Source organism: Arvicanthis niloticus, chromosome 4 (assembly GCF_011762505.2).
Source record: "Arvicanthis niloticus isolate mArvNil1 chromosome 4, mArvNil1.pat.X, whole genome shotgun sequence".
NCBI classification, from domain to species: Eukaryota; Metazoa; Chordata; class Mammalia; order Rodentia; family Muridae; genus Arvicanthis; species Arvicanthis niloticus.
In genome coordinates, this window is record NC_047661.1 from 113,686,493 (window position 1) to 113,808,388 (window position 121,896).

General features: G+C 38.0%; 1 protein-coding gene and 1 long non-coding RNA gene across 5 annotated transcripts; one reads left to right on the plus strand and one right to left on the minus strand.

Moving 5' to 3' along the window:
- The first annotated feature begins 37,326 nt into the window (after positions 1–37,326).
- Emcn (endomucin) lies at positions 37,327–121,595 on the plus strand. 3 transcript variants are annotated; one of them, XM_034500543.2, is made up of 12 exons: positions 37,328–37,556; positions 68,500–68,622; positions 74,140–74,208; positions 87,915–88,028; positions 102,249–102,287; positions 107,735–107,824; positions 108,061–108,114; positions 110,018–110,113; positions 113,232–113,256; positions 114,340–114,401; positions 117,866–117,939; positions 121,079–121,595. In XM_034500543.2, the coding sequence occupies exons 1-11, from the start codon at positions 37,454–37,456 to the stop codon at positions 117,898–117,900; spliced, it is 810 nt and encodes a 269-aa protein (XP_034356434.1). In that variant the 5' UTR covers positions 37,328–37,453; the 3' UTR covers positions 117,901–117,939; positions 121,079–121,595. The 3 variants fall into 3 exon arrangements, with proteins under 3 accessions (XP_076789401.1, XP_034356434.1, XP_076789400.1); XM_076933286.1 differs by lacking the exon at positions 108,061–108,114 and having other exon boundaries at positions 37,327–37,556; XM_076933285.1 differs by lacking the exon at positions 117,866–117,939.
- On the minus strand, positions 57,202–99,972 carry LOC143442138 (uncharacterized). Of its 2 annotated transcripts, none has more exons than XR_013110142.1 (3): positions 99,677–99,972; positions 65,692–65,861; positions 57,202–59,660 (listed from the first exon to the last, which is right to left on the minus strand). It is a non-coding gene; the product is annotated as an uncharacterized LOC143442138 (long non-coding RNA). The 2 variants fall into 2 exon arrangements; XR_013110143.1 differs by lacking the exon at positions 99,677–99,972 and adding an exon at positions 69,140–69,366.
- Positions 121,596–121,896: the final 301 nt, after the last annotated feature.

Below are 121,896 nucleotides of genomic sequence, written 5' to 3' on the forward strand. Positions count from 1 at the left end.
GGTTTCCACTAAATGTTCCTTCATAAAATGCCTCCTCAATATTAATTCATTTCCATTTTTTTCCTTAAGGCCAAAACACCCCACATCTCTGTATGACTCTTATGATCATTATTCAGTCAACTTTCTTCTGGATTTAGGTCTTTTATAGACTGTTTACGGCTCTCCATGAAAATCTTTTCCCCCAGTGCCATTGTGCTGAGAACTGGGTTCCAGGGGTTCCAGTTCTAAGGGTATGCCTTTCATGAATGCAGATAGTGAAGAGGTTATGTCCCCTGCCCACAAACACCAGAGGATAGTTTGTATCTTCTGCTATTCGAAGACACAGCAAGAAGAAAGCTGTCTGTGAAGAGAAGAAGAAGAAGGAGGAGGAGGAGAAGAAGAAGAAGAGGAAAAGACCCCCAATAGATCAATAGATATAGGAATCCCCACCCTATAGAACTGCAGGAACTCTGTTGCAGTGCTGTGGTGGTTTTCATGAGAATGTCCCATATAATCTTCATGCATTTCATGCAATATTTCATGAAAAAATAGGGGAACTGTTTGTGGAAAATCTGAAACCTTTACTACATGGAGTCCTACAGGATGAAATAAGTCACTGGAGCTGGGCTTGGAGAGTCTGTAGCCTCACCTGACTTCTGCTCTTTGCTCCATTTGTGACTGAAGATGTGGCCTCTGAGCTTCCTGCTAGGCACAGTCTCTGCAATTTCTCCACTGCCATTGTGAACTCTCTCCCTGGAACTATAAACCAAAATAAACTCACTGCCCAACAAGTCACTCTCTTCATTGTGTTTTATCAGAGCAACAAAAGGTAACTAATACTCAGATGGCTACATATTTTTTTTAAGGTAGCCTGAAGGAAGTAAGCCAAGCTCAGTCTCATTATCTTTGCCTACTTTGGGTTGTTTTAAGGTAACTCACTATTTGTCTGTCTCCAGTACTCTTAACCTCATTCCTCTTATCTTCCATTGCACAGATCTTAGCTATTGACTTCATAGGCGAGAGGCTGGACATAGCTTGGAGTCTTTATGTTCAACTAAACACTAGACAACTTGAACTCAGTTGTCTTTTCTTTCTCCTTGTATGTGTATGCACTATGCTATGCAATATCTAACAAAACCAGTTTGCTGTTTGCTGATGTTACCTTACCCTTCATCTGAAAGGTATCTCCTAGAAACTGAATAACTGTCGTATAAAAAATCAATCTCCAAATCCCATTGTCCTACAAAAGAAGCAGGTACTTTTAGTCTCTCTTTGTTTCTACTTTCCTTTGTGGGGGAAACTCTGTCTCTATTCACTGTCCCCTGCATTTTCCTCCCAGTCTTCCTTCCCATCAGCAGTAATTTTTCTTTCTTTACCATCTATTCTGTGATATACCATGGTGACTATACTCAGACAAGGGTTCAGTTTGGGGAACTAGGAGATATTGTGAAATCAATATCCTACCTTCTTGCTCTTGATGTGTGAGCAGACAGGAGCAATTCACATAATTGTGTACAGTGGGTCACTATACACAATTACCACACTGGTAAATCCTTTAGCATGTAGAGGTATCTGTGTTTGGCTAATTCTACAATTCTCCATGGTAATTATGGAAACCTTGTAGCATGCTGTTCAAACCACCATCACTTTGGTTTGCTTTGACTAACCAACATCAATGTTATCAACTTCACAAGAGAATAAAGACCAAAGAGTGGCTATCTTTAATTCAGCTATTAAGTGGTCACTTAAAAAATTATTAATTTCTGAGTATTCTAAATATTCAGTCTATATCATTTACTGTCATGTATGTTATGTCCTTACTCCCATTTAAAATTTATAATACTTATCAAAAACTTATTCCCCAAACACATAATAAATGTTCTGTAGCACCTACTTCATGCTACAGGATTGTCTCTGTGAAAGAAAGAATACAGTGGAAAGACTATGTATAAAACATCATTTCTTCATAAAGTATTCAACTCAATAAGGGTTGAAAGATGATGAAATAGTTAAATTAGTATATAAATATATATGTATGCATATATATTAGTATACATACATATATATATGATATACACATTACTAAATATACATAAAGAAGAACTGAAAGCAAGAAGAATAAAATGCATCATATCAGTGAAATTGCCTTTCATTTATTTTAAACAGCTTTTATTTTAACTAATTAATTAATTAACTGCATGATGACGGCAGATGAGTGTAGATATACATATACCACACACAGCCTAGCTCTGGCGGTCAGGAAATGACTTTCAAAAGCTGATTCTCTCCTTCCACTCCCAGTTCTGGGTATCTAACTCAGGTCACCAGACTGGCCTATCAAGTATGCCTACTTCTACACTACCTCCCCATCTCACTAACAACTAGTATGAAAACCACATGGCCTGTAGAAAACAGTTCTATGTGTGACTACAGATTCTGTACCCATGGAGGAAGTTGATCAGAACACTGTAACCCGCTGAAAAATAGAACTTACAGCTAATGGTTCTCTCTTTCCCCTAGTACCCAAAGCACAAATACTAGTAGTAATGTGCAAAGGTCCTAGACTACAAGTCATCAAACAAACCCTCCCGCAGGTCTGTCTCTGCTAAATACATCCAATGATTTCTAAGGTTAACATTGTCCTCACACACTTTTCTAAACCCCCACATCTGGCATCTGCTCCACCTGCAGCTTCCTGTACCACTACTGAAGAGAACAAGAAAACTGTAGAATCTGCCTCCATCCTGCACACACAATCCCTAAGGCAGCTTTCTATTCAGAGAGGGGAGTGCTGGGGGGTGGGGGGGGGGACAGAAGGAGGGAGGGAGGGAAGGAAGGAGAGAGCAGACTTAAAATGCCTTTTTCACATGCACCCAGACTCTTCAGGAATGTCCTAGACATGTTTATCAGTGCTTTGCTCCATTTCACTATCATTCCAACCAAAACCAGGATTTTCCTCTAATTGTACATTTCTAAGTAAAAGACAAAACAAAACAAAAACATGCAGACATAGCAATGCATTATGGGGCTTGAATGACATAAACGTATTGATCTTTAGACTCCTGGAATCCTTTCAGTCTTCTCTCAGACTTCCCTGTTTTTTCCTCTGTATCTGTTAGCAAATGCTCCACAGTACAGCTAACCACATCACAACAGAATGAGTGTGAGGTGCAGGCACATTCCTGGAACCCCGAGTAACTGGGAAACCTGTGTTCTGGGCAGTTTCAATATGGTTTATGGGACTTTCACCTGGGCTGATAGAAGACAGAGGACTAACCACCTAAATTTTGGAGATGAAGTACATGGTTCAGATGTAAAGTGATGTAACCATGTTATTGTCCACCTTTAAAGTACTAAATGCAACCCATATGTCTTAGGGTCTTAGTAGGAACAGAACCAATAGACTGAACATACAGGATATGGTCTGGGTAGTCCAGCAATGACTGGCAATCACATTAGCCAGACTCAGAATCTGGTAGCTACATTTTTATAAGACTGGTTGCCTTAGAAGTCAAAAGTCTGAAGAATTCCAGGATTTCCTGGCTTTCAGGCTGAGATGAAAAGCCGAAGAAGCTGAGTTCAGCTTCAGCAAAGGATGTCTATGACACTAGCAGCCACAGCAACAGGGTAGGTGCATCCACAAGCCTGAGGCTAAGGAAAGAGCAGCTTTTCTCTTAGACCTCTGTATATTCAGGCCACCAGCAGATGTGCCCACTGTGCAGCACAGCCTTGCCCTCAGCTTATTCTTCCAGAAAGTGCACCTGCAAACACACCCAGAAGCATATCTCTTAGTTAATCCAGATTCAGTCAAGTTCCAACCAGTTTAAGCATCCATCTATGCAACCCCAATGTTCTACAGTTAAGAATTTACAAACACACACACACACACACACACACCACCACCACCACCAACAACAACAACAACAGCAGCAATAACAACCAACAGAAACACTTCATTTTTGAGTCACCCAGATTAGAAATAATAAAATTGTGCTATTTTGAGAATAGTTATCTCTTAGTATATACACTCGATATATTTAGCAAGAAAAATAACCTTGACGTGAATGTCATACAGGGCCTAAGTCTTGAAATCATTTTTTTTCCCAAAGGAAAAACACCTCATCATAAAAGAATATATAAAGTATGATTTCATTTATTTAAAACTCTATAAAATGCAACTTAATCTATAATGGTGTAGAATGTATTACTTAACTTGATCTGAGGTAATGAGATCTATCTCCTGAACAGGGGCAAAAATGACTAGTTACAGTTGTAGGAGAGTTTGCTTATTGTTGATTGTGGTGTCTCTAAGCATACACAACTGCTGATATCCACTGAGCTGTCAATATATTCAAGGATTACTCGGCAGACGTCAAAATAAAAATTATATTAAACCAACAATAAAGCCCACGTAGAATGTGTTTTTTATCATCATGAGGCAAGAATTGAAAATTAGTTTTTTTCTGTCTTCTTAATGAATTCTGCATTTTTGATGCGTCCGATGTGAGGGTCAATTCCGAGTACTGGTAAAACTTTGACTTTTAGTTCTGTGTTCTTATAGGGCAACTGTTTTAAAAGAAACTTCTCTACCTCTTGAGATGTTTGGGGTTCACTTTGAAGACAGTTTGGTGTGTTATTAGTGAATTTATTAGTGTCCAACCATTGTCTCACTGAAGAAACATTTCAGATCCTTGTCTTGCTGGTCTCCTTTATATCACCATCCTTTTAGACTAGTCTGAAGCTAGGGAGATGACATTGCTGAGTTAGAAAAGGAACGAGACTAGATCTTGTACACTAGGCAAACCAACACAAGCCAGTGACGGGCAACTCTACACTGAGATGGAGTAGCCTAAGACTTATTCCTGCACGGGAACAATACACGTGAAGAAATGTGAACTTGGTGATTACAAAGCTGAAGAAGGGTATCTTTAATCACTTGTTAATCATTCTGTATGCAGGTGCACACTAGAACTTTGCAATACTGACTCTTTATAAGCATGTATGTGGGTTTTTTTTCTATTTTAGAACTATGCAATACGATTAAGGTTTAGTCATCATTTTCTTAGAGAGAGCTCAGAAGTGGTAACTACCTAGTTCTCAAGGGTGGGTGTTTTTGTACTTTCTTAAGGTCTGGAAAATTTCTGGGGTTTGTGGTCTTCAGTCCAGTTGGAGCCAAAGGAGCCAGGTTCAGATTTCAGTGAAATCGTCATATTTAATTGGAAGTAAAAAAATCACACTGTGAGAGGACGCTTTCAGTAATTGCTATAATTCTAGTCAAAATTTCTGCTCTCCCCTGCAAGCCCATTTGTAATTACTGTTACCACTCTCTTAATCTCTGTCCAGGTAGTCAGCATGACAGCAACTTACCTTGAAAATGTCATTATTTTTAGGGTAAAATAACAAATCTGCCATGGCCATCAGTTTTGAATACCATCGGTATGATAAAAAGAAACCAGTCTATTCATCTCTATGGTTTTTTTTTTTTTTTTTTTTTGAAAAGAGGTTGCAGATAGGACTGCAGTTAGAGCTGGCGGAGCCTGTGTGCTTCCAACTTGAACAAGGCCCTCACATTAGTTCACAGGAGATAAGGAGAAGGGTGAGGGAGACAAAGGGCCATTCCTCTGTCTTGAATTGAAGTGGTTATATAAATCTAAGCCGCATTTAGACAGTACACTCATGCATAAAATCCTAGAACTCGAGGTAATTTTACAGAAAAATAAATGTGTGTGCAGGATACTCATCTTAGTGTGATCAACAATCCCAGTCTGTTTTCTATGCAAGAGTGAAAAGCACTTGGTACAAAAGGCTGTCTCAGTTATTGCTGAGGACGTAAGCCCAATCCTGGGTCCTCTCTTGTCTTTGGAGAGTTTTGTCTGCCCTGTGATAAGCAAAGCACTATGCAAATATGGTAGTGACAGATATCATTTGTCCTTTGAATCCATCCTTCCTCTCTCTCTGGAGATGTGTGATCAAGGTCCCAAAGTTTGTCTCTGAGAGGATGACATCAACTCCATTTTAAGATCAGGCCTAATGGCAAAAGAAAAGTCATCCATTCCAGGAACTGACAATAAACCCCTTCTAACTCATCAGTCCCAGCATCTAGGACATAAGTTACCAGCTCCAGAAACAGACCATAAAGTCCAAGAACAAGGCCGTAAAATCCCATATTCAAAGAACAGCCTGGAGATAGCCACAAGGATAGGGAAATATCTTATTTCAGGATGAGCTATCAGTGCTGGGCAGCTTTATAAGGTTTGAGTGTCTCACCCTGCGGTTCACCATTCATAACACAGGAGTTCAGTTCACTGACCACCACCAGGACACAACCTAATCAGAAACCAACTCATGTAACATCCCCCAGAACCCACCAATGAAGTTTTAAAAGTTTTAGATTAGCTAACCCCAGCTAAAATCCACTAGTTCAAAAAAAAAAAAAAAAAAAAAAAGAGGCTTGTACACCTTTGTCTGAGGTTATCAAATTTTTTGCAGGCTTTTTTTGTAATTAATTTTAACTATTTTCTTTATTTACATTTCAGTCATTTCCCCCTGCCTGGTTCCCCCCTCCAATAGTTCCTCATCCCATTCCTCCTCCCCCTTGTCTCTGAGAGGGTGTCCCCCCCAGACCTCCCCTTTCCCTGGGCCCTCAAGTCTCTCAAGGGTTAAGCACATCTTCTCTCACTGAGGCCAGACCAGGCAGTCCTCTGCTGTATATGTGCAATTCTTATTCCTCAGCCTCCCAAGCTCTAGACGGCTGCCTGTGCCCTGAACTACTTGCTGCCTAACCCTACCTGCCTTTGGGGGTTGGAGGTAAGGTGGTGCAGAATCAGTAACACAAACTCTCAGGGAGCAGGTGAGAAATGCCATAAGAGGCCCATCTGAACCCTGCTGCAAGCTCCTTTAATACCCTCCACTTGTGCCCATTGGTTCCAAGAAAGCATCTCTTCTACACAGCAGTTCTCAACAGTCTGGCATTGTCTGCATCAGCAGTCCTTGGTCTTTCAGGCAGTCTTCCATTAGGCCCTTCTGCAGGAGAAGCCTTTGTGACTGCCTGGCCCTGGCATTTATGCAGAGGTGGCGGCCATGCCATTCCCCCTACGCTAGACTTCTCTGTCCAAGACTTATTTCTTTAGCATTTGCACAGTATACCTATCCTGTCTTATTACCTCTTTAAGGTGCACCTCAAGTGAGTTAGTTCCACACACTGATGTTATATATACTGTATATACTGTTTATACTGTATATAGTGCATATATACTGTATATACTGTTTATACTGTATATAGTGTATATACTGTATATACTGTTTATACTGTATATAGTGTATATATACTGTTTATACTGTTTATACTGTATATAGTGTATATATACTGTATATACTGTTTATACTGTATATAGTATATATACTGTATATACTGTTTATACTGTATATAGTGTATATATACTGTATATACTGTTTATACTGTATATAGTGTATATTTACACACTCGAGATGCTCATGGTTATCAACATGTTCTAAAAGCAGGAAGATATTTTTTTGTTGTGAGCCTAGCCTTTAATGGCTGAGCCATAGTGGCACACGCCTTTAATCCCAGCACTTGGGAGGCAGAGGCAGGCGGATTTCTGAGTTCGAGGCCAGCCTGGTCTACATAGTGAGTTTCAGGACAGCCAGGGCTACACAGAGAAACCCTGTCTCAAAAAACAAACAAACAAAAATGAAGTTTTTTTATCCCATTAGCTTAATTCAGTGCGTGTCAACAACTGTTATTTGACTCAGTGGTTCCATATAATTCAAGGATTGCAGCTTATATGTAACACGTTGGGTTCTCTTGTGACTGTCAGGAACATTGTGCATATATTGTGTCCCTGCTCCACAGAGCTCACAGTTTTCCAGGGAAGAGGAAACTTATGAAACAGTTACTACTAAATACAGAATGTGATGAGGACTCTGCCATGGAACACTGGGGGAGCAGGGGCTGCACAGGAATCATCCCTGTAGAGTGCAAGCAAGTCCAGGCACTTCCAGTGATGGCTCACCACGGCAATCCACTTCTCTCAAAGCTGGACATTTATTGCTCTTAACTTCTACTTTAGAAAAACTCATTTGAATTTCTTGGCTAAAATTGAAGACAATCTTTATTATAATCATTTTTGGTTTCAATTATCAACCAAAAATGTAGCCTTTTCTGAACTTAAGATGGCGTACGCAGACAAAACCAATATTCTTTAGATGGGTATTCCAGAGATGCCACTGAAACTCTTCTAGGACTCGTGAGCTGAGAACCTAAAGATCGTTGTAGTGCAGTCAATAAAGAAAACACACTTACCTGTAGAATCCAAAAGATTGTCCACAAAAAGTTCTCGCAGCAGCCATCTGCCTACATCTCCCTTCAGTGTGATGACCCTGTACCTCGCCAGCCCATACAACAGGGGTCTCATGCTCGCCATGCCCCACTCTATTTTGTCATCCAAATACAAAAGAAGAAATAATGTTTTACTTCCTCAGGATTTCCTGGAAAAGGATCTCGGTCAGTTACTACTTTACTTACTTTACACCCTTTTCTTTCCTTAAAGGCCATTGCTATTGTTGCATCAAACCTTTCTCCAGATGAAATTTCTCAGCCTCCTTAACTAGAGCTCACACAGTCCATTACTTATTGGTTCAACAAATAGTGAATACCCATTTTGTTCCAGACTCATAAGCAGGCTATGAAGATATGGGAGGGGTAAAAACACTATTGATTCCTCTGGGGCATTGTGTACCTGCATTTTTCACCAATGTTTAATTTTGAATATATTTTCATGTGGTCATCTCAGTGGATGGAAATTAGGTTGAGACTGTATCATCTCTGAGAAAACAATTATTTCATATTATTGCTACAATTGGATTTACAATAATGAAAATTACGAACATGGTTATTTCCCACCCCCTCCCCTCTCTCTGTGTGTCTGTGTTTGTGTATGTGTGTGTGTGTATCTGTGTGTGTGTGGTGTGTGCTGTGTGTGTGTGTGTGTGTGTGTGTGTGTGTGTGTGTGTGATATTTCCAAGTGTGGGAGCACAGGCGTGTGCAAGCATGTGGAGGTCAAGACTGATATCTGCTGTGTTCTTTGATTGCTCTCCACTCTTTGTTTACTGTAGCAGGGTCTCTCCCTGAATCCGGTACTCACTGACTGTAGCTAGTTTATCTAGCTAGCTTGGATGCACTGTCTTCACCTTCCAAGTGCTGGACTTGCAGGAGTGCTGCCACACCCACCGGCTTTCACATGGGTACCGGAAAGCTGAGCTCTGGTTCTCACACTTGTACAATCTCTCATTTAGTGAGCTACCACCATAGGCTTCAGATTATTTTTCTACTTGAAATGTGGAGCTACACATCCTTCCTTCTCAGCTAACACTAAAATTTTAACACTCTCTCAAAAATTATGTTCATCCTGTTAGATTCCATTTTTTAAAAATTTATTATATTAGACTGTTTTATTTCTACTCAAAAATGCAATATATTAAATTTTCAGCATCTGCTTTCTTTTCTAAATGGGATTGTTATATGTGCATTCAAGATTGGGTTTCAAAGAGATGAACCAACAACAAAATCTTAGGGTATGCCATTAACAACTTTCTTACAGTGCTTTTGTTACATAATTTTCAACCATTGCCCACACATATACCTTCCTGTATCAAGAAATATGAAAATATCAAAATACTTGTGGGAAAATGTTTGCACTATGTGTTCACTTTTTGAGTTATGATCAGTGTTCATGGATTTCTGAAAATTATAAGGCTTGCTAGCAATTATCACTTAATTGTAAATGTTCTTATTGATAAAACTGTTTTTAAATATATTTTAGATTTTTCTTATTTACATAATAGTTTCTGGAGTGTGTGTATGTAAATATCCTCTTTTGAATAGTCTTTGCTATTTTCTCTAAAACTTAAAATATTTCTAACCTTTAAAATGTTAACAGATATTTTGTATGTGGCCTCTTTTGTATGTACAGCCTCTTTTGTATGTACAGTATGTTTCTAATGTCTTAGGTTGCAAGTCGTATGAACTTATACTTTCTACGTTTTAGAAGACCACAAAATAGAAGGGAGATGATAGCTTAGGGGATGGAGTAGACTTGGGTAGCTTAGGAGACGGAGTAGATTTGGGTACCTTAGGGGATGAAGTAGACTTGAGTACCTTAGGGGATGGAGTAGACTTGGGTATCTTAGGGGATGGAGTAGACTTGGGTAGATTAGGAGATGGAGTAAACTTGGGTAGATTAGGGGATGGAGTAGACTTGGGTAGATTAGGGGATGGAGTAAACTTGGGTAGATTAGGGGATGGGGTAGACTTGGGTAACTTAGAATATGGAGTAGACTTGGTTTTAAAGCACAGAGTCCACATCACATGTTTGTTTTATCCTCCTATAGCTGATAACCTTTTCTAAGCCTCAATATCTTGTGGGAAACTAATATCTTGAACTTCTTGGAATGCATGAGCCACCTGTATCAAACCTTCTTGACCTCAGTGACTCATGTAACTTATTCACAGATGTCTTTCCAGAGCCTGTTAGAGTGTGTACAGTGTGTTTCTAAACAGTTACTGGTGAGTGAATCCACAGCACAGAGCGGATGTGTGTAAGTGTGGTTTTTATGTTTTTCCTCATGGCCACCTTAAGCCCAGTCTCTTCTTGGCAAAGTTTTACCCCTGGACACTTTTAAGCTCTGCCTTTCTTATGGAAAGAGGAAATAAAGTAAATACTGCCTTATTCCCTTTCTCCTTTTAACATCGCAGTGTCTGGTCCAAGGTGATCCCTTCCTCATGCCCTCTTGGTGTAAACAGTAGAAAAACAGAGCGGCATATTTTAAACCCCTACTGACTCTGAGTTTTAGCACTTTGTTATGAATTTTTCTCAGAGAAACACTTCACATTTTTCTTATTCAATATACCTCTTCCTCCATCGATGTTATGTTCTTAAACCGCCTGTATAACCATACTGCAGTTCATTGTATATTATAGGAGCCCTTTATCTTAGGTATGGCTGGCAACACTCTATCACACAGTAGACCGTTTTTCAGCATGCTGAATGTTTTCTTTGTTATGCAGAAGAAGCTTTTTAATTTCACATTTGTCAGTTCTTAGTTATTTTCTGTGCTGTTGGAGTTCTAATGGAGTTTTTACCTATGCCTATAGCTTGAAATGTGTTCTCTGTTTTTCTCTAATCATTTCAGCATCTCGGGTTTTATATTAAAGTTTTTGATCTACTTTCTATTGATTTTTTTTGTGTGTGTGCAGTATAAGAGATATGAATCTAATTACATTCTAATGCACATGGGAATTCAATTTCTACAGCACTGTTTTTTGAAAAGGCTGGTTTTTTTCCAATGAATATTTTTGACATTTTTATAAAACATTAGTTGGCTGGGTGCTGAGATGTCTCAGTAGGTAAATGTATTTGCTTCCAACTTTGGGGATCTAAGGAGATTGTATCCTTCCATAGAGAGTCTCTTTGTTGAGCCCAGGCTGCTCTTCCATCAGTGTCCCCAGTCTTTGCCTAAGTATATTTGTATCCACTGATTTTGTGTGCAGATCAGCTCTTATCAGTGATCACGTGATTCACTGGGTCATTAATTGTTTAGTCAGAGGGGACTTGGGCATCTGCAAATGCAATACTCCTGAGCGTCTGCTTTCTCTGTTAGGATAGTTTTGTAGTAGAATTCTTCAAGGATTGTTTCTCCATTACCAGGGTGTAGCAGGCACAGAAAGGCCACCAACACTACTTCTTCCACAGCTTCTGCTTCTTACAGCCCCACTATCTGAATTTTGTTTCTACTGTCTCTGCTTCTGGACATTAGCCTTTGCTTGTGTTCGTGGACTCTGCCACATTGCTCAGTGCTCTAATTTGGGATGTGTAGAGTCTCTTGTGAATCTGCTTTTCAATGTTTCTCTCACTGTCATCCAGCGTACACTTTCTACATGTTTCTCTTTCTGCAGCCATGGATTTGATGTTTACTTTCAGGTTCGTGGGGATACAAGAGAAAGCCATTGGGTCTTATAGTAAATTTAAAAGTTCTACTCTGAATTGGTTTTGTAGCTCGGTGGTAGAGCACCTTTTTGAAATGTATAAGGTTTGGTTCCCAACACCACAAAAATAAAAAATAAAAAATAAATTAAAATAAAAAGCCTTTTTCCATTTTCTCTAGTATTTGTATAATAAGTTTTAACTGCTGGTTACATTAAAAATTTGTATAATAAATTATTTTAGATTCATGACTATCAATGTAAAACTATGAGACTTTAAGCATTAAAATACTATAACCAACGTTATATCAATAGCATCTTACATTAGCATTTACATCTGCACTATTTTTTTAAAATAAAACTTCTAAGTTAATTATGGTATTTAATATATATTTTCCTGTATTTGAATTCATGGCTTTTGTTTACAAAGCTTAGTTAATATTTCATTATTTGAACCAATATTAATAAATAATAAAAAATGCTAGAGGAAATATGGCCATATACCGATTAGTCAGATAAAATAAGTACAGAGCAAATGGTGAGATACTTGGGATAGCATCTTCCCACATGGCCTGATACTGTCAATCAGTCCCAGGAAAGCAGGCTCTTTCTGAACAAAAAGATGAGGGTTATGTCTGAGTATGTTGTGATTTTATTTGTCAGTCTTCTGGAAAATTAAAGCCTGTTCCATACACAGACACTTCTATTTCTTTCTTCTGAGAGAGCAAAGGGCATGAGGTAATAATAATCCCAAGCACTGGAGTACCAGGAGCTAAAGACTGATGATGCTGTTTCCTATTTCATGGGCTGAGGACAAGATGCTCAGACACATGTTTAGTGAGCTTTATGGGATACAGGGTCTTTTACACAGCAATATGTATCCCTACTTTTAATTCCACTCCAAATTAATTTTATGACTTCTCAGAGAGACTCTTCAATTCTCTAAACACATCATGAAATTGTAATTACACACTTAATGAGGTTCTCTGCATGGATCTGCCTTATTTCCCAAGCCTCTACATGCTACTATGTCTATTCAACTCAGCAGGCAATATCTTAAATAAACCATCAAGGAAAACTTATTCTTCTTTAATAATCATTTATTAAAAAATTGTTTTATTTTTTAATTATGTATATGAGTATGTGTCTGAGAGCATGTGTATATATGTATAGATGCCCATGGAGGCCATAAATATCAGACAGTTCTGGAAATAAAATAACAGTTATTTTTAAATGCCTAACATGAGGGCTACTAGCGAAATTCAGTTCCTCTGCAAGAGAAGTAAATGCTCTTAACTGCCAAGAACTTTCTATATCCTCTCTTTTAATAATCTTACAATATTCAGTTTTGTCAGTTTTCTTCTTCATAATATTAGAATTTCAAAATATTCATTTATTAAAGTATTGCTAAGAGCTTACTTTATGCTGGTCCCTAAATCGATGGATAGGAATTTTTTTCTCAGATAACTGATGCTATATTTGGAGTTATTGAAACGTTATTTGCAATGTTGGAAAGAAATGAAAACAAAGCTGTAAAGTAGCTGATGTAGTTTCTGGTATGTAATATAGTTAGAATGTTAGGATGAGAGATTTTGATACTTTAAAACTTTACATTTGGAAACAATAAAATCCATCTACATATAACTCAACACAAGGACTTTTCTACTAGCAAATGTAAAACATAACTAAAAATGTATTTTCCATCAGTATCTGAGGGTAACTGTTTATAAACAACAATCCCGCTTCTCACAGATACCAAATCCTTGGGATACTCAGGTCCCTTGTTGTCGTGGTAGTACTTGTATATAATCTATATACATCCTCTCATAAGGCTTAACTCATGTCAAGATCACTTGTGATATATAATACCACATAAATATCATGTAGATAATTATTGCACCACATTACTTAGGAAACAACATCAAGAAAAAGATGCATGTACGTTTTTGGTATAGATAAAATGTTTTCCTGAATATTTCCAAAGTCAGTTGAATCTGTATAAGTGCAATTTAACAGAAAGGGCTGGCCTTTCAAATATTCTTATGACGATATGCTGATAAAAACATCTTACAATATATGACCTGGAGACAAGATAAAAATTCTCAATTTTACCTGTAAACTCAACTCCTTATCAACTAATAATCTTTTCTTCCAATTTATTTTTTTTGAAAATTTCATACATGAGTATGTATTTACACCATTTCTATACCTCTCTCTCATCCCTTTCCAACATACTCACTTTCAAATTCATGTTCTCTTCTTTAATTATTATTGTCACACAAGCACACACACACACACATACACACACACACATGGACACTTAGAGGAACATAGACACTGTACTAATAGCTCTTCAAGATGAGGTTTGTTTGTTTGTTTGTTCGTTTAAAAGAAACTTGTCTTATTCAAACTTTTTTCACTCTAATTCAATGTAAATTTTGAATTTCTGAGGATGTTTGGAAATGACAAAGGGAAACACAAATACAATTCTCCCTTAATATTTTATCAGTAGCACCTAACATTAACATTTACTTCTCCAGTTTTTTTTTTTTTAAATAAAACTTCAATGTTAACTACAGTTTTCAATGTATGTTTTCTTATACTTGGAGTCACAGGCTGTGTGTGCAAAGCTTAGTTAATATTTCATTATTTTGAACCTCTGTTAATTAAGAATGAGAAATGCTAGAGAATTTCCCACAGCATGTCTATAAATATGTAAAGAGTCTGAAAAAGGAACAACTGGTGAGCAAAGGCTGAGATACTTGGGTAGCATCTTCTCACATTGCCTGGCGCTGTCAGTGCTGTCCAGAAGAGTAGGCTTCTTCTGAACAAAGAGAAAGAAGAGATACCATTTACCAGTGAGTGCTCCAAAGTCTCTCATCTTCTGCGCATAGTCCAGCTGTTAATATTTTTGTGAATTACCACCTACCACAAGAGTAAGCTTTTCTGATCAGGATTCAGCAATGCTCTTTTCTATGGGTATAGCAACATAACATTAGGAGACAGTTCATTGCTATGTTCTTTAGCAAAATATCAATAGGTTTTTCCCATAGGTCCATGACCTATCTAATCTCAGGTTCCTGAAGGACCAGGGATGGGGGTCCATCTCATGGAATAGACCTTAAATCTTAAACATTGCATGAGCATATCTTGCATTTGGTCTCTGTTATAGGTCACAGGGTTTGTCACTGGGTGAAATTGATGATTACCTTTCTCCTCTGGTAGCATGTTAAGTACCTTCCAAAACCATGAATATCAGACAGCAGTTATGCTACTAACGTTAGGTGGGGAAGCTGACCTGGTTCCCAACTAGAAACTTCAACCTTATTCAAGACAGACTGATGCGACAATAGTACAAATATTTGATCAACTACTTAAAAAATTAGATTTTTAAAATAATGTCTGCTCCATGAGATTGAACCCACAACTAGCACTTCCAAAGTAGCAATAGGGGCCTCACCACCAGCTAATAGAGCCAAAAGTAGCCTTGACAATAATAGCCTGTAATTTTTTCAGAAGGTAGGGTGGTTATAGAATATTTTGGCCAACAACTCAACAAAATGTATCCCATTCTTGGTGCTGAGGTTTTTATTTGGTGGCATAAAATGTCTACTTGGGGAATTGTCTCCCCGATTACATAGACACTCAGTTTAAATGTCTTTTTAAAATCTATAAGAAATGCAGGGACAGCAATGGAGCAGAGACTAAGGGAATGGCCAACCAGTTACTGGCCCAATCATCCCATGGGCAAGCACCAATCTATGACACTATTAATGATACTCTGTAATGTTTGCAGGCAGGAGCCTAGCATAACTGTCCTCTGAGAGGCTCCACAAAGCAGCTGACTGAAATAGATGCAGAGGCCCAGAGCCAAACATTGAGCAGAGCTTGAGAAGTCTTATGGAAAAATTGCAGGAAGGATTGAGGGGCCCAGAGTAGATAGGAACTCTATAGGAAGACCAATGGAGTCAACTACCTGGACCGCTTGGGGCTTTCAGATTGAACCACCAACCAAACAGCATACACAGGCTTAACCTAGGCCTCCCTGCCATATAGGTAGCAGATGTGCAGCTCTGTTTTCATGCAGGTACCCCAACAACTAAAGTGAGGCTGGCCGTAAATCTGCTGCCTGCCTATGTATTTTGTTCTTCTAACTGGGCTGCCTTGTCTGGCCTCAGTGGAAAAGGATGCACCTAATTCTGCAGAAACTTGATGTGCCAGGGCGGGGGGATACCTATGGGCCCCCCGTCTCCAATGAGAAGGGGAGAGGATGGGACGGTGTGAGGGGGACCTAAGAAAGGGGCTGTGATAAGGATGTAAAGTAAATAGATAAAAAAATTAATGAGAGAAAATGAAATGATATTTAAATCATTGACACAGTTTGAAAAATAACTGCATTGGAAGTGCTTAATTGCCTTCTATTAAGGTTCTCTGAATACTCATGACAGTCATGCTAAAAAAGAACCTGTCCCCTTTCAAAAAAATCAGTAGAAAATAAAATCGAATTAGTTGGCTTGAAATAAAGATATTAAGACATCTGAGTATACAAGGCTTGTTTGGAATGTTACAGAAAACACTAGTAAAATATTAAATTGTACTACATGAAGATAAATTTTCTGGTAGATTAGATTACTTCCTAAGAAAAAGAAAATATTAGTCATAGACAGAGACAATAATTCTCAGCACATGTATTTGACAAACTCTTCATCTTGAATATACTAAGAACACCTACAAAAAAAAGAGAAAAAAACAGCCAAGCTTATTTTAAACAGTAAAAATCTTTTTTCCAATTGTTTGTCACTGAGTGACAAAATATCCAAAAGTTACTGACAACATAAAAACTATCACTTCGTTTTCATTGAACTCCAAAAATGGGAAATACCAAAAGAAGATAGTAGTCATCTGCCTGAAGCATGGGTGACGTCATCTGCCTGAAGCATGGGTGACGTCATCTGCCTGAAGCATGGGTGACGTCATCTGCCTGAAGCATGGGTGACGTCATCTGCCTGAAGCATGGGTGACGTCATCTGCCTGAAGCATGGGTGACGTCATCTGCCTGAAGCATGAATGGGTGACGTAGAGGTGAATGTTGAGTTAGTCCATGGGAGTTGACGTCTTCTGAAGATTTGCACACTTACGTGTATGCCAATGACTTATGGATGGAGACCCATACATACCTCATCAGTTATTACTGTCAGTGATAGTGCAAATGGACTGTTCACAGGGTTGCCTGGCTGCCTCAGAGTGGCATGGTTCCTTCAAAAGTAAACATTTCAGGAAAAAAAAATAGAAGTGAAAACAACAAATATTAAGGACTAGTCTCAGTGACCAGTTTGATGTTCTTCTGCTATATTGGACTGGTCAGAAATTATAGAGCCAAAAGTCAATGGGAAGGGTTATATAAAATAGTGATTTATGACTAAAGTTTGAAAGTGACTTTCAGATAAAATTATGAACCAGAAGCTGATTCCTGTAACTCTGTGAAAGAGAAGTATCAGAGTAAGAAAATAAGATGTAACAAAACAATCAAGCAAACAAATGAAAAATTTACTCCAGAGGTGGGGGGAGGAAAGAAGGAAGGAAGGAAGAAGAAGGAAGAGAAGGAAGAGAAGGAGGAGGAGGAGGAAGAGGAGGAGGAGGAGGAGGGGAGGGAGGAGGGAGAGGAGGAGGAGAAGGAGGGGAGGGAGGAGGAGAAGGAGAGGAGGAAGGAGGAGGAGGAGGAGGAGGAGAAGGAGGGGAGGGAGGAGGAGGAGGGGGAGGAGGAGAAGGAGGGGAGGGAGGAGGAGGGGGAGGAGGAGAAGGAGGGGAGGAAGGAGGAGGGGGAGGAGGAGAAGGAGGGGAGGGAGGAGGAGGAGGAGGAAGGAGGGGAAGCTGCAGAAATTGGTGCTGGTGGGATACCCAAGAACTGACAACAAGCATAGGATGATATACCAAAGGTAACTGAGCTAAGCCAGCAGCTCAAGCCATCTGGCTGCTTCTGGGAAGGAAGCAGAGACCTCATACTAAAGGCCAGTCAGGTGACCCTCTTGAGAAGAGACCGTCAGGCCAATCCTAAAATAAGCCCAAAGTCCTCCCAAGCCACAAATCTGCTTTTCTTTTTCATTTTCTTCTTAAACAGCTAACATCCACTCTAATCTTTACTTAGTGTTCGTTTAATGCCTCTTTGTGAGACTCGGTGTACTTCCCCAGAGTCCACAGCACATTCAGAAAATGACCAAATCCTCCAATATTAAGAGATAGTATGAGTTTGCACTGTGGCGCTGCCTACTGGAGCTCCGGGAATCTGTTTGCTGCCATCCATCGGAAGAGGACTGCGGTCTCCCAGACCCCTTGGAAAGATGTGCGGTTTTTCTGATACCTGGCAAACTCAACTGTTAAATTCCCATTACTGCTCCTCAGTTTGCCTAGCTCAGTAGGCATCAGCCCCTCTACTAACTGCTGTTCCAATTTAATTATAAACATTTAAAATAAACATAATCATTGGTGTTATGGGTTGACCTAAAAGTAAAAAGACTGAACAATCTCCAAACCTTCTTCTTTTAGGAACATGTAAGGGCTTTGTTATCTTTCACCAGTTTGATAACTTAGAGGATAATGTCATCTTTTTTCTGAGACACATTGCACAACACTTGTCACCAGAACACAACGGAATTGGCTGCATTGCTGATTAAAACTTAGGATTCTAAGGACTTGGCCTCAGAAACCCTTATACATTAGAGCTTGTGGATTAGACACTGCAGGACCCTCCCATGCCAGGCACACAGGAAGTGAGAACAACTCTGTGCTCTGTGGGTGTGAGAGCGCTGCATAGCTGCTTGCAGCTGAAGACCTGGGTACCTTATTTAAATTATCATTAATATGCAGCCTCTGTAGTCCAGTTTCACCACTGCAGTGCGCTCTAACTTTCTGTGCTAAGGAGACTTATTCGTCTCCATTGGGAAGCTTCTTATCCTGATGACTCCTATTTCTTGGAATTGGAAAATGAGATGGAAATGTACTCACCCCCGTACCAGGATTCCAAGTATGATAACTGTTGGCTCCATAGAGCATTTGGAGACGGACAGTCACCTGTCTGCCAACAAATACAAACTCTTCCCAAATGGAAAAATAAAGATACCAAAAGAAAAAGCGTAACTTGAAGTCTAAACGGCAGCTTACCTTGGTCATAGAAAAATGATTTATCTTTTATTCAAACCATGCACCACTTATTTGACAACCTATGGATCCTATCTGAGTCCCCTAAAACTGGCTTTTCACTAACTTGTGTTGTTCTAAATATTTTTATAGAGTAAAAGGAAGATTTCATCCGTGACAAACGATCTGAGACAAACTGTGGTCTAAGAAAAGCACTCTACACTTACTCCTGCACCCAACAGTGGGAGCTACAAAAGAAAATTTGTGGACAACACCCTGCACTCTGTGCCTTCTACCGTCTACAACACTTGGTGTGTTCCTCAGTATGACAGCTTGCTAACCCCACAGGGTGTTCTGAAGATCTCACTTTACAGATGAGAGTGGGGAGCAGCTTCCTTCCTTTCCTTTTTCTTTTCTCTGTCACGAAGTTCAGTTTTATTTCTCTGGAAATTCATTATGTCTTTGTGAGCTCTCGTCCTTCACTAAGCAATTAAATGTTGGCACGACCTAGGCCCCTTCTCTGTGCACAGTTCCATCCATTACTGTTAACTAAATGAGAGTGCACACAAGATAAACAAAATCTATGGCCCCCGGCGTGGTTTTCCTTGCTTTTTGATGGACAGATGCTTGTGCCTACTTGAGGTTCCTCAAACCTCAACATCTGCAAAAACAAACAGAAACACCCTCCTGAAAAGTATGTATTTTTGTTGTTAGCACTGTGACTGAAACCATATTTTTTTACACTGGGAGAGTTAGAAACTTCCCAAGAGTTCACTCTTCCTGTACTCTTAATTCAATCCTTCAAATGCTCGTAAGGTCAGGTCTTAAACCTGCCAACTCCATTCATTCTTTCTATTTGTATTTCTCCTACTTCCACGCTAGTTTATGTTTCTTATAGCTTCATGGCTGAGATCAGTAACCTTGCCATTAGCATATCCACATCACCGCTGGCTTTGAAAAAAAAAAAGCCTCTGACAAGACCCCACTTGCTCCGGCATCTACCATATCCTTTGTAACAAATTGATAGGCAATCTTTTTCAAAAACACACATCTATATAAACACCCTTGGGGTAAAAGAGCCCGTTAACCCTCACATCACCCACTAGACCTGTGTAATACCCATGTCGCTGTCATTTGGGTCACAGTCACACACAGTGACCTCCCTCTGTCTCCTTTTATGCCTCCTCTTCACAAAAGCCCTGTAAGAGACTGCCTAAAGAGATGGTCACTTCTTTTGACTATTTGACTCTTTTTCCAACAGGCTTGGAATTTCTTCCAGGAAGTCCTGTCTGCACACAGATTTCACTAAACTGATTTTACAAGTACGTTCTGAAAGCACACTCTGTAAAATGGATGTGGGAAAAGGACATGTTCTGCATATTTATAATGCATGCTATGTGATTAAATGCTTGTTCCTCACTATGGCCTTGCCCACTAAAGTGTGAGCCTGAGACTCTGCTAGCATTGACCATTTAGTTCCTAGAGGCGAGGACAATATTGAGCATATCGATATTTAACGTGTTGATAAACTAAGGGACACGTACGGCACAGGACTCTCGGAGCTTCTCTCCTGCCAAGGGTTTGCATAAACCCAAAAAACTTAAGAAGACAAACCACGCTGATTCCACTTCAAGATTCCCTATGAATACATCATGGCAATTAAAAAACAAACGCCAATGCAGTGTTTCTGGTATTCTAATCCTTTTCTGCCACCAAATGCACGGGCGACCTCTGTACGTTGTTTGTCCTCTCTGAGCCTCAGTTTCTGACAGATGGGAATAATGATTACACTACAGCACGCGATTCCCATGAGGACCACATGAAGAAATGGGAGCGCGCAGGACTCAGCACAGCCTGACACATAGAATGCTGCTGTTTCATGTGGCTATTGCGACTCTTGGCCTTATGGTTCCTGCTTCCTTCCTGTTCGGCTCATGGATCCCCCCAGGCCATTGAGATTCCATCTCCACAATGACCCTGGAGAAGAAGACAGCCTCCGACACCTTTTTACAGACAGATGGGTCGTACTAAGCTGTTATAGACATTTGTGGCAGTACTGCAGATGTTTATTTTCAGGAGAATTGCCGAAAGTCCATTGGCATGAGCCCCACTTCCTCTCTTGGCGGGTCCATCCCTGTACACTCAATTGCTTTTCTGATTTAACCCATGACTTTTCCTCTCACCCTAGGATTTGCAGTGCAGTCTTGCTCCATCAACCTCTCTTCTGGGGAACAAGCCTCATTGTATAATCTGCCTCTTCACTGTACAAATTAGAATTAAAGCAGCATGTGCTCTCCCATGATCCTAACAACGCACTGCTTTCTGGGATACTTCTTGGTCCATGAGTAGAGTTAAAGGCAAGCCTTCTAAAGCCCTTGCTCTTATTCAAATGTCAGATTTGGGATTGTGCCACCTTCCTCTCACTCACGTTTCTGCAACCATGGGAGATATATTATTATTATATTATTATATATTATATTATTATATTATTCTTATATTATTCTGCCTAAATGCACCTGATATTTTTTAATTCGAGAGTCTATAAAATTTCCAAGCTCTATTTGAGAAAAATCCACTCATTCTTTGGATATAGATTTAATGTAACTTTCTCAAAGAATGCTATTATTAGAATTAAGCTCCCTTAATGCATATTTCCTTACAAATCCATTCACTCATGTCTGAATAAAATAGTAATTGTTACCATTAAATCCTTATGATTATGTTTCTATATTTTAAAAAATAAGTATCATTATATATTTTTTTTAAATTAGGGTTTGTTTTCAAACCACCCATACTATGAATAAGAATATATTATTTTTATATATTGTGTTAATAAGATATATTTCATCCTTTTGTACTTTGGGTCTAGATCCAGGATAGATTCGTTATTTGTATTCAATAGGTACTTTCTGAATGAGTGATTTACTGTGCATAGCATATTGCTGCATTGCTGAGTCACTGCTGTCCCTGGATGTGTTCCCTACACATCCAGAAAGCTCAGACTCAAACTCAACTTTGAGACACTGAAGTTGGATATATTGGTACAACAGTCCTGCTGTTTCTTGCCCAGGTATGGGACAGAATGTGAGACAGTAATCACAAAGGCATGGGTTGAGGGCAGGAACACTGAATAAGAAGCCAGAGGTGACTTGAGATGCTTCTGGAACTTTCCTGTGCATATTGGCTTAAATAAGCATTTTTTGTTTCTTTTCATGAGAAGGTATTTAACTGAATGACTTCTTTTTGTTTTAATTTGTTGTTAAAAAAAAACTCTAGTCATTTGCTTTTTTAAAAGTTCATTATATGATTTGTTTATCTGACTAACTTGTCTGTTTATTCTGGGTCTTTCCAAAGAGATTAGACTTTTTTTTCTGTGCGGTTTTGGGTATTTGTTTGTTTGTTTGTTTGTTTGTTTCTGCAGCATAATGAAGGACAAAATGCTCAGGGGTGTAGGCAGAGGTTAAGAATGCCTTCAGCACAGAGGAGCGCTGTTCAGAGATACAAGCTTAAGAAGAATGAACTTTGCAAACTCATTTGGAGTCAACAGAGAGGGAGTGTTATTGAAGCGTTTGTCCATTGTAGAATTCTCTGGCGGTGGGTGACCGATCTTTTATATAAATCGCTACATTGAATATGGAGAAGGTCTGTTTTATTTTCTAAGTATGTAAAGTCTAGACAGCCTGTGGGTGGGTATGTGTGCCTGCACCTAGGGAGGGAAAGAAGACAAAGAAATGAAGATGGTAGGTTCAGGCTTGCTACACAGTCCTAGGGAATTTTCAGAGTCACATTATTTAGTTGGCTTACTTGACACATTAGACAGTTTAATATAAACCATTTATCTCCCCCAGGGAAGACATAAACAATTCTGCAGCTTATAAAATTTCATGGTCACTTTTAGAAAAAAAAATATATAAAGTACCAGAGTACATTAAAAATGTACAGTTTGTCTAAAATGAATGAAAAATCATTACAAACTGTAGATTTTAAACATCCCACTAATACCATAAATGTCAAAAGAACTAGAAATGGTGTAATAAATATTCTTCACTAATAATTATTTCTACATATTTTGGCTTTGTTATATTTGGTCACTGTTTTTTATGATAAAAATCTTTTAAAGTCACTTTCTCGAGAAAGAAAAGAAAGATAAGCAGCATGTGTTGACCAAACTTTTTTAAGTTACATTCAGTTGTAGTATCTACCCATTTCAGCGTGCGCGCGCGCACACACACACACACACACACACACACACACACACAGTCTTACAGGCAACATGATCAATTTTACTTGTTATGATTTTATCAAGACAAAACAGTTACACTGTAAGATGCATGGAGTATATGGAATTTATTAAGTGTCCTTCACAGAAAGGAACATGAAATTACATGTTCTGCCTATAACTTGTTATGTCTGATGATTATAAGAATTATCCCCAAACTAGCCTGTCACTCCATACATTGCAAACTTTATTTTTTTTCCTTCCACAACCTACAAAAACTCCAGTACGGAGAGCCATAAAACGCATTCATACTACAATCATGCTCAGCTGAAGGACAGTTGGTGCAGTGAACACCAGGACACAGAAATGGCCACTCATAACTTGACCCCTAGACTTGACCATGAACCCTAGAAATATGCCATCAAATCTTAACCAGACTCAGCATCCCTATCATCTCTACCCACATCCCCATGATACCAATTTTCAGTGCTATTCTTCAGATACAGTGGGACAATGGACCAAGGGGAATCATGACTTCAGCTAAAGCAGAAATCCTACGGCAGAACCATGACCAAAGGAACCTCTGAATTCCAACCAGAAGAAGTTGGAAGGAATCTCTGTAAAGAAAAGATTCTAAAGGCTAAACTAGCTTTGTGGTGATTTTGTCTCTGTCTTAAGTTTTCTTCCTGGTGAGGTCTCATACATCAGCCTATGTTGTTTTATTGTAAAATCAGACTTGGAAAGGTCACCACGTTAGACAGAAAATCTGGTCTCTGGCAGACTGGTGACTCAATAGAGCCTCTTAAGGCCCTGAGATTGGAGACTCATATCTTCTTCTTATGATCTTTTGTCTCTTGGGATGTTAGGAGAAAATGAATTTATGCTTGACCTAACAAGAGCTTCTATTTTTCATTATGTTCATCAGACCAGGATTCAACCAAAGTTACAGTGTACAGTGTTCCTTTGAGGAGGCTGTGTTTTCTATCTACAAAATGTAGTTGCCATATTAAAAGTACATCTCAAATATGAAATTAACACACTTAGGTGGGCTATGAGTTCTTACATCTCAATGATGGCACCTTTCCAGATTTGTGATTCTGCTTTATCCATCACCCTTAGCCTTAGAGAATCTCTGATCATTGCAAGCATCAGCTGAACTTCATCCCGAAAGACTAGTCATCTAGTAGCAGGTTAGCAATGAGCAAATTGCCCAAATATGTATTGTACTGCACTTCGGCTATTGGCACAGCAAAACAGTTGAGGTTGTAGTTAGTGAGAACTTGGAAGCAAAACATCACCCCTTTTCGTCATTCCTCACCAACTCTCCCACATTTACCTACATGCATGTAAGTGGAACAAGGCTGGCATCAGGCATACTGAGAGATCTTATTCTGAAGCAAATCGGCAATGACCTATGTATGCTAAAATGCTTCAGGAAAATTGCATTGGTTTTATTCAGGTGAAAGGGCTTGATTCTCTTAGTTGTTGCTTTACAAGCTTCAGGTTCCACCTAAAGTTCACATGCAAGAAACCTTAAGGGAAGCAGCAACAACAACCTGATACAGGAAAAAAAAATTAAACTCACGATAGTGCTTCTAAAATGAATATGCATAAGATTTTCTGTGTGAGACTCTCAAAACATTTTTGATATGATTCATAGACATTTTGCCTTAACATTTATTCTTCTCCCCTCCTCCTTTTCTTTCTTTTCCTTTCTTTGTGACCTTTCCCTCCTCCCATTGCCTCCTTTTCCCTTCTTCTTCTTCTTCTTCTTCTTCTTCTTCTTCTTCTTCTTCTTCTTCTTCTTCTTCTTCTTCTTCTTCTTCTTCTTCTTCTTCTCCTTCTCCTTCTCCTTCTCCTTCTCCTTCTCCTTCTCCTTCTCCTTCTCCTTCTCCTTCTCCTTCTCCTTCTCCTTCTCCTTCTTCTTCTTCTTCCTCCATCTCCTCCTCTTCCTCTTTCTCCTTCTCCTATTTGTTTCTAATAAACACTCCTAGTGGTTTTATGACGGATCATGATTCATTGCCATACTCAAGACAAGTATAACTACAGCATTTCCAAACACAGCTCAACAAACTTGAACTCCTTTGAGGGCTGTAAATCAGGTCAGTATCCAATTACATTTGAGCCAACAGCTAGTCCTAATGCATTACCATGTTTAACATTTTGTCTTTCCAAGTCTAAAAGTTCTTCATACAATCTTGTCTATTTTTGGAATAGTAATCTACTTTTTAGTGCTAAATGAAGATGCTTTTCAGACAAGCATGTTACTTCACTTTGCACCATCATTAAGGAAACATCTGAGAAGAGTGAAAGGTGAAGGCTTCAACACAAAAAATACATGTGGTTTCCGTTCCTTCAGCCACACTTGCATCACAATTAAAGCTCAGTATATTTTAGTTAATGAATTGCGAGGCCTCCCAAAAGCAAAGAGAAAGTCAGTATGTATAGTATACACCACCTATTGTTATTTCTACTATTATTATCACTTATTTTATGTATCACATAGTAAATTTACAAATAAAAAGAAGGAGGAGGAAGAGGAGAGGACAAAGAAGAAGAAGAAGAAGAAGAAGAAGAAGAAGAAGAAGAAGAAGAAGAAGAAGAAGAAGAAGAAGAAGAAGAAGAAGAAGAAGAAGAAGAAGAATGCTTTAATTCAGGGTGTTCAGTCCATGATCAGTTGACTCTGCACACTTGCAAGGTAGGAAGAACATTGTAGCTGTAAGGGCGTGTGCCAAGGAGGGTTTTTTATTTAAGACTGAGCAGGTAACAGAAATAAAGGGCATCCTTTTTTTTCTTTCTTTTTAAAATTTTTTATTGGTTATTTAATTTATTTACATTTCAAATATTATCTCCCTTCCCTGTTTTTCCTCTACAAACCCTATTCCTCCCCTCCCCCTGCCTCTATGAGGATGCTCTGCCGCCCACTACTTCTGCCTCAACACCCTAGCATTTCCCTACCCTGGGTCATTGCACCTCCACAAGATCAAAGGCCTCCCATTGATGCCAGATAAGACAGTCCTTTGCTACATATGCAACTGGAGCCATGGATCCCAGCATATATACTCTTTGGTTGGTAGTTAAGTTCCTGGGAGCTCTAGGGGTTTTGGGGTTGATATTGTTCTTCCTATGGGGTTGCAAACCCCTTCAGCTCCTTCAGTCCTTCCCCAACTCCTCCATTGGGGTCCCTGTGCTCAGTATGATGGTTGGCTGCAAGCATGCATATCTATATCAGTAAGCTTCTGGCAGAGCCTCTCAGGAGATATCCATATTAGGCTCCTGTCAGAAAGCATTTCTTGGCATCAGCAATAGTGACTTCATTTCATGGCCAGTGCCACTCATATTCTGGATAGGTCTACCTTCTCAGTTACTCCTCTCTGAAACTGCTCTCACACATGCATCCAGAGATCCTCACAGATGTCCTGGACCAGTTTAGATTTACTCAAGTAGATAATAAATGCAACTTAGTCATTACACACCATCCATCTGAGCATCATGCCCCAAAGCAGTTTCTTAAACTTTGATATTTATATTGATGTTGGGATAAGAGTTGGTGTGGAAAAATCCTGCTGTTTTCATGTGTTGTTGTTTTTATAAATTACTACATTTCATTGTCATTTTCCCATGCCCAATACAATAAGAATTTGTCCAGACAAAACTGAAATGAGCACACAGGTTTGAAAGGTGGCGAGAAAACTGTACAGGATGAACATCATATATTGTAATCATCATGAGTCATGGGCCCCTGATGAATGCTTGGGATTTCCTTTTATGAGGTTCAAGAGAGGAAGAGTTTGGGGGAGAAGTTTGGGGAATTTCTATGCCTGCCCCAATTCAAGAATAATGACACAGAGACTATTTTTTTTTATAAGCTTTTGCCCTTATAGCAAGGCATTGTTTCCCATTAGCTTGTAACTCAATTATTCCATTTATACTAATCTAAGTTCTGCCACATGGCTGGTTAATTACCTCTCCTTCCTTTCTGGCCTACTTTTTCTTCCCTGTCTAGCTATATGAGCCCCCCCCCCTCCCGCCCCCAGAAGTTTCACCTTACTATTGAGCCTTTTGCTATAGGCTATAAGCTTTTTATTTTAACAAATCAGAAGGTGCCTTAGCAGCAAGGACAGAGAGAGAGACACATCTTCCTACAATGTACAGAAACATCACTCCAACAGCTGTATGGTGGGTATGTGTCTTCTTTATTTTTATTGGCAGCCTCCATGCATCTGATTGTAGTAATATGCATGCCAAATTGTACATAGACATAGGATTACTATCAGATTACTCTCCCTAAAAGTTCATTTGGAGAAGACAGTTTGTTGTATGGCACACACACCCCAAACTGATTCAGGTCAGATTGGCCCTTTGCCCTTAGTTCACTGGATGTGCTCTAGTGTGTGCTTAAATAGAAACAGGCTATTATCAAAGGGTTGCTAGGGAAAACAACTATTCCCATTGTTTGAAGCAAACATACAAGTAGCACAATACAGGTAGAGGTCCTGGACTGCTAGTAGGCTGCTGGGTGCTTTGTTTGAAGAAGGGCGTGTGTTTGCTTGTAGTACAAGTAGGTAAAGGTCCCAGGATGCCAAGTGGTTAAAAGAAGGATGTGGGCATAACCCAAACTCAATGGAATCCAAGATTTCTAAACTATTTCCTATGCTTGCCTGCCTCAAAACACTTCAGTCCTTAGAAATGGGAGATTTAGCATATCAGACAATTAATGAATTGGCACTTTAAAAAAAGCAAATAAACTGGAAAAATCCATCACATAAAGGTAGGAAAACAATATTGAGGAAATTTACAAATGTTTTCTTTATATTTAAAATCCCAGGCTTAGAAACTCTTGAAGCTTAAGGAGTTGTTTTGGGGAAAACTGAATAAAAAGAAAGCAGAATGATCTATGTAGTGCAATGAGTAATGAAATTCTGGGATGTTTTTACTGTGACAGGAACAATGACAGTAAAATAAGTGCGTCCGTCCAGTGACCCCTTACAGGTAACTCTCACAGGAGGATGACTTAATCAGGTCCCAATGAATTGAATCCTGTCTCTTCATTTAATAGGACAAGAAACTCAGCTTTCTCAGATCTGAGTAATTACCTATGTCATATTCAAAAGAAGCCAATTGTATAGAAGCACGTGTTAGCATGTTCGCTTGAACAGAATGTAATTACTGCCACAAGGCAGAGACTTGTGCTTGATAGCACAGCACGGTATATTCTCAAGAGGAGAATTCCACTTGGTGTAAATGTGGATGGTAAATTTGGAGGCATGAAATAAAATGTGAGATGATTAGAAATTTAGAGATGGTGCCATTCCAGTGGGATCACACCTCAGTCACCATGTCTCACACTTGAGGAATTACAAGACACCTTGGCCAAGTAGAAAGAAAAGTCTTCTAAAAACACCCCTCTTCAACCATTTCTATAAAAACTACAGGTATTTTTTTCCTGTTCTGTAAACCAGCATGCCAATATAATGTGATCAAATAGGCAAGAACATTTGAAACATAAGGTCTCAAAATCAAAGAACTAACTGTGCCTTCCTGTGGACTCTCCTCCTTGCTATTGGAAAAGATCAAACCAGTATTAATCTGCTGTGCATTTTGCCATATAAAAGGAACTTATAGTTAAGAGTGATAAAAATGTTACAGAAATGGATTCTTTAAAATATTGTTGTTGCTGCCTTTTAAACTTAGATTGGATATTGGTGCTCAGAAGTCTTGATAGGAATCAATTAAGAATATTTATTGAATCTTAAACTGAGTGCTTTCTTGGTGAGTTTGACAATGAGGACCAGGAAATGCAGATGTTTCCCTTTAGTGCCAGGCAAACACTTTAAAAAGTATATTTCCTAATGACCCATGCCAGCAATTATTAACTCACAGTTGCCCCTGGAATTCGTAGATGTGCCTGGGTCCTCTCTTGTGCTTCCAATGCTTCCTAGCAAACACTAAATATAAATGTTCTTGAAGATCTCTCCAGGGTGAATCTGGTGATAACACTGAGGATAAACATAGACAAGATTAAACTTGAACAACAAACCAGTGCTGTAGCATCAGGCTCCTCTGTGCTATCAACACCCCAGACCTCACAGGACAGGAAGTTTGGATTTTATGATTGGAAACACACTCAGGTGTGGCTTTGGTCTGCTTGCTATAGCCATTGCTGTGTCATTTTCTCTGAGCAAAGGCAACATTTGGAAGGATGGGTTATGGAGTGTTGCAGCTTTGTTGTGATCCAAGATATTTTCACGTTCATATATATATATATATACATATATATGAATATGTATATATATATACATATATATATATATATGTATATATATATATATATATACATATATATGCAGTGCATGTTAATGAACTTGAAAGCATTTGTAAACAATTCTATAGAAATGATTTATTTTGAGAAGTTTGTTGAAAAAGAAAATGATTTGCATTTTGTTAAAAAAAAAAGTTCCACTCTGATAAGTAAAGGGAATTTACATTTGCCATGCCCATAATTACTAACACCTGTTGCTCAAACTATTTATATTAATTTATAAAAGATTTACATAATTTTGAGAAAATTTTACCAAGCACTGTCTGGTTTTTACTTATAAATGAATCATGAAACATTTGCATTCAAATGGTTTAAAGAATAGGATATGCCTGATAGTCTCAGAACCAAGGAATGTTATTTTATAGGCAAATAAACTTAGACTTGGGGAAAACATCTTGCTTTCTATTCTTGTGACATATGACAGAACAGGAATATAATGAGTTTCAGTTGCTTGGGGTGATTTCTAAGTCATTCTCATCCTCCTTTGTGTGTGTGTGTGTGTGTGTGTGTGTGTGTGTGTGTGTGTGTGTGTGTGTTATGTTCTCATTAGAGTCTTAATCAATGTTCTATTGCCGTGAAGAGACGTCCCAACTCTAGCAACTCTTATAAAGAAAAATATTTCACTGCGGCTGGCTTGCATTAGTCTGGCATCATCAAAGCAGGCAGACATAGTGCTGGAGAGTAGCTGACAATTCTACATACAAAATTACAGAAGAGAGAGAGAGAGAGAGAGAGAGAAGAGAGAAGAGAGAAGAGAGAAGAGAGAAGAGAGAAGAGAGAAGAGAGAAGAGAGAAGAGAGAAGAGAGAAGAGAGAAGAGAGAAGAGAGAAGAGAGAAGAGAGAAGAGAGGAGAGAGAGATTGGGCCTGGCTTGAGCATTTGAAATCGCAAAGCCCACCCCCAGTGACTCACTTCCTCCAAAATGGCCACACCTATTCCAACCAGGCCACACCTCCTAATGCCATTCCATGAACATTCAAATATATGAGTTTATGGAGATTTCCTATTCAAACCACTACAGATGCCTTGTGGGTTGGAGGTTTGGTCTGCAGTACATGGGCATTGGAAAGTGCTGTGTAATCCTATGTGTGGTCCTAGTAGGATTCCTTAGGACTTTGAGAGCATGAAATAGAAATCTTCATGGTTCCTGAGAGATCCCATAAACCTCAGGAGGTGATGTTGTAAGAAAGAACTAGCCAGTCCCTGCTGCCCTGCTGCCCCTGCCACCCTTCCCAGCCTGCTCACCTCTCCTACTCACGTTGCCTCTCTCTGTTCTCTTTCCCTCTGTCCCTGACATTGCTACCGATCTTTAAGTGATACACTGGAGAACTGGGTTGACTGCATCACCATCCCCTTGACCTTCCCAAGCTGTGAGCCTGCTTCAGGTATTTCATAGGCACTTCAGGCTTAACATAGCACTAAACTAAAAGAGAAAAACAAATAAACAAGAGTTGGGGCTTCATTAACAGCCCCTCATTCCCACTGAGCTGTCAGATGCAGCACTATTTTCTGTTAGCAAAGCAGACATCTCCATGACTCAGGAAGACCTGTCTGGACTTGGCCTTTTGACCCACCTCCTGTATCACCATGAGTCATGATAGAACTCAGCAAATGTCCTGAAATTCTACAAGAATGTGGATAAGAAACAGAAGCAGAATTGGCAGAAACTAAATCTATGGGTAACTTGAGAATCAAGTACCAGACTGACACTAAATCAAAGGCCGGAGAATCATGGGTGACTCCTCATCCGGAGCCATGAAACACCGATAGTGTTTTTACTGCTGGATGTAAGTTGCAGCAGGTAAACAGAATAGGAGGTGGCCCCAACTGAAAACTTCCCCTGAAGGTTAGGGTCTCAGCTGAGAAAACAGCCTAATTAACATAGAATGTTAGATTATGCTGCCGCCAGTACTGTGAGAAGCAAGCAGAAGTGGTGACTGACACAAAAGGTCTGCTGTTGATGAGTCTCCTGCCTACCTTAGTTCAGTGACAACTTCATCAAACTAAGATGCAGCTAGAGAAGATAATGGGCTTCTCCACTACTCAGAGATTAGGGCCAAAACAAACCGGAAATACCAGTGGTTTAGGAGGACTCAATAGTCCTCTTATTGTACATCTTGCTTATGCTGGTGGAAAATACTGTTGAGAATGGAGAGTTCCATCCACTCCATAGTCACTCAGGAACCCAGTCCCCATGAATGGAGATAGGTGACTTCTTAGAGCATCAAGGAAGAGGAATGGAATACATGGAATTCACACTTGTTCTTCTTTGTACTGTTAGAAAAATAAAGTGTGTTCTGACCAGCAACAAGGCTGGGGGTGTAGAGCTTTATCTAATCTGCAAAATCTTTTCACAGAGCACCAGTCTAAGATACAGCACCCAAAGATAAAAACCAAACTCAACTATTAGTAGGCATAGGCTAATTTAATAGTCATAATTGTGAGAAATCAGCCCTATCCTGAATCTCTGCTTGTCATCCCAGAAGCAACTCTTCCATAAGTGACCCATAGCGATTTAAACGATGAACACAGACACTTTACTTCCGACTTTAAATTTGTGTTTCCGTGAGTGACAAAAAGCTATGCTTGCAGTTTGCTTTCTTTATTGGGAATGAGAAAAGGAAAACCTGACACATTTTCGTGGAACTAACTTCAATTGATCTGAAACTTTAAAGGGGAAAAAAAAACCAACAAATAAATCACCTCATCATGACTTTAAACTGGCTGAGCTGAACCTATCCTTTGATTATTGCAAAATGACTAAAGAAAAAGAAATCCAAAGAGGGTATTTCAGAACCTGAGAGCAACTGACATAGGCAGGCAAGGGGGTGTGTGCACAGCCAGAGGCAAATTAGCAGAGGTTGGTGGAGCACACTGAACTTGAAAATGAAATGACTTATAATGGTAATTCACCTAAATCTCATGCCTTAAAAAAAAATTGTTTGCATTTGTGTCACATGAGTGCAATGCCTATGACAGCCAGAAGAGGGCATCATATTGCCCCTGGAACTGGAGTCACATCTGATTTTGAGCACACAGAACCATCTCCAGGTTCTCTGCAAGGGGTGCTCTAAATCCCTGAGTCGTATTTCCAGCACTAAATCTCACACTTCTACATGGAGGAATTCAACAATTTTTTTAAAATGTCATCTGATATAAAAAAAAAAATTTCCCTAAAATGCTATTTTTTGCACACCAGAAATAAGACATATGGGCAGAAATATCAGACACAGGGTGACATGCTGTTAAGAGTTGATCCAAATAGAAAGTTGAATAAAGTTGTTATAAAATGTACCCTTTTGTGATAGGTATTTAGGCTGTGATGAAATAAAACATTAATGCTTCATCATTTCTGTGCACTGAGATAAATGATACAGAGTCAATTTTTAAAAATGTATACATGAGAAAATATTATTTCTTAGGAAAACATCACCTTTTCTGTTAGTATGATATACATAATCATTAGGAAATACTATTACGGCCCAGTTTTATATGGGAAGATTAAATTTGTGGCAGAGGTTTACCAGGGTCATAAACACAGGGAAGGGTTCAGGAATGGTCGCTGAACCTTTTAAAACAGGAGATTGGATTGTCTCACAAAGAAGAACGTTCCAATCATCCCATCTGTTGACAGATGGCTCCCTGCTTATAACAGAGGATTTCTATATTTGCACTGAAATAAATATAGACCTCATCCCTGAACTATTGCTTTTATAATACCCCATATTCATGCCTCTCTCTACTGATAGATTCATGTAAACTTAAGGAATTAGTGTTCATGGAGAAGACCATCTTTATGTGTTGAGTAAACAGGGATGGATGGTTAGAGAAAGTGACAGAGGACGGCTTTGGTAGTTTGTCACAGTTCCCAATTCTCACTTGAGTAACAACGACCCAGCACTAGCTGGGCCACCTCAACCCAACTCTCAGAACACAGAGGAAGAAGATGCTCCTGTTGGTGGCATAGGTTTGGCCCAATTGCTAACTTCGTTACCATGGATGGCCGTTTTGGCTCTGTAGGAGGGAGAATTGCTATCTTTCCTATCATGAGTTCTTAGTGTTCCTTGAGTTGTAGTTCTGTTCCTAGTGGTTATGCGAGACTAGCCAATTCTTAGCTCCAGTAACAAGTTCCAGGCCCCATCTCCACTGAGAACACCTGATACAGAACATATTAAAACAGAACACAGAGCAAACTTCTGAAAATAACGGTTTGGGTTATCTACGTTCTCTTCTCACACCTTTGTGATGTTCAACATCTATTTCTTTCAAAGTCAGATTTATTGCTCTGAAATGATGTCTCCTGTAGAATCCTAACAGCATGAAGACACACCTTGAACATTAAACAACTTACTTTAGCCTAACAATTCTAGAAGGCAAGGTCAGGTTTCTTTTTTTTTCCTTATCTCCGTAAGCACTGTGAAATGACCTCCCAGAATCTCGCTTCATTCACTACACAATATTCAAGAGAGACATAATGTTCATCCTCAGTTTCCCTGGGGGACTCTAGGTACTTAGAGGACAAGGATTTCAGTCAGTGAGGACAGCACTTAAAGAGGGAGCAAGGGCGTGGAATCTGCCAGATTGTGAGATCACGCCTTTGCTTTCCAACCACTTTAGAAGATTATTTCTATCAGTGTGAAGAGATGACAAAGAGGAAGGAGACAAGTATGGAGAATGCTTTTACTTGTGGCTTTAACAATAGTGCCACCTAGGTAAATCTTCTCAGGGACACACAGGTTGAAAAAAGTCACCATGGCTACATTCTTGGCACCCAGTGTCTCCAGAGACAGTGATGTCACAGGCAGGCCTGGGTGTGTGCTTCAGATGAACTCTAAGGAGGTTCTTTTGTGACCTCATTTACAGCAGCATCGTTTTCTTTTATACTCTGGATTAAAATCTAGAGTGATATGTGAGGAAAACAAATACAAACACAATATCTTTTCTCAGGATGGAAGAATTTTATTCTTGCTGCCAAGTTTCTTTTATCAAACTGCTCTTAAAACACAGACTACAAAATGATTAAAACCTTCAAGCTGTTAAGAACACCAAATATTTGGTGATGCCTGTGTAAATGTATGTCCTAAGTATTAAAATTTAAAAGTATTTACTCAAACAAAAACTGAAGGGAAAGGGATATTCTCTTGTGGTTTAAAGACAGAAATAGTATGTGTTAGTTCCAGAGATACATTTTAAAATCTGTTGTATTATCATTTGTTTATGTACGTGTGCACATGTGTGGAAGTCATTGCAGAACTTGTAGGAGTTAATTCTCTCTTTCACCATGTCTGTCCCAGAGATGGAATGAAGGTCATTACAATTGCCAGCAAACACCTCCACCCAAGAAGTTGTATTGGTGGCTTCAGAAAAAACTTTTGAAAAGGAAAACAAATGTATATAAGATTCAAGCAACACTTTAATTCATTAAGAGCTTTAATGTATAGTGTCAAGCCACCCCCAACCCAGGAAGGTTGTGCCTCATTGATCTGTCTTTTCTGGGTCCTTACTGGTTTAATTAAGCTTCAGTGCCTCTCCCACAAAAGCAAAGCTGACCGACTTTACTAAATTTGTTTGCTTGTTGTTGTCATTATTGTTGTTGTTGTTGTTGTTGTTGTTGTTGTTGTTGTTGTTGTTGTTTTGGTTCATTGGTTGAGTTTTTTGAGTTTCTTATTTTTTCTGCCTCAGGCATTTCTGGGTTTATTCATCTGTTCCTTTCTTTTTTCAGCACATGGTCTTCTGTCTTCTAAACAGCTTGCATACAGGGTTGGTGTGATAGCTCAATGGATAAAGTACTTGTTGCAAAAGCATGAGGACCTGAGTTCTGAGACGGCCATGGCAGTGTGTGTGCACCCCTGGTGCTTGAAGTTGAAGACAGACAAATCCATAGGCTCACCCACCTGACAGTCTGGCTGAAACAATGAGACCACCTTCAGGGATAGACGTCTCAAGAAAAGAGAAGACATCAACCTCTGGTTTCTCCAGTTTCTCCTCATATCTATATGAGTGAGCACACCTGCACTTATTTGGTTCATGCACACACAATGTAGCCCAGGTGCACACATACACAATCAAAATCAAGTAAAAAAAAAATATATAAAAGCAGCTTGACCATCTATCAGGAATAAGTCTTCCTAGAATGGATATCTGGTGCTCTTAGTGAAAATGCATGGCAATCTTATTGAGTGTCTCAAACACTAAGGCCCCAAACTCACCCAGCACTCCCTCTCCACCCCACCTCCCCACACACCCAGAAGAACGACAGCAAGCAGAAAGTGAGACACAGTGTTCTCACAGAGCCACATCCCAGTCTGTTCCTGGAAAGTGCATGGGTCATCTATCCACATGTTCTGCCATCCATGTACCCTCTGGGCTGTGCCCAATGAAAGGGACACCCAAAGGCATTCTGATTTGTGAAAAATCAATTAAGAGGGTAAAATCAGTCTTACCTATATACAAAATCAGAATTTAAAAATGAGCTCTTCTGAGACTAGACAGTGGTCGGGATGAAATCGGGATGAAATCGGCAATTTTTTTTTTTTTTTATAAGTGGTCTGAGCCAATGATCTGCTCTGGCCACACTTCTATGGAGCTCTTCCCTGGATGGTGTAACAAGGAAATGAATGATCTCCTTAGAAAAGAGTTAAGTTCTAATTTTGTAGTTTTGTCTGTAAGAATCCATTAGCACCCTTCTCTAGTAAGCCTGTCCCTAAAGGTGAATTAAAGAGCAGTTGGCTTAGATGTGAAGCCTGTGACTCGGGGATTCAGGAAGCTTCTGACTCCACTCTTCACACAAGCGCTGTGTTCAGGGACCTGGCTGTGCAACCATCATGTATAAATCAGTCGTCACTAAGAGCAAAGAGGCTACTGGTTGGTGTTTGGTCCTGCAGAACACAGAATGCGTAACATCACCGATGCCCTGTGATAGCTGATTCTACCCAGGAGATCCCAGGCAGATCCCTTCTAACTGCAATGTAATAATTTTTTCTTATTCTTCATAAAAACCTACTAATAGAAAACAGGAATATTGGCTGGGGATATAACTTGGTGGTGGTGCACTGGACTGATATGAATTCTGTCTCCAACAACATCAGGGGAAGAGTGGCCTCAGAACCAGACATGGGCAAGCAGAACTAGGCTTAGATCTGTTTTTACCTCTGTTAGAAACGTCTTGAAAACCTCTCTGCACAGTAATAAGTAATTAATAAGTAATAAGTAATAAGTAATAAGTAATAAGTAATAAGCTTATGTCCTCAAAAGCAAAGAGCAATGCGTTTGTCTCTAGAAGGTGGTCTTCACTGGCTTGGCTTATGAGTTCAGAAGCGAGAAGAAACGCCATTCCTTGTGGATTTTATGCTCAAATCCAGCCCTTTGCAAGTTACAGCCTTTTCAGCCGAACTGAGGGGCAGCTTGGTGAGGTCTTTTTACAGCTTCTCTAAAAAGCACTTTCAAAACAAAAGTTAGAAAGCTCTCTGGCCCTTTCTCAAGAAGGGTCCCTTCCTGTTCAGATCCCATCCTGACCTTTTTGTTGAAGAAGCGCAAAATAATGCAGTAACAAAAACACAAGTGGCTGCCAAAGGAAGAGAGAGGAAAAAAAAAAAAAAGAGTTCCTGTAAGGGGCTGAAACAATAAATCTCCTCTCTGCTGACCTCCCCAAGGGAGTGTGTGTGTTTCCTCTAGTTCTTTATCAGAATCCCCAAAATAAGTAGGAATGGGCAGCGTCTGCTCACATGCAGCACACCTTTTCCATTGGCTAATCCGGCCTGGCCAGGCTGGGAGGAATCGTTCCTTGCCTTGCCCAGGAGATGAAGCCACTGAGACCATCCGTGGGCACCATGTGGCTGCTTCAAGCGACTGCTGTTTTCTTCCTTCTGTCCAACAGTCTCTGCCGCGGTGAGGACGGCGAAGGTACGGTCATCTTATCTTTCTGATGGTGTGGATGGGAAATCCCAGGTAGAGGGCTTCTAGGCTCAGTTGATCTTCAGGAGGCGTCTCTGAAAGTTCTGATGAGCTCTTGGTTGGTTAGTTGGTGCATGGAGTACACGGAGTTAAGTTTGGGAAAGGAGGCAGAGGCAGTGCCACAAGTAGAGAGTTTGTTTTTACTGAAGGGAAATGCTTGCTGGTTTGAGGGCCTGAAAGTGTGTTTAATGGATTCATGAAACGTCTCAGAAAATGTGTTAACTTTTTAGGGACTAAAAATAGGATTTTTGCTAAAAATGTGCTAGGTCAAAACAAAAACAAACAAAATAATGTTCTTTTCGGTCATCGGCCCAGAATAATAAGTGGATTCGGTAAGAGTGTAAGTCCCTCATTGCAAACAATGTTGCCAATGTCTCAAACAACAGTCCCAGCTTTCTCTCAGCTCTGGTAGGTAAAGGTACCTGCAGAAGTGAATGGCGATTCACCATTAGGCAAATATTACCATCTTAGGGGACTGGGTAAGTGGAGACTGAAATGTACCGTCTTTTGTTAAGGAAATATATGCACATATAAACATAATCACATAATCCTTTGTGTAACTTTTAGAACAAGTCAAACCCACTACTTACACAGGTAATAAAAACTCAGATGCATGTTACCTTTCGTTAATGGGCAGTTGCAAGAACATTCATTTTTATTTCTAACTATTCTAAAGTAATATAAAGTAAGCAGTTAAACTTAATAGTATATTGACCTGTGCCGGACAATGCAGAGAACATAAAAATAAGGTGTTTTCCTTGTCCACAGTGGGAAATGTACCATTGAGAGGAAGAAGTGAGAGATTCTAGAATTAGACAGGTTTAGTAAGTGTAAAAGCTAAAGACACAAGCTTCCCAAAGACCCATGCAGGAGAGACTGGCTCTGACTCTGGAGGCATTCATTCTCTTCATTCTCGGTAGGTGGGAGGGCTTATGGGGTAAGGATGGGAGAGTCATCCTGAAAACTCACTTCTCATCTTATTTGCTTGTGCCCTTTGCCAAAGTTTACTGTCTACAAGATTCTAGTTTCTAAAAACAATCAATACGTGAGTTTACATTTTGCCAGTAAAATTTTAAAATACTTTTTATGAATTTAGGATAAATTGGAAGGCTCGTACACTTGCTTATCATGCACCTGGCCAGAAAGTTCTAAGAGAGACTGAGAATTTGGGTTTTCACAAAAGTGGCCATGAGATCAATGACCCTCTTCGGAGTTACTCTCTGGAAGTATTAAGAACACTGAGAATGTCAGCTCTGCAAAGCACTGCTCAAAAGTGTGTGACTCGTTAATATAATTTCTGAAAGCCCAGGCTTAGGCTCTTTACCATTTCGGGTCTACACACCTAAGAGTGTGCAGCAGGCTGCCAGTAGCTGAATGGACTGCACGTCCTTCTGACAATGAGGAAAAAAGGCCAGTGGGCTTGGCCTCCCTTCTGGGACTATAAGAAAGAAGCTACCATGGAGGACTACACAGAACAGCACACAGATTTTTTTCTACTGTGTCATTAAAGGAAAATACCAGCCTCCTCTAGCTCCTTGGTCAAGTGTCCACCCTTGCTTTAACAGTAGCAGCTTTCTAATGAGTTATTAGCCCACACTGGATAATTTCTCACTTGGGCAGTGAAAATATTTAGACAGTATTTCCTTCACATCTGCCAACAAACCTACTTGATAACTTAAAACCTGTATGTGGAGTGGGGAAAAGAGGGAAAGAGGGAAGGAGAGAGGGACTGGAGAGAGAGAGGGAGGGAGGGAGATGGAAGGAAGGGGAGAAGGAGAGATGGACTGAGGTGGGGAGAGAGGAGGTGCTGATTTTAGGAAAGGAAGTTGTATCTTGGCACCACAGATTGACAACTTGAGAATGTCCTGGGCGGGACAGAGAGATTTTCCTGTCGACGTGGATGGCTTTGATGCACCTGCCTCTGCCAGTAGATGTTTCCTTAGCAAATTGGGCACAGGAAATGAAGCATTTCCTAAGTTCACCCAGTCAGCTCTTTCCTTAACTCCCTGTACCAAGAGTACATTGAGTTCAGAGCCTCCTGGGCCCCTCACAGTTAGGATAATAAACAAATTTATCAGCAGAGTCAATTACTAGGATCTGGGAGGGAGACATTTTGGCTCTAAAATTCAGTCTGTCAAGCAAATGCATGCTTTTTTGGCTCTGAAATTGACTTCTAAATATGTTTTTTTTTTCCTTTCTGAGAAATTGAGTACTTCCCTTTCTGGTGTTTTTGCCAATCTCGGATTTAAATTAAATATGATCTAGGTGATGAGATCTTTGTTGAAATCCAGAGGATATCTGCATGGCAGCAGGAAGCTTTCGTTGCTAGGATGCTGTTCTAAGACTTTGCAGTGTACAACCTGGAAGCTGCTCTATAGAAATACGTCCCAGGGGTCCTGAAGGGAATGGTCACCCTTTCCTGAAGTCTTCTAGGTTGTGCTTCAAACTTAACAGACACTCTAGTGGCTTTTAAGTCTAGAGGGGTGAGCTTTTGACTCAGAGACTCAGAAATGTTAAATGAAGATTTCAAGAGAATGAACAGCTGGAATATATATATTCCCTCTAACATTTTATTTTTAATAGGATAGGCAGAAACAGAGCCCAGAATAATAATATCAGAAAGAACTAATTGCTAGGAGGAATTCATTTGTTATAATACTCAATTTTATAAAGCAAATGTTGATTGAACACATTATAAGGAGACCCTGCTAAGTCTGGTAACTTTATGAAAACTAATAGGAGCCATTCCTCATATTAGATAGAATTAGAAGAGGGAGAACCAAGTAATGTGAATTCTGTTTTATTATTTGATGTTTTATTGTAGGTCTTAAGGAATAAAGAGTGGTATAGAAAATTCACAAGTTGCTTAGTTTGGTTTGTTAGGAAAACACAGAAGCTCTCATAAAAATGTGATGAATGTTGCAACTTGAAATCAGGAGACTCAAGGTGAATAATAAATTTTTTAAAAATAGGGACATTGTTAAAACATCAGTGTATTCTAGTCTAGAAATATAAGGTAGCCATATTTTTAATATGGCTTCATACTAGAAAGCAGAGTGCAAAGAACAGCTATCAGGAGATGTTAAATTGCAGCATAGGAAATAGAGATGAATATCCCTGGAGGTGTAGTTCAGAGTGAGGCAGATTCTTAACTTATATAAGGCCCTGGGTTTGAGTTCCACACTTCCAACTAAATAGGAAAGAAATATAGACTCTTATAGTTGACAATTAAGAGCTGCAGAAGTGCTTGAGATGGGGTTTTATCATCTGAGTTATAAACCAGGAAGATCAATCTGTCAACAGAATATAGATTAGACTACTGGGGTCAGGAGAGATAAAAGACAAAGAAGCCGATTTACAAGTCACTAAGTCTGAAAGCTTATCATTGAGTTGTAAAGAAGGGTCTAGGGAAGAGTCTAGGGAACACCTCACAGACACAGAGTACATGTAGTTCATTGTATCATTTTTACTGCTGATGAGAGACAATCTAAGACAGGGTTCTGTGAATTCTAGAATTGGGCAAGTGATTTCAGAACAGAGACCAGAAAAGATACTAAGAGGCAGTTTACAAGAGAAACTGCTGCCAAGATGGTAAGTTTCAATTCTGCCGAGGCATGTAGGCTGAGATATGCCAGGAGCCGGAGGGGCTGTTGAGAGGTAAAGTGTGACTTATAGCTCTCCATTCAAAGGTTAATAATCTCACAGTGACAATAACATGGATACTCAGTTTCCCTCTCATCTGGGTGCCTATGCTTTGCACTCTGCATGGCACTGACTTTCCATGATAGTTAGTCATTAGAGCATCTTAGTTCTTACTCCACACTGCAAGTACCATACAGTTGCCTATAACTGGATATATACTGTATATTAAAAAACAATATAGAAAACAAATACAAATATACTATATAATACAATAGCTGAATAAGATAGTAAATCAATAGTATAAAAGTAGTTATGTGAATTTGCTTGGTCCTTCTTTTGAGCTTAATTTTCATCCATATTTCTTACCTGAAATAAGCAATCTGCTCTAGTAATTCAATGTGAAGAAAATCCAGTGGGACTAGTATGCAGCCCTCAAGCTGTTTGTTTACCAGTCTTTCCTTGGAAACTCATTTTTAAATGGTCTTTACCTAAAACTAAAAGTGATCATGTGTTATCAATGTGTGAAATACTTTCTGGATATTCATGACATTTTCTTCAACAAATTCTCTTTTAGTCTTATTTTAGAGATCACAATCATTTAGAAAATTGAGACACGTTTAGTACTTGATGGTTTCAGAAAATAATCTGTTAGATAACATTCATTTCCCTTTCCATCCCAAACTGCAGGTAAATATTATCATTTATGAACCACTCTGTGTTTTAAGTGACTAGTATTCTTTTTCATTAGTAATCAATTTCCAATGGGTTCTTTAATAATTTGAAACCCACATTTCTAAACATTGATTTTCAGAGTAAAAATTTCACTGGGATGTAAAATTCCTGCATCATATTTCTTTTCCTCCTCTTGAAATCCTAGGGTCATTTTTGTTTTATTGAGTCAGACAGTGATGTTGTTAGAGTGTGAAATCTCTCAGAAGAGAAACTTAGAAGTTCAATTGGCTTGAGTGGGATTCTATGCACCATAGCCCATGACAAAAGAATAAACATAAAAAAGTTAGTGTTCCAGTAACATCTAAAAGGCCAATTTAAAGACAAAAAAAAAACCTTCTCTTCTGAGTTTTTTGTATCCTGCAAACAGCTGTATCAGTAAAGATAATAACTGTTCCCTAAATAGAAGCAGGTACTGTGTGAGAATTAGACACCTGGTTCTTGTTCCTTGTACCTCTCCTGTGTGAACTCCAGCCATAGCTGTGGCAGCCATGTGTACACAGGTGTAAACAAACAGAATTTTGCTTCACTTCAGTGGCTATATTTTGCTTTCTGTCTGGTGCTATTCTGATACTAACATATGTTTCAGAATTCTACCTGATTATTTTTTAAATCTTTGAAACTTAGTACAGTAGCATTAGCATCGCACAAAGAAGGACACCTATGAGAATGCTTTCCCCATTCCCATCTCCCCAGCCCAGAACTTTTCTTGTCTTTCATTTTGTATTAATGTGTGTGTGTGTGTGTGTGTGTGTGTGCGCACACGTCCGCACTCACACACACACATGTGCATGCATGCGAGCGTGTGAACATATACGTATGTATGTCAGGAGGTTCCTGTTCATGTATGTATGTGTAGGAGGCAGGTCAATGCCAGGTGTCTTCTCAATAGTTTTACCATCTAATGTCTAGACACATAATTTTTCAATGAACACAGAGCCCAGTGGCTCAGTCTGTGAGTTGCAAGGATCTTGTCTCTACATTCCTCATGCTGGAATGCATCAGATATGCACCACCACGCATCATTTTTTTGGAGGGGTGGGGTGGTGTCTGAACTCAGGTTCTTAAGCACTTTGCCAACTGAGTCATGTCCCCAGCCCAGTACTTTCCTTTTCTTTCATAATTCAATACTTTCTCACTTCATCAGATTCCCTGCTCTAGTCCCCACTCTGTCTTGCAATCACAGTCCTTTATAGACTAAGGGGAAGCTCATCCTGATTTCATTCTCTGCTTCCCAGGGAACACACTCATCTTAGTGAAAACATTAGAACTTGGGTGATGGTGTGTGCCTCAATATAGATTAGTTATAGTCTCCTTACTTACACAACTCTAAAGTGTTGATTCTGCTTTTGTTGACAAGCTAAACAATATTCTAAAGAGAACCTGTTCTCAAGAAATCTGTTGTGTTTGTATAGATTCAGTAATGAGTTTTATGTCTAAAAAGTCAATATCATTGATTTTACTGAAATGTGCACTGCTTATTAATCTCCCCAATAAGTAATCTCCTCACTGAAACATTTAGAAAGTGTGTTCAGGACCAGAACATGGTGATCATACTTGAATCTGGCCCACATCAGCCCTGAGCAGTATCTGCACATCTGTGAGCATCTGCCATTGGTGGTGCTGAGAACTTTATGTGGTTTTTTTGTCCCCTCATTTCAAGGCCATCTGTATCACACCTGTTTTACTGTCTAAGGAGCAGAGGCTCAAAAATAGTGTGATGTGATAGTGGGGTCACATGCCAGGGGATCAAGCAAGTCTGAAGCTCTTCAGAACTTCCCACGTAGCTTGCTACTTTCCAGTGTGGTAACACTTCAATCACTTGAGTTTCCTGATGATAAAAGAAATAGTGGAGTTAGAGATCTACCAATCAGAACAGCTGAGAAACCACTGCTGCCTCTTATGGCATCTACAAACTTTCTGCTTAGAAATGAACATTTTTATTATGCTAGGTTCTAATGAATCTCATGTGACAAGTTAGAAGGAGCTGTAGTCATTTGGGCCCCTGCCTTTTGTTATGATGGCTGGAAGAAGTGGACCTGTATCTAAGTGTCAGCAAAACAGATATGGGGTTTATAGGAGCAGAGGGAGGAAGTAAAGGGAAATTTACTGAATTAATCCCTTAATGTTGAATTATAATAATTCTAGAATCAGACTTTCTGGATTCGCATTCTGTCTGTTGGGTGGATTATTTAACTTCCAGCATCCTGAGTTATTAACTAGGGATAAGCTCAATCCTTGCCTCACAGGGACACTGAAGGAGAAAGGGAAGTGACATATGCAGGCAGGTGCTGTAGAATGTGTGGCAAGTCCTGTACAAATTTTACTCTACTTTGGGGCTTAAAGTTCCAGCACATATTATATCCCATCATTTAGATAAAATATTTTATTCCAAATTGACTCCAATTAGAATCAATTAATAAAAATATTGTTAACTCTCAAATGATAAAAGTTCATGAGAAAATTTCACACAATATGATTTTATTCTAGGAAGATGAACAGTGAGTTAGGTTGTAATTACAACATGTGCAAGTAAAAATTATATATGTGAATTTGTGTAATTTCTAGAATATTGTTTATATTTGTAAGTTGTTATGGTAGAATCCAACCCCAATAAGCCTGTGCAAGAAAAACACAACTCAATTAATACAAGTGAAAACTGCACGCCTAGATTGGGCAGATCTACCATTACACTACTCTCCTCTCCATCTATGAGATCCCTTGCTACTTGTAGTTTTTCCAGGCCACATGCTTCTGCTCCATCTTCCTCCCACTCTTCTTCTGTCTTCCTCTCTGTTCTTCCTTCCCTTGTCTCCCTCTTTCTCTCCCTCTCTCTCTCCAAAACTTTCAGCTCTACCTTTCCCTTCCAGTGCCCAATCACTAGCTCTAGCTTTTATGTTACAAGTTAACATGGGAAGAAGTTTCACATGAAATCACCTGAGTACTTCACTCCTTGTCTGAGGCAGCGCATCTTGGCGGAGTGAAATTAGCATCAAAATACAAACAGCACCAGGGCAATCTACAACATTAAGTTATTAAGCCTACTTCATTAATTTAACACTCAGATCAGTAGGTATAAAAGGAGACTCAAATTCCTTTAATGGTGTGACTCCATTAATGATACATTGACCATTCTTTAGGAGAGATACTATGTGGACAGCACAAACTAAACATAGTGGGTTTTAAAAGAAGAAAGAAAATGCACTGTTGCTTGGTAGAAACATAGGCGTGGATCTTGGAGGTGGAGATGGGTAAGTGTTATCAAAACACATAGACAAAATAAATTTCCAGAGAACTAATAAAATATTATTTTTAAAAGTTTATATTTAATGGAAAATCATTTCAATTGAAAATCGCCAATATCTACTTTTTTTTTAAGGCAGGGTCTCTCAGTAAGTAGCCCTGGGTGCCCTTAAACTTGTGTAGTCGAGCCAGGCCTTATAAACTGACAGAAATCTGCTGTTTCTGCCTCTTGAGGGCTGGGATCAAAAGCATGTGCTGCCATATACAGCAGCCCTAAAAATGGTTTCAATCTTTTGTACAAGATTAAGTATTAGTAGGTCTGAGATGTGAGATGTGTCAGTGATGGAGACTCGGCCATGATGTGATGAGAAGTCTCATCTTGCTTCTGTGTGTGACAGGTGTAGTTACCACCCTGAACGTATGTTAGCATTGATTCCTCCATCAGACAACAGAGAAAAGGATATATATTGATAACAACTCATGCTACACATCAATGAGAAATCTACTTTTTAAATGCCATATAGACTATGAATTCCCATTGGGCTGTTTATGCTTATGGCAACTAATACTGAAACCACAGAGTCAATAAGCAGAAGGATTTATAGACCTCAGGATTCTGTCTTAAAAACTGGGATGCTGCCATCCAGCACTTCTCCTATAGACACATACCTTATGCTAGAGTGTGTGTGTGTGTGTGTGTGTGTATGTGTGTGTGTGTGTGTGTGTTTGTTCACATCCCAATGGCCATGTTTTAAAAGAATGCTTGAGTTATAAAAATCACACACAAAACACAGAAAACCATTTGTATCACACATTGGCTTTATTTTTAACAGAAGTGGGAAAAGAAATTTGTTTTTGTGGTAAGAAGTGTGAAATTCCGCTCTTAGAGTGTGAGCAAGTGTGAGGGCACAGACTGTAGATCCTGGATTCTCTCCCCAGGGGAGAGAGGCCAGCTTCATTCCAGGCCTCCCACTCCTCTGACCAACTCTGGCATGGCCCCTGCTTTTGTCGCTCTGCAAGTGAATTTTAAAAGATGGGAGTTACTTGTTTAAATACATTGAATTAGCTAGTTAGGATTTATTGATAGCAATTGCACTATTGAGATCGGGCCATTTAATGATTAAATCCTGCGACTCAATGAGCTTTTTGCAACTCTTTTTTTTTTTTCAGCTTTGTTTACTTGATCTAATTTTATGCCAGATTCTAAAACTTGCAAAGATTGCAAAATAAAATAACAATAATAAAATACAATGATGCTAATTACCTACCCACCTGTCAGTAGGATCAGTCTACCACCTAACTGTATATGAATTTTCAGACATCAAGGACAATGTCTCATGATCCTTTTGTCCTTTTCCCATGCTCTATCTGTGGATACATAGTAGACGGTTAGAAACTGGCCTTTCTTTAATGTGGAAAATTGTATTTCACTGCATGCCGTCAGAGTTAATAAGACACAGGGCATCCCAGAGGTGTTCTGATATTTGGGTGCATGTTCATTTTTATCCTGATGTCCTAGTTTGTTTCTTTGATGCTGTGATAACACACTATGGCCGAAGCAACTCGGGAGAGTGCGTATTTGGTGTATAGGTTAAAGTCCATCTTTGGGAGAAACCAAGGCAACAATTTAGAGGCAGGAACTGAAGCAGAAACCATGAAAGAGCATTGTTTTTGCTTTGATCCCATTCTCAAGTTCAGCTACTTGCCCAGCGATGGCACTGCCTATAGTAGGCCATGCATTTGTACATCGATTGGCCATTAAGAAAACTGGGATTCCCTTTTCCACAGTATGTCTGGGTGTTGTGTTAACAAGAACCAACTGTGACACTTGGCTAACAGAGAATCTGTGAGGTCTTTCCTTTTGAGGTCTATTCTTGGTTGGTTACATTTACGTGGCAGGCTCTGTAGAGCTGGCCTGCCACCTTAGTTTGCCTGATGCAGATTGTGCTGGCCTATGGATCAATGCATCTCCCCAAATGATACCAGAATGGCCCGCAACTATGGATTCAGACCATTTTACAAAGAAAAACAAGAGGTCACATTATTCTCTGCACCATCTGTCAGGTCATTCTGAGCTATTACAGGCTGGGCGGTGGTGGTGCACGCCTTTAATCCCAGCACTTGGGAGGCAGAGGCAGGCGGATTTCTGAGTTCGAGGCCAGCCTGGTCTACAGAGTGAGTTCCAGGACAGCCAGGACTACACAGATAAACCCTGTCTCGAAAAACAAAAAAAAAAAAAAAAAAAAAAAAAAAAAAAAAAAAAAAAGAAAGAAAGAAAGAAAGGAAAGAAAAAACTGAGCTATTACAGATCAATTAAAAGCACATTCATTAAGTTTTTCACAAGTAGCACTTCTCAAGTTAATCTCAGTCTATTCCTGCAAAAGTGGAGACATTAGATCCTTTAGTCATTCTGAAGTTTTGCATTTCCATAGCCCCAAATGCCATTTATGTGGTTGATATGGGTGTTAAGTCTTCGCAGAAAAAGAAAGACCTGATCCCTCACAACACATTCATCTAAGTATTATTTTAATAAGAAATTATATAGATTATCTTTAAAAGATTGAACATACTGGGTAACATAACAGAGTCCTTATATTTTTCCTGGTTGAGACCTGGCTGATACTAAAACCAGGACTAAGCAATATGGAGACACACTGTCCTCCGAGACAGGAGTCCTCAGTCTCAGCTGCTAGTGGCTTCAGTTTATCTTGTGTCTGAAGCAAACGGAGTTTTCACGTTCTTCAGTCTGAATCTTCCATGTCTAGAAAGCAAATAAAGTTAGGCTGAATGATGACAATGTTCCTTCCAGATCTATAGTTTTGTGTTTTTATTGTAACCAGCAACTTTGTGTATCTTGCCCCCGGTTGCCTTGCCTCTCCTTCACCCTGACACTGCCAGGGATATCTGTTCCAGATTAGGGCTCAGCTCCAGAGATTCTCATCCGGACCGCCTGGTGGAGGGGACTTGGCATGTGAAAGACCTCTGTGCTACCAGGGATCATGTAAACAAAACCCCCTTCTGTTTTAATGACACTGTTCTTATATATTAGCATCTGGGAACAGTTCCAAGGATACTGGAGACCAAAAAATGATCTGAAAAACTGACTCAGAGAGGGAGAGGAGCTGTGTGAGAGACCTGGGATGGGGCAGATATGGCCCATGGAAGACGGCCCTTAAAGTTCTTCTGATTGAGAGGAGAGTGTTCATCTGGGCCTGTAGTCACTGTCCAGGCATCAGTTCACTGTCTCACCTCACAGCTCACACTGGGGAGTTTACTTTTCAAGGAAATTTTCAGAGTTTTCTGCTTTCAGGAAAATATTTAGTAAGAATTCATTATCTTACTTTTTTTTTCTTGTACTAGTTTAGGACAATAGGAAAGTAGACGTGGCCAAGAAAAATATTATTTGAGCTACTGAAATTCCCCTAGGCAACAAAACTTAAATCCCTAAGTTTTCTGACACCCCCCCCCTTTTTTAAAGGGCCCCTACAGCACTTATTCATGAGATGTTGGTGTTCACTCTCCAGCCTTGTCCTTCTTCCCACCCTGTAGGCTACTGAAGAAAATTATCTACTTTTAATAATAACTTAATTACGGAAGACAATGCCACATTCTTTCCAGAGTCTGGTGTGCAGTTGGAATGCGTCTGATAATTCAAACACAAAGCTGGCTCCCACAATACATTAAGATACAAAATAGTAAGATACGAAATGTTTGAGGACACTCAGAGGAGGAAATGACATTAACATAGAGACTCATTAACATCGAGACTGTGACTTTGTGGCTCCTAAGTTACATGTGTGTAAAAGTGTCTACTATTGGAAGACAACACCTGGTTTCAGGCAGTAGGTTCACTACCTTGATAACACTCAGTAAATTAGGATCAGGTACAAGAAGGGCTTAGGAATGTCTCCCAGAGATCAGAAACGAGACATCCTTGCCTTGAAATGAAAAGCTATGCCGTTTGTCCACAAAGCATTTAATAATTTCAGGAGACATCTTTTTTAAAAAAAATTAATAAAACAGGATAGTCACAAAGAGAAAAGGAAAGGAACAATAGGAAAGAGGGAGGATTTTCCTGCACGTCCTTAGGATCCCATGCTCATACTTACTCATAAGTTATTCCTGAGTTGCACGGACCCTGTGGAAACATGCTTTTTTCCTAACTGTGGGAGCTCTTCCACACTGCCTGCTCCTCCCACGACCTGGCTGCCTGTGTACTCTGCCTGTGTACACTGCTGCCGATTGTGTAACTCCTGTTGCATCTAAGCAACCAGTATACGGTACAAAATCATCACCATGTATTTGATGTTTAATCCATAATGAACAATTACAGTATCATTTTGTACAGCTAGCTAGGCTTCTTGGTTCAGTATTTTTCTGTTTTTCAAGATGAAGAATATTTCTCTTAAATCATTGTTATAAATAATTACTAGCACAAATTTATGGTATGATTTCATAGGCTTAAGAAATCAGAGAACTTACAGTACTATTAAAATTACAGAGAACACAAATCATGATATGAGATTAAGTTTTGCTTGGTTCCTCTCATCTCCATCTTACTGGTTGTTGACCATAAACTTCCTGTCCTTGATGAAACTCTTGGAGACACATTCTTTATTCCCCTTAGTCTTATAATGGACAGTTATGTAGAAAAGTAAATTTGAAGAATGTCTGAATTTAAAATTAGAAAATAATCAAAAATAACAATTGAAATTTCAGTTCTATAAGTTATGACAGCCTGTGATAAGATTTTACCATGTAACTGAAAGACCCCAAAAGGGGACCCTCACCCAAGTCCGGACCTGCACGAACCCAAGGACACACAAGAGACCTTCTTGATGCAATTGCAGAGGAGGTTTAATGACAAGGGCCCTTGGGCCGGAACAAATCTCACGCAAGAGATACAGGTTCCAACCTGAAACCCAGGAAACTTGGGATATTTATAGGTAGGGGTTGGGGAGAGCGGGAAAATTTGGCACTGTTACATATGATTGGTTGCACTTTCACGCGGCTACACATGATTGGGTATTTCAAACATCAGCAGCTTGCAGAACTGGCAGAACTTGCAGAACCTCGGATCTCCCAGAAAGGGAGGGAGAGAGAAGTAAACAACAGATAGCCTATCACTCACTTGGGCTTGTTTGGACTTGTCTGAGCACGCCCTTGCATGCCTTTATTTTTGGTCACCCTGCCCCTGCAGGGACTTAATATTTTATTATGACTAAATTTAACAAATTGTTGGTGGTCTTTGCTGACCCTGAATTTTTTGTTATTGTTTCAACGCTGCTTTCAAATTTTATTTTCACAGTAACATTTTTTTAAATTCTCTTTTTACTTTTACCTATTCACTGTGAGAGTGTGGGAGTATGGGTGCATCCATGCTGAGGGGTGAATTTGGATGTCAGAGGGCAACTCACAGGAGTTGGTTCTTTCCTTCCCCTATGTGGGTGCAGGGAATTGAACTCAGATCATCAGGCTTGAAGGCATATGTCTTTATCCAACTAAGCCAGCCCCAACTTAGAGTCTTTACAGTTTCCATTTCTGACCCCTGTCCCTGCTCAGGTTCTTCCATGGCTATTCCGTGTTAGGAGCAGAGATGGGCAGTTGTCACAGTGTCGAATGAAGTTCACTATTTGAGGTGGCCATTTGAGGAAGAAATGTCTTCCTCCATAGGGCCATATATGTGGACAGTCGGTCACCAGTAGGTGGCACTGTTTGAGGGAAGTTATGGAACTTGTAGAAGTTGGAGTTTTGATAGAGGAATTACATCACTAGAATCAGGTTTTGAAGGTTTGTAGTACAGATGAAATGTGATTGACCAGCTTCAATGATGCCATGCCATGGCCACCTGATGCCATGCCTTCTCAGACATTATAGACTCAGACTCTGGAGCAATACACCAAATAAACCCCTTTTCCTTAGGTTGTTTCTGTTCATCATAGTTTATCATAGCAACATAGACAAAGTAAAAAGAAACTGTTCATCTCTTCACTGAACTGCATGCAGAAATAATAACAAACATACTTTAGCCATCATTAATAAGATGAAAAACCTTATACTGACCAAAGCACAAAAATACATATACAAACCAATTGCATGAAATTAAAACCATCAAATCTAAATCCTATTACATTTGCATGAGTATAGAGTCTGTAAGGCAAAAGTGAGAATTGGTACAATGTCAGGCAGAGCTCACTTGTATAAAGGTGGGTGGTAGATCATTCATAAAAGCACATTCCCAAAGAGCTCCCAGCCCTTGTTAGCCCAGCTGGGAGCTAAGATTTTACCTGTTCTATGTGCATTCACTTTTGTCACTTTGGTATCTTGCATTGTATAATTAAAAACAAACCATTTTGAAGACATCAAGAAAGTCCTGAAAAAATGTAGCTAACGCAGTCCCACTACTTAGTTGGTGCTTAGTTGGTGAGTGGAAAAGAGTGAGTGTTCATTTGTAAAGCATTCGATTATAGGAATGCTAAGAACTACAAATGAAATTAATCAACAAGGCTTCAGGCAGGTGGGACAACCTGAGCTCAGAATAGAATGTAGATTCTGAGCTTAGAAATTTAACAATTAAATTTCAATTTATTAAGATGAATGTAAGCAGCCTTATTTGGTAGATAAGAGTCTTCAAGGTCTAAAGTGTGATTAGCACTGATCTGAGGTTGAACACGTTTAATCATAAAATCTTAGGAAACGTTAGAGAAGACAGCCCCAGAGGAAAACCATCTGTAGCTTTCCTAAATGTTTGTTATGAGAATGGGTTCTTTTGTCAAATAAGGCTTCATGATGTTCAGTCCTACACAATTTGTGGATTTTCTATTTCACCACATCACTAGAAGAATAATACCTATTAGTACAGAGATATTGTGCATTTGTAAGCTTGAATCATGCCATTGATTTTGTCTCAATCCACATTTAGTCTCTTGAGTTTTAGCTTTTCATTAAACTTTGCTTATTTGACTTTTGAAACTGACCATGTAACAACCCCCTTCCTTAGGCTCCTCCCCTTCAGGGAAGTAAAGATCTGCAAGATGTAAATGCTTCCAATTATTTCAGCAGAGGCATTCATTGTCCTTAATTAGCTGATGAATCTGGTGATGACGATAGAGGCTTATGTCTGCCATCTCAACAAAGTGAAGATCGATGATGTAGACTGAGGTGGACCACTCAAGATTTGCCCAGGAGTACTGTTGGTGATGCTAGGCCATATCTTCTTAAGTTCAGGTTTGTTTGCTGTGTTTCTTGGTGCCGAAGACAGGAAATCATTACCAGGAACGTTTTCAACTATCTCAGAAATCTTTAGTTCCTTTTAAATTTTAATTTTCCCCAGAAATCCATCTACAGCAAAGTAGAAGCACTTTTAAAATATTTGCAAAGTGATGAAACATTTATGAAAAGTGCTCCCAAGCAAAGCAGTGTGCCTTGTCTCCCAGTGGAGTTCTTTAGTACCAAAGCATATGAACTGGAATTTAATAACAATAGTACAGCACTTGAGTATCCACTGGGAATTAAAAAAAAAAAAAATTATACATGCAATCTCTACAAACCCCTAAAATCCAGACAAGGAGGTAAGGTAGCTATTATTTTAAATTTATAATAAACTTTTAAATTCTTTTTAAAAATATTTGTCTTTATGTTTTTAACTATACATATGTGCATTTCTTATGAGTGTAGGTGCCACTGAGTCCAGAAGAGGGAATCAAATATGGAGCTGGGATTATAGGTGGTTGTAAGCCAATCGGTGTAGGTGTTGAGAATGGAAGTCGGGTCCTAACAAGATCAAGATGTGCTTTTAATCATTGTGTTATCTCTCCAACCCAGAATTTAACAAACCATGTAAATAAGACTACAGGTATCTTAAAAGTGGTGCTAAATTTCCTATATTAGTAAAGAGAAAAATAGCACAAGTAAACTAAACTTAAAAGTTTAGCCAAGAAGTAGATTTTTCTGTGACTTAAAAGTTGAATATTGACATGTAAAAATGGATTAACCTGTAAAAAAATAAGTTATACACACAAGATGTACACTCAAAGACATTAAAAAAATCTTGGGCAATATACCTGCCAAGTGCACAAACTATGAGCATCACAGTTTTAAGATGCAAACATAAATCTTTTTCGTTGGTAACTAACATTTATATCATTATAGAGCACCAACATTTATATCATTATGTAGCACAGTTTCAAGACATAGTGGACGTTCAGTAAGTATGTTGAGTGAAAACAACTAAGTGTCTCATTGTAGGCTCTAGGAACTGTCTGGACAAGATGCTGGGGAGTGCTGGGGAAGGATTACAGCAAGTACAACTGAGCTTTGATGGAGGGAAAACCACCTGCATTATAGAGGGGCATTATTAAAGAAAAAGAGGGAAATGTAACACCATACAACTAAAATTAGAAATAACAATGCCTTAATTAAGAGATGGCAAGGAGTCTAGCTTATCTGATGGAAGTCCATAGAAATTAGAGTAAGTAAGTTCAAGTTATAAAAAGAAAAGAAAAAAACCTGCAAAGATTCCTCTAAGATGCAGAAATTTATGCTTTAAAATTTAAGTATCACAGGAGTAATCACAGGACTCTGTTTATTGTCCTGCGTGTTCTTTGACTATTGGTGTTTATTGTCTTGCTTGTTTCTTGACTATTTGCCTTTATTGTATTGCTAGTTCCTCAACCTAGAACTGACCTTAATACTTGCATGTAATCTAAATGGTATAAAATCAAAAAAGGAGGAGGAGGAATGGGATAGGGGATTCAAAGGGAGGGTAATGGGGAAAGGGGATAACATCTGAAATGTAAGTAAATAAAATATCGAATAAAAAAATGAAAAGAAACATCTAAGTATCTCTGTCTTGACAGTAACTTGTGGTCGCCAGGTCAGCACGTACCCATTGCACTTTGTCTGGTGGTATTTGTAACTCTGAGTAAGTCATTTCCACAAAGTGTTGGAACTAAGCTGGATAACTAGAAAGTACAATAACAGTTTTCTACCTTGCTTTCTTGAGTTGGCTTATCTGGTGGAATAATCAAGGATCTTCAACTGAGAAAAATCTGAGCTCTTCCTACAAGGCCAGCACCGCACTTAATCAGCCCTGTGGGTGGCCTGAATCCATTTTTTTCTAAGTGGCTTCTTCAAATCCATCCTACCTTTAGCCTGGCCAGTCCCAGTCAACACCTTACAGGTGTCAGAGAGTGATAAAAACAAAGCCCAGAATCAGTCTAAGCTTTCATCAAACTGCTGCTATAAGGAGGAATAAAAGATGGTTGTTTTTAAAAACTGCATGTTTAGGAATAATTTACAATGCAATATGAGCTACTTAATATACTGCTGCCAATGAAAACTGACACTGTATTTCAATTTTCAAGACAAATTCATTTAGATGCTATGAAATATTATTTATTCCACATCCTGCTTCTCCTCCTGGAATTCAATTTACACGTTTAGCAATATTAGTTTTTCTTTGATAACTCTACTCTTGCTTAAAATTCAAAAAGTAAAAATGAAATTTGTACGGTTGTAAGAATGGAACCATGGTTGGAGACATAGCCATGGTTACTCCCTAGTTTCTGTATAACACAACTGTCTTAGTTAGGGTTTTACTGCTGTGAACAGACACTATGACCAAGGTAACAATTATAAGGACAGCAATTGAGGTTGGCTTACAGGTTCAGAGGTTCAGTCCATTATCATCAAGGCAAGAACATGGGAATGTCCAGGCAGGCATGGTGCAGGAGGAGCTGAGAGTTCTACATGTTCCTCTGAAGGCTTCTATGAAGAGACTCACCTCCAGGCAGCTAGAAGGAGAGTCTTAAAGCCTACCCCACAATCACACATCTACTTCAACAAGGCCACACCTTCTAATAGTGCCACTCCCTGGGCCAAGCATATACAAACTATCATAACTTTATCAAAATTTAAAAATAAAATATTATATTCCTAAACATAGATGGGTTTTTTTGGCTATCATTTACTGTCTTCTTAATTCTTATGTCAATCTTCCATTTTCTAGTTTTCCTCTTATATTTTGGTTTTCACTTCATATTTACACCTTCTAAACTTTATCCTTAAAATTAACAATGATTTTTCTAATGCTCTTGTTTTCATCTTGTCTCTTGCCTTATTATTTAATATATTTTAAAATGTCATTTAATTTACTACCCTTTCAAAGTTGGATTTGAATTACTCTTTCAAATTAAAAGATCAGATTTCTTAGACTACTAGTGTCATGAACTGTTTCCCCGAGCATCTGGAGTTCCCATAGCCTGGAGTGGTAAGGTCATAGCAGAGTTGGTCTTCTGAAAAGCAGGGTCCCAAATGTGAGGTGAAATCCAGGTGGAGTCAGGACAGTCAAGGGACTCAAGGGGCTGTTCCTCCCATGTTTCCATAGATGAAGCAGTTTAATGATTTGTAGTTTAATCTGTTCTGTTGCTAGCTATGACACATGAAATGAGAAATCAAGTCTTACTTGAGTCTATTAGATTGTTGTGAGCCTTTTGGCTCTGTTTTATATAAAATAGCTCCTCTGCATTGGTATTAGAGACATGAAATGACTGTCAGTCATCTGCTCTGCCTTTATTTTCTTTTGTTATCAATCCTTCAAATAATAGTGATCTTTGGGATCGTGTGCAGTTAAGTTGCAGAGGAAGTGGATATAATCCCTACTATAATGAGAAAAATGAACAAAGGGATTGATTTTCCTTTAGATGCAGAAGCTATGATTTGGTACAATATAATATCCACTCCTGATTGGCAACCTTAAAGTCCTTTGTCAAGAACACCATTTCCAATGTGTGTGAAATGGTACAGCTTATGTCACTGGATGCTCTAAATGGTCGTAGAATTAAATAATATTGGCCCATATTAGCACTTACATCTGGTTTCCCGAGGCAGATCAATGTGGTTTATGTTTATGTTTTTACTATGTTTGCTGGTTTCTCTTTAAAGTTGAGAAAGCAGGAATCAAATTGTAGCCATCATAAGTGTCTATCAAAAATTCAAACACTGAAATTTAGTTGTGTGTCTACAATGCAAGAATTTGTGAGGCAAGAACAGGAGGAAATCAGTTTTGAGACTGGCATGGTTCTACAGCAAATTCAAGATGACTTTGAGGTACATAGTGATATCTATCTCAGAATAAAACAAACAAATAAATAAATAAATAAATAAATAAATAAATAAATAAATCTTCCTGCTCTATAGTGAAGGCTGCACAAATAGTTTGGTGGTAAAACACTTGCTCCCAGCATGTGTGTGTGCGCGCACACACACACACACCCCAACTGTAGTAGCTTTCATATTACTAATTTTTATAATTACTTCTACTAAGATCTGCAATGCCATTTTATACTGTATATCATAGTATTACATATTGTAACATGAACTGACTTTTTAAAAAATGAACTGATATTAAGAGAAAGGAGTAGTTGTAGATAAAGGAAAAGCTTTGAAAACTCATGTAACCCATCTTTCTAAGAACTCAAACTTTCATAGACTGCTGCAGGCTTTTGTTTATTTATTTATTTTTCTAGCTTCGGGTCCCTCACTAGAGCCTGTGTCAGTAGACAAGGTTTTCAGTGGCACACTGATGATTAGTAAACAACTCCTCTGAACATACCACATGCATTTTTCTTCAACCTCTGTTACGGAAGAATAAGAAGAGTGATGTCTTCATTACAGTCTCGCTGAAAACATGAAAACTGCCATGAACACGTGGAATGATCCAGAAGTTATTTCCAGACTTTAAAATGGCTCTACACTTAACCATAAATCCAAGCTTGTACTGTATTATGCTCGATGAGCGTCACAGAGGAGCTGAATTTTCTTTCAGAATAATAATAAATATGTTAGTAATGCTGTGAACATAGACATAAATCCAGAAACTCCCTCTTACTCTTTCACATGGTCACTGTAAATTTAAAGCAATTCCTTATTCTTCAGTTTTTAGCAGGTTTTAGTTTTAGCTAACTCACTTTAAAGGGTAGAAAAATTGCAATATTGTACATATTCAGTCCAGTTCAAACAAAACTTACTATTACTGAGCATTTAATAAACATTAAGGACCTAATGACAAATTCTCCACTAGCAGACAAAGATACACAGGTGTCCGTGAAAGCCATTAAGATTGCCTGAAAAAAAGATAACTCTCACATTTTTCATAAGTCTAAAGTCCCAAAATGTTTAATTATATTAAACATATCCCAGAGGTCTATATTAATGATATATTGATAATAATGTGAGATTACATATATTGATTTTTCTGTTATGTATGTATCTCTGTTACTATGTCGAGAAAGTAAAATTAATTGTTGTGAAGTAAATTTGTCTTCAAAATTAACAAAAATCAATGCATAAATATTCCCTGGGATACCCTCCTGGCCTTGAGATTTGGAAAACATTATGAAATACTTTCCTCAGTACTGGAGATCCCCAGGTGGGGGTAAAACTTGCACCTGTACCAAAGTGTTCGAGTCTATTTCTTCTAATGATCTCATCTGTGTTAAAGCAAAAAATTTACAGCCAACAGCATGAAGAAAAGGCACCCAGACAATTTATAGTTAGCCTCTGCTTCACAAACACACATTTACAACACAGAAAACATATGGTTCTGGATTTAGTGGATGATATTTAATTGAATAAGAAAAGGATTTTAAATAACCTCAATGCTACCTATATTTCTTTGTTCCTTAATGCAATACCATAATGTGACTGAAAATGTACTCTGAGCCCTTGGGAAATGTCAGAAAGTGTGACAGATGATGGGAAATAGTCTCACACGTATCTTTATTTCCAGCTTTCTGCATCCATCAAATCGTGCTCGTCTCTTGGTTCTTCAGGGCACGTCCTTTAACTTTTCTTTAGCAGAAACTAAAATGTGTTTCCCCTTTTTATCATCACAGCAGATAACAACATGTAACTAAGCTTCTACTGTACACTGTAGATGCCAGTGAAGGCAGGGAGGTTGCCACTAGAAAGGCACAGAGAGAAGGTCACATTTAAGTTATTTCTGCTACAGTATTATTATAATTCCATCTCAACCTTGGTCACTCCTTTACTCCCACATTCTCAGGGATTACAAATTAGTTTCTGGTATTCAGCAAATCCAGTTCTCTAGTCCTTTCTTTTATATCTGGTTCTGGGAGTCAATTTAAATGTGCAAGATCATCTATTCTAAGGGTGAGTCTGACCATGTGTTCCTCAATAAATACCATAAATACCAAATAGTCCAGTCTTCACCTTGGATTTTAGAAAGGAATCTTGGAGTACTTAATTTTTCTAGTGAAAATTGTAGGGCAGTATCATAGAACAAGTTCCCATGTATAAGTAATGAGGTGTGCACACATCAATTAGAAAGAACAAGCATGCAGTTCACTTCTTGTTCTTCTTGCCAGTGAATGTAGGCTTCCAGTCATGAATTCTCTGCAGGATGTCAGGATGTATGCTTCCCATCCCGGAGCTGAGAGTGTATCCTGGAAATGTGTCAATTGCCTACTACTATGTTTTAAAAACAACAACAAACAACAAAATCTGTTGCATCTGTCCCACAAGATGCAGAGTTATTTTTAAATGTGTGAGATATAGTTGACCCACAAGTGACTTCTTTGATGTCATCGTAAGAGACTACTTCAAAATATTTATTTTTAAAAAACAGTGTAGCATTACAAAGCTAACCTCTAAAATCAAAACCACAGAAGGAACACAGTTTCATCTCTGTCCTCAGATTAGTACCCGATGTTCTCCCACTGAACATGTGCTATCAGACCAGTTTTCTCTCAGCACTATGGAGACACTATGTGTGAACACATGCAGAGAGAGAAAGCAGGATTCTGTGCTGACACTCAGAGCTACTCTATACTACAACTAAAGGACTGTGGGCTCCCTGGCCATTGAGATTTGCTTATTTATTTTTAATTATATAGTATCAGTCATGAGTGCTGAATGTGATTCTCTACTTGAAAAAGATGACTAAATCAAAGATAAAATTTCTCACTTAGTGTTATGATGCTATTAAAAGCCACTGAAGACATGCTATCTGATGGCTTATGGCAGCAGCTCTCTCAACAATGTGAAGAGAACTACCCCATTTACAAACAAAATGCCTGAGACCTTTAGAGAAATTATATGTGTACCCCCTGAACAAGGAAAGAGAAATAAAACGCTCCAAAGCAAATTTAAGTATCATTATATTAACAGAGCTCATTGATATATAAAATGGTACATTTTTGAGTCATTAAATTAATATATAGACATATGTAGTGTAAAAATCAACCCTGGTTGAAACTTTGGGTCACAATAGTCATTCGCTCACATTGGGAAAATTATCTGTCAAATTCTGACAGAAATGTGACACAGTACTTTTCTTGTTCACCATTTGAGGCCAGCTCTCAAGTTCACTTTCTTCTTCTCTGAATTCTTTCTTTCCAATTACTTTACTCATGGTTTCTGGAGAAAAAAAAAAACGTTATCAGTATACTAGTAAAAGAAAACAATAAAAATAACATAAAAATTGTCAAATGGTTACCCCAAAAAAGACCCAATTAAAAGAATCTGATTATAATTTTGAAAGAAGTTAAGTTTTCCTCAAAAAAGTTTTATTAACTTGAGTCTACTGGTGGAGTTAAAGATATGGCTTACCTAAGTATGTCACAGCAATGTTACCAAATAGTGTAAATCTATGTGTCCTTGTGATAAAACTCTAAAATTTTCTTCATGTCATTGATGTTTCTAATAGATTTAAACCCAAGTCTAAACAGCTCATTGACTTTCTCATCTATCTTTTATATGTAATACTCTATGATGTTTGTTTCCATAAGACTGAAAACTGACATTGTATAAATCAGCCTTCATCACCATAATGAAATAACAAATACAATAAACTTCATAAACAGAAAAATTTTTTTACTCCATTTTCAAGGTTCAAGGGCATGGAACTACATCTGCTTGGGTTTTGGCTGTGTTATCTGTTGGCACGCTGTAAATAACTATCCAGTAGACTGTGTTTACATGTGAGACTGGAAGCAGAGGGACAGAGGTCAGCTTTTATAGCCAACTCTCTTATATAAGCCATCCTAGAATCCCATGAGGACCACCTTCCTTCTGCATGCACCTGTACAGTGGCCCAAGGACCTTCCAATAGGTTCACTTAAAGAGTCCATCATTTCCCAACAGCATCATCCCGTAAATACACTGTTAGCATCTGAGCTTTATGAGGCTCAACAGCATCAAATGCAGCAGACATTTAAAGTATTAAGCAACTTGTATATGACCACATAGTTGGTGAGTGAAAGAGCCTGGGATCAAAACAGGCCCAGAGCTACTCCCAACATTAGGCACATCCCTTTCTTACTTTTTTCTAAGAAATTATTTTAATTTATTATCTTCTGTTTATAGAGGACATTATATATACACACATGTAAATACACACACATACATATGAATTGTGGGCTAAGACATTCTCTTCTAGTTCTCTTGTAACATGAAAGCTTTTTGTTATGATTATAGTTATATCCCCTGACTAGAAAGAGTAATGAAGCAGTACTAACTACTTAGCAATCTCTCACTTTTTCTTGGTCTCACTTTTTTTTTTCAGTTCTGGTAGTCTGGTTTGCATGTCTTCATGAACTCCCCTTTAGGGGTGGGCTCAGTTTGAAGACTCCTTGCACTTCCTGTATCTGGAGGTTGGCATCTTTCCATAGATTGCAAAATTTTCAGTCATTAGTTCCACAATGTGTGGCCCTTTTCACTTTCTCCTCCTACTTAATTATTATTGAATATGATGGATGTATCTCTTGAACTATTACTTTTTTGTGTGTGTATGTGTCTTTTTGCTCCCCAAATCCAATGACAGGGAATGTCTGTCTTAGAGCTCCCTGCTCGCTTCTTCAGCTCGTCTTACCCGCTGAACTTCCCACTGCATCTTTCAGTTCAATCTCCATGATCTACTCATCCCTAGCGTTTCACTTTTTGTTATTGTTCTTTTATTCATACCAAGCCTCACTTTGTTCATTCAGTGCTTATAAACATTTCTATGACAGTGACATCTCTTCTCTGTGGGGTCTTAAGATAAGCTTTAGAGTCATGCGAAACACAATAAACTCCTATCTGTAGCCCATCTGGTTCCTCAGAGAAGCAATAGCATCTAAGATAGTATACTGCTGTTGTAGAAGCAGATGCATGAATGAATGAAAATATCAACCCAGAATGAACACATGTGCCATGGCTTTCAGCAAAGGCACCAAGTGTGCACATTTAGAGAGGAGCTATTTTCTCGGTAAATGATATTGAGAAGCTAGATATTCATGTGTCAAAGAATTAAATTGAACCCTGTCACACGGCATATGCAAACATCAACTTAAAATAGATTAAAGACTTGTATATAAGACGTGAAGGTGTTCAAGCAAGCAAAACAAAACAATAAGTAAATGGTATTGCATCAAAATAAAAACATCTGGACAACATGGCAGCCAATAGACTGAGGAAGAGGTCGGAGAGGTTGGAGAAAGCAGTCACCTAGCAAAGGTTAATTGCCAAAATAATTGAGGAACTCAATGAACTATAGAAGGGAGAGAGCCTGATTTAAAATGGGTAAGAGAAAGCTTGCAGTGTTGACAGAAGTTCAAGGTAGCCAGTATAAAAAGCAGTTAGAAGTTAACACATTAAAAAAATTTAAAAAAAGAAGAAATGAAGTAATCAGGCTGGGGACATGTTGCAGTTAAAATTTAAAAACAGCAGCACCCAACCTGGCTTGTTGTTATGGTGCCCGCCATGTTCCCAACTAGGCAAGCCACAAGCAGTGGCATGTTTCCACTGTTGCTCGGCTCAGGTGGGCCAGAAGCACCTGCCCTGACACCCAAGAGATGCCAGCATGGGAGATGGCTCTGCCAATCTCCCATGCTGTCTCCACAATGCTTGGCTGAGCCCAGACCATCCGGCTATCTATGTGGTACCTGGTAGAAATAAGACTCTAAAGCTTAATTATTATCCAATGGCTTTATATATTTAGAAATGCTCAATTAACAATTTGCACACACAATTAGAGTTGTTTTCCAATATCTAACTTTAAGATATAAATCGTTACCCAGGACTGTCCTGGACCCGTGCATGGTTCTCCATGGCTCCTACATCTCTCCTCTTTTCTAGCTCCTCTTCCATCTCCTTCTCCTCTCCTTCTCTCCTCCTCTTCCTTTTCCTTCCCACTCTTTGCTCCTCCCACATTGGCGAGCTTATTGCAAATGCAGTCGGAAGATATCCCACGACAGGGAGATGGCCCTGTGGATAAGAGCACCAGCTACTCTTGCAGAGAACCAGGTTCGATTCCCAACACCCACATGGAAGTGTACAACTCACTATAACTGTAGTTTCAGGGGATCTATTGCCCTCTTCTGGCCTCTGTGGGTATGCTATCATGATGCAGTAATGCCACAACTGGTGGATGAACAAAAAATATCAGTAGGTCCAACAGACACCTGTAACACACATCTATCCCAGAACTGTTCATTAGTGTGTTAAGTATTCAGAAATGAATGCAGCAGCATGTGTAGCAAGCACATGGAATTTGTAAAATGGAAGACATTGCATCATCTTATACCTGAGGCTGGAGGTCGTTTTGCTCAGTAAAGTATTCTAGACTTCCTAAAGGCATGATGCATCCACCTATGAGTGGGTGTCAGGGAAAGCAAGGGATGTGGAGGCTGGAGATGGAGGGGACTGGCTAATGAGTGGTGGCTGAGGAACACAGGATCTCAATTAGACTGGAGATTATTACTGAGATGGTTCAGAGAGGGATATTGAAAAATATGTATTATATACTTTAATACCACTGTGAGTGAATACTAAAGGTTCAATCACACACACACACACACACACACACACACACACACACACACACAAAATAAAGTATTTGAGATTTTTTTGTGCTTGGTAGCCTTGAGTTATTCCACATTCCTACATAGCAATTAGTTGTGACATCCCTTTTGCACCCTATAAATATACTCAATTATAATTTACCTTTGTACAATTAAGTAAAGAAAAGATTGTTTTTAACTTTTCAGAAAATGGGGGGGGCACTTCCTTCTTCAACTTCACCCTTTTGTCACCAAATGTATCGTTTTGGCTGCTAAAAAGACCATATAAATTCAGCCAGGACTTGGAGAGAATTGAAAGAGGAGGCAGTGATTCACAAGATTCCCAACTCAACAAAAAGTGTGCCATTTCACATGTGAAAGTCACGATTCCAGACTAGGGTGATCTGAGAGTTAGAAGTCTCTGGTGGGACTTGTGTTTCTGGAGACACTTTTGGGAAAGTTGATGGAGCCAGGAACTGAATGTGAAAAGCTAGAGGGGCAGATTGATAACAACAGGCAGAGAGCTTGTGGTTGGCAGGTCCCAGGGTAGGCACAAGGCAGCATTCCCACAAAGCAGGCAGACACACAACTGATCCCAGAGATGATCCGGGAGCCCTGCCTATGACAGTTGACAGAACTTAGAAGATGTTGAGTCCCATCACCTTGATAAGAAACAGATGTCAGCACAGCTCGGTAGAGCCTGCTCCTCTCCAGACTCAGAATCGCTTCAGGGAAAGGATCCTAGCACAAAGGTCTGGAAGTCCAAGAGCATGCAACAACGGTTGTTTCTTGTACCTCTCACTTTTAGCCCCATGAATATTAAACGTAAGAGTTTCCAGTGTGTGCCTAAAGGGTGTAGGTGCTCATCGATCAAACTCAGCACATGATATAAAAAGTCTGGTAATAAATCCCCAAGTCTAAATAGACCTCATTATTAAACATGATCTTCAAAGAATCACATTAGCAGATGGAAAATTGCTGGCGTCGCCCCTTAGTATTGAATGGGATGCTGATGGGTGGAGAGAGTTGGCCCTGTAACAGCCTCTGGCCCCTCAAACCTCTCCGCCTGTCAGCCAGAACACCTCAGATCCTCAGGTCCATTTGCAGATAATGTCTTGTGTTTAACAAACTCACCAATGCAGCCCTGAGTCCTGTTATCCCCAGAGGGGCCAGGTGGCTGAGACACCTGTCACTGCCTGCAGCCTGCCAGGCTTGGCACTCTCTCCCCACCACACAGATGGCTGGAGACCTGAGGAGATGGCTCTTTCAGATGCAGAACTTCTCCATTATGGAAGTGTTTTCCAGAGAGGGATGAGATTTTCCTGTTAGTTCTCTTCCCATCCCACTAATTCCACATAAGAATTATCTAAGCCCCGTTATTACTTCTGCTCCTTCAGGAGTATTTTTAGCTTTATTTGAGAATGAACTCCACATCAAAAGTCTGGTTTTCAAGTTTTCAATAACTTTGAAGCTTCATTTTAAAATGGGATTTTCCTGCCTTTATTTCTCAAAGATTTAAGTTTGTCAGACACAATTGAGAGCCCCTTCCAGGTACAAAATCCTGCCACAGCCCTAATGTCATTGTTACTTTTGATCTCCCCTTCCATTTGCATATGAAACACACATTTCCACATTATGCATAATAATCCAATTTCTCTCAAAATTTCTCCCTCACAAAGCTTTTGGGTATTGTAGGTATATTGTGTTATTTAGATTGCGTACAGCCACCCCTGTGCATTAATTATTATACAGAGCCAATTTATGAGGCAGAACTCTGGCTTTCTCTAGATACAACTCATATATTTTTGTTTTTCTTAGAACTTGTTGAAACTGATGCTTAATAAATATTTATCAAGTTAAATGGCTCTTTAGCTAGTAAATGTCTTAATTGTTTCTTATGACAAACAAAATGTAAGCATACGGTTGACTGCATCCTTGTACATTAAGGTTCTTTTTTAAATAAAATTACTTACATCTAATTTCATTGGCAGTGAGTCGGTGATATGTCTTATGTCAAAAGACAAGGGCTGCTATTACTTTGAGAAGGGCTGCAGTTAAACTGATTATCTGTGACTGTACACCTTAGAAAGCTTATTTTCCTTCAAGCGTTTAAACCTTTCCTCTGAACTTTTTGCTCCTAGAAAAAGACAGCAAGGTGAATTCTTTCTCAGACTCAGGGGGAGAGAACAAGTGCACGTAAATGTCACTGTTGACCTGGGCGCAAAGACAGAAGTCCTCTTGATGTATGACAGACTTTTCATGGATAGACACAACACACACTCACACACAGACACTCACACACATACATGCACATATACACACACACATAGGCATACACACTCTCGAGCATACATGCATATGTTTATACAACCATGCATACATGTACACACACACATGCACACACACACATGTACACTCTTGAGTATGCATGCACACACTTACAGAAACTTATACAGTTTAGAAAGAAGCCCAAACGTAGAACAAAATCCAACTCCTGTGAATTTTTACTTGGGTTACTAACAGAAATACCCATGAGGGGTTACTTATAGGAATATGGGTGACTAACAACAACCGAAAAGGATAGAAAGACAAGAAAAGCAGCTGCCCCTCTGCCCCTCTGAGACACTCACCCCAGCATGTTGATGGTTTGGAAACGTTGCAGCAACTGCACAGAGAATCCCCTTCCTGCAGCTGAGCTGCGCAGTGGCTTCACCCTTCTATAAAGCCAGGGAGGGGTCTTCAGGAATCTTCAGCCACTTTCCCAGACTTGTGACTTTTTGTTTCTCTCAAGCCCCCGATCCTGTAAGAATTCAGAGGAAATGGCTATACAAAAACTTATTATCATATAATAAAGATTATGGAAATGCTAATGTGTGGAATTTTCTACAAGTCGAAAACAGCCTTTAACAAATTCATTTTCTAAGCAAGAAAATTCAAAGTTGTACTGCCTTAGGATACAAAAAGGATTCCATCCTGAATGCTGGGCAGAGTCACCCAAGATGCTTCTTGCACATGCAGTTTTTCTTTTCCTTTCATTGGACAAATATTCAATAAGGGACTTTTTAAAAAGAATTATCTATATAGGGTAACACTTTTTCAACAAACAAACACTTATTGTTTCTTCACCACCAGCATTTGCACAGCACGGTCATGTAACCCACAGGATGTCTTGTGTTGTTTGCTGTACACTATTATTATGGTCCCTACCAGAGAAAACGGAACTTGAGGTTGATGCCATGAGGAATACAGCAGAGCCTTTTACTGTATCAGATCAAGAGCTTCATACAAGTAGTCATCTTGTTTGTTGAGTGAGGAAGGGAAGGAGGGAAGAAATAGCTCTGGAGATGGTGGTGGTGCTCAGAAATTAAGATTATTCCCATTGCAAAAGTCTACATAACAGGGCTCATAGAAAGCTATATACTAGTAATGTTAATTAATAGTCTACATGGCATTGAATACTTATTTGTCTTTGACTAATTTACCTACTTCAAATTAAACTTAGAAATTAGTGTTAGGTGATATAATGAAAGACTAAAAGAAAGATAGATACAACAACCTGGCTGAGAGGGGATAACCCACCCATGTATGTTCCAGCTCCCTGCTGAATATGGGGGAGGCGGGGACAAGGGTGTGGAAAGGCCAAAGAAAACGTGTGAGATCTACTTCCAGAGAGAAAAAGCTTTCTACTTGATTTCCGTAAAGCCTGTGAAAACACAGCTCTCCTTTTTGTATGTGCTAAACACATCTCCCTGAGCTGATGCATAAAGCAATTTCCATTTACTGTGTCCATAAACAAAGTTGGTGCTAGGAGCTAACACTTCTGTGCACCTCAGGGCTATGAAATGAACAGCAAATGCATCTACCTCAGGACAGCAGAGACTCTGCACTTCCCTGACATGCCAAATATTACTTTGGTATGGAGTTGGGGAAAGCTTCAAATATGAAGTAAATTTGAGGTTCCATGCTGATACTCATGTAATGTTAGGATACATCTAGTTGACGATATGAACCTAAGTCCTCATTGCTCTAAAGCTCTCTGCTTTACTCTATGCACTGTAAAAATCAAGGCAGACAGAGGACAGTGCCGTCTTCCAATGGTTGATGTCTTTACACCCCTGAAGACATTTATTTACTGTGACTATGCCATGTGCCCACAGTCTCACTAATATGGAGAGGCCATGGCCCTGCAATTGTTCTGAGTGAAGAACAATTCCACTTCTGGTTGAAGACACACACACACACACACACACACACACAAAGTGAGAAAGAGACAGAGAAACAGAGACAGACAGAGAGACAGAGAGGCAAAGAGAGACAGAGACAGACAGAGTCCTATAAAATACGAGGCCAAAGCCTTAGTAAATTATAATAGTGTTAGGAACTAATTTCTTCATAGACTATTAAGAGTTGAGCCTCATAGATTCCACTTTGGAAACACGATAATGTAGCAATGACTTCCCTGTTTCTGCCTGTTATAGACCATTTTCCAAATATGCATTAAAGGAAGCACTAAGGATTGTCATTAAAATATATAATGGGGACTAAAATTCATCACTACATTTCAATAATTTTGGTTGCACAAGCATAAGTGCAATTTAGAGAACTAAGAAATTTGAAAATATGAATTTATAGTGACCCCATGACTCTATTGCAATTTTTCGTTTGCAGTTTATTGTCTTTCTTGGTAAGATCTCATTCTTTCTCTGTTGTGTTTGAATACATACATGACAAAGTGTATGTTAAAAATAAAACAAAGCATAAAATATAACAAACATAGAACTTATATACATAAAAGATATAATAAATGTATGTGTATTTTAAAAATACATGAAGTATAAATTATATGGTATAAAATATATATTATAAATGACAATAAATTATATATCACATTAATTTATACCTTATAGAGCAAGAGCAACAAATTTAAAAACACTATAAAGATAAGAAGAATTATCAAGGACATATATACAAATATTGACATTTTAGCAATGAATGACATTAGTATGTTATGAAAATATATAGTTGAACATCCACTGTCTGGAGACCACATGATTATTTTCTCTGGGAGGGTCAGTTGGGGTAAAAATAGTGTTAAATTTCCCATGTAACATTCCTTATTCCTCATTAGTTTTCTCAGCTATTATATAGCTATAGAAATACCAACTACTCTGCCATTCATGTAGGAAAACCCATACCACTGTGAGAGGCAAATAAACCTGGAAGCTAAGATCAATTGATAACAACTTGAAAATTGGTCCCAAATTCATGTGTTAAAAGAAATCACATACAATATATCACAATATACATCACACATGTATGTGAAAGATACATAGACAGATAACATAACACAATTATGACAGTTTACTATATTTAAGTACATTACTATGTTGATTGAAAACATAACTAATAATGAAATTACTTAAACATATTTTTTTCAGATGTTCAAAATAATTCTACTTCATTACCGGCAGAACCTTCCACAACAAAAGCATCTGCCATAACACCAGGCATCGTGTCAGTAACAAATCTTGACAAATCAACAGGTGGAACAACTCCTGAAGGTAAGATCTTTCTATGTAGAATGTAGTTTTCCTTTTTAAAGCAAAATTACTAAGTAGATTCTTTATAGTGTACCATGGGGAACAATTATTACAAAAGTAATGATTTACGATTTACAAATTCCTGTATAGTTCTGAGTAGAATGCAGCATCTGGAGACCTTGCTGAGTTTCCTTACTGGTATTCTTTTACATCACTTCCTGTTTGGGAAAGCTCCTATTGTAACTGTTACATAAACAAAGTTTATTTTTAGAGAAGAAAACAATTACCATACCTAAGTCCTAAAATATCTTTGTAAATAACCCGGTTCTTCACCCACATAGCACAGCTAATAATTGGAAACTGTTCAAACAGACAGATTTCGTGGGTCATTATGTGCTAATAATAGATTTAATCTGAAAACTTCTGTGTCAATGTTATCATGTTTATTACTGGATGGGAAAGCAGCATGACAGGAAAAGTATTAAAGGAGACTACTTAACTGACTTTAAAATTTTGAAATGCTCCTGATGGTACACACCTTTAATTCCACCACTGGGAGGGAGGGCAAATGCAGATAGAGCCCTGTGAGTTTGAGGCTAGCTTATTCTGCATATCATATTCCAGGGCAGCAAAACCTATACAGAAAGATCCTGTTCAAAAAGAAATAAAAAGGGGAAAACCAAAGAAAGGACATTATGATCATTCAAAACCCGCAGAGGATTTTCAAGATAATATTTGCTACATTGTTTATCTTGAAACACAGGCATCTCATTCTAGCTCAGTATTCAAAAGGACAAAAAAACAAACTTGTTAATTAGTTACTAGAAAATTGAATATTTAGAGTATATAATGGCTGAAACTCCACCTCTACAGTTTCCACCTCTTTTACCTTCCTTAATTTTGACTCTAACATCAGGCTCACAAACAGACACATCAACAATATGGACTAGAAAGGGGCTAGAAAGATTGCAAAGAGGTTAAGAGCACTGACTGTTCTTCCTAAAGACCCAGGTTCAATTCCCAGCAAACGCCACAGCATAAAACCATCTGTAACTCCAGTTTCAGGAGATCTGACACCTTCACATAGACATACCTGCACATAAAAAATTTAAAAAGGAATCATAAAAACAAAAACAAAAAAAACAAAAGCAAAAGCAATCTGCACTGGAATAGAGTGGTAATTTACCAGACAAAAGGTATTAAGAGCAGCATCTGTGTCTACCATGCTTGATTCTACAATGAAAACAAACCAGTCCTCAAGGAACTTCTTGACCCAATCAGACAAAAACATACACAACAATTGCACCATGAAGAATTTTAGTTCCAGGATATTAGAGAATCTTATTTCCACCAAAGAAAAGCTCAAAATGGCACAGTTGTCAAAGTTCAGAAAGTCTTGAGCCACCTCCTGAACATTGTGTTTCATTTTGAAGGATTGTCTCATCTCTGTGTAAAGACAGCCTAGCAGGGTTGTTGTTGTTGCTCTTTGGGTTTGCTTTGTTTTGTTTTACAAAGTATGGCTATTTGCTTTCTTCCCTAAGCTTCAACCGATTCAATATGAAATTAGCTCTAAGTTGGCAAGAGTGTATTATGTTTGCAAGCAATAAGATTTACATAAGCACCAAGACAGAGAACCTGAGTGCTGACTGTTGCATCCAGTCCCCTACCCTGATCTCTAGATGATGCTATAGTTAAAGTGCTACCTGGATAATAACATAAACCCTGGAACCATGTTTAGCTATGTGGACCATAGAGATGAGGGTAGACTGAAAAGAACTTGGGCAGAATTCTAATTCGTGATACCAGAAACTGCTAAGAGAATGACCAGGCAGCTGAAGAGGGCAGGTGGGAGTGCTAAGAAATGGGAAAGAACGCTAGAGACATGAGATGTTTCGCCCTTGCTTGTTTAACACCATTCTGTACTAAGTTAAGTTGGAACATGCGCAGTGGCTGAGCCCATCCTAAAGACATACGGTCACACACAGTAATGAACAGGAGGGAAAATCTGCCTCAGATCCTCATGTTCAAAGTAGTGTGTCAGTGTGTTTGGCTTCTTAATGCCAGGTACATGAACAGCTTAACTGTCTGGCAGATTTATATGCTGAACCACTCCCTAAACAGCCACGATATAGATTAAAATATTACACACACACACACACACACACACACACACAGAGGCATATATGAACTCACACACACATACACACAGGCATGCATGTATTTTCATGCACACAGACACACATGCACTTGCACAACACATACAGAGAGAGAGAGAGAGAGAGAGAGAGAGAGAGAGAGAGAGAGAGAGAGAGAGATTCCTTATTCTTCCTTTCTTAAGGCCAACACAGTGCTCTCACCCACAGTATGAGTTTTTACAAACAAAACAAAAACTATAGAAATCTAGTTCTTCTCATTTTCAGCTTTCCTAATCAGATTTTCTATGGTTAAAAGTTCAGAGAGTTGGTTCCACAGAGCTTATAACTGCCTTTCTCTTGCCAATGGCATTAATTCCATTAATTAATTCACAAGAAAAGTAAAAAAAAAAAAAAAAAAATGTGTGCAACTAAGAAGAGAATTGTCTTTGTAGCAACAGACTCACAATGGCTGAACTGATTGACATCTTGGTCTGGAGAAGGGCTTGCTTTCAGAGACTTGGCCAATCCCAGACAGAACTTGACTTGTTCCCTGACATCCATCAGGTAACCTGTGCATTTCGTGCAAAGGTCAAACAGTGAGAGTCAAAAGGTACCATCTGGCAGGCAGAGCATTTCACTATCAGAAAACGAGCTTCTGGCATACAAAACTAGATCTGAAAAAAATTGTTTTAATATTGATTGTTACTCATCTTGCTTTGGAAGCATTTGATAGTCAATGTCTTTACTCTGGAGACCAGGGATAGTATTATCAACATGGTATAATGGGTGAAAACTTCAAACAAACGCCCTGTGCAGGTTCTCAGTTATATACAAAACCCAGCTACCAGAATACATGATAAAAAGGTTTAAAGATTAAAGGACCCAAATAAGCTCATCTTAAATAAGAATTCTCTTCTGTCTTCTCACCACTGAGAGCGGTTAAGTATCTGTCTACCAAAGACAGAGTCTTTCACTTTCTCTTTAGGATTGTGTTGGAAATAGATATCCAAAGAAGGAGATGTATTTCCTCTTTTTACTTTGAAACGTTTATTTCACTATATTATTCTTTACTATATTATTATTATATATTATTATTCTTTACTATATTATTCTTTTTACTTTAAAACGTTTATTTCACTATATTATTCACACACACACACACACACACACACACACACACACACACACACACATCCACCACTTCCCCTATATAGATTTTGGGGATTGAACTCCAGTCAGCAGGTTAGCTTTACCCATTAAGCTATTTCTCTGATTCTTCTTTCTTTTTGTAAAACAAACTAACAAATAAATAAATAAATAAAAGAAGAGGAAGAGGAAGGAGGAGTAGGAAGAGGAGGAGGAGGAGAAGGAAGAGGAGGAAGAGGAGTAGGAGGAAGAGGAAGAGGAGGAAGAAGAGGAGGAGGAAGAGGAGGAAGAGGAGGAGGAGGAGGGAAGGTTGACAGTGCAGTGGTGTTAATGAGATAAATTAGCTGAAAGAATAAAAGTTTTTAGAACTAACACTAAAATCTCAAGTAGTAAATAGACATTAAATTTCAAATACAGTCAGAGGTATTTCCAGCCAGATATTTTAGATGAGGCTCTGCTATGGTGACATTTAAGTTGCCTGTCTAATGTGTAAAAAATAAGTATATAAAACTGTACAGAATAGCTTTTTAAAAAAGATTTATTTATTTTATGTATGTGACTATACTGTTGCTCTTTTCAAATACACCAGAAGAGGGCATGGGACCCCATTACAGATGGCTGTGAATCACCATGTGGTTTCTGGGAACTGAACTCAGGACTTCTGGAAGAGCAGTCAGAGCTCTTAACCACTGAGCAATCTCTCCAGCCTCAAGAATAGATTTTAAAACAGAAGTCTCACAAACTTCCTTGTATGGTTATGTGGAACTTCAGTAGGACTTTGTACCTGTCTCTCCTTTTCTCTGTTATTATTGTATCTGTAAGTTTGAATTTAAAATGAACAATGTGTGGAAAATGTTATAAATGAATTTACTAAACAGTGGTAGAGTTATGAAATATTAATAAATATACATATAGATATAGATAGATGATATAGCTATAGGTATAGATATAGATGATATAGATAGATATAGATTTAGATATAGATAGATATATAATCTACTTATGTTTATGCCAACTTCAGTCTCTCTGAGCAATTCATGAAAGCACTTGTTAATGAACTTGAAATTAACACAAATCACAGTTTCCATTAGTTACCATTAGTTCTTCATAATAAGGATGTACATTTATTCTTCAGAATTTTAATGCATTCAGCAGCACATAAAGAGAAATTCATCATACCATATGTTGAGTGCCACACATATTTGAAAGTGGTTACTGATAAGTTAGCAACAATCCAAAAGTGTTACTCTTTTCATCACAAGCATACATGTGTACACATATGTATGCACACACAGATTAGATTCTCTGTGTGTCTCTGTCTCTCTGTGTCTCTGTGTCTGCCCCTCTTTCTCTTTCTCTCTCTCTCTCTCTCATATGCATTCACACAAACACCTTGTGATTCATGAGACAGCTGAACAGGGCTTCCTACAATATTTTGTGGGAATTTTTTTCTGAAAATTTTCACTCTGAGTAATTTCAAGAAGAATTCCTGGCCTTTAATAAATAGTCTTTTAAATAAAAAAGTACCAAGGGCATAAAACTCAGTGAAGGTCAATGGTGTGACCTACACAGTCGACACAGCTCATGACTTGACAGTTATTCTTCAGTAACCTTTGCTTCTTTCTCAACACACTTTCCAATGCCCTTTGATATTCAGGAAGAAGGCCCCGTGTTTACTGTGGAATGCATTACAATCTTGCTTCATATATGCACGTCATACTAAGAGAAAGAACTATTTGGGCCTCTGAAGTTTATATAATAAGAATTCAAAGACCATCTCATGAATGAACATATTAATTTGCAGAAGTTTTTAACCTCTTCTATGTCTGGTTTATATAGAATTTTCATTACTAAGTTAAGGAAATAAAATTTAATTCTGAAATAAAAATTATATTTCATGATTCTATTTGACTGAATCCCCCACCAAGCATGAAAAAAAGTGATTTTTGAATCACTAAAATTTAGTTTTTGTAATACTTAATATTTTTTGCATCTTTAATGATACAAACGTAATAATCTGCAATAGAAACTTGCTGTTTGATCATTCATACTAAGTGTGTGTGTGTTTAAATCACACTTTCAATAATTCAATGAACATATCCCTCTTTAGATAAAATAAGCTAGAAAACAGTAAAAGACAAGGGTTCCTTAGTAATCTGTAGATTGATTGCAGTCCATTTCTCAACTTGATTTTTATCCACTCCTTTGCAGATGAGATTTACGATTAATAATAATATTATCTATCTTATCAAACTAGCAACGACCAACAGTAAAGTAACCAAAACACCTTTGCTGCCAGCACTTCATTCAACACCAAAACATGAAGGTGAGTATTGGTTTGGTTTGGTTTGGTTTGGTTTGGTTTGGTTTGGTTTGGTTTGGTTTGGTTTGGTTTGATTTGGTTTTGTTGTTGTCGCTAAATTCATGTATTTGAGTGTATTGTGTATGTCTGTGTGTCTGTGTGTGTAACCTGTGGGATTTCCTATAGACAACATGGTGTCATCTGAATACAGAGAAAAATTTAGGTCTTCATTTCTGAAGTTGATATCTTTAATCTACTTAGGCTTATTGTCTGTCACTACACTTTGATAGAATTGCTGGAATGATATTGAATGGCAGTGAGAAATGACATCATCACTTTCTTCCTAATTACAAAAAAAGCTACCCAGATCTTCATTTAGTGTGATATTAGGCCCTTATTACTAGGTTTTGAAGATAATTTTATCATGCAAGAATTTTGAGATTTCAAAAATATGTTTTCTTGATATATTGAGGTTGTTGTGTTATCCTTTCAATGGTGAACATGACAAGTAACTTAGATTGGTGCATGTTGAACTAACCCTGCTCTATTGGCAAAAACCTTCACTGGTGACACTGTGGAATACTTTTTATATGAGGCCAGTTTCATTTACATTATTTTGCTAAGACTTTTCATAAGAGATATAATATAAGCTTGTAGATTCCTGTGACCATTGTCTTCTTTAAATATCACTGTAACATTACCCTCATTAGATGGTGTTAGAGTATGTTCCTTTCTCTGCAAATTTTGCTTGTAATATTTTGATTTCATCGTATTATAAAGGCAAGTTACTGTTTAAAGAAGCTCACTATTAAATTAGGCTACTCTTATCTATCTTCTATTACATCAGAAGGAAATAGTCTACTCAAAACTCTTATGAAGAACACCCAATGATGATGTCACAGGCAAGTAGTAGTTGAATCCCTACATGTAAAGCAAAGTGATACGTATGCTAGGAGAAGATGGACTTGCATACTTTTTTCCCTTTTACCACCCAGTGGTAAAATACTTAAGATTTGAGACTTCTGTAAAGGGGCCTAGCACAAGCAGAGGTTTATGAATACCTTGAAAATAACAGTGACACTTTTTAAAAACTTCTTTTCACAGTAAAGGGCAAAAGGAAATCCATTTTGTACATCACCACTTGATACTCAATTTCTATGAACTTCGATTTTCACGAGGGGCAGCTCAAATGCACCAAAATCTTCCAAGGCTAGCCCATAAGCAAGTGTTACTAATGACTCTGAGATATGCAAGATCTCTCAAAAAAATATAGAAGAGAACTAGAGAGGGGAAAACTCTTAACATTCTGGAAAAAGCTATAGGAAGAGAAAATTTAAAAATCTACGTGATACAGGAGTTTCTAAGGAAGAACAGGGGATTTTATTACTTCTTTCTATGTTTATTTATTGCATTTTATGTGTATGAGTATTTTGCCTGCATATATGTCTGTGAAATGTGTATGTGCCATGTGCCACAGAGGCTTGAAGAGAGTGACTGATGGCCTGGCCAGAAGTTATAAATGATTCCAAGCCACCACATGGGTGCTGGGAATTGAAACTGGGTCCTAAGTAAGAGCAGCACTGCCCTTAACTGCTGAGCCATCTTTCCAGCCTGGCAGAAGGAATTCTCAGGTTCTTAATTCTGAATCACTTTGATGATACTAAACTACTACAACTTATTCGATGTCTGAAAACTTTACTATATACAGGGTCACTTCAAATAGAATGTGAGTGGTTGTTTATTTAAAATAATGTGATATTTTATTCCTGGTCTAGATCAACCCCAAATTCCCGCAAAAATTCTATTCTGGTAAATCAAGTTAGAAAAAAATCTGGTGATCCAATCACCCAGCTTACAATGTGTGCAACTACAAACACCTTATTTTGTTCAACAGCACATACAATTTTCATTCATTTTTCTCCTTTTAAAAGTTCAAAGCCAGGGTCTGAAGATTTCTCAGTGGAGGAATCTGACATAGGACAAGGACAAGGAAATGGACTGCAGGCAGGAATCTGACATTAGGCTGGAACAAAAAAGTAATTTCAGGCAGAAATCTAAATCCTAGGCCAGAACAAAGAAGAAATTTCAGGCAGGAATCAAAATCTTAGGCTGGAACAAAGAAGTAATTATAGGCAGAAAGCTAAATTTTAAGCTAGAACAAAGAAGTAGGCTTCAGACATGAAAATGACTTTGGGTTAGGACAGGGAAGTAGGCTCAAATATTCTGGTCATCCTGATGAGCCCTTAGAAATAGTGATCACAGGAGTGATCGTGGGACTCTTGTTTATTGTCGTGAGTGTTCTTTGACTATCTGGGTTTATTGTCATGCTTGTTCCTTGACTATTTTCATCTATTGTATTGCAAGTTCCTCAACCTAGAACTGGCCTTTAATACTTGCATGTAATTTAAACAGTATAAAAGCAAAAAAGAGGGAGGAGGGATGGGATAGGGGATTATTGTGGGGGAAGGGGGAGGGCATTGGAAATGTAAATAAATAAAATATCAAATTTTAAAATAAAAAAGAGATCTTTGCTCTTGTAGAGGACCAGGATTTAGTTCCCAGCACCCACATAGGGCAGCTCACAACAGTCACATCTCTGGTTCTCTGGCACCTTTTCTCTCTCTCTCTCTCTCTCTCTCTCTCTCTCTCTCTCTCTCTCTGTCTGTCTCTCTCTCTCTCTCTCTCTCTCTCTCACACACACACACACACACACACACACACACAATTTAAACAAGTTTTTTTTTAATCCTTGAATGCCCCACACCTTGGTTGCTATTCTCTTCAACAGGATCCTTGGGACTCATGACACTTGGTTTTAGTGTCTTGACTGATGGTCCTAAACCTCTCTGTGGGAGGGGTTGTTGGAGGGCTGAAGGTAAATGAAAAGAACCAGGGCCCTGGAGCAGAGCTGAACTCCTGCCATCCAATAAAGGTTCCTGGGTTCCAAGCCCATACTCAACCAAGCACCCAGCTGCTTCTCACAGCCCACTGCCCAACACACAATATGTAAATTAATTGACAAATACACTACTTTTTATACTAAAGAAAGAGACCAAAGGAGTCTTCAATAAGCTTCTGCTGACTCTGTTTCTGCTAATGCTTAGAAATATCTTCCTAGGACATTTAGTGTAGACATCAGGACAACGCACAATCTTACCATAAGCTCATTACTGTTATCCCAGAAGGCATTGAGGGAACCCAAACATTAATTAAATCTGTTCCTGGCTATGATCTTGTTACAGAGACAGAATTTCTATAAAGTACTGACTTCAAATCATCCTTGAATACGAATCTTTCATGGCTATTCTTTTTTTTAACATAAGAAATAAATTTAATTTCTTTATATTTGTTGATATTTGTTTTAAGTTCTAAAACAAGATCTGTTTTACAGAATCTCTAGAACTTCTCTTATAAATTTTTTTATTTCATTTAGGCTTTTTATTTTTAGAATTTTTTTGTTGTTGTATCAGATAAAAGTTCAGTTTCATTCTTAGGTTATGACAACTTAATTTCTGCAACATTTATTGAAGAGATTATTCTTCCTCCTCTGTGACATCTACCTGGCAACTATTGTTTGTTTTTATTTTCTGGTTCTCTTTTATGTTTGTTTGTTTATTCAGTTATGTATGTGATTTATACAAGTACCATGAAATTCTAATTACTATTGCTATATGATGTGGTCTAAAATCAAGGAGTATGATGGCTTCTATTTTTTATTCTTTCTCAAAACTGCATGGTTTACTTGATACTTTGTGGTCCTATATGTATTTTAGAATTTTTGTTTTGTTTGTATTAAAAATGTGATTGAAATTTTACATCAAATTTACACATTGCTCTGGGAATTAAGGAAATTTTAATAGTACTGATTCTTCTGATCCATGACCATGATGTTTCTGGTTTTGTTATATTTTATTTCTTCTAGCTGTCTTATAATTCTTAATGTTCAGAACCATCACCTCTTAGATTAAATTTATGCATAAGTAGATTTATAGCATCTTTTAAAAATAAAACTAAGTCAAATATCATTTCTCAACTGTAGCATTCAACAGCAAGTGCCTCAGTCAAGGCTAATCTTGTCAGAATTTATTCTTCTATGCCAAATTTATTCAAAAAGGGTGATTTAACTGTGGGTATTAGATAAAACAGCACTCTCAATCACAGAGTTCCAAATCTATAAAGCAAGATATCATCTTTTCTATACAATTAAAAATAATAAAACCTCTCCCCTTAAGCCAATCTCTTGTAATCACATAGTAAATTTCTAATATAATCCATGGCCTTACTTATTGTTTCTCACAATAAATTCAATTTCCAAAAATGTATGAAACTAGTCTCATATTGAAAATTCCCAAATAATGGAATTAACTTTGCACTTATATTGTGCTCAACACTAAGCAATGGTTAACTATAAGGAGACAGGTAAAAAGTTAACTCCCTTTAATGACAATCTAGCACTGGTATGACTGCTTCAAGCATGCTCCATACAAAATTCACTTATTCCAACTCCTATACAGGTAAAAATTGTTTCTCTTTGTCTCCTGCATGTGCTACACACACCAAGACCTGAGATTTCAAATGACATGGACTTGAAAGCCATAGGTTTTAACAGTAAAAGTAATAATATCTTGAGGTTACAATTCTCCTATAAATTAAAATACAAACCGAAAGCACATCAAAATACTCTTTTTCCTCACTAAGAAAGGGTCTAATCATAAAGCAGTAACTGTGCTAAGTTTAATAAGCCAGGTATAAACGACAAATAACACTAATCTCATTTGTATGCAGACTCTAAAATAATTATCATAGAAGCAAAGATTATAAGGTAGTCACCAAGGATTAAGAGGAATAGGACAGAGGGAGAATTAGACAAAAGTTTTGTGACATAAGAGTAAAAATTTCTGGTCGGCTATTCTGGTGTACCATATGGTGAGTATAAATAAAAATAAATTGTCATTAAAAAGACAAGAAGACTTTTGAAAGCTTCTAATCATAAAAAAATGACAGTATTAGACGAAATATGTTTACCTTGATCTCAACGTTACATGATAAAGATATACATCAAAAGGGTACATGATCCCTCTAAAATGTACAATCTTCGTGATTTAAATTTCTCCAGAAATTTAATTAAAATATTAAATTTTGCTTATTGAATTTAATCTACATAGCATTCTCTGAACTTAATTAAAATATTAAATTTTGCTTATTGAACATAACGTATATAGCATGCTCTGAAGTTGCAACACAAATTACACTCAGTCCAAGGAGACACACATTGTAATCTGAGGAAAGTAGAGAAACTGAATGAATACAATGTATCAGTTTAAAGGCCTTCCTCAAGATGGATTTCCTTTCACTCTGGAGCCTCTCGTACTCACTAGCTGCAGCCTGAAACATACACTGTGTGAACCAAAAGATCCCATCAGGGTATTTATTATGCATTAATAATCTTCCATCACGCATGTGTGGATCTTTCTTTCCTCGGGTCAAAATTCAGAGCATATATGCATGCAACACCAAAAATGCCAAATCTTTACACATCTGTGCTTGTCTTCTGCTCCACACCTTTATTCTGTTCCCTCCAGGTCTACTACATACATTTTAAAGTACATTATCTTCACAGCATCCAAGGCTCCCTCCAGTCTGCCTCTCGGCAAGGTAACTGAGCACCAGTCCTGGACCGAGTGTGAGGTCTCAGTGCATTCTCATCCATAGTGTTCCATGTTAAACAGGCAGCTCCAGAAGTCACTTCTTGGGTGCCGCAGCCTCTTTAACCTCTGATGCAGAAACCTTCTACGTATCTCTTGCCTGCCCATCATCTCTTTGAACACAAATAATTGGCAAGTGACATAATCTTCCTTGTCAATTTCTGCTTCTCTTCCTGTGCTTTGGGTCCAACCCAGACAATCATTGCCTGGAACAATGTTTTGAAGTGATTCACCCCCAGTTTTCTTGCAATGTGTTTAAGAATTTTAAGTTTTCTATTTAACTATTTGGTGTATCTTAAAGTTGCTTTTTTGGACAGAGTAAGGTAAGGTTCATTTCAGTCTTCCACTTAAGCATAACTAGTTTTCCAGAATCTTCTATTGTTCTTTATTCAATGAGTATTTTTGGTATCTTTGTTCAGAATCAGTTGGTTATAGATGTTGCAAATCTTTTTTTTTATTACTCCTCCCCCACCCCATCTCTAAGAGGATGTTGTCAGTTACCCCACTAGACCTCCCTACTCCCTGGAGCCTCAAGTCTCTTGAGGGTTAGGTACATCTTCTTTGACTGAGCCCAGACCCAGCAGTCTTCTGCTGTATATGTGTTGGGGGCCTCATATCAGCTGGTGTATGCTGCCTGGTTGGTATCTAAGTGTCTGAAAGATCTTTGAGGTTCAGATCAGTTGAGACTGCTGGTCTTTTTATAGGGTTGCCCTACTCCTCAGCTTCTTCCAGCTTTTTCCTAATTCAACCATGAAGGTCAGCAGCTTCTGTCCATTGGTTGGGTGTAAATATCTGCACCTGACTCTTTCAGATTCTTGTTGGGCCTTTTGGAGGACAGTCATGATAGACCTCTGTAAGCACACCATAGCATCAATAATAGTGTCAGGCTTTGGGGCCTCCCCTTGAGCTGGATTCCAATTTGGACCTGTCACTGGACCTCCTTTTCCTCAGGCTCTTCTCTATTTTTGTCCCTGCAGTTCTTTCAAACAGGAACAATTCTGGGTCAGAGGTTTTGACTGTGAGATGGCAACCCCATCCCTCCCCTTGATGCCCTGTCTTTCTGCTGGAGGTGGGCTCTACAAGTTCCCTCTCCCCACTGTAGGGCATTTCATCTAAGACTCCTCCCTTTGAGTCCTGAGAGCCTCTCACCTTCCAGGCCTCTGGTACATTATGGAGGCCCCCTCCCCTCTCCCGTCTCACTAGGTTGCCTGTTTCCATTCTTTCTGCTGGCCTTCACGGCTTCAGTCCTGTTTCCCCGACCCAATACCTGATCCTGTTCCCCTCTTTTCCTCCCAGTCCCTTTTACCACCTACGCCCCTCCCTCCCCCTCCTGTTTTTGCTTTCTTCTCTCTCCCAAGTGGGATTGAAGCATCCTCACTTGGACCCTTGGGCTTTTTAACCTTCTTGAGTTCTGTAGATTGTATCCTGGGTATTCTGTACTTTTTTTTTTTTTTGGCTAACATCTACTTATTAGTGAATACATACCATGCCTGTCCTTTTGGGTCTGAGTTACCTCACTCAGGGTGATATTTTCTAGTTCCATCCATTTGCCTGAAAAACTCATGATGCCCTCATTCTTAATAGTTGTGTAGTATTTCATTATGCAAATGATCCATGTTTTCTGTATCCATTCTTTTGTTGTCGGACATCTGGCTTGTTTCCAGCTTCTGGCTATCACAAATAAGGCCACTATGAACACAGTGGAACACGTACCCCTGTGGCATGGTGGGGCATCTTTTGAATATATGCCCAAGAGAGGTATAGCTGGCTCTTCAGGTAGATCTATTTCCAATTTTCTGAGGAACCTTCAGATTGATTTCCAGAGTGCTTGTACCAGTTTGCAATCCCACCAGCAATGGAGGAGTGTTCCTCTTTCTCCACAAGAATCTCTGTTCTGTTCTTGTTTTTATATATATATATATATATATATATATATATATATATATATATATATAAACAAATACCTTGTTGCATGACGACTAGCTTTGTATTATATTTTGAAGGCAGTTAGTGAAGTATCTCAGATTATTTCTTCTTCTCATGATTTATTTTTGCTCTTCAGTCTCTTGAACTACCATATGAGTTTTTAGTAATTTTTTGGTAGTTTTATAAAGAATATCATTGATATTTTATGAGTAGTCATTAACTGTAGTTTGCTTTGGGTAATATGTATATTTTGCTCATAATTCTCACAATTCATGAACTTAAAAGGACTTTTCATTTTGTATGTATGTTGTGTGTTTTTAAACTTTAGCAGTATTTTCAACTTTTATTATTCATTAGTCATATTCCTAGATATTTCTTTGTTTGGAGTAATTAATCTCTTTTATGATTTTTTTCTCTAAAATTCACTATTGGCATATAAAACTATTATTTCTGACTATGCCGATTTTGTATTCTATTATACTGCAGTATTGATGTTATTCATAAGTTCTAATTGTTAATAAAGTCTTCAGGATTTAAAATTATATTTATATTTTTTCTATGTCTAATATATATATATATATATATATATATATATATATATATATATGCATGCTACATGTATGCCACGTGCCAACAGATGGCAAAAGAGATTGAATAGGCTAGAACTGGAATACAGATGGTTGTGAGCCATCATGTAGGTTTTAGGAACTGAACCCAGATTGTCTGCAAGGTCAAGTGCTCTTAACCACTGAGCCATGTCTTTAGCTCCCTTCAGGGTTTGATGTATATTGAATCAACTGGAAACATGATCATTTGACTTCATTCCCTCTAATTTTATATAGTTTTGAAATTTTCTTTCTCCTTTCATAATTGTGGCTAAGATACCAGTTTTATATTTAGCAAGAACTATAAAACTGAATGCATCTTATTCTAGATTTTAGAATAAAATGTCAGTTTTATCAATTTAATATAATATTGATTGTTGGTTTGCCATATATAGCCATATATGAGTTATTATGAGCCTATATTATGAGTTATTATTCTTATATCTTTAATTTGTTGAGGACTTTTTTCATAAGATGTCATTGATTGCCATCTATTAAAATAATCATTTGATTTTTATACTTCAGTTTGCTGGTTAGATGTTTTACACAAGCTTGTTTGTTCATATTTTATCATCCATGAACCCCTAAGCTAAACCCAACTTGATCATTTTCAGTGACCTCATTGATAGATTTGATCTTCAAGTACTTTTAATTTTATGAATCAGATGTTTTCTTTGATAACTGAATACACGTGTCCAACACATTCTGATTACTCTCCACCCCCTTCCTCCTATAAGTTCTTTTTTACATTCATGTCATTTTGTTTTGGTGTTGACTTGCTGATTTTTAACAAGGGTCATGTGACAAAATGTTTGTGACTATCCACTGGAGCCTGACAGGTTTATCATTATAGATCCAACTGAAGAAAATTACTGACCTACTCCCAGAGTCTATTAGTAACCAATATTTTAGCAGACGGAGGTAGGGCCCATGAACCCCTCTCTGATCCATAGATGGATATAGTTATAATGGATATCATGAGGAGGTTTCCCAGAAATCTGGAGATAGAACTATTATATAACATAATTATAACAGTCCTGGGAGTATAACCAAAGCATTCGACATTCAACTACAGACAGTTGCCATTCCATGTTCATTGCTTCTTCACTAGTCACAGTAGCTAGAAAAAGGAAGCAGTCTAGTTCTCTATCAACTGATGAATGGATGATAAAAATGCCATACATGTATGCAGTGAAATTTTATTCAGATGTAAAGAAAGACATGTGTAAATGCATGCAATAGAAAAAAATTATACTGAGTAAGGTAATGAACCAAGCTCCGAAAGACAAACACTGCCTGTTCTTGCTCTTCCATGGGTCCTAACTTCAAACTTTCACATCTGTGTTTAACTTGGAGCACTTCTAGAAGCCAAAAAAACTAGAAACAGGTCTTTGATGGGGTCAGTGCCCTAAGGCAAAGGGAACTATTAGAATATTCATTTCCATTTCCATGACAACCTTTTTTTTCCTGTCTATGCGGATCTATACTAGTAAAGTGAATTGGTGGATGTTTTAAATTTTTAATAAGTTTTAACAATTTATATATTGTACTTGAAGAAAATTTAGTCCAATTTACATCCAAAATAATTTTTGAGACCTTTGGCTATAATCTTTATTTCCTATTTCTGATATTTTATTAATTTGTAGATTAAGGATTTATTGAACCAATAGTATCAGATTCTTTTGTACATCTCCTTTGTGAATCTGACTTTCTAGTGGAATGTATACTTTTACTTGTGTTAGTGAGAGCAATTGTCTTTCTATCGCTTTACAATAGGGCTTCTTTAAGCATCTTCTGTAATGCCCGTTTGATAGACATTAATTCCCTTGGGTTTTGCTCATTTTTGGACATTGTTACTTCCTCTTGATTTCTTAATATCGTGGATTATAGTAATGTTGGTTAGCAGTTTAATCTTTCAAGCCTTAGAATATATCTTTCTATTTCCTCCTTGCCTGCAGGATTTCTGTTGAACAATCTGCTAGTAGTGTAATGATGAGAATATTACACTTTTTTTCCTTCAGATTTTAGAACATTTTATTGTCTTAAACTCTAATATGTAACAGTAAAATATTTTCTGGTTATTTCTCTTGGTATCTAATTAGTCCCTTGTGCATAAACTTCCACATTAATCCCAAGATTGGAAATGAGTTCTACTATTGTTTTCCTGCAAATGAAATTTCTGTGCCTTAACTTTTCCGCTCTACTATGTGTGGATATTTAAAAAAAAAAAAAAAAGTGGTTTTCTATTTAATGTTGTCTTAAAAATCCTAGATACCGTCTTTACCCCTTCTTCCTGTTTGCTTTATCCTTCCTCCTTCTTCCCCATTTTTTTCTTCCTTTTCCTTCTGATGGGAACATTTTAAAAGACCTGGTATCAATTTTACAGATTTGTCTTTCCTATGACCTAACCTGTTATTGGGGCTGTAATAATTTGAAGAGTTTGGCTTTGGTTTTTTTTGTTTTGTTTTGTTTTTTTTGTTTGTTTTTTTTTTTATCATCTCCAAGACTGGTGAATTTCCCATTTCTATTCTACTGTCTTCCTACTTTTACTTAAAGGTTTGACTGAATTCTCCTGGATCTCACTAAGCTTTTTAATGTTTTTTTTTTTAATTCTAGGATTTTTAAAATAAATTTTATTGATAAATAATTCGCATAGCATATGATTTGTCTATTTCAATTCAGTGCTTTTGAGTCCAGTGTATTCAGTTTTGTTGAGGCCCAAGCAAAATGTTGAGGCCCGGGCTGCCCCGCGTTTGGGCGGCCACTGTATCCCGGCCCAAGCAGCCGCTCCGGTCCGTGGGTCGGGGTTCAGCAAGAGAGAGAATGAAGACGGACTCGAAGAATGGAGACCAGACAGAGTGTGCTTCATTCCCATTTATTTTTCAGTCTCTCTTCCTAGTCCAAGTCCCAAGTCTTGAGTTCCTAGTTCCTAGTTGTACTCAATGTTCTCTTCCGAGTGTCTAATGTCTACTCCTACTCCTAGTGTCTGAATCTCTGTTACACCAAATTGTTCTTCTAAAGTGTCTGATTCTCTGATCTGTCTTCTGTCTGCCTCTCGCCTTTATATGTCTCACTTCTAAGCCATGTCTCTAAGTCACACCTTTAATCATGCCCTTAGGTCTTGTCTCTAAATCTGATCTCTAAGTCACACTCTTAAGTCACACACCTTTAATCTCACACACCTTTAATCTCACACACCCAAGGAAAGTCCTGGGTATCTAAAGCAAGATGTTATCAGAGTGTGCTCAGCTGTTGTAGGCTATTGTAATACAAGTCTCATGTCAGGGTATATGGCTCAAGATGGCTGCAAAGCTGATAGCCACTTTCTGCTAAAAGTCGGCTCCCAACACAGTTTTACAATTTTTTTTTTTTTTTTTTGCAATATCATACACATAGATAATGTATGATTATACTTATGGCCTCATGAACCTCATTATTTCTCATTCCTATTTGCCTTTTTGTGTCATCCCAACCAGTCCCCTCCTACTTTCATGTCCTTTTTAGTCTTCTAAGTTCTTCATTGGCATTTTATCCATTTAAATTTCTTTGAGATTTGTTGTCGGACATATTTGTCCCTTTTAGGAGCACTGTACTGCCATGTGTTACAGTAGTCCTGTGCACCTACAATGAGACTGGGTGTCTGGAAGATCATTTATATATAACACTTTTGTGGGTTGGCCATCTCAGCAACCCTTTTCTTACCCTTTTCTTGAAATGGTAAGGTGTAAGCATCTTACCCTTTTCTCGAAATGGTAAGGTGTAAGATTATAATACTGTGTAGTTGATCACTGCTAGCTGGACACCATGTGTCATCTCCATACAGGTTCTTTGTCTGTAGTTGATGACCCTATGTAGAGTGAGTAGCATGAAAGAATCAGCAGCCTACTGTCTGTTTAGAAAAAGTCATAGTGGGGACACTCTTAAGTATTCTGCCTGATGTGTGGATGGCAGTGTGAACTTCACCAGGTGTCCAGTTACACAATGGGAGTGGCAACCCTACCAAGTGATGGAGATTTCCTCAGGCACTGTTAATGACAATCCAGCCACTAGCAAGGGCCTCTGGTGCTTGTGGTCTAGATGTGATGATGATACCAAAGTATTTATCACCTCTCCAGTTAATGGTACAAGTAGATGTCATCCCTACTTACAGCTATAAAGACAGCGCCCCCACTTACACTATGAGAAGACCTCAGGCAGGAAGGTTTTAATGATCTATTTTAGGTCATCTGAGGAGTTCTTATCCAACGGTTTTTGAAGAGAACTTCTCTTATGACATTTCCCAAGCACATATTGAGATGTTAGTGGGTAATAGCTGCTTGTGCCTTCCATTCTCAAGTGTTAATTTTGTACTTGGGGCTGGGGGTGCACATCTCTCCCATTTATGCGTCATCAAAAAGCACCGATGTGCTTCTGCAGTAAGGCCCAACATTACTTTCTCAAGTGTTTTTCTCACTTTTACAATTATGATGCCTATGAGTATAAACTCTACATGTTCTTTCTCATACAGGATTAACTATATGATTTACGCTTGAATTTCAGTTTTGTCTGCATATTAAGTCCTGCTGTGTTTCTACCTGGGGATGTATTTATTTACAAATAAACTATTAAACTCTAAACTACTGATTCTCCCACACAAATGTCTCAGTACCACTAGTAATTTACTTTACAGATTCTTGCTTATTGTCATAATTTCAAGACGTTTTGCACTGGAGGGCATCAGAAATCTCTTCTCCATCCCATCCTGTAGTAAGAATCTTCTAAACTGTTTTCCCGACTACTTCCAGCTAACTTCATATCTAAGTAGAAAAAAACTGTACACTAACTGACAATTATGAATTTCCTTTGCTAGCCCAATGTTCCTATACTGAATGTTGAAAACACTGAAAAGTACTGGTCATTTCTAAATTAATTGTACAAATATATGTTGTTTCAAGTCAACATATTCCACTGTTTTTTTTTTTTTTTAATCTTGGCTTAACTTTGCTGTTAATTTTTCTTTTAAAAAACGGAATAAATATAATCTTTATTAGATTCTATTGCTCTGGCCTGTCTATGCGCTTGAAATCCACTCTTAGGAAGCATGAGAACCATAGTGCCCTCTTTAGCTGCTGCCAGTTCTGTCTTTGTCTTCCCAGTAGTGATTAAGTTTTTAAAAAAACAACACTGGTAGATTCCACACATGACTCTTTTTATGTGAAAGTTATGTAGCTAGACAAATTACTGTTCTCTCTCTCTCTGAGTCTCACATATATAATGACTTTCACTGATTATTATGTAATTAATAGTATTGCCATAGCAAACACACAGGAAATTCTACCGCCACTCTACTTTCTTAAATGATTATCTATATCATTGTAATGCTAGATCTCTAAATCTTGGTCAAAATATTTTCAGTAAAGAATCTTGAAGTTGTGAATGGATACTGTCCCAAGTGTCAATGAAACTAGCTAGTGATCTATATATTCCTGATAGATGCTTTCTGTTTTACACATAGTGGAAACATCAACTGATCGTCTCCTAAAGAATGAAGTTTTCATTATAAAAACAACAGTGCCAAATCCTCCAATTTCGAAAGCTGTTTCAACGCTACCAAGTTCTCAGAACAAAAGTAAGTATGATGATTTCTACTGCTCTACTGTGCTCATCTATTAGGTAGGTTTTGCTTCAGAATATTTTCCAGCCCCATTACAAAAGATCAGTGCTCTGCCTGCACATCCTTCTACTCACCATCAAATAAGGGAACAACTTGGCAACCTTGACTAGATTCTTAACTTACAGTCTATCCACAGCCACAATGGTATGGGTGCCAATGCAAGTTAAGACAAAGTTGAATAGTTATTCTCTAACTCATTTGTCTACAAGAGGACAGTCAGCAAAATATACAACTCTGATAAAACTAAGTCTCTCAAAAAGCAACCTATTGAAAATTATTCTTGAAGATATATCCCAAAAAGATTTAAAATTGAAAGAAATTAAAATGGAAACTGGAAATATTCACAACTCCAACATACATTTTATGAAAATAAATTATATTAATTTTCCCAAACTCAGAGAGGATCGAAAAATTTAATGGTTCCTTTTTAAGATCTAAAAAATGGTTTCTGCTAAACACTATAACCCGAGGCTCTAAGTAGTACATAAGTGGACAGATAAAGAGTTGATAAGAAGATAAAGAGCATTATTTAGGTATAAAGAAAAAGGTAGTATTTTTATTAGTATGTAGAACAATCATGTATATAGAAAATAAAACTCACAGTAAAATTATACTAACCATAAAGTAATTTTAACACAAAATGCAAGATGTTAAAAATCTTACTTTACGTATTAGCAATGCCAATCCAAAAAAATTTTTTTAAATTATTTCATCTAAATAAATATCAAATAGTACCAAATATTTAGAGATAATTTCAATGAGACAAATGCAGTACCTGTCCACTAAAGCAGTCAATACTTTATTAAATGAATATCTAAATTAGTGGATGTTACATACTCTTAGATTAGAAGATAGTATTTTGAAGAGTTTTTCCCAAATTGATAAACAACCCATTGTATTCAGCAGAGTATCTAGAGAAGGACAGAAGTATTTTTAAGAAATTGATATATATACAAAATTGGCATAGAAATGAGAATATAGACTGACCAAAATGTTTTGACAAAAAACAAAGTACGTGGACTTACAGAGCTCAGTTTCTAAATTTATTCCATGGCTCTAATAATCAAATTTGAACCTCAGTGCACTTTTGCTTAATGAAGAAATCATGTACAAAATATGATAGAGTATTATCCCAAGCACCCCTGTACCCCAGATTGCTGGCTGGCAGAGCCTGATGATTCTCCTCTCACCTTAAGTTTCTGGCAGATAATTCCTCCGGTCATGGTTATAAGATAAAAGGATTTGTGTCTATTGCAGTCCTAACATCTAGAGAAAGGCGAGCATGCTTTAGAAGAAAAGATCTAATGAGCCTTGTTGTTTGGCTCCTTTACAGAAAATAGAATGTAAATAAGATATCTCTGTAATTTTTAGCATTCTTTTTGAATCACATTGACTTCTTTCATGCTAGTCTTTCATTTTGTCCATAGTTGATTAGCTCCTAAAATTATAGAATTCTAAAAAGAGAAATCATCGTTGATTCATTGCTCTGAAATTATAAAGAAATGTGGGATTGTTTAATAGGTTTATTCATGAACACTGTTTTGCAAGGTCACCTGGTGTCACCATTACTCTCTTTTGTAAGTTAGAGGTGGAGACTAGACAATGACATTATAGAGTTAGTGGTGGTTGAGAAAGACAGCATAGGAGTTAAATGCTCTCTTGAATGTGGCATTTAGCAGAGAGAACTAAATAAAGCAGAAGCAAACACATGATGTCTACAGAAGAGAAGCTGAGAAACAAACATTCGGGAGTTAGGTCAACTAACAAAGAGGCCTGGTGTTTGAAATGAAAGGGACTTACGTGACATTAGAGTAAGAATCAAGCTCTTGTTTGTACATGACCAACAGACCTTAGTGAATTCTAATGAAGAGGACAGGGTAAAGAACAGAACAACATTGTGGTCTTGTTCATAGCTTCAAAAGACATGAAACCATGAATCTGGAAGAGGAGGTCAGGGTGCTGAAGTTCATAAAATTCATCTGGGCAGCAATTTCTTGGATAAATTCACATAACAAAATCACATAATAAATTCACATAACAAAATTGGATAAATTCACATAAAATCACATAACAAAAATCACCTGAATAAATAAATAGACAAAGTGGTAGTATTTTACAGATACTAAAAACCTTCTAACTTGAAATAGCCATGTATTTAATAAGTTAAATACATACATATATATATATATATATATATATATATATATATATATATTACACTCAGACTACTCAAGAGCAGGAAAACACTGAGAAAATGAGCAAAATACTTAGACATGTCCCAATAAAAGAATGAAGATCACCAAAAATCTATACTCATTTTAAATCATAATGAGATATGACCTCATATTTTAGAATGTCTTTTATTAAAATGATAAAAAAATGTTGATGATAATATGGAAGAAAAGAAACCTTGGTAGGTCATTGATGGAAATAAAAATTAGTACAAACACTGTGGAAGACCATATGGATATTTTGCAGAAAATTAAAAATAGAACTACCATATGATCTGGTAACTCCAAACACACACACACACACACGAAGAAATATATGAAAATATAGATGTAGATTTAGATAGATATATCCAAAGAAATAAACTGTATTTGGGGGACATATGCTTATTGCTAGGTTTATTGCAGCTAAGTGGAATAGGCCTAGGACAGAAACACAAATGGTTTATAACCTTGCCTATGTGTGGACTCTCATGAGGTCTAACACCTGAGAGCTTGGCAGTACAGGCCTAAAATTTTAGCAATTTAGAAAGCTGAGGCGAGAGGAACTCAAGTTCAAAGCTGCAGGGCTGCATAGCAGCCTGGGAAACTTAGTAAGACTCTTGTCTCAATTTTTTTAAAGATTCACTCAGAAGCAGAGGAAAAATAGTTAAACAAGAAACTGGGGGTGGGAGAAATTTAGTGTAGGTATGACAATGTTCTGGTTAGATAGCAAGTATCAGTTCTGGGAGTCTATCTTACAACACACCATCATTGTTAAAAATAATAGAATATATGATTGGAAACTGAAAACAGACTAGACTATTATGAATTATCACAAAGCAACTGGTAAATATGTGATAGAACCTTTCTACACTGTATGTGTGTTTGTGTGTATATATATATATATATATATATATATATATATATATATATATATATAGTTAGGTGGCATATACTTCTTACAAGTGTGTGTTACTCTTAGACTTTTTTAGATCCTATTTTTTGTTGTTGTTTGGTTTGGTTGGGTTTTTTCTTGGGTTTTATTTTGATTTGGGGTGTTTGTTTGTTTGTTTTGTTTTTTTTTTTTTTTTTTTTTTTGGCATTACTGTGACAGGTACCTGACCAAAATAATTTAAGGGAAGATGGTGCTTTTGCTCAGCGTCATAAGAGCCAATCCACAGATACATAGTAATGGAAGTGTATGGAAAAAAGGGACTTCTCATCCCATAGCACAGAAAGAACAAAATTGGAGCTGGCATGACCCCAGTAACAAACATAATTTAGCAAGGCTCAGTCTCCTATTATTTCCCAAAATAGTGCTAGCTGCTCACCTAGTGTTTATAACATAAGCTTGAGAGGAATAGTTCATATTCAGAGTGTACATGGTCAGAGTATAGCATCCTGCCCCTGGGTCCCAAAGGCAAAATTACTTAAGTAATTTCCAATATACTTTGTTGATTGACTCAAACTAGAGTCACCTGGGAAAATGGAGTTTCAGTTGAAAAACTGTCTCCATCAAACTGGTCTGTAGGGATCTTTGTGAGCATTTTTCTGATTGACATGGAGGGCCCAGTGTTCTGTGGGCAGTACCATCCCTGGAATGGTAAGTCTAGGAAGTTTAACTAAGGTAGGTGAGCAAGCCAAGGGAAGCAAGTCAGTTAGCACCAAGGTTTCTGCATCAGTTCTCCAGGTACCTGCCTCAAGCTCTTGCCCTGTCTCCATCAGTGAAGGACCAGTAGAGTCAAAATAAGCCCTTTATTCCCTAGCTGTGTTTTATGGTAGCAACAGAAAAGCAAACTAGGTGCACAAATTGCTCTAAAAATTTATCAGTTTCTTTTATTGAACTGTTTGTTCGTTAGCTCAGAGCTAGTAGTCTGATGTCTCATATTTCTATAATAGATGATGCTAAGTGAGCCTTGTTCATGAAACAAAAGATAATTCAAGTCATAAAATATTCACTGCACTATGAGACAAAATATACATAAAATGCAATCATCTCAATGAATGCAAACAAAGGCTGTCACAAAATCCAACACTTCTTGAAAGAAACACTCATTGAAATGAGTAAAGAGAAATTCCATCAACATGATGGATTTAGGAGAAAGAGATGCCTGCAGCTGACTTCAGATTTAGAGGAGAAAAGCACTAAGCTTTCAGGAATTAAGCAAGGGTGTCAGCCTGACTACTTCAACAGGGCACTCAGCGTCTAGAGCAATTAGACAAGGAAAGAAATTAAAGATTTGCAAATAAGAAACAAAAAAAGGAAAAACGGCTCTGATCTGAGAGGATGGCGTCTGTATATTCTAAACAAAAAAGAATAGACTGAAACGAAAGCTAGGATTAATAGATGAGTTTTACAGATGCAGAGGCCACAACATCAACGATTTTATTTTGCACTGGTAACTAATGACTTCTAGAGGAAATTAGGAACACAAAATTATGTTAGACATGTCCAAAATAATGAACTTCATAGAAATAAATCAAATCAAGAAAATTATAACTATTCTCAAGTATTCATTGAGATATTTAGACTTTGGATCTGTTTTAATTTCATGGCATGATTTTTTTTTTATTTGCAAGCTTTTTATAATAAGGTTTTGATTGAAACAATGTTGAAATCTGATACTCAAGCCTATAAAGACTGCTGAAAAAATTAGTCTAATGGATAGCCAAGGAACATTGAAAGCTAATGATTTTCATATGGACAAGCGCTCTGTAATACAATATATCACAGACTTGGTAAAAAAAAAAAGTCTCAACATTTTACATAATTTGTTTTAAAAATTATCTAGTATTGAATTTATACCAGCATTGTGGTGAAGTCTATAACTGCAAAATGCATGAAAACAAAACAGGGGTTCAGATTTGATTATCTAAACAACCAATCTCAAGAAGTTGGGGTTTAAAAAAAAGCAAACAGAAGGTAGAAAATAATAAAAAGAAACGTGAAACTAATTAATTAAAATCAAACAACAATAAAGTAGATGAATAAACTATAAAGCTGTGCTTTTGAAGGTGACATGACAATAGAAACTGGGGAGAAATGCAACAAAGAAGGGAAATGCTACAGAGGAAGCCCAGGAAAGAAACAATCATTTGAAATGTTCTGGGCCCCAGTGATCCAAAGACCCCAGAGCATGTAACTGTACTACTGGAATAAAGAGTGATGAAGGTGGGCAAAAAATATTTCCCCAATACAACAGACAAGCAGATTCAGGAAGTGTGATGAACATAAAATAGAAAACAAAACAAAAACAGAAAGAAACCACACTAAAGATAAAGGAAAAATCTTGAAATAAGCTCTTTAAAAAGGATACATTAAGTAAAGGAACATGGGAAATCACAGCAGAGCTTCCTCAGGAACAATGCCTGCCAGAAAACAACAGAGAACATCTTCCCTACTAGAGAGGAAACTGTCACCCTCATGTTCTGTGGGGACTTTTACAGACATGCAGAGCTGAGACATTTTATTATGAGTAAAAACATTCGTCAGGAGAGAAACAGCACCAGACAGAAATGCAGGAAAGAGCTCTGAGAGTGAAGAACTCATGCATGGATACAAAAAGTGTTTACCTTATTTCAGTCTCTTCAATAGAGAATTAATTGTTTGTCTAAAACAACATAGCAAGTGCCTTTGAGGCATGACATATACGTAAACAATATGTAGAACAATATAAATATGTGTAAACAACATGAGTTTTGAGATGAGGGAGGTAACTATATTGTCGTAAGCTCAATAATGGAGAAATTGTAATCCTAAAAGAAAGCTCAGTCCAGTACTGACAGATGGCTCAGGCCTGTATACCATTTACCCAACTTCCAAACTCAGCACCAGCATCAGTCAGCTCAGAGCTCTGCTCCAGGGATATCCAGTGCCCTCTTCTGGCTTCTTGCAGCATCTGTGTGCATGTACACATACCCATAAACAGACATACAGATATTTAAAATGATTTTTTTATTAAACATTCAATCCAAAAGGAGTTGACCAAAAAAGGGAAAAGAATACACAGGAAATTAAATACAAATGTCAATCTCTTTAGTTTTAAATCAAGTACTATGGTGACAGGAATGATATCATATAACATAAAGTGGCTTAAACATTTCTTTTATAAAAGTAAGTCTTAAATTGAACCAAAATATGGCCCAACTACTTTTGGAATTTACAACATATACCAAAATTACACAAACTATTCTATAAAATGGAAATAGAAAAACACACTACCTATTTTAGTCTATGAAGCCACAATTAATTACTCTGATATCTAAACCAGAATTTAAAAAAACTTTAAATATAAATAGAGAGTTTAAAAATAGGGGAAGATATGCCAACATTGCAGGAGTTGGGTTAACAGATAAAAAAAAAACTGTTTAAAATAAATAACATTTTAGGCTTAAATAGGGTCATTTCAGTTTAGTCAGCTCACTAAATGTCTCACCAGTACTGTATGAAAAGGTCTAAATTTTTGACACATTTTGGATGACAAACTGCTTACATGAGAAGGTCCATGATACATGTTAGTTCATGACACATGTTAGTTCTAGGCTCTAAATAGCCAATGTGTGTACATCTCTTACTTAGAGCAAAGATTTCCTAACCTGCATTGCCCTTTGCTATCTCACAAACATGAATTGCCTTCCATTTATAATGGTCCAGAGTTTAAATGGCCATTCCCCATCTAAAGAAATTTTTTGTTGTGAAATAAAATCTGACACTTGAAATTTTAGGCATTCTATTTTAAAAACAGAAAGTGTGTGTTAGGGGAAAGGGGAATTTATTATTTGGAGTGTTGAAATTTAGACTACTTAGCTCTGAAGAAGCTTAATGAAACATGCAAAACATTTTCAATAAAACAAAATTAACTGCAAAACCATCTATCAAAAAAATCCCTTGGTAAGAAAACCAGAAAATATGAATGAAAGGATATCTCAACTTTGAAAAATTACTGTTAAGTAATTTATGTTCAGAGAAATTTTAGCAGGTGCATGATGGCACTGAACGTGCGATGTTACACAAAGGAAATCACTCTACTAGCTAGTGGCTAACTAATCAATGCCATCGAATAAGCATTTCCAGGAGTCTTAATGAACTCTTGTGGTTGCCAAGATCACCCCTTTCCTCTAAAGTATAAAGCCATCCACCATGGCTCACTTCTGCATAGAAACTGTGTCTGTGATCCCTGGTTCATGTGAAAGGAAGGTGGGAATTTCTGGTTTCTTTCATTCACAAGGCTTAGAAGCATGTCTGTATTCATATCCCATGGAAGAAAGCTTTTATTCTTAGTTCCAGTGAAATACTTCGTAATTCTTCACAGTACCTTGACTATGATGAACCATTGGAGCAGTGGCTCTCAACTTTCCTAATGCTGTGACCCTTTCGTACAGTTCTTCATGTTGTGGTGACTTCCGGTCATAAAATTGTTTTCGTCACCACTTTATAACTGTAATTTTGTTACTGCTGATCATAATGTAAATACTGTGTTTTTCAATGGTCTTAGGCAACCCCTGTGAAAAGGTCAACACCACAGGTTGAGAACCACTACATTAGACACAGTTAGGTTGATGGAGGCCCTTGTGGCAGTATTTATAGTGTACATACAAAGATTTTATAGAATCAAAATAGTATAACTATGGAAAAAGGACAATATTTTCTTCCACCATTTTTAACATACAAATTTTAAATTACTATATCTTTAGGTTGAATTGTGTTCGGAAGTTTGATTTTTAAAGTTCCTTTTTGAGTCACTGACTTGAATTAACTTTTAAAAATTGTTAAGTGAATTTTGGCTTGAGATTCGGCCAGAATTTAAGCAATTTAAGCAGAATTTTTGAAACGCTGTCATGCATGCAAAATTCTGCTATCTTGTACTATATCCTTACATGCTGTGGCAGACATAACATTGATAGTCATCAAACTTAAGCATCAGTCAACTGAAGAATGTTGAAGATACTCTTCGTCCTGTGGTACTAAAGGCAACTCTCTATGTAAAAATAAACAGACACACCCAACTCGATTGTATAAATTATGCCTTCCTGTTTAATAAATGTTAAAATTATATGTATGCCAGAGGAATAATTAAACTCTTTTCTCTTTTATTTATTAACACTAAATGGTGATTTGCATGCCCATTTTATAAAGTGATGTATCTGTAGCTGTATAAAAATGTTTATAGTCAATAGAAGGACATCACAGCAATTTACCCCCTCACAATTCTAGTATCAGAAAATCTGTAGTTGAGTTTGCATTAGGGTTCAGTCTAGAGGCCTAGAATGGGTTCTCCATCCGTTTCTGCTGACTGCTGGCTGCTCTTAGGTGCCTTGGCTTGCAGTCTATTACATATGCTCTCATCCTCATGCCACCTTTGGCTTGTGTGTCTGTACATCAGTTTCTGCTCATGCCCTCCTAGCCAGGCTATGCGTGTACTTTCATCAAGACATTTGTTACGGATCTACGGCCTTCTCTAATCTACAGGAATCACATGTCAAGATCTTAACTAAATTATATTTGCATAGCTTCTTTTTCTTTTCAAATAAGGCCAGAGAGTCCATATCCATACAGCTTTTGGAGGAATGTCATTAGGAAACCCACTTCTGATCAGGGACTCACATTGGCTCTCAGTGTACCAGCTTTGTTGTCAAATATTCATCATCTCTATATACTTCTAATTTCCCTGGCACTAATATGAGGTTTAAAAGAAATGCTAACAACAGTGGGATTTTTTTTGTAGACAAATATCTGAAGTGCACTGGTATTACATGTGAATCTATTAATCTTCTCATCCAGGGTTTCTAGTTTGGGACTAAGGTGTTGAAAATGTGACATTCTCTTTCCCTGTGATATTGTGGTTTGGGTCCCATATACATCTCCCAAACTCTTACCTTAAAAGGTTGGTGCTCACATAGCAATGAGCAGAGGTTGGACTTTTGGGTAGTGATTGGCTCATGTGGGATCTTGCTTCATGATGCTATATTACATTTATGGGTTGCTTTGCTGAAATGGCCTTTGTCAGCTTGCCCTTGTTATGTTCCAACATGACATGTTGCCTCACCACAGCTCAAAGCAACACTACCAAGTAACTGTGGACTGATACCTCAGAAACCATGAGCCAAAACGTCCCTGCCTTGATTTCTCTTAGGGAGCTTGTTGCACTTAGCTACAACTGTGTACATTTTGTAAGTTTCTGAGCACAGAAGGAAAGAGGCGCATACGGAGCACAGAAAGGAAAGCGGTAGTAGATGAGTCCAACACATGGCTGTGGCTCCCACATGTCGCCAAGAATACAGCCGAACACACAGCTGTAAACTACTTAAAACATCAGGAGGCATTTCTGAGATCATTTTCTTAAATGCTAACTCAATTGAACAGAGATTCTTAAGTGTAGATCATGATGTCATGGAATAATATCATCAGATATTGTGGTAGGAGAAGTGAATTCATTGTTTATAACTAGATTGGAAAGAGGCAGCCTGTATATGGCCAGAAAATAGCAAGAGAGACAGAGACAGACAGAGGGAGGGAGAGAGAGACAGATCATAATTCCCCCTCCCTAGAATGAAGTCTGACAAAGCTGAGGAAAGAGAATGGGGAACAAGATTATGAATTGTTATTGATTATGATTTGATGGCACATCGCAAATAAACTAATACAATAAAAAATTTATGTGGCAATCTATTTATCATTTATCATTAATCATTTATCATTAATGTTATCATTACTAATCTATACTATAACTATTATGCATGTCTACTTTTTAATAATAACATTTATGTACAATAAATAGGTTACCAAATAAATTTCCTTATCACATAATTATTTATGCTTTATTGTGTAGCTTACTTTTATACAAACAAAAGTAGATTTCAAAATAACTGAGTAGACATTTTAGAGGTGTCACTATCTGACCATGAGAATAGATTACACCCAAAGCTTTGTTCTTGAAAATACCACACCTGTCTTAAAGCAAGCAGTGGTGTCTCTGATTATGCCATGAGCAAGTTGGGTTTGTGGTTATGAGTAATGAGTCACAATTCAAAATGCTTAGGTAATGAAAAAAAATAAACATGAACATTTATTTGTGCTGTGGCCTTTGGTCAGCTATAAAGCTCCTCTGAGCCTTGGGTTTTACATTAAGAGTATTTAAAAGAATAAATCTGGGATGAGGAGATTGCTCACTGGGTAAAACACTTGCTTTGGAAGCATGAGGACCTATGAACAGATGCCCAGCACCTCCTCAACATCCAGGCAGGACTGTATACACCTCTACCCTGGAGCTGAGAGGCAAAGACAGGCTACTCCCTGAGTTTGTTTAACAGACATTAAAACTTGTTGGGGGCTCCAGGTCAACCAATAAGAAACTCTGTCTCAAAACCTAAAGTGGAAAGCAATTGGCATGACACCCAACATGAACTTCTAGACTCCGTAGACACAAACACGGACAAGCACACCTTCACACACTGAAACACACACAACACAACACAACACAACACACATACAAACACACAACACACAATGCACATGCACACACATACCATGCACGTGTGCGTGCACGCACGCGCGCACACACACACACACACACTATACACACACAATTTGCATCCTCATAGCGTCCTTATGAACATTAAAATGAAAGGAAATAACATCCTTATTGAATGTTCCTTTCAAAGCATCATAGAGAATCCATCTCATGCCATGTGATTGTCCCACATTTCAGAAAACAGTAATTTATCTGAATCAATGTTTCTTTACGAACTGTTCTATTTATCTGAGTCACTCACAAAGATTTAACCACAACTTTCTTCTTTCTCTGGCTAGCTACTTGATATCATTTGCTGCTGGTACCAACAGAAGGAATCCACAGAACAGTCATCTTAGTCACATGCCTTAGATTAGACAAACCAAAAATAATCACATGTCCATGTCTACTGACTTAGTATCCAATGACAGAATAATACAATGTAAATTGATCATAACTTACTTTACAGTAGAAATAGGCATACATCATGTATAAAAATAGCCCTCTATATTCCTTCTCCTGCATTTAGCATCACGTTTATGCCACTGTTGTTTATTATCTGAAAACACAGTCTCCAGTATGAAATAAGCAGTTATTCGCTGTATTCCTGGTAAAACTTTCTAATTCAAATGATAATGTTAAGCTGAGCTTTGGAAATATATTTACAGTAGTCAAGACCACAGTTTCATGGTACAGGATGAAACTCAACAGCAGACTTCAACAGTTCTGTCTTTGACTGATATTCCAACTGTGAGATATTAGCAAAAGCATCCCATATGCATTTGAGATGTGACTTGCCTCATTTCCTCTACAGATCCAACTGTGGCCTCCTGACAGCACATATGTGTCCTTACGGTTATAAATAAAAACCAGAGATACTCACATTTAGCCATATGCCGTAGCATCCATTTGTACTGAGATTTTTATATTCTCCAAACTGAGTCTAGGTTTAAATGTTGTATACATTTAAAACAGTTTGTTGTCTTCAAACTATTTCCTCTATTTCAAGAAAGGGGCACACATTCCTTTTTATTTTTCCTGAAATGCTGAAAATCAGAGCCAGGCATTGAACATGCTAGGCAAGCACTCCTCCAATGATCTCAATAAATCCTGATTTATTTAGAGATGAGCTCACTAAGGAGCTCAGACTAATCTCAAATTTGTGATCCTTCTGCCTCAGCTTTCCAAGTGCTCGAATTATATAGGTTTTTGCCATTATGTCCAGCTGTATTCTATCTTTGATTAAAATTTGATATCTGTAGAGTTTTGTCCTCAGTATGTTATTCCTCCATGTGCAGATATAGGTTGACCTCAGGCAATTCAGTATAATGAGGTGAATTGATGTGTTTCTTTACATTCCAGAAAAGTTTCAGGGCATAGTTACACTTCTTATCTGATTTACTTTCACACCAAATTATTATGCATTTTGGAGACTAAAAAAATTTCAAATAAATGAGAGTCTGAAAGTTTTGTCTGTTACAAGCTTAAAATATTTTATTCTGAAACGAGTCTATCAGCAGGAAAGGCTGTGACCTGATATTAATAAAAGAAACGAAGGCTTTTGAATTTCTTTGTATTCAAATGTTATCTGCTAATAAATATTTTAACTGCATTTTCAAAGTGCAGCATAATGCCACTTTCAAAAGTATTTTAATTAGTTATCAAAAGCAGAAATTAATTATATAAGCTATATACTTAGAATGTTTAAGAGGAGAGAAACTGTCTATTTCAGTAAGAGTAGATGGGTTTGGAACCAAAGGTCTAAACTACCATTGTGGGTCTACCTTTAAGAAAGCAAATTAATTTCTCTCAGGTAATATTTGCAGATCTGAAAGATGGTACCTCTCATAAACATCAAACTTACAATCCGTTATTCTTTTCCATCTGCTAGAGACATATGATGGCACATCCAGGTAATAGGTTTTGGAACTACAGCTCTACAGAAGACAGAAAATCTATTCTCGTGGAGATACAATCCATCAGACAATAAGCAATCCTTCAAACAAAAAGTAAATGTGACTGTAGTAATAAAATTGAAGTGGAGCAAGAGAGAGAGAGAGAGAGAGAGAGAGAGAGAGAGAGAGAGAGAGAGAGAGAGAGAGAAAGTCAAGTGACAGACTTGTGTGAAAGGGTGTGCAGAGACAGTTTAGGGGGGTGGTTTGAGAGAACCCTGAGACAAAGGGAAGAACAAGAGAAACACAGGTCTGGAAGAACCCTTGTGTTTTCAAACCTTTAATCCATTAACACCAGGTACAAGGTGGAGCAGAGTTAAAGAGGGGGCTGAAGGGTCAGAGAACTGAGGAGTGAGGTAGGGTTCCTGATATTCTACGAAGACTGTTCAGCCACAGTGTGGAACAGAGTGAGTCAAGGTTAGCTTTTAAGAGATTTTCCTAGGAGCTCTTGAAAACTTGATGAACAGCAACAGAGCAGGTGCTGGGAAAGACTGAAGTTTAGAATGGACTGTTAACCTAGAGCTTCAGAATATATAGGAATAAAAAGAAAGGAGATCCCAGAAGGGCCACTATTTTCTGGCCTTAAGCAACCAATAAAGCAATGGTCCCTTGCACTGATCCAAGAAGGCAGGAGAAGTAGGTTGCAAGACACCACTCAGGGGTGCTGTCTGAGCTGTGATGAGTTTGAGTTACTAATGTTGGCTGTTGAACTGAGTACACACAGGAAGCAAATAATTTGTGAATGTTGTCATTCAGCTTCTGTTTGTTTCAGAAGTATTTTCTATATGTTTCACAAAGCAAATCCTCTTCATGGTCCATGTCTTTAAAGTCACTGAAGGGATTTTTATCATGATTCTTTAAAGTGACTATCCTTGTTGGGATCTTTCCTGGACTGTAACCACCATCCAGGAATCCCATAAGTTTTTAGTGTGTGTCTCTCTGACTCTTTGTGCAGCTTTCTCAGGTAACATGATGCACCAGGTCTTAGTAGGACAATAGCACAGGATACCCCCTCCATACAGAAATTAAAGTACTTATGGCTCATTTTGTTATACTTAGGTATTCCATGAGTAGAATTATGTAAAAATGACCTGTGTGGAGATTTTATAACCTAGAGAAGCAAAATATGAACCCCTGCAGATTTTTCTAAATAAAGTTTTGAAAAAGTACAATTGCACCCTTTCCTTGGATATTCCGTATGACTGAGTTCATACCAGAAAGCAGAGCTGAAAAGTTGGGACAGACATTTTGTAGTACACAAACCTAATATATTTGGTCCTTTAAGAGGAAGTTACGAGTCTAATGATTTGTAGACATGACAATGCCATGGTGAAACTGTTGCTCTGAGGTTTCTTGTAATCACAAAGCTCCACGAGTCTATTATCTGGGGCAACAAATGAATCCAAAAGAAGTTGATGTCTATAAAACGTACCTTTGAAAGAACTGTAAAACTGGATATTATATTCAACATTTAATTTTAGTGTTTTTATTTTTGCTTGAAAGCTGAGAATCAGACCTCAATTGGGACAACAGAAATATCAGGTAAGTTCACTTTCTCTTCTAAGAGTATTCATCAGAATATGATAAAAATGAGACCAGCTAGGTGTACATATATGTATATGTATATGCATATGCAAGCTTGCAAGGATGATGAATTGGAAAACAGTACAAGACAACTAAATATCGGGAGGCTTTGGGTTTAAAAAGCTGAAACTAGAAATATGCAGGGCACGCCTGAGGACTACAACAGAGCTAAGTAGAGCCAGTCTTAAAGGAGGAACCTATAGATATCTCACCGCAATTCTGGTTGTATTAGTCAGTGTGTCCTCTCAAAGGAGTACACTGTCACCTACACTGACACAAAATCTTGTTCTGACATCCAAAAGGATGTTGGAAATAACAGTTAAAACCAGAAATGGTGATACCAACAAGTTCCCATGTCTGGACACCTGACTTTTATTCTGAATTAACATTCAGTAATGGAGGAATGGAAACTATAAAGAGACCCTTGGGATAGGGAAGATTTCAAGGCTGATCTATTTTTGACTTTCTGCATTTGTAGAGGATTGTGACCTTCCTTCTTTCTCCCTGTTACTAGTGTAGATGGCAAATCGTAGAGGTTCTCATTCCTTGTGCCCTTCAGCTTATACAGAATTAGAAGATGGAAGCAAGATAGTTCAGTAAGTGACATACTTCTCCATGTTGTAACATAAAAATAATCACATGGTCAGAAGACATGTTTGTACTTTCTACTCAATAGAGTAAGTTACTGTGCATTGGGTAGCTTCTTCATGTGTGTGCAACATGAAGAATTTACGTACAATTTCTAAAGCAGGAGAAATTCAAACTTTAATGGACAAAGATACGACATCTTAAAAGGCTTCAAACTGAATGTGATGCCGTGCTAATTATGCAGAATAGTATATTTAATCAACTACCAACAACCAAGACAGTCAACAAGCATTCATTTTATTTCCATTATTTATAACATTTAAGAAAGATTTGGAACCTGCCATTAAAAGATCACTTAGGGAGATTGGTCAATATTATAAACAACTATAATAGCCTACCAGTCATGTAGATATAAAATGGTTCATCTCAAGTGAGCTCCAGGCAACTTTATGAATGATCAAATGAGGTGCACATACTTTCTAAATGAAAAGAAGCTAGGAAAAAAAAATCAAGAGTCCATCAAAGAAACCACCTTCAAAATTTCAAACTGCCAGATTATCCTACCTATTCATTTTCAGATGAGCTCAGAGCTAATGAAGACACGAAGGGAGCCATTAAAAACTTGTGTGAGGTATGGATTCCCGAGAGGTACAGACAAAACATCGCACGTTGCAATTTTAAGCCATGCTGGAATTTACGTTTTCTTACCCTCATTATTCTCAAAGCTGATCTTTCTATTCCTTTGACAAGAGAACACATCCCTGTGGATGAACACACTCCAGAGGATGGCCCCACTCCCAACCAATTATTGGCAATGCAAATTGGAATCAATGAGTTATTTTTAAAAAATGAAGTTGCAGAGAAAAAGAGTGGAGCTGTATCTGAAAGGAATTGTAGAGAGGAGCTGGAGTAAATATGATCAAAATACACTGTATACTATTCTTAAATATTAATAACTGCTTAAAGGATCCCTGAGTGAAAGTGAATATAATATGTCTCACTGTATTGGAGGAAATAAATATCGTTTGCTTTAGTATTTTATAAAACACAACTACTTATCTCAATCTTCCAGATAAATATAGCTAATAGGATATGTGTATAGAAAGATATTTAGAAGGATTTTGGAGCCTGAATGTTTATGTGACCCTGCAGTGAACAAGCTGGAGTCCCAGAAAACTGACAGTATAGCAGCCTAAATTCAAGGATGTAGCGACCAGGGATTCTGATATAGAAACAAGGAATCCTGATGATGTGTCTTCAGGCAACACAGAAGAAGGGTTGAGGAGATGGCCCAATGGCCAAGGCACCTGCTTAACAAGTATTAAGGATCCGAGTTCAGTTTCCATAAGCCATATATGAACAAATGTCATAGTGCATGTCTGTAATCCCAGTGTATTTATGACAAAATTGGAGCTCGATCTCCAGAAGCTCACTGAACAGCCAGCCTGATACATAGAGATGCAAAGCAAGATGCCCTGTACCGAGCAAGATAGAAGTTGGGGATGCACACCCAAGGTTGTCCTCTGACCCCTGTATATGCTGTATATGGGTAACTATTATAGTAGCATCTCTGCTCTCCTCTAGCATTCAGCACAATATAAAGATTACATAGTACCTTCTTTCTTTAAGTTAGACTGTCAGCTATGTTATTGCAATGTGGACATTAAGCTTGGTAGGAAAGCAGAAGCAAGAATAGACAACAGAAGACCATCCATAAAACCATTAGAAAGGAGGGGGCATGCTGTGTGTGCAAGTTCCCTGCCCTCCTCACCTCCAAGAAGATCTAGAAAATGAGGCATGCAGTCCTCTGTGCAGAGTATTCTCCATTGATTTTCCCATTTTATAGTGGCAGAATCTCAACATTTCTACTCAGTGAGGATCCACTCATGCTAGGAATACACCTATCGTAAACTATCTAGACTTGGTAGCTTCTGGTTATATAATATCAAAATAAGTAATTGATACTAGAATTTGATTGGTTTTCATGCTTAGAAAGTTTTAAAAGTGTCATAAAGGAATCCTCCACCCCAAAGGAATCTTAAAGTTATTCAAGGCTCTCAGGAAGTGGTGGGCATTATCATCCTTGCCAGGTTTTTATCTGGCTTGGGGAATCACAGCCACCTACAATTCTATAACTTGAGTCCTTGGAAGGCCATTCTCAAGTCCAACTGAAATTTCTTACGACATCATTAAAGTCTTCTGTAAGTTCCCAACGACTTATGACATTTACAGGACAAATGTGTGCATAGTGCTGCATGCCTTTGATCCCAGCACTTTGGGGGTGGGGGAGGGAGGCAGCTTTTAATCACCTCCTCTACATAATGAGTACAGGATAGCCAGGGCTAGATAGTGAAACCTTCTTTACAAGATCAAAAAGTGGACCCACTCAGCACATATGGGGAAAACATTTTGGGGATACATTTCAATGCAATAGGTTTGCCTCTAAGAGAACTTGCTTCACATGACTTGGTCTGAATTTTGACCTGAAGTTAATAAATTGCATTTAAATTGGGACACAATGCCTCTATAGCTCAATAGCCAACACAATCACAAAAATCAGGACCCAGTACAAACATGTATGATCTGAGAGCGACATGAGTTCCAGCTTCTCCCTCTCCTGACTAGAGAAAAATATACCTGAAACATAGAGATGTCTGAAAAGTCAATTTCACAGGGCTGTACATACTCTGAATTTTTTAGGAGATGAGACAAACTGTCTTTAGTTGGAAAGTTCACCTTCCTAAAAAACATAATCATACATTATAACAATATCATATAGAATATATTACATAATGTTGTATAATTTAAAATAACTATGCTAGGATCACTTATTCTCCTAGTCCATTTAAATGTGCTCTTATTTAATCTTTATAGCAAGAATATCTTGTAGAACTATTTTAACCCCATTTACATGTACGAAAATCAGACAAAAAGGTTAAATCACTTGCCAAGCCTCCACAGGAAGTAAGTCTTGCCATTAGAGTTTAGCTCTGGCACTTAGCTTTCAGAACCACGTTGTTAACGCCTGCATTAGTCTTCACCCGCCCCTCCTCTGACATTGTTATTCTGGTAGAAATTCAGTGTAGCACATTTTAAACACAATAAATGAAGATCATCAGATCACACTATGAATCCCTCTTGTTATTGTCAGAGAAATGTGTGTGTGTGCATGGGTGTGTGTGTGTGTGTGTGTGTGTGTGTGTGTGTGTGTGTGTGTGTGTGTGTGAAATTCAGAAAAGATTTCTCAAGAATTCCAGTTACAGGAAAAACAAAAATAGAAACTTGCAAGTTTCTGCTTCAGTCACACTGACTATTCACTTAAGGGCGGGTTATCACAACAATCTTCTGAGCCACAGTGGTGAGCACTGACCCTGGGCAATCAACTCGTTTTTACATGGAAAGCTTGGGGTGGTATAGTTTAAATCAGAAATAGTCATAAATCAGCCTTTGGCCTGAAAATAAGGCGGTAAAGAGGGAGGATATGGAATCTTGACAACTAGCTGCTCTAAATCCAACAACCATTGGTTATTGAGCAAGCCATCTTGTCCTCTACCCAAACACCTAAAAGGCTATTCACCCCCACGCAGCCCTTGACACAGGAAAACACAACTAACAGTACAGAGCTCTCAGCGAGCTCCTGCCCTGATGCTTAGTGTTTCTTTTCTTTCTTTTCTTTTTTTCCTTTTTCCCCCCTGCTTTGTACACTAGCCTGACATTTCCCTTTGTTCCTATGGGCCTGTATCCAGCTCCCTCCCACAGATCTCTTGCCTGGCAAGCAAAGTGTCGACTCCCAACATGACTCTGCCCCCACAGAGCATGCAGCGTGTGCTATGCTGTGGGTGGCAGAGGAGAAAGGAACCATGGCAGCCCTAGAAATATCAATCTTTCTGGTGCCATTATGCATGACCTCAGCACCTCTACGGGGTCCTAAGCAAAGTGAAAATGTCAGTGCAGGGAAGCAGTTAGCCTTGTTTAGTGCACACTGGCGAAGACAGGAGCTGGTGGGAGGGATGGAGAGAAGTCCTTTGCATTCTGGAAGCATTGTAGAAAGATGAACCAGCAACTATGATACAGAAGAGTATGATAGTGAGATGCAGTGCATTATGTTACATGTATTAATCTATGTTGTCTTATATTTAAAATTTTTTATAATTTTATTAATAATAATAATCTGCTTAGCCCTCTGATTAAATATGGAAAGGACATTTTCCTTAAAGGAAAAACAATCATGGTCAATGACACAATCTAGCAGTCATTATTCAGTGGAAGATGTTCATATAGCTGTAGAGATAGCTGTAGAGTCTTATGCAGGAAAATCAAGAAGTCTCTAGCATTTCTCCTGGACTTCTTATCAAAGGCTACATAGTGATGTTTTATCTTTAGCCATTGGAAAGTATAAAAAAAATCAGAAGTTTTCTGCATTTATATCTATTTTAAGCATGTGTGATAGACAAGATACCATTTCTTAATCTTAAAAATACTTAAAATGTGGTTAGTGTTTATCATAGATTTATATCTCACAAGAACATCATGCTTTGGGTTCTATGAACTGGGGACTAGAGTATGAGACTTGTTCAAATTTTCTTGGCCAGTTCTCTGGATAATGCAATGCAGATATACAGTTCGTGTGATGCCGAAGTCAGTCATCTTTCCAGGAGAAATATGTGAAGTCCGGCATTACCATTTTATATATTTTCTTATACAGAAATAAAGTATTTTCCCAGATCTTTAGAAATGCAGACTGTTTAAATCTACAAAGAAATCCAATATGAAGACTCAATACCTAAACTGAGCCTGGGCTTGTGATTTTCCTATAGCTACCAGTCAACTGCCAGATGCTTCGCCCAAAACCCCTGAGACACCCTCTGCACCTTTCACAACTGCAAAAACCATCTCACAGCTTCAAGGTATGATTTTTGTGTAACTAAATGGAAACTTCCTCTACTTTACTGTTCTTTGTGGAAATAAACACTATCCATCTTCATTTTTGAAACATACTCTTACAAGGTGAGGGAAAATTTTGCATTTGCAACATCATAACTATAAATCATGAATATTTCCTTAAATGGGAGTAGGAGGAGGGTTATGTAGCTTAACGTATTTATCAAAGACGACTTAGTTGTTTTCTTTCTCAAAATAACAGATACTGAGGATGGGAAGATTGCAGCCACCCCACCAACTACCCCCTCCTATTCCAGTGAGTAACATATGTATCTCCGTTCACGGAAAAAGGCACACAGAATACGTAAATGAGAACAATGAAGGCATGGGGTTGTGGATAGCCTGTTCTCAACTTTACTCAGCTTCTGACTCCATTATTATCCAAACTACAGCCTGCTCTAAAAATTCTTCATGAACCTGATCTTAGTTACCACACCATGACCATTTTCTTTCTCTTTTCCCCTTTTTGCTTTTCTTTTCCACTTTCGTCCTGTGGTAAACAATTAGCAGAAAAGATAAATAATAGCTGAATGGAAGTGTATTCAGCTGAGGCAAAATCTCTAATCTCCACACTAATAACTTTTGTTCACGTCATAATGCCATATGCCTTCAACATATTCATTTCCATTTGTCAATTAAATATTCATAAAGCAACCAAATTATAAAAACAATGCTTTTTTTTAACCTTGATGGAATTCTATCATATTGATTCCAATTAATTTTATTTTAGCAAAAACATATATAAGCAATATAACAACTTACAGATGTGCCAAGTCTGAGTAAAGAACGTTCAATAGTTATAATTTCCTTCGTAATTAACAGTAAAGTGAATGTATGTGGGGCTGGAATTTCAAGTGATTATCTTTGGTTTCAGTAAAACCACTTCATTGAATGAGATATCACAGAAAGAACTGACCCACTGATTAATGCCACTTTCATTTTGAGGAATTAATAGTGTCACACAAAATCTATCTTAAATTGTGCTTAACCGTTGACTTTTTTGTTTTGTTTTCTTCTTTTTTTATTGGTTATTTTATTTATTTACACTTCAAATGTTATCCCCTTCCTGGTTTCCCCTCCGCAAACTCCCTATCCCATGTCACCTTTCCCTGCTTTTATGAGGGTGCTCCCCTACCCACTCACCCACTCCTGCCTCACTGCCCTAGAATTCCCCTGAGCTGGGACATCTAGCTTTCACAAGACCAAGGGCCTCCCTTCCCATAGTTGCCCGGCAAGGCCATCCTCTGCTACATATGCAGCTAGAGCCATGGATCCCTCCATGTGTACTCTTTGGTTGGTGGTTTAGTCCCTGGGAGCTCTGTGGGGTCTGGTTGGTTGATATCGTTGTTCTTCCTATGGTGATAATGAAATGTAAACTAATCTTCTGATGAGTTGGAATATTATTGCCCCTTGATAAATAGGTGAGAAGCAGGAATGCAAGGAAAGCAAGGAATTCCAAGGAGTGGGATACCCGACTAATTTGCCCACACTGCTCCTTTGCTACAATCACCAAACTTTTACCGTTGCAAACGACTATCACTGTAAACTCTAAAAGAAAACAAAACAGAACCCTCTTGTTAACAAAAGCAGGAAAACCTTCCTCTAATTCACAACAGCAACACACCCTTAAAACACATGCACACATGTGTTTGAGCTATGTTGTTAGACTTTCTAAAATGTTATTTAATCAATCTATTTATGCTCTTTTGCACATTTTCTATTTTTATGGCAACATGTTGAAAAGATACTTACAAGTCTCACTCAGCCTTAGAATTAGAACCAGCAGTAAGCTGCATCTTTTTTTTCAAGTAACTTTATTATAAAATACATATATGTAGATAGATAGATAGATAGATAGATAGATAGATAGATAGATAACTCTAGTCTTTTTCCTTACTCCCCTAGCCTCCAGGAAGATGGGAAGCCATCTCTTTGAGATTGGTAGTTTGTTTAAGAAAGGCTGCAAGGGTGACATCAAGTGGATATGTCAGAAATGACAAGCAGAGCAAACCCATAAATCATATTCATTATTGTCTGAAATAGACTAGTGGTTTGATAAAATGTTGTTTAAAGACAAAAGCACACATGTTCTATCCCGTGTGGTCTGTTTGTATGGAATCAGCACCACTCGAGCTGACGATGTTCCCAATACTTTTCAGGTATTATTTTGCCCGTGGTTATTGCGCTGATTGTTATAACACTCTTGGTATTTACTCTGGTGGGTTTGTATCGAATATGCTGGAAGAGAGACCCAGGTAAGGATTGGTCTTTTGTTTTTTGGTTTTTTTTTTTTTTCATTTTGTTTTCCCAAAAGTAGAATGAGCAGTTGCTTAGTGCAACCTTGAACTTCAACTGTTAGAAAAAGTGAAGATAGATATCACGCCACCCAATCACAAAGGACTAGGGAGCAGGTAGAGAAATTCCCTCTGTGCTGTTGCAAGGAACAGTGTTTAAGATTTGTTGGTAGAGAAAATATAGATAAGCAATTCATGCTGATTAAATACCTTCAATTGTGAAGCTAGTCATAGGTATATGCTCCAAAGACCCTGTGCAATAGTATGCATGGTCAGAGTAAGCAAAGGCGTATGGAAATTTAGTTTAGAAGCCCATAATCTCAAGAATCATACTCTGGGACGCCTTTCTCTCCTTAAGAGGCTCAGTGTCTTTCCAACATAGGTACCTTTCATGGCAGTATTACGTAGTTTATTTTTTTCTTAAATAAACTTTCTATTTTAGAGTAGATTAAATTAATATTTCAAAGTGGATTAGTTATAAACATAAGAAATTTCCTCATATTCCTTATCTAGAGTTCATAATTATCATCATCTACTACAAAAACAGCAATCTGTCCTCATAATAGCGTAGCTTAGAACAGTATATTTGTTAGAGCTAAGGAGTCAATGCTAATGAATTATTTCAAACAAAATTCTCTATTTTATTCATGTCCCAAGTCCAAGGGTGATGCTGTCTTTTGACTATATGGTTTGCCCACACCTCCCTCTGCTTGCTTAGCTCTGCCAAGTTACTCCAAGGCATCTGCCCATTGCCAGACCTCTGCCCTGGACTTGCTGTGAAGTTCAAGTTTTCATACATTCATCCATACTTTCCTTTTCCTGGAACATCAACCCTACCTACCCTTTGGCTTATAGAACACTTGCAACTTACCTTATAGGAGTCAACCTACAAGCATTGACTGTACACTTCTGATGACATAGCACTTCATTAAGCAGAACACATCATACTTTTACATTTTTAGTTGGCAAAATTGGATGACAGCTTCATGGTGCAATAGAATTTTTACTTTGCTCTATGACTGCTTTGCCTGTAAGCCCATTAGTAATTGTCCTGTTATAAACCACATTAAACTTCCCCTTACATTATGCTAGATATATATCAGGCCATTTTAAAATGGCCAATGAACTAGACCTTTCCTTAATTTCCATTCTAACTATTTCACTAACAAAATTCTACCTGAGCCTCTTAAGCTATTACGAGGGTAAAAGGTATTTATTTTTATATGGCTTATAAGCTGCACTCTTACTTTCTTACCCCAGGACACTAATGAATGTGGTTTAGGCCAGCCACCGACTGTGCATCTTACAGACAGGGTCATGGCAGCAAAAGGAGAAGTTAACAGAGCAAAACAGTGGCATTTACTCGAGCCACTGGATAGGAAATAAGAAAAAAATAAACAAATAAAAAACAGTGGGCTTTCCTGTAGAAAGAAGTGAATAAACTTCATAATGTCTGAAAGATACATTCTAATCCAGTTCCCAAACAGAAAATAGTACTTACATAAACCAGCTTTTTCCCCATGCTTTTAAGCCACCAATCTTATTTCTATGGGAATACAACCATCACAGTTGAGACCAGTGGTGTTAGAGTCTAGAAAAATGGATAAAAACTAATATGTTAAATCCACTTCTAAAAATACTGTGTACTGCACAAGACTTGTCTAAACTGGAAAACTTTGGAAATGCATGAGTTAAAAGTGACATTTTCTATTAAAGCTGACTCTAAAGGAATAAATCCTTATTGCTCTACAGTTATTCCGGAGGTGTATGGTGTTCTAAAACCAAGTGTGGAAATTATATAATCACCCGAATCTATTTGGTTCCTGTTAGCCTTGTTTCCACACAGAATTTCAAGCATTGTTATCATTAAATTAGCTCCATTAAACACCTGCAGTTAATCACTCTTTGAGTATGTGGACGAGAATTCATTACATTCAGAAAATTAGTGAGCCCACTCCGCTCTCTGGAAAACAAAATGAATCAGAAATTGGAAATTAAGCTTGTCTGAACCATGTTGATCACAGATCGAGCTTTGGTAACACATGCCTGGTATATATGCAGAAAGTTTATTGGAAGGCATTTATCTGCTAATTACCTCATTGTTACCATACTCTAAGGGAAAAAATGCTAAAATAAGCACTCAGATATTTATCAGCTCACTCTGAAGGGAGGCTATGAACAGCACAAGTAACATTACATTTGACACTTGTGGTAATAAAAATTACAGTTGGACCCTGAAGATGGGGAAAACATGGTAGGACATCATTAGTGGGCAGCATGGGGTATGATAGGTTAATCTTAGGTAATTAGACTTGTAGTTGGATGTCTCATTTTGGGGAAAAAAATAGAAGCAACCTGAATATTAATGTTAGCCAAGATCTTTATGAAAATCAGTAACAGTCAAAGGCAGAAGAGAACTACGTAAGAGGCCCAACAATGAGCTGGGTTAGATATGACGAGAAACTGACACAGGAGCCAAACAGAATGGGATGGAAGTGGGAAGCAAAACAAAGGAGTTGAACAGCCTAGCATCTGCTTCCTGAAGGCCATGGTCCTACAGTATGAACCATTCTCAGAGTGAACCCAAGGGGTTTCTGTCAGACACTTGGGAAGCTGCCTGGAAGAACATACAAAAATTTAGATACCTCAGTGTCACTTGGAAGGCCATTCTTGAGAGCCTGAGTCACTGAGGTACAATCCAACACAAAGAAAATCTCCATCCTCACTCACCACAAATACAAGGATTTGTTTCCCAAGGAAGAGTGATGTGCAAAGTAAAATAGAAAAGTCTTTTCTCTGGTTGAAAAAGGCAACTCAATGCTTTGAGAAGTTTCTCAGAGATACCATATATTTGGAAGTTTCTAGTGTCCATGTGATAGATAATCCCAGAAGGTGCGGTCTCAAAGTTAAGTGATACTCTATGGTAAAAATAAAACCAGAACTAACTTCTTTGTTTACATAACTGCCCCATGCCAGGCTGTGTTGACTAGGCCTCAGGGAAGGCCTCTGGGTACCATGTAAAATGTAAAGAGGAACCATCCAAGATCTCAGGTTTAATAACAATCATTTTCTTTTCTAGGCACTCCAGAAAATGGAAATGATCAGTAAGTCGGGCTGCATGGTCTCCCCCATCCCAATTTCCAATCCTGCCATATACATAGAGAAAATCTGTGGACTTATACTTAACATTTTATGTATTTGTTATAGAGAAGCTATGCTACATGGGATTTGGCTATTTGTCAGAGCTACTTAAAGACAACTAAAAGAGACAATTACTTTTAGACATGGATAAAGTACGAGACAGAAAACAAGAAAAAAAATGATGAAGAAAAGATTACGTGAGGGGGCAGAGGATAAATATAACTAAGCAAAATCAATAAACCACACCTAGCATTTTAAGATAGTTTTCCTAGTGAGGTGTTCAACATGTTCACCACAGCTAAGGCCTCTAAGTAGCTTTGTAGTACCGGTACTCTGAGTGTCAGAGCAAGCAAAGTGGCTGGTAGTAAAACAGGCAGCTATTGCAAGCAATGGGTTGACAACCCAGGATACACTGTGTTACTGATAAAACACAAAAGCCATGGATGTTTTCTTTGTTGGACTAAATGTGTGCCCGGCATTTACAGCAGTGGTATGTTGGAAGGTTTGTTGTTTTGGTTTTGGTTTAGTTTCATTAGATTGTAGCCAATAAGGAAATAATAGTTCTGGAGGCTCTCAAGATGTCCAGGGAAAGGAGCTGCATTTTGAAACTAGAATCCTGCAAGCAGCAAGGAGAAGTCTCTTTAAAATAGTTGGTTCAGACACTAAAATCTCAAGATCTAATAAAAATGAGTGTCCTTGGAACTCACCCTCTGATCAGAAAGTTCACAAATGTTTCCATGTCTTCTACTCCATAACACAGCACTGAAGACATGCAATTTAGACCTCATGAACTCCATAATCTAGGTGATGTTTACGTAAACTGATGGTTGCCAGGGTGACAGTCTTGCGACCTGCCTTCTTTCTTCAAAAAGCACTAGAAAAGGTTGCACAGTACATATGTGTTTGTAGTAAAGATAAACAGCATTTGCCGAAGAATCTTAGAAAAACAACTTTGCCTTTTCTTCATTTGGGGGCCACATCTGCTTCCCCTTGAAGAACACTGCATATGTCTGTGGAACTAACCTAAGTGTTTCTGTCTTAAACAGGCCTCAGTCTGATAAAGAGAGTGTGAAGCTACTCACTGTTAAGACAATCTCCCATGAGTCTGGTAAGTTCCCATTTGGTTAGAAGACAGCTGGTCACACAGAAATCCCACAACAACGTTGAGTTTTAGTCACATGAAACCCAACGCAAAGCAGAACTTCTTGAGAAACAGTTCAGCTGTAGCTCTCAAGAAATGCAAATTCCTGTTATGAAGAGGAGGGGATCTTTAAAATGTCATTTTCATAAAATGGAGAGTCTTGGGCCTTGCCTTACTGGAGCTATGAGATGAGGAGTTGTACAGGAACTCATACTGATATCTGCACGGAGCAGGCTATAGTAAAGACCACTTGAGGTTCTCTCCCACCCATTTCTAAAACAATGACAGCGCTCACTAGAATCATGGGTTTCTCAAGAGAACACTACTACACCACTATCAACAACAACCCTAAAATGAAACCCTCTTGAGTTCTGTTTTGCAAACTGAACGACAGATTTGGCTCTCTCACAATGAGATGGTACCTCTGTCAGTAAGTGAAGTTGACCATGGTAGATAAATGACGCCCCCTCCCCATATAAGTTTCCTTTTCCTTCCTACGGGAGTTGTCAGGACCCAGGTATAAAGCAGGAATATTATCTTGGGAATATTAAGAAGTAATGTCTGACACTTTATACTTTCACTGGTTCCCAGTTGGATTTGGGAATCATACTGCTTTCAAAATTACTTCAAAGGTAATCCAGCTGTTTTCCAGGAAAAGCCCTGGATTGGATAGAAACTGGTGATTCTGAATAGATTTTAATAGTCTAGAATTAAGCTAAGTATAATGACCCCCAAATGGCCTGAATTTTGATTAAGGTCTATTATTATCAGCACGTGGTGGCTTCTTCAGTATTCCCAATCAAATGGCTTCTCATTGCCTTTTGAACTAATTTAAATATATTATCTTTATAAAACCATTCTTACCACTTATAAGAGATTTCATTTTGAAAATAATTTTTCAAATTTGTCTCAGAACTGATGTTGAAATCTTTCCTAAAATATAACTAGAATAGAACCTGAAATGACTGAATGGCTCAATTTTTCTACCATCACCCATATGATCATCTTAAAATATTTAAATAAAAAGGTCATCTGATGAAGGAGACCTCAGGCCACTCACAAATCATAATTGAAGATTACTACAGCTTGCATTATTTACTTCAAAGTCTAAGGCATACACTGGTACTTAGCATGCTTAAGTGGAAGGACGATGAAATCCGAGCCCAGCAGCCATAAATGTTTGGGGGATATGACTATTGTTTCACTATACAATTTTCAGGACTTTAATTTCAAATTTTATTATGTTATAATAGAAGTCAATAAGTGAATGTTTCCAAGAAAACAAAAACAAAGCAAAAAACAGACAAAAAAAATCCTAAAAACAAAACAAAAGCCTCTACAGCCTTATACAGTGCATGCTAAATTATTTTAGTTTCTAGATGCTTTCGGGACTCTAGGTAAATGTTGTTATTTTTTTCCAGTGTCAACAATTTCTTTTCCTTGAACCCCCTTGTTCTGGCTGGGTTACCATGCTCATCACCCACACACCTTTCTTCCTTTCTCTATGTTCTTTACCAAGCAGTCTGCCCCTGAAAATGTAGGTCATACCTGTTTAAAGGTGGAGCTTGTCTTCATATAAGAGAAATCGTGTGTGACTCTGGAAGAAACCTGAGCTTTCAGAAGAATGTGCTTGGCTTCTGTAGAAAATCTAGCTGAGTTAAATACTACTGTGTCTAAGTACAGAATATATGTCCAACATGATTGGCTGAATGGGATTCTCAGACTATTTAAGTCAGAAACCATACATTTCGCTTCCCTTTTCGCATACAAAGAACAGTATAAGAAAATTGAAGAAAGTATTTGATCACATTATGTATACTATGAAATAGGAAAAAAAGATAATATAAAATGAATTTTACGTAACATACGAAGCACAAGCTGGATGCAACCACTCTTGGCCTTTGCTATCTTATCGCTTGCCAGGTATTCTGCCCTAGGTACAAGAATGTGCTCTGGTTTTTTTGTTGTTGTTGTTGCAGTTTGGTTTGGGTTTTTTGTCACAGTGTGTTAGCTATTTTCCATTGCTGCAATAAAATAACATGATCAAAGGAAGAAAGGGTTTCTTTTAGCTTATAGTTACAGAGGGAGAGAGTCCTTGGGGTGAAGAAGGCATCGTATGACAGCAGAAGCAGGAAGTGGACCACATTTTCATGCACAGACCAAGAACAAAGAGAGAACAGAAAATATGGCAAGGCTATGAACCCTCAAAGCCTAAACCCAGCAAAGCTCCTCCACCTCCATAACCTTCTGAAACAGAGCCACCGAGTGGAAACTAGGTGTTTAAATATATGAACCTGGTGGGGGGGGGGGCTTTTCTCATTCAAATCATTACATACAGATGTCATTACTATAATAACTACTGCCCAAATCATGATGTTGTTGGACAGAACATAAGGTCAAATATTAAGGAGTGAAATGAATTCTTGTATGATGCCCTTTATATAATATCTATCAGGTATCATGGGCTCCAATTAAGTGATGTGCCTTTGGCAAGCTAAAGAGGTGAGAGAAGAAGGTCGTAGTGTGATTGGGGTTGCAAGGGCTGTCACTCTATGTTCAGCAACTTTTGCAGCACAGGACCTAAGGAACACAATTAGGAAGAGACCCGAGTCTGTCTTGTAGTTCTCTGACACTATTTATTACTAGCACACCTGTGCAAGTAGCTGGTGACATATGCATTGTCACCAGAAGACAGCTGTGTTAATCACTGGCAGATAAAAGCTAGAGTAAAATGATGACATGCATCCTAAGAACTGGGCACTCGCTCCCATATGGCTCCAAGAGATAGTGATGGGCACTAAGATTTGATACTCTCTGAAGGATGCAGGTCAGAAGAAACACACCCATCATGAATTTAGTACCATGTAAAAACTACTCTGAAACTCTCATCTTCCCACTACCCAGGTTCATCCTTTTACCTTCATACTCAATAGCAGAATATGGCTGAAATTTTGAAGGATATTACCTATATGCTTTCCCTCAATGTCACTAAAGTGTTCCTATTGGCTTATAAACTGTTTCCACAAAGTTTCCACTGAATAATTTAAACAGAAGGACCTAGGAATACCTTTGATTAAATGGCACTTTAAATATACAGTGTGAGTTTGCCTAGAGAAAGGCACCTTGTGTAACAAGAGCGTCAATAATGAACCACCTGACTTCTCTGCTGTTGTGTCCCCTGATCCACGCTCTTACCTTCAGGGAGTTAGCAAGCAAGCCTCCTTTAGGGTGAAAGGAGATGACAGCCAAAGAAAACTCATAAATCTTACTAAATAATTTCCAGGCAATACCGAGAGGCAAACCGTGGCTTTAATGACAATCTTGGAGAAAAATTGAACTTTTCTTGACAAAAGAAAAAGAAAGCCCAGGAAACTTTAGTTTCATACTTTCTCTCTCTGAGCGGGTAGATCAACCCTATCCTCTGTTCTTAGGCGAACACTCTGCACAGGGGAAAACCAAGAACTGACATCCTGATGGATTCTTCTTACACCTGGGCAATGAATATGTAAGTTTCCTAATTCCATTCACAGAGATTCTCATTAATATCTGTTTCCTTAGCCTCCTATATCTCAGATTATTTCATAGATTTTTTACACCCTGAACACTTAATGATTAGTGTCAAAGAGAACATCATTGGCTATTTGTCTAAAAACAAATGATAAGAAAAGCTACCAGAAAGACGACTACTGTCTTGATTGTAGGATATTCTTCCAGCGACCCTCCCCACTGGTGTAAGGAATGACACAGTTTACTCTCCCTTCCTCTGAATGATGAGTACAGACCTCCTCCACCTGGGTTAGGCAAGGTTCTACAATGTAATGACAACTTGCAGGACACAAGGACATATTACCTTGTACCCTGCAATATGCTGACTGACTTGTAGTTTATTGTAGGAAGGAACACCGTACAGAAGCTGCATGAGGTTAAAGCTGTGTCTCTCTACCGTAGGCTGGCTCACAGCTGGTGGTTGAGCTCCATAGAAGACCCAACCATCTGTAGGGATCTAATCAGGAGGCACTTTCTCTCTGAATCTAGGAACCATAGATATGTGTACAAAGCCATTTGAACAGAAAGACCAAAAATGCAATCTCAGTTAAGGTTTCTTAATTCCCCACTAATCACAAAGACTAATCACAAGATGAGGAACACAGCCCTTCTAGTAACTCAAGGACACCAGATAGAAATGAAAAAATTCATGCTGCCATACTGTTCCAAAAAAAAAAGGAAATCCTCAGAAGCATTTACATCCTATCTTTTGAACAACATGTTCCTTGTCTGGACCAGAAGCCAGTGCAATGCAGGTAGCTTTCTTATTTCCTGTCAAGGCTGCTCTGGAATTGCTTCATGTGAAACTGCCTTAGGCTTTCCTTGAAGCAGATTAGGAGACCTTCTGATCTTGATTTGGTTCTTAGAGAAAGCAATGACTAAATGCTGTTAGAGTATTTGTTATTTTATAGAACATACAGAAAAACACATCCTTCATAATAAACAATAAAATAAAAATCAAATGAACCAATAAGTACTTACATGTCCAGTACTGGCCTGATCAACCTGGTTATCACATGAGTAACATGTCCAGGGTAATGAGTGCCCCTGTTCAGTGCACTGCTTGTCTCTACTGCCAAGCTGTTAATCTGGTCGTCTAACTGACACTCAGTTGTCTGCTGAATACATGGTAATGCCCATGCTTTCTTCATCAAGAACAGCAGACAACACCAGAGATGCCCATCTAGATTCAGACATCATTATCATCAAAATCTCACCTACCTCTAGTGTGTTACTAGGTGTGTATTGCAGAGAAGAATCTAGGGGTTTATTCTCCTTTTATTTTTGATGGTCACTTTTGGGAGCCCAGTTGGAGAAACTGGGAGTGGTTATATGTGACTAACCCATGAGAATAAATTCATGTAAAGGAAGTTTCCTTGAAAGCTAGCTGTAGCTTTCCTTTAACCCAAGACCTGGTAAGAAGATATTTTCTTACTTACAAAGTACTCAGAATGTGGAAGCCAATTATCCAACCTGGATAAAAATGAACTCCCTTCTATTCAGATGGGTGGGATGAAAAAGGAAGAGAAGAAAAAGTTGTGTACTAAGGACTTGTCTGCATTCCAGCTGGATCACACAGACCTGAAAGGTCTTTGGATGTGATCAGAGTAGCCATGTTGTTGGATTAAAATTCCTTTATACAGTGTGGATCCCAAGAACCCATGTAAATGCGTGATGAGTGTGGCAGATCTCTTGAAATCCTAGCTCTGAGGTGAAAACAGGCTGTCCCAGAAGCAAGAAAGCTAACTAGCCCTCCTAGCTAAACTGGTAAGTTGAGTTCAAGTGAGAAGCCCTCCCTCAATATAATAAGAATGACTGAGGCAGACACCATCAATTTCTGCCCTCCACATGTACCTGTGTGCATGAAAACATGCCTAAAGATATATACCAACACCATACATTATATATATACACATATATAATAATATGTATATATAAATGTATATATGTATATATATGTATATATACACATATATAATAATATGTATATATAAATGTGTATATATGTATATATATCATGCACACAAATAATATCTTCATTCCATGGGATAGGATTTATTGTCTTTTGATTTGCAAAACTAGCAGAACTCCTGTTGCACTTCTGAATAAGTTTGGAATTGCATAACCATCTTCTGAAAACTAAAGATCAGAAAGGAGTGGGAAGAAGCAAGTGTGGCATCTGCCAATTGCACTATCTATTTGTGTTACTTTCTCTCCAACATACATATTTTTGTGACTGTATTTAGAATTTAATAACCAGTGAGTGATTTCCAGGCTGTCAACTAGAAATCAGATATCAGTGCAGAGAGACTCATAATGAATTGGGATGAGTTCATCAGAATTAGGGTAGGAGCCAAGAACTTTCTGAATCTGAGTACAATAGCAGTGTGCAGACAATCACTTACATTGACACTCTTCACTTCAAATGAACATTCTAGATATATTTAATGCTTTCTACGTGAGCTATTGATTATCTATATTTTTGCAGGTAATTATTTTTAATATGAATTGGCAGGACAAACAAAAATTCTAAAACTTTTGACCCTTGACTTCAACTGGGAGAATAACATCTTACATAAAAAATAAGAAAACAATTTCAGAAAGATATCATCTCATCAATTCAAATCCATCCTACCATATGCTACATTTATAACAATAGGAAGGTCAATAAGACATCAGAAAACAATGCCTTTATACTTCAGATCTGGTGTCATACTGGGGAATGTACTACATCCTGTGCTCAGGGTTCAGCACTCACCAATGTTTAAAACAAAATCAAGAAGTGCTGACAGGTTGGATGTGGGTTGGGAAAGGGTAGAAAGAGTGCTGCTGATGGCAGCCACATTTCCAGCCTGTGTGCTTGAGTGAATCACAGAAGTAGCAGCAAAGATCAGGACTGTAGTGTGAGGGCCAGTTCTGGGAAGGTCCCTTTCTCCACTCAGAGTCTGGCTCTGAAGTGTGTATGCCCTTCATGTGATTACTGTATGTGACAATTTAAGGAAGTCCCCAGCATGTCTTGACAAGACCTAGTACTCCACACTCCCTCTGGGTTCTTCACTTCCTTAGATCTGAGCTTTTGTTGTTTTTGTCATTCACAGGCTTCATCTTCAGCTTCTAAACTCCAAGGGTGGAAAGAAGAAAAAGTCCTGAGGAACCAATACAATTTCCAATCTCCTCACCAGTCTACACCAGTTACCTGTCCCAGCAAAGGAATGGCATACCATCACCCGATAGAATCATAAAGAGCTCTGGCTAGCTCCTGTGTGAGATGTAGAAAACTGAATGACTCTAGTTTTCAGGGACTTTTCTAGGAGGAACTGTGATCCTCAGCCTAGGCAAGTGGGCTGCTAGAAGACAGGCCGTAGCTGAGTTTAGAACTTCCAAGTTTTATAGCCTCGATCCATGGAGACTTGCCTGTTTTCTTTGGTTTCTTGTGTTAGCCAGTGTCAGTATTTATTGTTTCCCGCTGTGTTAATGCAGGGAGAGTTTTGCAAGTGTGTTAATAAATGTTAAGTAGAAATCATACCATGTTTCTCTGAAGAGACAGGTATGTTATTCATGTTTTCAGGTGTTACTTTTAATAAATAATGGCTGTACTCAGCATGCTAAACATTACATCACGACTGGTGTGGTACTGACATTGTAGCCCCATAATTGTGGCTAGCTCTGGGTTGGAATATGAGGACTCATCAGAATATGCAAAAAAATCTGTAAAAAGCACCAAAGGACCAAAGGACTAAAGTACAAGCCGGTAATAGTGGGAAAGAAATCGTCACCATTTCTTTGGTTTCTCTCATTTGTAATTCACACCATCTGACAAAAATGCCTGGGCGATTGTGCTATCAGGGTTAGATTCCTTTGATTGAACCATTTCACTGGTACTATCTCTGGGGTTAGTTTTATTTACTTATTTTTA

Bases quoted from the DNA above. Each gene is read 5' to 3' on its own strand.
- Emcn (XM_034500543.2), top strand. From the start codon at position 37,454: ATGAAGCCACTGAGACCATCCGTGGGCACCATGTGGCTGCTTCAAGCG. The intron at 88,029-102,248 runs GTAAGTATGATG...TTTGCTTGAAAG, and splicing joins ACCAAGTTCTCAGAACAAAA to CTGAGAATCAGACCTCAATT. The intron at 110,114-113,231 runs GTAAGGATTGGT...TTTCTTTTCTAG, and splicing joins ATGCTGGAAGAGAGACCCAG to GCACTCCAGAAAATGGAAAT.